We start from the raw sequence: 144,179 nt of genomic DNA on the forward strand, positions 1-144,179 counted from the left end.
TCTGTGTGTGTGTGTGTGTGTGTGTGTGTAGATTGGTCTCTTCTCAGAGCATTATCACCTGTTCAGCAATCTATTTGGCAAATCTTAGAGAAAGAGAAATTGGAGGCAGAGCCTGGGTATTGCTTTCCCATGCAGATTTACTCAGTGCAGACACTGGTGAGCACTTTTAAATCTTCTTCAGCCCTTAGAACCTGGGAATGTGCCTGAAACAACATGATTGTTATATCATTATATGTAAGAGCATGTGGCTTAAAACAAAGTGAAAATCCTGTGGAATGCATTATAGCACATTAAGGATGGATATTAATGGGTTTTGGCTACCAGCATACATTTTCTTTCTTTTATAACATCCAAATTGCCCTCGTGTCTGGTTAGGGTAGGAGTGTAATTTCAGGGACTGATCTTCTATAGATTCCTCTCACTGACTCTTGTACAGCCAGAGACTGGGCACGTAAACTGAGATTCGCCAAATAGGCATGGTCTCTTCTCTTCAGACCTGGAATTTGGGGCTCGTGACTTGAGACCAAAGAGAATGACAGGAAGTCATTCAACTGCCTGGCTGCCCTGGGTCCATCCAGGGGGTTGATCCAGGGGTTGATCTCCACTCTGCTTTTGGCCTTCTGTTTCTTGGATATTCTATTTCCAAGGCTTGTCCTCTGCCACTCCTTCAATCCTATGATCCTCTTATTACCTTTCTAGTGATCTCCTGGTTGCTTAAATCAATAGTAAATTTGTGTTACGTGCACCCAAGAATTTGAACTGAAATACCAGTATTAAAGTTTAAAATCGCAAACATCTATTAATGATATGAAATGCTTGTGAGTCAAAATCTCCATTGCTAGTGATTATAGTCTTTCCATGCTGGGTTTATGCATCACCTGCTGGTCCAAACACCATTCCTAGAATAACAATAATCATTACGTTGGTTTACATTTGTTGAGCATTAATTGAGTATTAGGCTAAATGGTTCATATACATTACCTCATTTAATTCTTACAACAATGCTTTAAAAATAAGTAATAATATCATACTTATTTAAACAATAAGGAAACTGAGGCTTAGAATAAATTTCCCAAGATCAAGTTAAAAAGTGTCAGAGACAATATTTAAACCCAAGGGTAGGTTACCTTAAGGTAATGCCTTGGATGGAGTGCCTGGATGGCTCAGTTGGTTAAGCATCCGACTCTTGATATCAGCTCAAGTCATGATCTCACAGTTCATGAGTTTGAGCCCCACGACGGGCTTTGCACTGACAGCATGAAGCCTGATTGGGATTCAGTCTCTCTCTGCCCCCTCCCTGCTTGCATTCTCTTTCTCGCTCTGTAAATAAGTAAATAAAAAAAAAAAAAACCTGTGTTTATAATCACTCTGCTATTCTGCCTTACTGACTTACACCTAGGGATATAGGTATACTTGTTCAATATTTCTTCGAATAATGAAATAGTCGTGATAAATCAAATAATGGGAAGTTGAGAAACCCATCTATTTACAGATTATGAACTAGCTTTAGGAAAAGGCTTAAATTCAGCTCATTTACAGAATAGCCATGTCTCAGCTTTTGGTGTCTACGAGTTACCATCAGAACTCCATATTTCCCTCCACTCTTGGTGCATGGGGTAGCCATGATATCTCAGCTGGGTCTTTCCTGCCTGTTAAATATCTACTGGACTGAGCACTCTCCAAGTTCCCAGCAAGTTCATTAGTTACCTGAAAATACCTACCTCATCTGTCATCAACACTCAAATGGCCTGCGGGATTTTTCATTTCCACTCCATTTTCCAAACCCTTTCTAGCATTTACCTCCCACATCTGGAATCAATCCTGACCAGAAGCAAAATGCTGAACGGTTGGGCTCCTCCCAGGGCCGCTTTCCTCCCGAAGGAGTGACAAGAATATGTTGTGTATGAATTAGCCATTCTCTTCTAGAGGAAGCTGCCACAGCAGAGGCAGCTTTCGTGCATTCTAATTTGCTCATATACCCGCTCTGTCTTTACTTGTTTAAGCAAAATATTTAGTTTAACATTTGCAGTCATTAGAGCCTAAAAACACCATATTTTAAAACTAGATTTATTTGAGTTGTAAATTGTGAGAATCCTTTAAAAATACCTCAGCTCATTATCCTTTTATCTGTCTCTGTAGAAAAGATTTGAGACAGAGGCTTAAGAAAACATCTCTGGCTTTCAAGTCTCCTCCCGCTGCCCCCGTCACTGTTTCTGTCTGTCCGATACCTACCCTAGAGAGAAAAAAGACTATCAGTTTGCCAATTACAAGGAATTCAATTTCAAGAGAGACTTAAACATTCGATTTTATGCTACTTTTTTTTTTCCTTTTCTAGGTAGTTTGAAGGCCAACTTCATCGACTTCTAGAATTGCTTTCAGGGGACAACTTTCAGATCCTTGTGAAGGAACAATAGTTAATTTAGGTTTTTCTTTCTTTTGGGGGAAAGGAGGGTAGGACTGAATAGGAAAGGTGATCTCAGGATACGAAATTCCAGACACCTTTCTTTGGGAATATCTCCATGGAAAAAAAAGAGATAATAAAAACTGATTCCTGACAGCCTCTAAGAAAATGTGTGTATATAGATGAAAGAAGTCAATCTCCTGATTAGGTAAATTGCATTATTTTAGTAATACAGCACATTTGTCCTTAATTTCAAATAACCAAAAGATTTTTGTTTTGCAGTGCTAGAGGAAATAACAATAAGAAAAATCCAAGATGTAGCCCTCAGCACCTGCAGGAAGATTATCTATGCTGATGAAGTGAAATATTACTATGGCTAATAGAAAGTTACAAAACAGAAGACAGACAATAACGAGAGGCAATCAGGAAGCGAGAATGGCAGTTTTGTTTTTTGTTTTTTACAAGAGTCCATGATTTAAGATAGTGAATCTAGGCATTTTGTTCTGCTTTCTTTAAGGTCAACAATTGAACCATGAAGAGATTTTTAAACAGACTCGGTTGTAAACGATTTTGAAGTGTCTACCCTATGCCAATCACCGTGCTAAGTGCCTGGCATCCACTGTGCAGCCTAGCACATATACTAGGCACTGTGGGGAATGCAAATGACCCACCAGACCTTTTCCACTCAACTGGGCAATGCAATGGCAAAACTCCTGAGAAAGCAAATCCAACCTCCGGATTGAGGGAACAAAAACAATGTGAACAGTGAGCTCTTTGAAAAGAAAACTGCTTCCCTATGGTAGAAAATAACGGGGAAGGGGGCCCATGCAGGGAGCCCAGCAAGCAGGGAAGGTGGGCCCTAGGGAGTGTGATATTACACAGGAACATAATGGGGTTGACTGCATACTTGTCTAATTACTGGAGCTATTAAAATCTCTATAATTTAGATTCAGGCAAAAAAAAGGGGGGGGGGGCTTGTATAAACGCACACATGCTCCTGATTGAGTTTTATGAATCCACCCCTCTTGATTCTAAAAGGATACCATCCTGCTGTGTACATGTGGCTGCTAGACCTGAGTGACCTTCTCCCCCAGGCCTGCCCCTGCCCCCAGACTAGGGTACTCTGTTACTGTAATAAGCAGTTAGGTTAGATAAGGCGACGGGTGATGGGATCATCTATGTTGAAGTCAAATTATAATGCTTCGGTCAACGGATTTAATCTAAACCAAATGCTTTGGGATTCTGTAAGCTCAGGGAACAGAGGAAAATATAAGCTTTATATTTACCCAAGTTCAAACAGAGAGCAGACAGACAGATTCCAGAAGCTCAGAGAGTGGTAGCAAAAAGTATGTGCATCTCCTAAGTTCAATCAAAGGAATAGTAGGATATACTTTGTATTCACTTCTTTTTTTTCTCTCTTTCCTGTGTATTTTTTCTCTTGACACAAAGGAGGGTTATCTGTTTCATGCCTAACTGAGATTGATCAAACAAATACTTAGTACATAATGGGTGCTCAATAAATAAATACTTCTAGAATGAATGAATGGACAATGGTTAGTATAGAGGTTTAGTGTCCTGGCTTTTAGTGTGAGGCTTCACTCTGCCCTTTCTTAGCTGTAAGACCCCAGGCAGTTTACTTAACATTAGTGTCTCAGTTTCCAGATCTACAAAATGGAGCTAATAATACTTGTTGAGGACTAAACAGGTTAATGAATGTAAAGAATCGACATAGTGTCTGATACGTAGAAGGTAGTTTCCTACCTAACATTTATTGCCTCTAGCACCTGTGCTCCTGCCTACTGGGCAACACTTTCCCTCCTGACAACCCTGGTGGTGATGGTGGAGGTGATGGCAATTTCCTGAGGCTCTGAGAGATAAATTCAATAACATTTCAGAAAGCATCTCAAAATTTGTTACACTTTGCCTCTGTCAGAAGCCAGCATACCTAAAAGTTGAGAGTCTTCTGTTGAATCAGATAATATTTTCTAGTTTATATTCAGGACACAGAGAGGCTAGGTGAATTTCTCAAGATCACACAGCTTGATGAGTATAGCTGAGATGATTCCTTGTTTACTAACTCCAAGTCTACTGCTCTCTTCCCCAAACTGTTTAAAAGAGTGCTTCCTAAAGTAGCAAATTACAGTTATTATCCTCTGCATGTGATATTTTTTATATCACCATTCACTTATTCATTCCCATAACAAATATGTTTTGACAACTATATGCATTTAAATATCAATTTGTCTAGCTACTTCCTATCCCTATAAAATCAGTGTTCTTTCTTTTGTAACACTTATCGCTAGTTGTTATCTTACCTATTTTTTGTCTCCCTTTTTTTTGACTGTGTGCCTTCACTAGGCCAGTAAAGTCCATGAGAGCTAAGACTCTTTCTCATTCAGCAATATAGCTGCAGCCCCAAAAACAGTGCTAGCATATCCCAGAAATTCCATATGTTACCTCAACAAATGATATAAATTTCCTCTAGATTTGGGGTATTCATTGATTCTTAAATTCTCGAGTGAACCACAATCATATAAAAGTATGTGATTAGCACCCCTTTAAAATAATTTTGCCAACTTTCAACTGAAGGATCTGCTTCCCCCTTCTCTATTAAGGATCAGAGGGTCCCTTCTCCCCAACTTACATAAATGTCATGTAACCCCTCCCCTACTGGCTACCAGGCAGGTCTGAGCTATCTTGGGTTGTGCACATGAATTAAAGAAAGCTCATAATTTTGATGCATTAGGGCCCAGGGCGTGTTGGTCTCTCGTTTCTAGCATCTGAACACTTGCCTTCTTCATTTCACCATTAAAATTCTATAAAATAATAATACCTGAATTTGAATTCTAAGTCTGTAATCTCCTTTCTTTCCTCTATAACAGTACAATGGTACATAACTTCTTTTATATCTACATGAGATCATATGCCTAATTTGAAGATTATTCTTTTCTTTAGGAAAAATGATTTTTCCATGCTTTATCTCAACTGATGTTAAAAACAACTTTTGGTGGGTTGAAGGAAATATTAGTATTCTCATTTCACAGTTGAGAAAAAAGGTATGTCCCATGGGTGGTAAGAGGCACAGCCAGGGTTGAAACACGGCTTCTCATTTGATATTTAACAAAGATTTAATGAGCACCTACTGTGTTCCAGGCACCGTGCTGGGCTCTGGCAACAAAGCAGAGAACAGACAGAGCAGCTCTGGAGGCATCTTGGGCTCCTAAATCCAGCCCCTTTCTAATCTGAGAACTCTAGCCAAGGACAGAGACATTAAATCATAATCCAATAGATTTTTCATATAAAAATGCAACAGTATTAAGGTGGCTTCTAAACAAATACCTCAAAGAGAATTAAAAGGCATTTTAACATCATTTCTGACAGAGTACAGTTAGTTTTGACGTGATCAACTGAAGTATAGTCGTGACATGCCTCGGAATAAAACGATCAGAAAGTTATCTGCATCTTTGGAAACATCACTCTCTTATGCACAAGTGCATTAAAAGTACAGACAGCTGGAAGTTCCAATCCAGGGTGCTCTGTTTCTCTGCAGCCAGGGAGCAGTGATTTCCAGGCAGGCTCCAGACATCCAAGGCCACTCCTCTGCAGAGTTTCCACTATTGGAGCTGCTGGCTGCTGGGCCTGTCAGCATTCCCTATTATTCTCCTGACAGACAAAAGAGAAACAGCATGTATTCCCTTCTGCCTCTAAGAGTAGCAAGTAAAATGGTTTTGAGATTGTAAGAAATGTCGACTTAATTAGCTTTTTTTCTTCCAGGTAATAAGTGTTTTCTCCAAGGAATGCCCCAAATTAACAACACTGTTTGAAGTTTATATTTCCTTCTCTTTTCCCCTTTAAGATTCATAGATGCAAAATTCATACTCAGAGATGATAAAAAATCTTCGTGGTTTATTGTTTTTGAATATAACAAGAGAACATTACCACAGTGAAGCTTAGAATCTGTTTCATCTGACATATGTTTTGAAATCTTCCGTTGAGAGGTATAGATCCTAGGTCCCCTAAACATTATAAATTATGGAAATCAGAAATATCTTCCCTGGGGCACCTGGGTGGCTCAGTCAGTTAAGCGTCCGACTTCGGCTCAGGTCATGATCTCGTGGTTTGTGAGTTCAAGCCCTGCATCCAGCTCTATGCTGACACCTCCTTGCTTTGGATTCTGTCTCCCTCTCCCTGTCCCTCCCCACTCACGCTCTCTCTCTCTCAAAAATAAACATTAAAAAATTTTTTTAAAAAGAAATATCTTCCCTTATATCAGAAGTTCTTTACAGATGTTCTTCAGGTTGGTCTGTGAACTCTGTGAAATGATATGAAAAAAAAAAAGCTTATTTTTTTGTATGTGCACTTTGTAAGTTTATGGTTTTTCAAGATTCTCTAAGGTAGCATATGAACCAAAACAGTTTGAGAATTCCTTTACAAAGTCTGTTGAGGTTTTAAATGTTGTCAATTCATATAGAAGTAATTTCACTTCATTTTTAGATTTTTTTTTAAACTTGGCATCTTAAACCAAAATGTATAATCATTAAAGATAATTTTTTAAGAATATAAGATGCCTAGTTTACACAATCACATTTATTTCATTTGCACAATTTTGAGAAGCATTTCTTGTCTCTGAAGAGCAGAAAGGACTATTCAACTATAACTCGATTTAATTTGACTCTGAGCATGTAGCTCCTGAACAGCTGACTGAAATGAAAATCTATAAAGCAGATCCTCTGTTCCCACTGTCCTGTTGTAATTTCAGTTTGTGGTCTAGCACAAGAGTGGAAGAGAGCTGAATCTCAACTGCCCATTATGTTGCTCTGGCAGTGGGACTGTTGGGCATTATCACTGAGCCCTTATGGGTAAAGCCCTGTCCCAAGTCAATAAAAACAAGGGTCCCTGCCCTCCAGGCACTTGCCGTCCAGTTGGGGAGACAAAATATGTGTTCAATATATATGCAACTTTTTCCAACAGGCCACTCTACAGACTGGAAAAACTAGACAATATATGCAAGATTTCACTGGAATATGAAGTCTCTATGGTTAATGCTGCCTTTGATTATATGTCTTCTTACTAATTTATAGATAGCTTGTAGCTGATTTATCAGTGTTGGTAATTTTTCAAAATCAGTCTATGAGAAATCAAGTTATTTTAAAAGATAAATTTTAGGACTAAATTTTTAAATGAATCACACAGATTTCTTTTATAAAAGGGGATTTTCCTAAATTTGAGTCTTCAGCAATCTGAATAATTGGTCTTTCTGTCAGTCTTCTGATTACAGGTAGGTGAAGGAAGTTTTCTTTCCTATAAGACAGAAAAAAGAGAGAGAAATATATATATATATATATATATATATATACATGAATGCACACATAAGCTTATTTATACATACACATATATATGAAGTTCAGTAGAAGTTGCTATTTTGAAAATATTTATCAGAATAGGTGCATTAAAACTTGATAAGGTTTGTAAAATTTATAGAGGCATTCCCTTCAAGGCCTGATGTGAGTTATGAAATCTAATTTTGTTTTCATAGCTCTGTGATAAAATTTTATCAATGTTATAAAAAGGGGTCTTTACTAAGACTGACCGGAAATCTGAACTATCTGGCCAGGCAATAAAAACACATTCCTTAGCTGCAAAGTGTCAGACAAGCAAGGTGTAACTGAAATTGATCGATAAGTCTTCCTTTTACAGTTGAGTGCATTCACTTTACCTCATAGGATAATAGTTTTTTTTAATGGTTTTTCCATTAATATCAGACTTCAGTGTTAGTAAGAAACAAGAAAGACATAAAAGGGAGAGAGACATGCCATCAAGAAAGAATGCTGTGGTCTTTAATGGTAGAGCACTTGAGCTCAGAGGAAGTGCTTGTGTGGGTGAGGGGTGGAACATTTGTTTCTGACTGATATGGGTTGAATTGTGTCCCCCCCCTCCAAAAAAAAAATTCATATATCAAAGTCCTAGCCCTCAGTATCTCAGAATGTGTTCTTATTTGGAAATAGGGTCTTTGCAGATGTAATTAGTTAAGATGAGGTCATACTGGAGTAGGGTGGGCCCCTAACCCAATAAGACTGGTGTCTTCATAAAAGGGGGACATTTGGACAAGGATAGGCACACAGGGAGAATGTCATGTAAACAGGAAGGCAGAGATTGGGGTGATGATTCTACTCAAGGAACACCTAAGATTGCTTGGAAACCACCAGGTGCTGGGACAGAGGTATGGAACAGATCATTCCCTTGTACTCTAGAGAAGGAACCAAACCTGCTGCCAACTTGATCTTGGACTTCTAACTTCTAAAACTGTGAGACAATAAATTTCTGTTGTTTAAATCACCCAGCTTGTGGTACTTTGCTACAGCAGCCTTAGCAACTAATACATAAGTGAAAACTGCCATTGGGGTAGAGAGGTGAGACCCGAGATGATTTGCTATGTCCTGAAGAGTAGGTGAGGGCTGCTCCCATGCATATGGCAGTGCCCCGCCTACCTTGGGTCAGGCATCCAAGTGTAGCTTACTTTGCCTAACTTAGTTGCCATCAGGGAAATCTCCCAAACAGGCAGTGACTAAACCACAGAATTACTCATTGAAGGCATCCAGTGAACTCAGTTTCATAATTACTAATGCCAGTAACCTGCAATTTCTACAGGCTTTGAGGTTAGGCAAATCCAGGTCCAAATCCCAGTTCTGCCACTTATTGGCTGGTGGCTTTTTTGTTATTTATTATTATCATTATTTTAAAATTTTAATTCAAATATAGTTAACATACAATGTTATATTAGTTTCGGGTGTACAATATAGTGATTCAACAATTCCATACATCACCAGTGCTCATCACAAGTGCACTCTTTAATTCCCATCACCTATATCACCTACCACCCCCACCTGCTTTGGACAAGGTATTTCGTCTCTCATAAGCTCAGCTTCCTCATTTGTATAATTCAAAAATAGTAGAGAAAATATCTACTTCCAAGAGTGGTCATGAGTATGGAGTTAAACAGATGACAACAACAGTGTACCAACATGGTACCTGGCATGTGTAGACATTCTGCCAGCATTAGTACCCTTCCCCTTCAACATTTATGATCTTATTGATCTGTATACCAAAAGACTTGTCCAACCGTGAAGGAGGCAAGACTCAATTCAGACCTTTGATACCAAGTCCAAAAATCTTTCCCCAGAAGGAACCATCTCCAGTCCTTGGCCACCACTAAGCTGTGCCGTGGCCTCCCTCTGTTGCTCTAGTGAAATTTGGATTGGGCTTCTGAGGGTGACGATGATCTGGATGCAGGTCCTAGTGAACACCTGTAACAAGCCTTATCGAGGAGATGGATAGGTTTCCTGGGTCAGCTAGAATTCTAGCTGTTATAGCTCTTGTTGTATCTCACTACGGAATCAGAATCAGACTTTAAAAGCTGAGTGGAACTGTAGAGATACAAGAGTCTACTTTCCTCGTTTTATAGAAGAGGAAGCAGCAGTTCAGACGGACCTTCAGCCAGTTAGCATGGAATTGAATGGCCTAATGTTCTCTCCATTCTATTATGTTCCCAGTAATCACAGTGTTAGCCCAGGAATGGAAGGACCAGAATCGATCCAAGGCAATGTAAAATATTCTCAGAGTAAACCTTTGCCATTGAAGAGAAATGTGTCTTCAGTGGAATCAAGGTCTTTCCTAGCTCAATCATGCTTAGACCAAACAAGGTGAAAGTAGATTTCAAAATGGTGCTGCAACTGCCATTTAGTAAAGGGGTGGGGACCCGTCAGTGCTTTTTAGTACCTACTCTGGAGGAAACGAAGTTTGCTCATCTCAGCCCCAGCACCTAGCGGCCCCTGAGGGAGCCCATGGCTGTTTCAGTGCAAGCAGAGGAGGTGAGGAGCAGTGACCCTTGTTTGGAAATCTCCTAAGTTGGCTGACTCCCATTTACATGCTGTTTCTGGCAACAGAGATCAGTCTGGGTCACTTCTATGTCACTGAGTAAATATGCTGGAAATTATTACTATTTCAGACAAATGTTTAACTATTCTCAGATTATCTATGACACCACAGGCCAAAGTCACAGCAATCTAACCTGGGAGTGAGTTTACTTTACTTTGTGATTTATGGAATGAGAATTCTAGGCGCTCTATGGGACTAATTTAATACGAAACATTCAGATGTCTGTCTTATAATGCCATTCATCTTTCCTTAGCCTGCCTGCACCAGGGGGCATGTGGTTCAGAGAGCAGGCTCTCCCTTCTCAGCCACAAATCATCACACTTGTGAAAGGGGGTGACGGGTCTTCTCTTCCAAGTCAGTCTGCCTGTGGCAAAGGCAGCTGAGCAGTTAAGGATGCATTTGGGCACTGATGACAGAAGAGTGTTTTCTATTCCACCAGACTTTAGGAGCGTTTTGAAAGTTACGGCTGGCAAAGAAGGGATGATGATCAACCTTGCTTTGGTTTGTCTTAAGATGAAGGAAATTGAGTCAAGCTATACTGTCTTATCAACAAGTACAAGATTTGCTTTATAAGAAGTTTATGTGATATTTTATGGATTGATGTGGCAATGCATGTCTTGGCTCAGGCTGCTACAACTAAGTATCATAGGCTTATAAACAATAGAAATTTATTTCTCACATGTCTGGAGCCAGGATGTGTGAGATCAGAGTGCCAACATGGTCACATTCTGGTGAGAGCCCTCTTCTGGGTTGTAGACTACGGACTTCTCATTTTATCCTCATAGGACAGAGAGCAGAGCAGATGAAGGAAACTCTTCTGTGACTTTTACAAGGGCACAAATTCCATTCATGAGGGCTCCCTCCTTATGACTTCATCTGCTCTTAATTACCTCCTAATACCATCATATTGGGGCACGGGATTTCAACTCATGAACTTTGCGGGGGGCACTCAGTCCAAAGCAGTGCATATGAGAAGAAAGTTCTACAAAAAGTCAAACTCCGCTTCAACGTGTATATTAAAAATCATGTTTTTGGGGCATCTGGATGGCTCAGTTGGTTAAGCGTCTAACTTCGGCTCATGTCATGATCTCATGGTTCAGGAGTTCGAGCCCCACGTTGGGCTCTGTGCTGAGAGTTCAGAGACTAGAGCCTGTTTCAGATTCTGTGTCTCCTTCTCTCTCTCTGCCCCTCCCCCACTCACACTCTGTCTCTCTCTCAAAAAGAAATAAACTTTAAGATTTTTTTTTTAAAAAGCAGGTTTTTAACCAATCGATTACTCTAAATCTTACATTCATTCAACAAATATTCTTTAATGCCTGCTGTATAGCAGGGGATATTCAGGCTCTGGGAACACAGATGTGAACAAGCCTGGCTTACTTTCAAGGAGCTTAGAAACCAGTGGGAGAAAAAATACACCAACAGTAATAAGTGATAAGCAAAGGGGGCAGAAGGAGCACATGGAAGGAAGTTTCTAATAGAGATGGGTGTGGGGAGTGATAAAGAATGATTCCCCAAAAAAGCTGTAGGAGGAGAATGGACAAAGGTATGGAAGTAAGAGGAAAGACATAATTTGGGGGCAACTGAGGGAATGTTTAGGAGGAGTCGGGTGCAGATCTCCGTGAGCAAAGAGTGAGAAAACAGAGGCTGCAGGGTGAGTTGGACATAATATTCCCAAGGGCAATGAGTACCTTGGGGAGGAGTGTGCTCTTTACTTTCATGATTACGGGGGGGGGGGGGGTGGCAGGTGGAAATTTTAAGGTTTTAAGCAAGAGAGTAACATGATATGATTTTCATTTTCGAAAGATCATTCTAGCTATGACATGGATAAAGAATTGGAGAGGAGGGGGTTGCCTAGGTGGCTCAGTCAGTTAAGCATCCAACTCTTGATTTCAGCTCAGGCTATGATCTCAAGGTTCATAAGCTCGAACCCCACATCAGGCTCTGCACTGACAGTGTGGAGTCTGCTTGGGATTCTCTCTCTCTCTCTCTCTCTCTCTCTCTCTCTCTCTCTTTTGCTCTCAAAATAAATAAATAAACTTAAAAAAAAAGAATTGGAGAGGAGGAAGGCTGGGGCTGTACAATGACTGGTTAAAAAATCATCATGGGGCGCCTGGGTGGCGCAGTCGGTTAAGCGTCCGACTTCAGCCAGGTCATGATCTCACGGTCCGTGAGTTTGAGCCCCGCGTCGGGCTCTGGGCTGATGGCTCAGAGCCTGGAGCCTGTTTCCGATTCTGTGTCTCCCTCTCTCTCTGCCCCTCCCCGTTCATGCTCTGTCTCTCTCTGTCCCAAAAATAAATAAATGTTGAAAAAAAATTAAAAAAAATCATCAGGATTATCCATGTGAGCAATGCAGTGGCCTAAAGTAAAATAATGTAAGTAAGCAACTTCGAAAGACTTAAAAATCCCACAAATGAATCACTTTTCCCTTCATAACAACACTTGGAAATTGGTGTAATGAAAATTGTCCTTTGTTGTTGAGTCATTCATTTCCTGAGCAAAGACCTGGAGTGCAGGGTCCTGGAGTACTGTTACGTGCAGCTGCTGCCTTCTGCCTCATGGCTGGTGAGAGCTCCTCTCTCCAAAGCCTCTTAAATACACAGCTTTAGCTCCATATAGAGTTTGGCCCATATCAACTTTTTCATGGGAACTAGGCATTATCTAGCAGATAATACTACTCCATGGGTGTCCTGGAGCACAACAAGGATTTATGACTCAAACACAGCAGACCCCTGTCAAGCCCACTAAGCAGAACTCACATTTCAACACTGAGAACGTTGCTAGCCAGGTTCGCCTTGCAGAGTGGAGAGAGGGAGAGAAATCATAATAAAAATTAAAATCCACAGTGGAATTCAGCCTATCAAAATGATTTCATGAAACAAGAGGCAAGGCAAGGTCTGATAAGGGTTTGGCTTTCTGAATTGATTTGGAAAAATTGTCTGGATGCCCAAGTGCCTTGAGTTTTGGGTGCCAGGGTATCCTGGCAAGATCCACTCCCTCAAACAGACTTGATTGTATTCATAAGTGTAACTTGTGAGTCCAGCTGGTATCCATCCTGATACTGTAACTGAAGTCACAGATTCCAACCTCAAGTTTGTGTTGCCTGTATAGCAAAGATCACCCTGTCAAAGGCCAATGTTGAGGAGGCACCCAAGGGAAAGCCTCTCAATGACTAAAGAGAAATAGTGACAGCCTAGATAATTCCATTGCTAATTTCATCCCTCAGTGGTGAAGAGAGAAAAGGAGCATAACAATGGCAGAACTATGGTCGATACTGAAAATGCCATGGAGCCCTGAATGCCAGCCATGTCCACAGCTTCCTGAGGAATTCAACCCACACTGTTGCTTAAACAGGCAAGCTGTGCTTTGTATCATGTAATCCCTGACATCCCAATCTAAAGGAATGAGTAAAAGGCAGCTACTGGCTGACCTCCAGCCATTTAGTCTTCCATTAGAAGACACAATGAAAGTAATTCAGATGGTAGAGTGGCTCTGGAGCCAAAAAATATATAAAGAGAAGGCAGGAAACAGGAGCCTCAACGCAGCAGAGGCCATGAACAGGCAGGTGAGCATCTCAGTGTAGAGAAGAGCCTGCAAAGAAGTAGAAAATTCACAGCAGAAGAAAGAAGACCAAGAAACAATGAAGTCAAGAGCAGGAATGGCAGATTACTGGGTGGCCATTTGGACAAAGATAGGTCACGCGTCTTTTTTTTAATTTTAATTTTTTGACAGGATGTGTTCATGAGCGTGCACATGGGGAAGGAGAGAGGGGAGGGAGAGAGAGAAAATTCCAAGTGGGCTCCATGCTCAGCGTGGAGCCTCGTGTGGAGCTTGATCCCACAACCCTGGGATCATGACCTGACTTGAAATCAAGAGTCGGACACTCAACGGACTGAGCCACCCAGGTGCGCCCATGCATCTCAAACAGAGACCACCATGAAGATTGTGTGTCGGGCTTCCCTGTGCACTCTCACTTCCTTGTTAATCCTTCCAACAAACCGCCACCACTGGAGGTAAATTGAGTATGTCTCTGTAATTTGTAACCTAAGTAAGCTTAATTTATTACACAATGTCTAATCATCTTTAATGTTAACTTCCTTTTAATCACTTCCCACTGTGCTCAGAAAAGAAAAATCCAAACTCCTTAACATGACCTATAAGGCTGTCCACAATCTGGTTCATGCCCACACCTCTCACCTCACCTTGTGCCTATTAATCCAACATTCTAGGCCTCTGCACTATCCAAGTAGCACCATACCTTTGCATGCCCAGCAACCAGAACAGAACAGAGAGTGCCTGGCAATATATATATATATATACGTATATATATATATATATATATATATACGTATATATATATATATATATACGTATATATATATATGTATATATATAGAGAGAGAGAGACAGAGAGAGAGAGAGAGCAAATTCATATATATATATATGTATATACATATGAATTTGAATATATGAATATATGAATATATATACATATAGAGAGAGCAAATTCATATATATATATATATATATGAATTTGCTCTTTGAAAAACTAATTTTCTTTGTATTTTCTGTCTTCTAAGGAAAATGTCTGTCTCCCAGCCTATACGGATTTCAATTAGGGAACAAGAGAACTATCTTAAAAATTAGTTTTTCTAAGAGCACTTATTATTGAACTGAAATAATATCCTGTGGAATTTCACACTCTTAGACGAGCCTGCCAGGGATGTCGGTGGCTCAGCCTTCCACATTAACTAGACTTAGAGCAAACATAAAGAGGTTTGGCCTCCCCACCAATAAGCAGCTCCTTCAGTGGGGAAAAGGTCACTTCGGCAAATAGGACCCCATCCTTGTTCTAAAGTGCTCTCTCTTTGTACATACAAAAATGCAGAAGAAAACTCAAGAGGCTTGCTATTCGTCCCCACCCCCAAAATTGCTCTGCCCCTCGATATGTGCACCATAGCACTGACATTATTCCCGCGACCTTTAAAATAGCAAGATGTTATCAGCACTGAAGGCAGCTTAATTAACATGGGAAGCTTCACTACCTCAGACTCACTTGTTTTGCCTCTAATGTCTGGGTCCTGGTTACACTCTCTGGGTGGTTAGTCTTGACCCAAGATTATTTCCATTATTTCGTAAGGAAGTAGTGATAAGAAAACATGAGGACATTCAGATTAAAACCCTCACTCACACAGCAAGTGCTTCTTTGCCTTCATCCTCTGGTGTTCTTGACACTGGTCCTTGGCTTGAGCCACGCCCAGCTGACACAGAAGTCCTGGCCAAGTTTCTCCCGGTGTGGTCAGCCAACTGCTCTCCATCCCTGGGGCCTATTAAGTGCAGACTTCCTGACCTACCTCAGGCATACAGAATAAGAACCTCTGTGATCAGCCTGACACTGGGCTTTATCAAGCTCTCCAGGTCATTCTTGTGCACATTAAACTTTGAGAATCATACTGAGGAAGCATCCCTGCTGATCCACAAATTGCTCTAGAAAGGATTGTTTTAAAATAAAAGATGGAATTCAAGGGCCCTTAGATGAGAAAAGCAGGGAAGACTGAGGAGAGAAGAACAGGCAACGAGAAAGAAGAAAGGAAGGAAGAATGGAAAGAAGTGGAAATGAAGAGAGAGAGAGATGTAATCAAATCTCATCTTTTTGGGGGCACCAACCCTAGAAGTTCTGGGAGATTCCCTCCTCTCTTCCTTTCCAGTCTAGCACAGTCTGCAGGGTCATTTATGCCTTTTGGAATTTTTTTTTTTAAACCCAGCTGCTGCTGGTGGTATGGAGAGTCTGACTGCCCAGCTATCTCAGTTGGTCTGACACAGGTGACATTCGAAACTTCTAGGATGGAAAAACCAGGACCTAATGGATCCAGTGATTGACTGAAACTTATATCTACAGGACTACAGCAGACGATGAGTGATTGCACATCCAATTCAGAATCACCATTGTACTTGCCATATAAATATAATTTTCCATCTTGTTTCTTTCTCCCTCCCCCAACCCAGCTGCAGCATGGGCAGAAGCACTTCCTCTCCCCTCATATATTTCTATTTGCACGTATGGTACAGGGTGACAGCCTATTGATAGTTTATATTATAGACTCACAGAATTAGAAAATACTATAGCTGGCAGCAGACACCCACCACACAGCCATGTTATACAGTTGGGCCATTTGCTCCCATCAGCACTTAACCTGAATGGCAGTCTTTGTCCATCTTCTTTGCGGTTGCTAAGGCCAAGCGGTCCAAGCCATGCCACTTATGCAGAATTTTCGTTCACTGCATTGAAAAGAAAGCGGCTGTTCTTTCTGCCCACCTAGCCTTAGGAGGGGTTGAAATGTGCTCAGAGGCAAGAGGGAACTGGAGCCATTGGTTTAATAAAAACAATTGAGGATCACCAATGGGTCCAAATTCCATTTAACTGAGGACATTTGCATCTGATTTGTGATGACCTAGAATAACACAGATCTGTGGGTTTTGATTGCTCTCTTCCAAATGATGCCAGAAAGAAAAAAATAAAACAAAAAAAGCTGCTGCCTCGGTGAATCACAAATCTCAATGACACTCAGCACACCTGGGCTATTATTAAAGATTAGCTCATAAACACAGCAATAGCCACTAGCTACAATTTCTAAGTGATTCTTTGGTAAAGGGAACAAATTTATCTTTACCTTTTTGTTGTTTTTTGCTTTGCTTTCTTAATCCACACACACACAAAAATTTAGTTACTAAGAAAATCGAGAGAGAAATGGAAATTCAGGTTATTGCTCTACAAAATGACCTTTGCATTTTGAATCATTACTAACGTGTCCTGTTTTGCAAAACTGACATAAGTACCCAGATAGATGTTTCTTATTTATAAAACACTTCCAGTTAATCTCAAAATGTTTGTCAAACTTTCAGGCATGTTACTTTTAGTCACCTGGCTTAGAAACATCCAATTTCACCCCAACACTTCATCAGGCAACAAAAGCTAGGGATGGGGCAAAAATATCCAGAAAAGTCCTCCTGAGGACAATCACAAATGCTGGTACACTGTTGATTAACATCTGGATCACCTTAAGGGTGTTTTGTGAACCAGCAGGAAATAAATTTCTGGAGAAGGCCATGGACTGGGGGATGGTTGTTTTAGTATTTAATAATAAATGGTTTCCAGTTGATAGGAAAATATTGAAATGTGACTTATATATACGAAGCTGATTCAAATTTGATAAACATGTCCCCAAAGGAAATTACTGGGTTTATTAAAAGCCCAGGAAGGCCGAACAGAATTGCAATAGTCTTATCCTATAGTTCTTGCCGAGGTGGAGTAACCGCTCCCCAGTCCACCTTTTGGCCAACTAAGAAGGAAGGTCAATAATAAGGAAAGAGCAGGGCTGTTCTCAGTCTTCGTTCAAAGTAGCTATGAACTGCCAAGCTACTCTGTGCAAGCCGTCGTCCACAAAGTAAGTGTCACTGCCTTGCTGGTAAAATGTGATGTGTTGATGACTGTTATATTACATCTAAAATCCCATTTACTGGTAATAGAAAAGTTCAGTTAAAGAGTTTTGCCTTATGTCTCCTGGTGCTTGATAGAGCGTTGTGTGATATTGCCAATTTTCGCTTCAGGCGTATTCACATGCAACAGTGAAAACTTCACAAGAATTTGCACATTTGATCCAGGGTGAAATCATGCCATTTTCATAGCAAATCAACTTTTCTCTGGCAGAAAAATGATAGGTACTTTTGCACCTAGAGAAATGCCTTTGTTTTCAAGGAATTTTGAAAAAATAAAAAATGAAAAGTTCTGTGTCTATGGGAATTGTGATCCAATCATTCTAAGCAGAAGCCCAGCAGGTAAGAATCCTGTTGTCCCGCTTTCTGACCTGGAGCATGTTCCTTGACCTTTCTTATTTTGACTTTCTTGTTAAAAAAAGAAAAAGAAAAATGGGGGTCACATGCAATCTTTTTTCCTATGTGTCACAAAGCTGTTCTGGGATGCCTTCACATCTCTAACATCGTACAACAGTGTCTGCAAAAGGGCAAATTGCTGTGGATGTAACATGTGAAATTTCACCTCAATGTGCTCTCCTTTTAGTGGTGTTGGAACCAGCAGGAATTTATTCATGCAGCCCCACTGATTTGCAGACTGGGAGTAAATACTAGGCCTTTTGCAATGATTACCAAGAGCCCCCTTCAGTAGACATGATCTACTGCATTACATTAAAGTGGTGGATTGAGGAGGGAGCCAGCTGAGCCCTTCTGTACACACCTAGCCAGGTTGCAATTTATATTCAGACAGAGCTGTGAGTGGCTTTCAAAGCAAGAGAGAGAAGAACATTTCTCTTGAAATTTTCTACCAGGACCGTAAACCAAACTCTGATTTGTCACTGCTATTAAAAAAAAAGAGACAGAGAGAGATTCTTTCTTCATTGCAGGAAAAAATTAATAGGTAAGTTTTTCTCTTCCTGTAGTATTGCTACTTAAGATTGCTGAGGATCTCCCTTGATGTCTTAAAAAGAAATCCTCACGTGACTTTTCTTTTTAACAGTTCATACAACCTTTCTCTAAGTTCTGAGGACTGAGGACTGAGGACACAGTCTACGGCTTTCAGTTACTGAGCTTAGTCCGGAATAGCCAGCTTCATTTTTGTGAACAACATGTAGCTGTGCCCCATAAAGACTGCTGCTTGCTACCACAGGCCAAACTGAAGGGAAACTGGAGAAGGAGACATTGATTCATGTGGTGTTCAGTGGCCACCAGCCATTTCATTTTTATTCAGTAAATGCAGGATTTTAACACAGAAAATAAGGTGGTTGAACCAGAAAAATGTCAGTTTGGGTCAAATTTAGTGTTAGATGGTCAAACAACCTATTTTATTATCAAATTACACACACACACACACACACACACACATATAATACTTGACCCCACAAAATTATATATATAAATACACACACAATATATATAGACACATAAAATATTACTTGACCCCACCAAATTATTTTTAAATAATAATAGTAGTTTCTCTTTTTTTTTCTGAGAGAAAACACATCTAAGATAGTTATTTTACTGGCATTATTTTGTCAAGGTTTGTTGCCTTTCCAAGAACACATTTGAGGCAGCAAATGCCATTCTATGTAAGATGTAGAGGGTCGCAACTTTTTTATACTATACAAAATTAAAAAGGATAAGTAATTGTTATGTCATAGAAAGCATATGAGCATATGAGTGTATACACATATGTTACCCCAGCAAAATACAGCACAAAATATGATGGCTCTGATAGAAATGAACTGTGTGGCTGTACCGGAAATTGCAGCTTTTCAGATCGTGACACCACAATGTTTGTGGCTTGAGGGCCCTGCTGCCTTCGGATTCTGGCATAATTTGCTCTTATCTCCATCAGTTGCTTTAATTCTGTTAAAAAGATTATTTTGAGAGACATGTCAATGTATTTATAGAAAGTAATTAAAAGTCCAAGATGATGAAAAACTCAAAAATCCTTCAGAAATCCTTGACTCCCACGCTGGACTCTCTCATTACACACTTGACTTGCTTATCACATCAGATACGTGCTAACATTCTCTGGATTTCTACAGAATGGCAGTTCTGGAGAGGGCTTCCTTCCAGGCTTTGTAAAAAGCCTGAATTGGAGGCTAACCTGGGAGTGGTCTAGAAATTGAACCCACTGAAAAGACAGTAAACACAGCAGTGAGAACAGTGCTCCAAGTTGATGACAAATGGCATAAAGCACTCTTTTACTTTCATTGGGGGGGGTCTGTGTGAAAGAAACCATTCTAACAGCATATGATTTGTTTTGCCAAAACAAATCTATTTTTCAAAAACCCAGTGTGATTCTTGATGACTTTCACATGCTAAATGTTTTTATATTATAGTACATAAAATAAGTTATTGTAGAGTGTTTACTTTTTTGAAACTCCCAGACTGCCTTATTTTCTACCATATACTTAAGCCAGTAGGCCACAGCAAAATTTTGAGTGTAATGATTGTTTAAGTGTCCCTTCATAAGTATATCTATCTATATATAGATATATAGATATAGATATACATATACATATACATATAGATACACTAGTAGCATTTCTTTCTTTTTTTAAAGCATTCTGAGTATTTAATAATATATTCTACTTAATGATTATTTCTAACTTAATTATTTCAGGAAAAACAATAAATGGCAACTTATATATAGTAAAATAAGTTTCTAAAGGACACTTAAATTAAACTCCGCTATCAGTTAGGTTTCCTAGAAAATACATCACCCTTTGAGACACTTAGACAATTGGGAAAAACCACTAATCTCTTCATCATGAAGGTGAAAATATGAAGTGAAGTATGGGAACCTACATCCAGAGGAAAAGAATCAACTTTCACACCATAGTGATCTATGTGGATATACATAATTGATGATGCAAAAAAGAAAAATGTTTGTCTACATAGCCTTGTCAAAGGTCCAGAGAATTAACATGGAGAAACTAGTAGGGAAAGTAACATTTGAATTTCCTGTTTTCTCTCTTTCCTTCAGCTTTTATGGGTAACAAGCCTGCTTCTGGGAAGGGGCCCTACATTTCTCTCTGTGTTTTGGATACCTGTTTGGCCAGGTTGTCCTAGCTTTATTTCTCATAAAGGCCCAATGAACACAGTGAAGCCAGGAGGATAGGGGCCGGGTAACAGAAGACAATCCTAAGAGTATGAAAGATTGAGCATAAACAATGAAGAAACTGGAAAAGTACCTTCTACTGTACCGCTCATTTGTTTACTATTCAAGTGTACTGTAATATTTCAAGTGTGTTCATATACTTAATTAGATCAAAAACTCTTTCAGGGAAGGAACCTTGGCTTATATTTCTTTTACAGGGCTGTGCAGTTTGCGAACACAGAAAGTTATCAGCTAATACTAATGGCAAGAACCCCAAATTATTCTTCTAAGTAACCACATAGTGGGGTCTCCAAGAGCTGGGGTGAGAGGTAATGGTGAGTGATAGGGACAGGGGCATACAAAGAATACGACTGAAACCTCTTCCTCGATGCCGGGTGGTGCTGGAGAAATATTTGTGGAATACCTCAGAACAGTGATAGGCATCCCAATAAATCCTTGTCTTCCTGCATTTCAGTCTTCATTCCTATACTTTTGTTCTGGGCTAAATGTAAAGATATGATTGCAACTGTTTTAAAAGTTTTTGGTTTGTGTACCTTACATATAATAATAATAGTTTTATGGTGACTTTAAAAAGAAATAATCTAGTATTACTTATTTTAGGGATCCCAGGTAATTCATTTCCTAATCTTTTGATTTCCTTTAAAGTGATATCATGTTCTTCAGAATTCCTGAAAATTATGTCTTTGTTAATGTACAGCTAACCCCTGCAAGGGGCTTTAAATTCCTCAGGCTGGGACACCTGGATGGCTTAGTCGGTTGAGTGTCCGACTTCAGTTCATGTCATAATCTCACGGTTCGTGAGTTTGAGCTTCGCGTTGGGCTCTGTGCTGCCTGCTTCAGATCCTGTGTCTCCCTCTCTCTCTGTGGTCCCTCCCCAACTCATTCTCTGTCTCTCTCTCTCTCAAAAAATAAACATTAGAAAAAAATTTTTAAAAATTCTTCAGGCAAACAGGATAAAGAGCAAGAATTGGTTTAATAACATATATGTATTCTTTTCCATTGGTATCACTTAGAAAAGAAAATTAGCAAAGAATAGATAAAATAATAAAATGAGCATATATTTACTTACTGCTAAAAAAAGAGTTCTGCAAACTGTAGTCGCTATTTAATAAGCCATTAAGTTTTAAATAACTTGAAAGTAGGAAGTCAACAGAGCCTCGCTTTCCTCAGGGTTCATGCTAAGGGAATACCTTCAAATGAGGCCATTTAGAATTTCTGCAAATAAGCCCCCTGGATAAGGCTCAAGACTAACAGAACTCTGATTGAATTCTTGAGTGCAAATGGTGTCAACAGTGAATTTCCAGAACAGAAGTATAACTGGAGTAGAAAAGGGTGGATCCAGAAGATAATTATTAAAAATCATCATGATGGGATATAAAATTCAGAAAGTAAGCTCTTTGAAGAAAAGACAAGATGGTTTAATTCTTCAAAAACTTGATGGAAAAGAAACTGTCACCCATACTCTTTTGGGTTATAAAGCCACGTCCTGTGGATACGCAGATGACCATGTCTCTCTCTATGTCATCCCACGAGTAAATTGGTTCTCCATCCAGGGTGTGCAGTGCTCTGGCTGGGTGGACCATTTTGAGACGAGAGGAACAGTCATCCAGCAGCTGAAATACAAAGGGACAGAGATAGAATATGAAATGTCACAACATTATGAAGTCTTAAAGAATCAACTCCTTTAGGAGAACTATTCTCCCAGTTTGAATATTTATTTTACTTGTGGTTATTAGAGAGTTATAGAAGGATATGGGAAAAATAGCATATAAAATGTTTCCAAAGTGCTTTCACAATGAGGAACTTCTGTGCTCTTACTGGATTTTTTCCTTGTGGTTCTCTATTTTCCCATGTGGAAGAAGGCTTCTTGCTGCTTAAGAAATGCCTAAATATGAAAAGCCCTGGCTTGAGAATCTCAACTTGTCACAATAGCTGAAAATATTTTTTTTTCAACAAGCAAGAAACTAGAAGACAAAAGCACTGACCCAGAAGTGAGGAGACCTGGGCCTTCGGCCTCTTCTGACCTCAGACCAGTCAGGCAACTTCTCTATGAAAAGAGTATCTTCAACTATAAAATCAAAGTTTTGGTTTAAGACCTCTTTGATTCTATGATTAGAAAGTCTTCTTTTTATTTTTAACTTGGAAAATTTAAAAACGATCTGTAAGGGCCTTAGTCAGTTTCTCTCAGTTTTCCTAGAAATATTCATAAAAATACATGTACAGATGCAGAGTGTCAACAGTATTAGAAAGATTAGTCAACATGTTGCCAGACCCCTAAGGGCAATTCCATGAAAGTGTGAATAAGACTTTAAGACAGAATAATAAAAGCAAGTAAGGGGAAAATTAGAGGTTTCTAAACACTTGCATACATGATTTTTACCTGACACTTGTTCCTCCAAAATGCAGGAGCCAGGTCCACATGAGCCCTAAATCATAACCAATACATCCAATTTTTTTTTTTTTTTTGAGAGAGAGAGCACATGATCAGGGAAGGGGCAAAGGAACAGAAAGAGAGAGATAAGCAGGCTCCATGTTCAGTGTAGAGCCCAATGTGGGGCTTGATCTCATGAACCATGAGATGATAACCTGAGCCAAAATCAAGAATCAGACACTCAACCGACTGAGCCACCCAGGTGCCCCACAACAAATACTCCTTTTTATCGATCTATTTAGGGACTACAACTCACAACACTGTAGCCTGGCAGGGAGCAGAACTAGGCACATAATGACATCTTGTATATGGGAAATGAATCAATAATATGAAGCAAGACAAGACAGTGATGAAACGATGCAATTGGAAAGTGCAGTTTTCACACCCACTACTTTGGGTAAGGGATGAATGAATTGAATTGAATAATAATTAAAATTACCCAAGAATACATTCCCTTCTGTAGATAGAATAGAGCAGTGGGAGAGTATTCTTACCTACCCCTCCTGCTAGGCAACAGCCAATCAGCAGCAATTTGACTCAATACTGAGCATATGAACCAGATCTGTGACTTGAGATCTAGGAGAGGATCCTGAGAGATCCCAAGTAAAAAAGTACGGGAAACAAAGAGAACTAATCTATCCTGTCTTCTGTCAAAAGATCTCTCCTTGTACAAGGAGGCATAGATAAAAAAAAATTAACAGCAGCAACCATATGAGGCTTATGAAAGTATTCTACAACATAGAAAACTTTATGTTTTACACAGTCCTCAAGGTGAAGATTTAGAAAAAGATTTACAGCAGGAATACATTTTAGAGAATATCTGTATTGGGTCTTCCCCAAATTCAATAAAATTTGACTTCCATAAACACATACACACACGCACACAAACACACACAGAAATGAGATGACAGCAATTTAAAGAAAAGAAGTATTGCTGAGATGAGGCAGAGATGATGATGATGATGATGACGACGAAGGTAACAATAATAGCAGTTAACATTTATTGGGACATTTCTATGGGATAGAAACTTTTCTAAAAGTTTCTAAGGACAATCTGGTTTCATTCTATGGAAATAATTATTATCTTCCTTTTATTGATGACAAAAATGGAGAACAGAGGTTAAATATCTTAACACAGATCACACAGCTAGTAAGAGAAGGAACAGTGTTTCAAACTAGGGTAAGTAGAGAGCTAAATGAAAAGAGGAGAGAAGGTAAGAAAATAAAATACTCAGTAGTAGAATTAACATCTGTTTTGAAAACAGAAGACAAGCAGACTGAATATTATAGAAAATCAAATCAGTATTAGGGAGGACTAAGTTGAGAAAACCTCACAGGATATAGTGAAAGCATAAGACATAAAATTTATGAGAGGAAAGTTAAACATCTGGAGTGTCAAGACATCAGATATTAAACCTATACATTATTGGTGGTACTGGAGAAGAATTCAGAATAAATTAAACTTAAGCAACTATCAAGAAGAAGAAGAAGAAGAAGAAGAAGAAGAAGAAGAAAACTTTCCTGTTCCAAAGACCCATGTCTTTAGATCAAATAGGCTAACTCAGAATATGGCAAAGTTAATGAAAAACTGACTAACATTTAAATATAACTGAATTGAAAAGTATGAATTATAGACATGGGGGAAAGTTCAGTTATATTTAGATCTGTTTTCTGCAACAATGAATGTCAAAGAAAATGGGATAAAATATGAAGTTTTTAGGAGAAAATGTTTTAACATAATAATTCTATATCCAGCTTAATTATTACTTTTGGTTATAGGAAACAAATGATATCCTCATGTACACAAAAACTAGGAAAACATATCACTCACATACATTTCAGATTATTAAGAAATGAATGAAATTCCTTCACTATGGGAAAGTCATAATGTGAAATGAATAATACTAAGCAGTAAGACCACTAAAACATGATACAACTGATACAAAAAATGGTCAGAAAATAAATGAATTAAAAATTTTAGTCTTCATCGAGAAAAAAAATGCAAAGCATCATCAAAAAGGGACATGGGAAAGAAAGAAAAAGCAAGCATTCCAACTGTCTATTTATTCATGAGGGCAAGAGATGCCCTTTTTCTCTGTTTTCCTTTGTTAAGAACATTCATTTTTATGATTACAACCAATACAATAAAACTTAAAATCAGAATAAGAAAAATAATTCATGTCTTAAAAAAATAGACAAAATCACCATCATGTGAACTTAATATGATTTTATTCTTAGAAAATTTATGTGAATCAAATAAAAGATTAATAATAAGAGAAAAATGTTTAATAAAGTGGCCAAGAACAAAATAAATTATAAAATATTGATAGTTTTCCTGTTCACAGAAATAGACATTCAGAAAATATAGTGGGGGGAAATCTATCCTAACAGCAAAACCAATTAGGAATGACAATTATTTTCAAATGCAAGACCCTTATAAAAAATTATAAAATTTTACTGAAGGACTAAAAAAGATACATATATATTTTTTATATATGCTTACACACATATACAAAACAATGCCACAGAATTCAATCTGGCTGCAAAGATTGATTCTTATGAAATTAATTAATAGCCTGACACAACTATAGTCAAAACCCTGCAGGATGACTTTAGAGTGTTGGACTGTAATTTCAAAATTCATCTATAAGAATCAATACACAAGGGTATTCAAGTAAAATTTGAAAACAAAGAACAATAGACAACTTCTTTCAGATATTAAAATATAAGAAAAAGCTATAATAATTCTAGAAGTATTAGATATGTTGGATTGTTTAAGAGCAGAAGCTAATAAGAATTAGTTTATTATAAAGATTGCATTCCAGCTCAGTTGGAAGAACAAAAACAGATTAGTCCGTAAGTAGGGCTGAGATAATTTTACGCCAACAAATATAGCAGAGAAATAACTTTGCTCAAATTTTACACGAGGAGTTTCACACAGTTTAAAAAGTAAAAGAGAAAAATAAAATGATAAAAAATTTGAAGAAAACCAGATGAATCTTTATATGAACTTAGGATAGTAAAAGACTATCAGAACATTTAAAAACAAAGAACTTTTAAAATATAATAATTCTGTACATTGAAAAAACCCATAGACACAGTGGCAAATTGGAAATTTGTTACACTAAATCTGATAAAGTTAGATGTTGCTTATTGCTTTAAGAAAAATAAAATTCATATCAGTGTGAAAAATACTTCCAATAGAAAAATAGCAAAGGATTTAACAAGAAATTCACAGATGACTAATAAATGATAAATCAAATCAAAATCACTTATACAAGTAATTAAAGACATACAAATTAAAACATGGATATAAAATTCCCTGTCAAACCCACAAATATGTTTCTAAATGGCTGCATTTAGCATTGCTGAAACCTCATGTATACCACAAGTAGGTAGAAGCTCTTATTCACTATTTGTGGGAGCATAAACTCCTGAAATATTCCTGGAAAATGCTTTGGCAATAGCTATCAAAATTCTCAAGCATGTTTACATAATTTGACCTAGCAATCTTACTAAGAAGTTATTTAGGGGAAATAATCAGAAAATTAAATACAGATGTATATATTTATCGGAGCATGCTTTATGACAGCAAAAAATTACAACCTAATGGAAAACAACAGAAAACTGAATGAATGAATAAATAATAATCTGCCCATTTGATAGAAGATTATGGTGCCATTGAAAATAATTCTTTTGTTAAGGAATGTTAAATATGTGGGTGGGAAATCTCATTAGTTTGTTAGGTGAATAATGCAGGCTGCAAAATTATATATATTGTGTGATCTGCTATGATCACAATGGCAAAAAATATTATAACTGTATAGTAACCATAGAAATATATTCACTAAAGTTATAACTATGGTTATTTGTGGGTGATAGAATTTTCATTTCCTTCTTGGCATTTTTTCTTTTTCTAATTTTAATACAGTGACCATATGTTTTTATGTAAGTTGAAAACAGTAGAAATGTGATTAAAATAATAAAAAAATCATAGATATTACAATAGATTCATATGGTTTTTCTTTGGATTTTTCTAAATTTTCCATAACAATAGTCACTGTCTTAGTCTGCTCAAAGTTGCCAAAATAAATATCATGCATTGGGTGGCTTAAGCAACATAATTTTGTTTCTCACAGTTCTGGAAGCTGGGAAATCCAAGATTAAAGTAGTGGCCAATTTAGTTTCTGGTGACAGTTCTCTTCCTGGCTCTTTGTTGTGTCCCCACATGGTGGGAGAAGAATGGGCTCTCATTTCCTCTTCTTACAAAGGCCACAAATCCTATCAGGTTAGGGCCCCACACTTATGACCTCATTTAACTTTAACTGTCTCCTTTTTTTTTTTAACGTTTATTTACTTTTGAGAGAGAGAGTGTGTAGGGGAGGGACAGAGAAAGCTGGAGAAAGAATCCCATTCAGGGCTTGAACCCATGAACTGTAAGATCATGACTTGAGCCGAAACCAAGAGTTGGACACTTAACCTATTGAACCACCCACAGGCCTCAACCTTAATTGTCTCCTGAAAGCCATATCTCTAAATAAGTCACACTGGAGGTTAGGGCTTCAGCAAAAAAATTGGGGGAGGGAGTGCACAATTCAGTCCATAGAAGTTATTTTGTTTTTCAGCTTTAAAACAACCAACAAATATGGTAATTGGGTTTCTATCTGGGTTGGGAGCAATGAGGAGCTGTCCTAGAAATATGTATGGATAGGTTTCTGGGAAAAACTTCCGCAGCTTGAAAAGAACTCACATGGGGCGCCTGGGTGGCGCAGTCGGTTAAGCATCCGACATCAGCCAGGTCATGATCTCGCGGTCCGTGAGTTCGAGCCCCGCGTCAGGCTCTGGGCTGATGGCTCAGAGCCTGGAGCCTGTTTCCGATTCTGTGTCTCCCTCTCTCTCTGCCCCTCCCCCGTTCATGCTCTGCCTCTGTCTGTCCCAAAAATAAATAAAAAATGTTGATGGGGTGCCTGGGTGGCGCAGTTGGTTAAGCGTCCGACTTCAGCCAGGTCACGATCTCGCGGTCTGTGAGTTCGAGCCCCGCGTCGGGCTCTGGGCAGATGGCTCAGAGCCTGGAGCCTGTTTCCGAATCTGTGTCTCCCTCTCTCTCTGCCCCTCGCCCGTTCATGCTCTGTCTCTCTCTGTCCCAAAAATAAATAAACGTTGAAAAAAATAAAAATAAAAAAAATAAAAAATGTTGAAAAAAAATTTAAAAAAAAAGAAAAGAACTCACATAAAGGTAATTCTTACATTTTCCCTTACTTTACTACTAAAATGTGACTATTTTATTGAGATTTTATTTATAATCAGAAAAATGAACGTTATTTAATAAAAACATATACTAAATGCAAAATGTGAATTAAATATATATTTCACTTGGTTTTCATAAAGATCTATCTACATGAGACGAAGTTAATGAGTTCACAAAAATATTTTTAAAATAAATGTGAAAATAAGGCATTTTCAGTACAGAAAGGCTCTAAAATATCTAGTCAGCTTATTACCTTCAATGACATTATTAATTCTTAGTTTTCCAAATGTATCTAAACTTATTCATGTATCTTCTTTAAAGTGGGTAATCTAAATTGTATGTTCATAATTTTTGCAATAACTAAAGCTCATAACAAAGGAACAATGTTCTGTGCACAATTCCTCACCCACAATCTATCTTGTGAGCTTAGTTTTCATAGGCCAGTCTTCTCAGGGTTGGGCGCGTGGGCATCACAGAACAAGTGCATATTCCCTGCAGGCATGAGGTCCTCGCCTCTACAAATCAGAAGGACCTGTTTCTCATTCTTTCGGCTTCCACTTCTGCATCAAGAACTATTTGGCTGAGAGAAAACACACTGGTTTTGAGATTCTGTAGAATCAAAGAGATGTTGTAGGGGTGGAGAAGACAAATGTTTCAGGACCATAGAAAGAGGGGCTGGATAATCATAAATCAGAGAGAGATGCCGGCTCTGAAGAAAGAGCCACTAACCCTGGAGAGGGAGCCACCTTAGTGCACTGATGACAGATGAGCCTTCGCCAGTTGGAGATGAGTTGCTCTAGTAATGTTCAAAGAGTGGGTAGGAAGAATGTGGTTAAATCATCCAGAATAGCCACAGCAGTGAAAGAAGCAGAGAAAAAGTCTGCATTAGACGGGATTCAAATACCATCTGGGGGTTTTATTACAGAAAGTAGAGTGAAGCACTTTGAAATGTGTTCTGTTCCTCATTTCTCTGGTAAAAGTACCAACCATTGAAGCTGAGTTTCTTTGGAACTGGTGGTGTTAGCCAGACTCCCCAGTGAAATCTGAGCCCTACACTTCCTGTTGTCTATTTGTTTCACACAGAGTCCACTCTCCAGAAGTATTCTTTACAGCCTGATAGCTTGAATGGATACATTTCTAATGGATCACAAAGGATCTCATGCAGGTCTCCAAATACAAAAACAGACAGTATGGAAAAGATAAGGAAAGAGATTTATTTTAAAAAAATAAAGCAAAGGAAGAAATAATATGCAGAAACTTTCTAAACATTTCCTAAGTATCTTTCTACATACTGAGACCACATTAGTCTCTGTAAAACACTGTTTATACCATGTCATGAATTTATTCAGAGACGACTGGTGGCTAAAACACTTTGGTCTGGGATAGTGTAATGGACCACATTATGTCCTCCTCAAAACTCATTTGGAGGAAGTTCCTTAAGGAGGTAATTAAGATTAAATGAGGTCACAAATGTTGGGCACTAATATGACAGGACCGTGGCCTTATTAGAAGAGGAAGAGGAACTAGAGATCTCTCTCTCCACACATGTACAGGGGAAAGGCTGTGTGAAAACACATAGTGGTGAGGTGGGGGTCATCTGCAAACCAGAGGGTCCTTCAGAAACCAACCCTGCTGACACCTTGATCTTGGACTTTCTAGCCTCCAGGACTCTGAGAAATAAGTTTCTGTTGTTTAAGCCACCCAGTCTATGATGTTCGTTATGGCACCCCAAGTAGACTAATGTAGATAGCATGTGGGGTCCACCATATGCTTTTAAACAATCTCTCCAGTCGTATATATCTTTATTTCTCTGCCCAAGTACCATCTAGGTACTGGAATTATGTATTTAATTTTTGAATTCTAACAACCATACTTTTGTGTTCAGTGTCCCTCATCCTTATTAATGCTTTTTCTGCCTAAGATACTGAATCTTACCCATTTCTCAAGTTTCATCAGAGGTCCTGATTGATTCCTCTGTGGAGCCTTTCTCCTTCACCCCAGGTGGGAAGTGTTCCCCTCCTCTGAACTCCTACTGAACTTCCTGCCTGAACTGCTAATTTGACCTTTATAACATGCTGTTAGTATTTCTCTAAGAAGAATGTCAGATCCCTTAGCTAATACATTTTCTTACAATCTGTATTCATCATAACAAAATATAGAGCACAGAGGAAAATGCACAAGAAAGAAATACCACTTTTATTAGGTCACCAACAATAAGACCATTTGATAAATACTTCCAAAAATAGAAGTATTCTAAGTGTATGCATGTGTATGTATAGAATCCAACTCCACATGCTTTATGTTATGCTTCTTTCACTTAGCCTGGAACATCATTATTTTCATTATTCTTTCCAAAGTTCATTTTAATTGAGTTATAATATTATATCCTATGTACTATAATTCATTTAACCAAGTCCCTATTGATGACTATTTAAATTATTTCTAATCTATCTATGTTATAAATAGCCCTGTGATAAATACCCTTACCAAACAATCTTTGCATAAATTCATAAAAATATCCCTGGGATAAAGTTCTAGAAGTACATTTTTTTTATGATATGTATTGCCAACAAGTTGTACATCCATCAACATGAGAGTGATCATTTCTCTACACACTCAAATAAACCTTGACATATTTTCAAATGCGTTGCCAATTTGAAATATTGATTTGATGAGAACATAGACCATGTGTTATTTTATTCTTTCTACTGCTACCATTACAATTGATGCTAACTTGTCAATTACACTACACTATTAAATGTTCAAAATCATTTCACATACATAAATTAAAATAATATTTTATAGCATCTAGCATAATGCCCTTCATATACAAAGTTCATAAAAGATTATATATGATCATGGAATAATAAAAATATCACCCCATAAATGGGGTATCTTTTACATGCTACATGAAAGTCAGAGAAATCAAAAAATTATTCCTCCAGTGGATATATGTAATTAAAAAAAATTGTTTTGCTATTCTGAGTCTGATAAACTATCTTTAATCCTATCACCCCCACTCTACCCTTTATCTATTAATTAATCACTTCCTATTCACTCATTAATGTATCAGTTCTACTTGCAATGGTGAAGTGCATTTTAAGGTGTGGCATTCTAGGTATGAACCAAAAAAATTTGTTTTTCTAACATTTATTTATTTTTGAGCGACACAGAGAGAGAGAGATAGAGTGTGAGTGGGGGAGGAACAGAGAGACAGGGAGACAGAATCTGAAGCAGGCTCCAGGTTCTGAGCTGTCAGCAGAGAGCCCCACACGGGGCTCGAACTCAATCATGGACCGCGAGATCGTGACCTGAGCTGATGTCGGACACTTAACCCACTGAGCCGCCCCTACAGTACGAACTCAAAATTTTTAAGAAACTAGCAAGGAAGGAACATTTCAGCTTTGTTACAGAACATTTTCTAGGATGTTTTTTATTGAAAAAGCTTTTGTTCTTTTTAAAAAAATTTTTTTTTCCTAATGTTTATTTATTTTTGAGAGAGACAGAGACAGGATGTGAGTGGGTTAGGGGCAGAGAGAGAGGGAGACAGAATCCAAAGCAGGCTCCAGGCTCTGAGCTGTCATCACAGAGCCCGACCCGGGACTCGAACTCAGGAGCTGTGAGATCATGACCTGAGCCGAAGTCGGACGCTCAATCGACCGAGTCACCCAGGCGCCCCGATTTTGCTCTTTAAAAAACAATAATCACTTTCTTCCCCCCCCCCCATGTGTATGAAGTTCCTTTGCTTGTATTACTAGTTTTCAATACGCTTTCTACATATTTATCTCTTCTCTCTCAAGTAGAGCAAATTGGTTGTCAACTTCTGCTTTTGCAGTTATTATTCAGTGTCCCCAGCGCAAAGGAGTAGTCCCAGTCTCATTTTGAGACTCCAGTCCTCAGGGGCAGAACTCTTCCCAGGTGCACCTCCTATTCTATGTGCCCTTATCAGCCTCCATGAACTCCACCCCCGTCAGTCTATTGCACTGTCTCCCCTTACCCTTCAACCCCTGCTGACATCTCATCTGTGTATGACTTCCTCTTGGCCCAGAAAAATTATATGAAAACATTTCACAAAATAAAAAGCCAGTTATCTGACATACCACTGCAAAACTTTTTAAAAGTCTCTCAAAATCCATTTGTTAGCTACCTAAAGTTTTTATTTAGAGACTAAAGCAAAATGCCAAATTTTAGGACTATGTCCTTGATATTACAAAAATAAATGAACTGCTACTTCTCCTTTCCTTAGTCAATGTTTTAACTTTGGAAAGTGGAAAGTTTGCCATGGTCCCAGTACTCTGGGTAGTAAGAATATGATAGATTTTCTCTAAGAGTACTGTTGTTTGCGCTACAGAAAACATATCTAGTGAATAATTCCTGGTGGGGAAAAAAATCACGTTTTTGTGAACCAGGATTTAAACACAACAGGAAAACGATTTATGCTTTTAAAGTTAAGGTTTTACTCTTTGGCTAGAGTGGGTTTAACTGTCATTGTTCTCTGCTGGTCAAGTATCATATTCTGATTCACACACGTGTCAGACAGCATTGAGCTCCACATTTTTCACACATACAAGCCCATTTAATCACCATAGCAACCCTGTGAGGAAAGTATTGCTCCCATTTTACAGATGAGGAAATGAGGTCCAGAAAGGTAAAATAATTCGCCTAATCTAACAATCTAAAAATGCCCGGGCCAGAATTTGAATCCAGGCCAATGAAGCGATCTCCTCTTACACTAGATTTACCTCTGAAATAGTTTTGCCCCAGGCGTAAGTACCATCTTCAGGTCTGCCTCCATTTGGATAAATCCAGACTCGTTTTGCATTGGGCTGCTTGTACAGCCTGCTCCGAATGAGTGCTATACGTTTAGTCTCAACTGTAGAATTTCTTTTGGATTGCAGTTCTTGAACTGCAGAAAGGTGCTCCTGGTAAGAAAAGCCCAGAGAATTGCCTGGTTAGTATGTTTATGAAGGATGTGATGAAAACAGAAATACCTTATAATTGTAAATTATATTGTAAAAATTCTAGGAAGTGCATTACCCTCTCCTGTCACGGAATCTTTTTAAATCCCCCTTGCTTCCATGAGTCATCAAAGGCAATAAGAACCATTAGAGTAATAATAATAAGGCATTTATTTTGGCAAAACACTTAACTTTCATTTATAATTTGGAGAAATGAATAGAGATGTGTTTTTGGATTTCTGTGTGGTGTTTCTCCTACTGAGCAATTTCTCTGCATCTAACAAATGAGTTTTTGATTAGAATCACAACATCATTTTCTTTAACCAAGAAATGCTTCAGGGAATGTGCATGACTGTTGTTTGAGTCTTTACTCTCTGTCTTTTAAAATACAGCAACCACCCTTATACTTTGCCAGATCCCTGCCAGGCAGCTTTTCATCCCACTTCAAGCATGTCCTAGTTCAATGCTTTGCATTCATTCCCTGGTCAGTGATTTATCCTTCTCAGCTTGGCAAGAAGTCATATTTCTAGCAATGTCAATTTCTTTTTTTCTAGTAACCTTGACTTGGGCACACGCCTAAGATTTAGATTGAACACATTTCACGATTTGAGAAACCCTATTAAATAAGAACATATCATTTTGATGAAAAACTTCACAAAGCAAAAAGTTTTCCCAGGTCTCTATCCCCAGTCCTCTCTCAACAGCTGACCTTTCTCTTCTCGACTTTTTTTATGTCTGGCAATCCTGACTGATTAACCAATTGGACTGAAACTGCTTTTTGAATTCCTCACTTCTGAATGTCTCCATTGCAATTAGTATTTTGCTCCTTGCTCTTTTTACATATTGAGACATACCCTTAGGAGTGATGAGCAATGAAGCCATAAGGCTCAACTTGACTACACTTATTATAATTACCTTTGTACATATCCACTGGGCCTTTTTCTCTTCTTTACTAAGGTCATAATTTCTGGTCTCCATTCAAACAAAACAGACTTTCCTATGAGCTGTCTGTCTTTTAGATAACTACTCTCCAAATGCCAACTCAATGCTTGGCATATGCTTATGTGGTCATAACAGACCAGATGCTGAGGATATATTAATAGCGTAATTTTAAAATTCAATACTATACTTTTAAAACCTTATTAAAGAGGCAGTCTTTAGCGTCTGGAGTCCTGAAGAACGCACCTCTGTATGTCTTATGAGCTCCATGAGTTTAATTTCCTCTTGAGTCTTCTCGGTCCATCCTCCTTCCATCACCACCGGCTGCACAGGGTTTTTGTTGGGAACCATGGCGGCTGGCTGACATGCTGCTACTCGCCGCCCTGGGGAAAGAAGTCCCTGGTAATGTTGTTTCCGAAGATGGGCTTTCAGATTTTAAATAAATTGGTTTGCCATTCTACGCATAAATCATTCCACTTGGGAGCATAGGCTAAAATACTAAATATATCATAAAAGCAAAGATGCCTAAGGTAATAATATCTAACAATGCTTCTTCATATGGGAGCTTGAGGTTTCAAACAGCCAGGATATGCATATTCACCGTACAGATGGAAAAGAAAGATAACATGCTGACTTCCACACTGGCCCCAGCCTCTCATGCACGATATGGTTCAGTGGTAATTTAGTCAAATAGAATCCATGACCTATATAGCCCATCATCTCTTCCAGTCATGGAACATATGTTTTGTTCTCTTCACTAATAATAAGCCTTTCCCCAACAATTAGCTTAGCAGCCTGGGGATTAAGTACTTCTAAAATAATATTAACCCAAGAGACAGAAGGCCTTTTTTTCTATCTAATAATACCCGCAAGCACGATTAGTTTCTGACACCTCTGCTGTGCCCTTTAGGTTGTTAAAAAGCTGTGGTAAGAGAAAATATTTGTTGGAAATACTGTACTCCAAAGAATAATAGGCATAATTTAATAAGTGTGTTGATTTGAACATATGCATTCTTTTAACTAGTAGTCCACTTAAAATTGTTATAAAAGAGATTTAAAAATCCTAATTATCAAATCGTTTTCTTTTTCTATGTTGAAGATAAACTCATACTGAGTCTTATACTGGTCTCTAAACTTTTTAAGTACAAATAATGCTTCCTCTTGCATGTTCTTTCTAGAAACTTATGTTGAACACTAGCTATCAGTCAGGCTTTGCACTAGATAATGCAAATACAAACATGCTCAAGATTTAGTCCTGTCTCAAGTTTGGTGGGTAAGGCTGATATCAAGGAAATGATTATACCAATAATTGATTGCAACTGTGCTGCACCAGAGAAGTGCATTTATATAAAAGTATATAACACTAAGCTCAGTGCTTAGTCTCAACTGCCAGAGAAGGCTTATCTGAGAAAGTAACATTTAGGTGGATAAAATAATAGAAATTCTAACACAAAGTTGGGTTTTAATTTTGTTGCCAAGGGAGTCTTAATGTGCAGATTCTCAGACCATGACCATAAACAAAACTCTTTGAAAATAATTTAGTATTTGCAGAGAATAAAGCATTTGTGTTCTTGTAAGCTCAAGTTTGTGGAAACATCCAGCAATAAAAATAAATGGCAGCAATGACTTTTCAGAGAAATCAGAATTCTATGTACCCAATAAGCATTCTATGCAATTTATGGATGTGGAGAAAATATAATTGAAGCAGTCAGCCAATGAATTACAGTGGCAATGCCATTAGGTTACATGATTTGGAGAAGACCACAGTGGTACGAGAAAAATACATAACACAAATTTACGCAAATATAGTTTTTAGCCTACTCTATTCATAAAGTGGAAACAACATTAATTTATGATACATAAGTATTTTATTTATAGTGCCTTTTGAACACTAAAACTTTGCTCAACTAAAGAGAGCTCAGCAATAGTTTATCATTTACACTCTTAAGAGCCAGGATTTGAATGTAGGAAAAGAGCAAAAACCATTATGCATTATTTGTTTTTTGTCAACTTGCTTCTAATGGTCTCTAAAAAAAAACTAATGCATTTGCACTGTAATTTTCATAGAGACATAAATTCATCACAAAAGGTTTTGGTTCGGGAAAAGATGTTCATAACAAACTATTATTTATGTAGGTAAGAATACAAATTGAAACCAGGCAAAATGTATTGATTAAATTATTTTTATTTTCTTATTACATTTCCTATATATCCTATTTTATTTCATATGATATATGGGGAAAGTAATGATAATAGCTAACAATTAGTGGGGAAAACTACAAAACATGAGTGCTTTGCTGTTCTTTCAGACTATAAATCTCACCTGTACAGATCCCCCATACCCCTCCCCTGATTAGAGGCCCACACTGTTTCAGCATTATCTACGGCTGGGAGGGTAAGTCAACCTCATTTGAGGTTTTAGTTGGCAAATCCATTTGGCTCTCACACTAAATAAAATGCTCCATTATTGTCTTTATATGTAACAAAGATGATACTTTGGCCTAATCTGCCATTTCTTAGTTTCATTGATCAGTTTTTAAGACCCCAAGTCAGAAAATGGGCTGCCTTCACAGGAACCTTTATTCTAATACTTATTGAGTATTTATTATGTGCTATGCATGCAGTAAATACTCGACATCTGTTACTTAATCATAAAAACCCTACAAAGTTATTACTAGCATCGTGATTAATATTAGCAATGACCATACTTATAAATGAAATGTAAAGTCAGTTTATACACAGCATATGCTTAATAAACATGTGTCGCATTTACCAATGGCTATAATAATGGAAAATAATCTACTTAGCCACTATTTATACCTCTCATACCTCCTCTTTCATCCAATCCTCAAGAAGCTCATTATCCAACAGGGACTGCAGTTAACTGAACTTTGACTTGTTCTTATTTATCTTCCTAAGCCCAACAACTAGAAAAGCCTGTCCTCAGAGTAGGTATTTTATAAGTATGCATTGAATTTACATTTAATAGCAGAAAGTATAACAGTTTGTCAGTAGAGACAAGATTTATCTTAGCACTAAATTCTAAGAGAAATTTCATTAATGGATTCCTCCATAATGGACACCATCTGACCAAACAGACTATTGTCAAGAATGATATTGTAGATGATACCAACTGAACTTTAAACGCTTTTTTAGTACTTAATTATAATAAAAGCTGAAGACATGATATAAAATCAGCATACAGTAAAGGCAGCTCTGCCAGGTGCTATTTTTAGTATGTTGCTTTTTATTGATTTAATTTGATATAGGAATAGACCTTAGAAAACTCAGTGGAGTGAATGGTTGAAATTCCAACCATTCTTTAATTCAGTCATTCTACAACTATTCACAGAGCAAACAGGAAGGGTGTAGAATTTATAATGTATCATAGGGAAGACAGTCACATGACCAGGTAATAATATTAATGTGATAACAATTATCATAGGGGAAGTTCAAGGTGTGATAAACCACATTATTCCTGACATGGAAAAGGAAGGCTTTTAGGAAGAACAACGAGTAAGCTGAAAAGTATATAATGAGTTCAAGCAATCCAAGAGGACAAGAGAGAGAGAAACTTGAGGCAGAAGAAACTAAATTGTTCCACAAGCCCAGAGTTAAGAAAGTGCCTGATACATCTGGAGGACTGAAAAACAGTCCAACTGGTGGAGTGGAGTGCACAAGGAAAGAGAGAAACTCACACAGAACCAGATGGTGCAAGGCGACACTAAGGAGTTTCATCGTCCTAAAGATAATAAGGAGCTTTGAAAGGTTTTATGCCTGGAGCACCATGACACCTTTGTATTTTTGCCTGATCACTCCAGATTCAGAACATCGTCATTAGCATAGAATAGAAACTACTGTCAAGACTGGAAGCAGGGAGACAAGTTACAAAGCTGTTCCAGTAATCCAAAGAATAGATGACAATAGCTTGAATTTAGATAATACGGTTGGGGATTAAGACAGAATTCATTTGAGATAAATTTAATAGATTAGAAGCCACCAGACTTACTGATACTTGCTTGGAGAAAGTCAGAGAGGGGGAGATGCCAAGGATGACTCCCAGGTTTCTAAGATGGAACACCTGGGCAGATGGTGGTGGCATCCACTGCTCGAAGAAATGAAGTGGTAGTAATTGGAGTGGTGGTAACATGATAACTTTAGTTTTGGACACACTTATGGGATATTCAAGTGAAAATGACTAGTAGTTGAAGCAGTAGAGGTTATCAGTCATAATAGAGGCTTTTCATTTAGACCCAATAATTCTTTTGGTAAGAACTGAATAGTAGTCATCTCAAGCCAGAGCTCCGTCTTGTGCATTTACAAGTGGCTGCGTTGCTTATCGAAATAAAATTCACATGCTTTCAACAATACAAAGTGCACATCCTTAGGAGTTGAAATCCTGTTATAGAAATTACAGAGCCTGAAATGTATTCCTTTCCAGACTAAAGTCCACAATACACTACTTCTCTCCAAAGAACCATATGATATCTCAAGTGCTAGGAATAGTATAAGGTCCAGAACCTAAGATTCATTGACAAAGAGAATGAAAGAGGAGAACAAATATTGCCAATTGATTACTTTGACTATGAATAGCATATTTTGTGCTGCCTAACAAGAAAAAAGAAACCCTTCTGAGATAGTGACATTGACCTTTGAAGAATTTAGTATTTCCTCACTCAAATTATTGAAAAAAACAAACATACAAAACAACGACAAAAAACAAAACACTTCGTCCCCAGTAATTCCCAAAGAATAGACAGAAAGTTTTGTTTAAGACCTAATTTCAAAGCCCACAAAATGTCAGTTCAGCAACTGTTTCAATCCCACCATAGGGGTTATATGACCCAGACAGTCTCCTAATTTAAAAAATTTGCCTATAATTCATGTGATATTCATTTTAATATAAAGATTACAAATATACAATCAGTACTAGAAGATACATTATTAGGTTTTAGACTGGCTCAAGTGACTTTTGTGGCACAATATTTATGGTACTCAGTTAAACATCTGGTATCTAATAGTAGGAAAAAACTACCAGTAAATTGGGGTTACATTTAGAAATAAACACGGTGATACTTGATTTAGTTCATACTGACCTTTTAACTGTCTCATTTTGTGTTTCATGGTGTCTAGATCAGCCAAAATTTTGTCCTTTCTTAGCCAGTTCTGTTTTTCTAATTTTTCTACTTTCTGCAAAGCTAGAAAAAATACATGATATTTTATCCTGCATTGTGTTATCAACAGTAATTTATCATGCAAGCCAATAATTTATAAAGAACTTTCTGCTGCAAGAAATAGATTCAATTAGAAATAAGTAATTAAAAGGTAAGGGTCATTAAAAGAAACCTCATTTGAAAGATGACAGGGCTTAAGGCATTTCTTTATGGAATGGAGAGGGGGGAAAAAAAAGAAGAACCGTGCTGTTTTATTACATAGATTTACCATATGCAATAGCCATATTTCATTTTCCACCTCCACAAACTATTTGGAGGTGATGAAAGCCTTGCTTGGAACCATTCATTTTTTAAACATCCACCTACTGCCTAAAGGGTGCAATTCTTAAAAATGAAAATGTGCAGACAGGTCGTCTTCAGTGTGAATTAAACTCATTTGTTATTTTCTAATGTATACCATTATTCTCAGTCTTATAGACCAAGGATCTCTTTATCAACTAAATTAGACATTTTTCCATGCAGAATACTCCATTCCAGTAAGAAAAAACAGGCGACTGTGCAAATAAAGGAGAATAGCTATCCTTGTGCACGTGTTAATTGATGGACCTCCTGTTCTGTGCATAAATGTGATGTTATTATGTTGACATTGTACACATTTAATTCTTTTCTTATGGTGACATAAAATTTATTTCTCTTTCTTTTATACACTTGCTTGAAAGCAAGCAAAAACAAAAAACTTACCATTTGGAGATAGAAATGGTTCACCACAAGATACCCAGATGGCAATGGGATTTCTGAGGATGAGGGTGAGCAAAGACTTATCTACACCATCCAAACTATCAGATGTCACAGACTTTGGAAATAATGTGGTTTTCTGTTTTGTTCTTGGGTTTTCTAGGAAACAAATGACACATTTACCACTGCACAATAGATAAATTTGCCTCCTAAGTTCATTTGTTTATTCAAAAGATTTCCTTTCTTATTAATGACTTGATTTAAATAGGCAATACCTAACCAGATGCAAACACATAAATTTGACCAGAAACTTCATATGCAATCAAATAATTTAAACTACTCTGATTGTAAATATATTTTTAGATTCCTTTTTTACACTTTACCTAGTTGTGACATAAATCTGAGGTGGCTAACCAAAATAGCTACTCTTAAAAGGAATAAAATAAAAATATAAGAAAACTAAGGAAAGGGGGAAAGCCTTTCTAGGCTAAATCCAGAGATAAAATGCTTCAGTGTCCTCATCTTTCAAATGAATAATAGTATCTATCTCATTCTGCTGTTAGGAAGATTAAAAGGAAAAATAAAAGAGGAAAGCGCTTAGAATAAATAGTGTTCAGTCTAATTAATTGGACAAGTATCCAAAAAATGCTAGATAATATTTTTATTATTAAATGGATATGAAAATCACAGTGTTTCCATTTGCACAGTTTGGCTTCTGAGCATTCCAGTGGCCCAAGCAAAGAGGAAAACACAATATCAAGGTTCATATGGCCCACACAGAGTCATAAATTCTTCAGAAGATACAACTTTCCTGGTTCCTGAGATCTGAGATAAATTTATTTCAGGGTTTTCCTAAAGGGGTTATTTGTGAGAGAACAAACAGTGTCCTACAATAGAAATGAGCAATATTCAGAACTTCTAACATGCTGGGCATGTCACTAAGACCTCTGCATACATTATCACATGTAATTCTCAGAATGATACTCTGGGGTAGGTCCATTCCTTTTTTTACAATGTAACTGAGGTTTAGTCTCATGGATAGGTAGCAGCAGAGCCAGGATTAGAAACCAGGCCATATACCTCCAGAACCTGTGCCCATAACCACCATCTCCATAATAAACATGATACTGAGTTTTTGACTGATGCCTGTTTTTTTTAAAGTTCCTCAACACAAACTGATGGCATAACATAAGCCACAATTCAGTTAAAGGGGGCAGCCTATTAATAGACCAGCTTGTTCAAGGATAACCTCTAGAATACAGAGGGGAAGGGATGGCCACACCCTTTAGTAGTCCAGCATGAATAACATTACTTCTGGACTTAATTTAAATACAAAATTAAAAGAAGAGCCTTTGAGATTATAATATGCCAGAACCTAGAGATCAGATATCTATATGCCAAGTAAAGGCCAAACTAAATGCTTTAATGATCATCTAGGCATTAAAAGGTCACATAATTAATTTTAAAAACTCATTAGAAAACAGGACAAATAATATCATTATGAAATAATAGAAAAAAATATATACTGGTCTTTGTCACAAGTTCCTGGCAGAGAGCTTCTAAATTTCTTGTAATTTTCTAAGTGATTCTTTTTGTCTTTGATCCTGGTTCCTGATGCAGAGCTCCTAAATCCTTTGGAATTTCTTGGATGATAGCAGTATCTTGTTTTCTAATGACAGACTCTTGGATGAAGGCTGGTCACCAGAAAGACCAAGCCATGATTAGAATCTTGGAATTTTCCACCCCACTCTCATTCCCGAAAGAGGGAAGAGAGGCTGGAAATGGAATTAGTGGACAATTATGCCTACATGATGAATTCTCCATAAAAATGCCAAAAGTACAAGATTTGGAGACTTTCTGGGTTGGTAAACACATGGAGCTGGTAAGAGAGGAGTGGCAGGCTTAGAGAGAACATGGAAGTTCCGGGCTCCTTCCCACATACCTTATCTTATTCATCTCTTCCACCTGGATGCTTATCTGTATCCTTTATCACATCCTTTCATAATAAACCAGTAGACAGTACGTACACATTTCCTTGAGTCCTGTGAGCTGCTCTAGCAAATTAATCAAACTGAAGGAATATTTAAACATGGGAATTTCCAATTTAAGCCAATTGATCAGAAACACAGGTCTGGATATCTGAAGTGAGAGGTGGTGGGGGCGCAGTCTGTGGGACTAAGCTCTTAACCTGTGGGATCTGATACTATCTAGGTAGATAGTGGCAGAATTGACTTAAATTATAGGACATCCAGCTGGTGTTACAGAATTGCTTGGTGTGGGGGAGGGGGGAACCACACATCAGGTGTCAGAAGTGTGAATGTGATAAGAATGTGAGAATAAAGAGACACACAGGAGGAAAAGTGGGTTTTTCCTACTCAATCCTATATACAATAATGATAGCTACTATTCACTGGATGTTTAATCAACATCAACCAGGCACTATTCTAAGTGACATACACATTTATATATAAATTCCTATTCATATATACTCTTATGAATACATATTCATACCTATGAGACCAAATGAGTATACATTTACATGACTATCAGTGTAAAATTTGTAAAATGAGGCAACTGAGGTACAAGAGTTTAAACAACTTGCCCAAGATCATTCAGCTAGCAAGTGACAGATCTAGAATCTGAATCCTGGTATTCTGACTCCAAAACCCAAGTTCTTAAGCTTTAAATGATGACTTTCAGTATAACAATGGAAAACTGAGATTTTCCATTGTTAATCTCAGGTGAATCACTGTGAGCAAGACTCATTTTCATTTAGCAAACTGTTGCTGGGGACATAGTTTGTCCCTGTCCTCAAGTTGTACATAGTTAAATGAGACACACAAAGATGTAAACAGAAGATTATAACACAATGTGCTAGGAGCTGCAATACAGGTGCTTTCACTGGAGCTTCTGGGAGTTTAGAGAAGCCGTGGAGATGGGCAGGGGCAGGTTAGGGCAGCTGGTGGGCAACACCTCTTGCACTGATCAAACCCCACTTTCTTAAGTGGTCTCTAGTCGGTTCTGGTTTCAAATTTAATAACAAAGCTGCTCATAAAGTAGCTAAACTGTCAAACATATTTTATAAATTTGAGGCAATTTATTGACTGTTTTGGTGCTGACACCAAATTGATATTCTTGTAAAAAATGTTTCTTGTTATTCTTCAAGGTAAAAGCAATATGAGAACCTCACATGAGAGTAGCTTTCTGTGCTTTTGTAATTGTAGAAGGGCTGACTGAATCAAAGAACCACATTTAACTTTTTTATGACAAAAATAGGGAGAATCAGCTAAATCCTGATTTGTATAATATAACCAACCTTTCATACTTTTAATAGTTGCTTCTTTTGTCCCAACAGAGGCTGCCTCTTTCTTTGGTTCCTCAGCGTTTCTCTGGATGAAAGATTCATCCAGAGCCCATAAAACCAAGTCACGTAAGGAAAGGACTGTGGTTCCATCTTTGGTATAAACTTTGGATGCTGCTCTGGCAAGACCAAGTTGCTCCGTACATTCTGTAAGAAGCTTAATAGCAAAGAATATAAGGAAATGATTAGAGAAAAAAGGGATAGAGCTGGGAATAACTGTGAAGAGCTTCTTATTTTAGAAATTTGAGGAAATCCTTTAATTTGGGGAAATGGAAAGGTGAATAACTACTGATTTGATCTTTGAGAAGAGATAATTTTTTATATTAGATTGTCTGATATAACCTCACAAAATTAGTCCTTACTCAAGCTGTGAAAATTAGCTCCAAAAATTTAACACAGCAGCTGATACATTTAATCATGAATCAGTTAATATATTTTATCATCAGAGTATTTATTTTCTAAGAAGTGTTCAACTTAGAGATCCACTTTCAATTTTGTTGCTTTATAAGGTATAAAATAGTAACACTTCACATTGATGAACTGCTTTAAAATAAATGAGTAGTTGACTTTCAAACCCAAACTGAAACATGTTGTTACTTCCATTTTGTGGATAGGAAAACAGGCTGAAAGGTTAACATTTTTGCCCAAAACTACAGGATACAGCTGTGGAGCTCAGGGTGAATATTGAAGTTGCTAACTTTTGTGACTTGCTTGGTTTGTTGAACAATATCTTAATAAAAAAGCCACTTGTATTCAACCAAAAAGGTGAGTGAATGAGTAGGTATGTACTTGTGTGTTTGCAAGGAGGTCTCCAGGGTAACTCCATATCATATTTAACATTGCTTGTAAAATATGCTGTTAAAGGCACTGCCCAGAATATATAGACAAGATAATCACCAAGCAATGGAAGGACAAAGCTGGGTTTGGGCCTTTTGAACTCTCCCTCCTTCCCGTGACTATAAGGAGGAGCCTCTATGACAGTAACCACATATTCCTTCCTAACACAACTCTTGCTTCTCCAATTTGAGAATGAAGTGAAATAAGCTGTCAACAAATAAGTGCTCATTTTTTTCCAAATGATAAATGAGGTAGTGTCTCTTAGCAAATTCAAATAACATACAATTTGAAGGTAGAATGGGAAGGAAGGCAAAAAACAAACAAACAAGCAAACAAACAAAGGAATTCTATCACAAGAGTGAAGAAACTCTGGTAGCTTTTGTACATCTTTGTACATCTTTGCTCTGGACCTGCTTTTGTACATCTTTGCTCTGGACCCAGTCTAAAAACCATATTCTGATTTCTCATTTTTCTGAGTCTGTATCCAGAGAAGTACAATAAAAAAGAATATCTTTAAGAAAACCGAGATCTTGATCTCATCAGCTTAAATTAGTGAAACTGGCCAGGGACATTTATCATTCAATCCCATTGCTTTCTTCTTGTCAGAAGAATCACTATTATCATTACCTCTGAGGATGAAAGAAACATTTAAGTGATAGCCACTTACTGTGGGGAATGTTTCAGCTACAATTAACTTTCCATTTCGATATCCATCTCCATTTTTGTATGCAATTATTTTCACTGCCTTCTGGTGCATAGCTGCTAGACCACCATGAGATACAACTTGTGTGCAGGTCTTCATCCGTAAAGATAATAGACGTTCTTCATAATAACTTAGCGTTTTTTCAGCCTCATAAGAAGATAAATCAGCCTGATTAAAACAAAACAAAACAAAACGAAACAAAACAAAACGAAACAAAACAGAGGTTTACTCAAGCTTTTTCTTTTAGTTTCTGTTACTTTGGTATATTTCAATCTCTTAATTTAATAAATATCTGCATATACATGTGTGTGGTATCTAAGTTTTGAAATGCTTACTCCATATGCTATAGGTCTTGGATATCACAGTGGGAAGAACATTGAGTCAGAATTCAGTTCTCTTCCCAGCCCTGTCATGGAGTCCTTAGGTGACTTTAGGCCTCTGGTTTGTGTTTCTGGGCTTCTCCTGTTTTCTATTTTGCCTTCTCCTGACAGGAGCTGGGGAAGAAGGATGCCAGGACCAGAGAAAGCCTGGGGTTGAAGTGATGGGATGCTGGCACTACAGATATCCTCTTGGTCTTTAACTTGAGGATGATCCCATCCCGTGGTGGCAGACTAAAGAAGGGGGAGGGGAATGAGTGCAGTCTTAGCCACATGTGTAGTTTCGGCTTTTGGCTTATTGCAGCAAAGACAAGAAGGGCAGAAAGGATTACTCAACACTCCACAAGTCAAGAGAGGTAAGAGGGAGGCTAAGGGAAGTCTTCCTGAGTGGCTCTCAAGCTTCCATATGTACTAAGCATACATTCCAGGAAACGTTGTGCAGCGGGCTACGTGGCAATAAGAACTTATAGAAAGCATGCAGAACCCAAGACTACAAAAGAGCAGATGCAGAAAGCAGGGTGGAGAACAAGATAAGATATTCCATAGTAACATGGTCTAAGTAATTCATGAGCACAGGCAGGACCCAACCTTAACTAGATGCCCACCCGCTGTTTTCTCTGCAAGGCCAAAAAGCAGTGTTCTGCTTTGCAGTGGGTTGCCTATGATCTCCTAACCCAGAACATAGCTATTTGATTTCCCATAACACCATAATGAGGGTGGTGAATATCACACTTCACCTTTCTCTTTCAAACCCTACTCAGGATGCTGTTTTGAGGGAAAAATTCTGTTTGAGATTCTGTAACATTGGAGATTCTTTCCAATCAGCTCACCACCACCCCCTTAACCCCACCATCATTAAGCAAAGCCAAATGCCTTCAGACTTCCCCAGAGGACTTCTTTTCTCCATCAGAGTTACTGTTGCACTTAATGTTTATTGCAACTCTTCATGTCCCCTCCAGATGGAGGGTGTCCCCTCCACCCTGCACTGTGTATCTGGTTTAGGGGAAAGAGGAAAGATATCTGGAAATGGACCTGGCAAGCCCCAGAGAGCACACCCAAGTTAGAAGGCTTCTCTTAGGAGAAGAGCCTATTTTTATATAGGTGTGTAAGTTCCCCTTAGCACATCTTACTCTAAACTTGAAGGAGGGGACTTTTTAAATGGTGCCATTTTAAATTAAGATCACAGGAAAGTGGCAGAGATTTTTTTTTCTCCACAAGCTATAAATAGTATTAGACATGGATGCATGAATTCAGGCATCCAACCTGAACAATCATTAACAACATGTCAAATTCCCCCTGAAATGTTCCATACTAGTAAAAAGTTTTCCCTGTGAATATAGACAAAAAAGCTGCTCTGCTAAGTAAAGATTTGCAGTTACTTCCTCATTTAAAAGCAACACAGAGAGCAGTGGAAGGTGTCAGTAGATGATTAAAGCCGCAGAAGTGCCCAATTAACTTCAAAGAGTGTATCGAACTATTAATAGACAATGTATTTTAAATTACAATGGGGAAAAGGAAATCAATGCAGGTGGAATGGTAAAGGTGCATCAGAGGAAGATGAATTGGATGAGTGGAGATGAACTTGAGTGCAAGGCAGATAATGAATGCGTCAAAGTTTCCAAAGTGATGCCATACATGTATTAGCAGAGCTCAGGTCGTTACACACCTTTGCCACACTGATGACCTTGAAAGGCCCTCGTGAGAAGGGCTTCTGGGTCTTGGAGCCAGAGGCACAGAGGAATGGCAGCCCTGGAAGCGACTGCTTCAGCCCCTTCTCTGCTCTCATGGATCGTCCACACGCCAAGCAGAGCACAATTTTCCTCTTTCCAGTGGGTGAGAGATAATAGTATCCCTGAAAAAAGGAACAGAGATGTTTTTATGTAGGGGCATCTAAATTATTATAGCATTTTTGTAGAATACTTTACAATACGAATAAAGCATTTATATGATCCCCAAATGCTATATTTGAAATCTCAACATGAATGAATGATTTTGCTCCCCAATAATTATACTAAGAGACATATTTCTAAATTCTATTGACTGAAAAAGACTAGAGGCAATGACAATTCAACATCAATGAGTATAACTTATGCCAAGAATCAGGGTTTCATGGAGAAATGGCCAGTTCCAGATGTGGGGCAAGAAATATATAAGCAAGTGATGTCCTGTAGTGCCTGGAAAGAAAAGAAGCCATCCAAGAGTAAAGGAGTCATGTTAAAAAGACACAAGAACCGACATGAAGAAGCCTCCACTGGCCCAACCTAGGACAATTGGGGAACAACAAAAAGAACACTTTAGATATGTTTAAAAGTCCCATGAGCTCATAATGATGCTAAAGATATAAGTAAATATAACAATTAAAAAACAACAAACACGTAAAAACAAAATTGCAGCTTATTGGAGTCCACTGGAAGTAAACTGTCACCAATTGATAACTCTGACAACTGGCCATTAGAAAGTGTGGCAGATTGTTTGCAAACATGGCCACAATAAAACCTCCCCATCCTGGTCTGCATGTCCTTCTGAAATGTGATTTTGCTTCTCTTCCAGTCAAGAAATGTTTCTCTTTTTGTCTTTTCCTTGAATCTGAGCAACTCTGTGTGACTTGCTTTGGTCAATGTATCAGTAAATGCGATGATGCAAGCAGATGCCTAGGAAGTGTTTGCACATTGGAGCTGGTTCTCTTTTGGCTGCCACTGGAACCCTGAGACCACAATATGAACACACTTGAGCTAGCCTACTTAAGAAGCCTTGAGGAGAATGAAGAACCCCAGCTAACTGCCTGCTAACCTCCAGATATGTGAGGGAGACCATCGTTAACCACCCAGTCCCCATAGAACCACCAACCTACTAATGTACCACGAGATGACTAAATATTAGGGTCACATTAGTGACTTTGGGCAAGACCAGCAGAGCTGCTCCACTGAGCTCAGCCCAAATTATTCGCCAACAGAGCGAAAAAAAAAATCGTTCTTAGTTTAAGCCACTAAGTTTTCAGGTTGTTTATTATACCACAATAGAGAAGTCAGATAGAAAGAATAAACATTTATTCCACCAACACTTACAAACTATATTTTTGGGTAGTCAAATACCTAGTTGAAGAGGATGAACCTCGTTGAAATTCTTCCCTACATTAAAAATTTAGCTAATAGGGGCGCCTGGGTGGCTCAGATGGTTAAGCAGCCAGCTGACAGCTCAGGTCATGATCTCACAGTTTGTGAATTCAAGCCCCATGGAGGGCTCTGTGCTGACAGCTCAGAACCTGAAGCCTGCTTCGGATTCTGTGTCTCCCCCTCTCTCTCTCTGCCCCTTCCCCACTCATATTCTTTCTCTTTCTTAAAAATAAACATTAAAAAAATAAAATAAAATAAAAAGTTCAGCTAATAAATGTTGGGAAAATGACAGAATTAAACAAAACTAACACCTCTTTTATTTTGAGAGAGAGAGAGAGAGAGCATGGAGCAAGGGAGAGGGGAAGTGGGGAGGGGTGGAATCTTAAGCAGGCTCCACGCTCAGTGTTGAGGTCAATGCGGGGCTTGATGCCATTACCCTGGGATCATGATTTGAGCCAAAATCAAGAGCCAGACACTCGATTGAGACACCCAGGCGCCCCTAATATTGACCTTTTGGAAACTCCTAATAACCGATTTAAGCAAAGATCACCAAAGAGTGACACTAGATGCAAAGTCATTGGGAGATTTGTTAAATGTGAGATTCGGTTGTGATCATGCCCACTGATACCCATTATCACTAAAAATGGAAAATCCAGAAATTGTACCCTTGCATAAATGGTCAATATGAAATATACAGTAAAGTCCATGACAATTCTTGTCAAAAAATATTGAACATAAATCTAATTACAACTTTAGCATTAAATTACTTTTACAGGAATCATGGGGGCTACAGAAACAAATATAAAAATGCCACAGAAGTAAACAGTCATATCCAAATAGGAGGTATCCTATAGGAAAATTCTAGATTCTACAACCAAAGGTCATACAAGGACCTTGTTTCAATCCTGACTCAGACCAAGCAACAATAAGAATAATTTTTTTAGGAGAACCTAGGAAATTTGATTAAAAACAGGGTACTTGATAGCCAAAATGTATTATTAATTTTGTTAGGTGTGATAATGGCATAATTAGGTATGAAAATTTTCCAATATTTTAGAGGTGTGCTTAAGTTGAAGGTGAAATGGTACCATGTCTGGGGTTTGTAAATACTGAAAAACCTTGATAACAGTTGAATTTGGATGATAAATATATGAGGATTTATTACACTATTATATTTTTGAATATGTATGAAAATCTCCATAATAAAATTTTAAAGTACTTTTATATAGACTCTCTAATTTGCTTTGGTCCACACAAGGCTAAAAGTTAAGTACAGCCAGAGTTAATACCATTCTCAATCAACTTACAGATGAGAAAACAAAAGCTGAGAGAGGGAAGTTTTCATCCAAGGATACTTAAGTAGTACATGGCAGAACTGAAATGTAAAACTGACTCCTGACTCCAAGTTCTTGGCTCTTTTTGCCTTTGTCATATTACTTGAAATACTCCCTTTAAATACGTAGAGTTAACTCAATTCAAAGCCAAACTTTAAATGATACTTTTGGCGATGTAATTCTTAAATTCTACTATGGATTTCTCTGTATGTACCTACAACTTCCATTTTTCTACACATTGCTTAAAGGCAGAAAATTAAAACATTCCTGCTTAGACGGAAATAAATGAATATTATGTGTAGAACCATCTCTATAGAAAAGCAAGGATTTCATGATGAATTGTATGCCAATAATTTTCTTTCTTATACTAAAGAAGCCCATTGGAAGTATCCAGAAAATATATTTTTCATTCATTAAAACATCCATCCCCATCACTGTGGTGCTACAGGTTTGATGATCTCTGAGTTGTTCTATTTTGGCAATGGTACATATACACAATGTAAACTGTTTTTCATTAATTCATTTACACTTAATACTGCTTGGAAACTGCTGATGGAAAGAAAAGTACAATACATTTGGTATGCCTGTAGAACTTAAACAGAGTTTAAAAGTTCAGTAAGTCAGCTACTGGTATTCTGTGCAGAATAGCAGGCAATTGATTTGACTAATTCTTTTCTCTATAAAATTTCCTTGATTTATTGAAATGACTAACTTGATCTATTCATTTGGCCTTATAGACATATGGTCTATTACATGGGGTTAGTCTGATCAATAATGACTGTTACTATATACATAGTAGGTAATGTGATTGTGAATAAATTATTCAGTGTCTTCATCACATTTATTATTTACATGAGACAACATGTGAAAATCACTAAGATTGATCAGTATGTAACATACAGTAGTGATCAAGCATGTAATAGTTACTTCATATTCATTTTCTTTTTCTAAGCTATCCATTAGAATGAGGTCTAGAAAAGGAGTTCTTACCCTACATCCCAAATGGATTTCAGGGGGAGTCTATAAATTCCCTGAAACTTATATGAAAGGTGGTTGTGTACATATGTGCATTTTTGGGGAAAAGAATATGCATAATTTTCATGAAATGCTCAAAGTCCGTATCTCCAAAAAGATTAAGAACTAACCACTGGCTTAGAGACTTTGTATGAGTAAATTTCTCCCAGGCCCAGGAGAAGTTTTTAATCTGTGAATCCCAGAATTGATATATTATTGCACTCTTCAGATTAATCATATTAACTTCTAATAGATAGGCTATCATTTAACTTTTGGGAAAGGAAAATTATGATCTTTTGGAATAAATCATTGTTAGAAAATGGGAAGTTGTATTTTGGTTAATGTAAATAAAAGAACATCTTGATTATATGGTTAAAAGAAAGGCAATAGTTTTATAATCTTTGAGGCTTAAACTCTAGGACTCCCTTCTTTACTTTTTTTTATTATAAAATATTTCAATCATACAAAATAGCACAGTATCGTGAACTCCCATGAACCCATACTCAGCTTCCCTAATTACTATCTGGATATTAATAAAAGTTAGCAAAAATAATCTAAATTTTGTCTAGATTCACTAAAATCCAACCAAGTTTTAAAGGTCTGTAGGGAAAATATCCCAAAGTCACAAGATGGCCACTAAATAAACTTAAATAATAATTGGATTGTGTGGACTAGGAAATTGAGTTTACTGGTGATGAAATAAGAGTGCTGTGATTGGTGCTAAAACAAGAAGTTATTGATGAAGCCATTGAAAATGGAAACCGTTCAAGTCTAAAAAATGACCTTAGAAGGCCGTTTGAGTTTCTGCTTAAAGAACTCATTTTGCAAAAAAGAGCCATTTTACACATTGCTTAAAGGCAGAAAATTAAAACATTCCTGCTTAGATGGAAATAAATGAATATAATGTGTAGAACCATCTCTATAGAAAGATAGTTGGAATCATGCTGATATTATCTTCTAAGCTGCACTCTTTTTTAGCAAGAAAGACAGCAAATGGCCTTCAAGAATTATTTTGGAGAAAGCAAGTTGCATGTGTGATTTTAGGAGGAGTTCAAAGTAAAACCCATGTGCCAACTATCTGATGTATGGCACTGGAACTAGCATATTGATGGCCCTGACTTGGTTAAGTGGTGTTCTGCCTATTCCAGTTAAGGAAAAGTATGTAACATAGTTTTTAAAATATTTCTAAACAAAATGGTCAAGTAGAAAATTCTGGTACTTAAAAGTGTTAAACTTTTCTTTAGCAGAACACCAAGATGTTCACTGAGACCTCAACCCACAGCCACTGTTCCACTATCCCTCCCACCTTTCATGCCACCACCCTTTAAAACTCAACTTCAACCCCACCATCTATCTCTGTAATTACTCTCCCCTTTCCCTTCCCACCAGCTGAACAGTTCTTCCTTTCCTGTCTCTTTTAATAAAAACACGAGTTGCATAATCACTGGAAAATTTCAATCATACACCAATGTATGATAAGCCACCCTCTACCCTTCACCCAGCTTCAACAATTATCAATAACTACCAATCTTGTTCCATCTGCAGCCCACCCACTCCTACCTGGATGACTTTGAAGTAAATCCCAGGCATTATATCATTTCATTCTTAAATATTTCAGTATATATTTCTAAAAGATAAAAATTCTTTTATCATAACTATAATATCACATCTAAAACTAACAATGATAGTATCTTAATATAAGAAAATATTTAGTCAGTATTCAAATTTCTATAGTCATCTCTCTCCTCTTACAAATTTGTTTGAAATAGAATCAAAATCAGGTCAATACATTATAACTGGTTTATATACCTCCTAAATTTCTTTTAACCTCCATGTTCCTGCTATATCTCTTTCTCTCTTTTCTTTTATTGTAATTTATTTGTTGTTTATTTTTTGTCAGTTGGGATTTTGACGACTACATGGTCTTTGTGTCTTTTACCAAGTTCCTCTATTTCCTTTGTTTCTAGTCAATTATTAGAATGAAAGACTTGATTAAATTCCAGTTACATTTTTGTGGGGAGGAACACTTCATAAGTGGTACTAAATACTTCCATCAAGGGGTACGTGTTACCTGTTGTGTCTCTGTAATACTATTAGCTACTGATAATCATTGCTTAGGTCAATTACTATATCAAAGTTCACAACACAGCGACATTCCAATTTTTTCATACCTTATTCATTTCTTAGCTGGCAATGAATTCCTATGGAGTGAAACTTCTCATCTACTATTTTGTTATCCTAACATATAGTTCATAAAGGAAGGAAAAAAATAAATGCTTGATTCTTTATTTCCTAGTTGTCAAAGTAACTAATTGTTCCTAAGCATCATCTAATTGTGATCAATGAATTATTGTTATTCTTATCAGTACAAATACATGGATTTAAACATGTCCGATGTATGTCAATTTGCCACATTCAGTAGACATCTGATGTATGTCAATGCAACACATTGATGCTTAAATTGTTTTGTCTTTGGACTGGGAGCCTTTTCAAGTTGACTTGATTCCTTTGAAGATGATCTTGGTAGTCTCTGACAGCATATTTGCCACCTGGTATGAGTTCACAAAGGAGAAAAGTGTTGCTGGGAGGATAGCATAGTCAAAACCAAAGACAAGCAGAATGGTATGGTAAATTTGGACAAATGTAAATTATTTAGCAGAGCCAGGGAATTCTGGGTGAAGGAGAAGAGGCAGCTATTTATAGATGTCTGAGAAGCAGAGTAAAGAAGATCTTGGAGAATCTTGCAGTGTGCATTTTGAGACTTCTGCAGGCCAATGTTTATCAATAAGCTTGATATACTGACCCACAAATACCTCAGGTATTTGTAAAGTATGCAGCAATTCCTTACTAATAAAAATTATAGGACCAAATCTGAAGAATCACTTCCTTAGAACATAGAGTATAGGTATTCACACTTAGACCTATGCTTGGTATAATGCAATATAGTTAAAGTCACTTAAAATCATTCACATTTTAATATGCTTTCTGGAGTGAGTGACATCTAGTGTGGCAGGCACAGCTGTGGGAGTATGTGTGAGCGTTCTGGTGAACTGATCATGGACCAAAGATGGTGGTAATGATAGGGAGCCATTGAAACAATATAAGCAGTGGGTAATACAAGTATTTCTTCATTGTTTCCTAACCAGAATCACAGAGTCTAAATGATTTCATTCACAAATCAGTGTTTAATTTGTCTGAATATAAGGTTTTCTAGGGGAAAAAAAGTTCTGGCTTTATTAAATTGTCCATTTTCTCCTGTTTTCCTTTTATCCTTAGTAGAAAAGAACCACTTACTGGTTGATCAATGTTTTCCTCTTTAATCACAGAGGATGTACAAATACCAGCATAATTTGCTGCTGTGATTTCCTTATCAAGTGCAGTGCTATGAAAGGCCATGAAAGCTTTGATATTTTCCATGTAATTCCACTTTTGATTGGAAGTCCCATTGTTATAAGGTTTATATTGCTGGGGAAAAAAAGGATAAAATATGGAGTCAAGCAGACAGGAGAGTTTACAATTTATTTATAGATGTCAAATACTTCATCGCATGAATTCAAAAAGTATAGACAATTATTCAATTCTACTACATAGTAATAATCATATTAATATTTGATAATTATATACACAACTTTTTTTACATTTATAAATATGCATTCCTTGATTTACAAAAATGAAATCACAAAATGCACACAATTTGGTAATTGCATTAGTTTTTTTTTTTAACTTAAAAAATATTCCATGGGGCACCTCAATAGCTCAGTCAGTTAAGTGTCCAACTCTTGATCTCAGTTCAGGTCTTGATCTCAGGGTCATGATTTCAAGCCCTGCATTGGGCTCCACGCCGGACTTTTTTTTTTTTTTTCAATTCCATGAGCCTTTTCCTAATATTTTTAAAGGATATATATACTATTTAATCTCAGTGATGTTTTATTTTACCAATCCCCAGTAGTTAAACATGTAGATTGCTTCTCAGATTTTCCTTATTATACGCAAAAGAACAATCAACAATCATAGATTTTTATGTAAATACATGATAAATTCTTTAGAACAAACTCAAGTACAAGTGTTGATAACAAGGTCATTTTAAAATATTATGGTATGTCATATAAAGTTTTATCATATCCAAATGCTTTCTAGAAAGGTTATTCTAGTTTACACTTACACCAATAGTATAAGAAATGGCCTGTTTTCCTCACATTCTTGCTCAAACATCATCAGTTCAATACATGAAAAATAGTACCTGGTTGCTATTTTAATTTATGTTTTACTGGTTATCAGGAAGAGTCTTTTTTTTTTAAATATGAGTACAGTCAGTATTATATGTAACAGAAACAGCATGTTTAGTCTAATTATAAAACTTGGCTCAAGCATAAGTAAAGAAATGAGTAGTTTCAGTTTTAGAAAATTTAAGCCAGTAGATTAGTTCCAACTAAACATATCACGACACCTCAAGGAACTTTGTAATGAATAACACTTACTTTACCAAGGAGAGATTGATAGTAAAGAGGAAAATAAATGGGTCTTAAGAACTGATTTAATAGGTCAGACAATAGAGCATCCCTCAGAGGCCTGGAAAACAAAGACTGTATTTCAAGGAACAGAGAGTGGGGGGTCTAGTAACATTAGCCTAGTGTGCCTCATTTTTGTTATTTCACATGAACTTTAATATTTTCTCACAAACTGATTGCTTCAAGAAATAAAAACAAAATATCAGCAAAGGAAAAAATCTTGAAAAGTAATACAAGTTACCTTAAGATCAAATGCATTTCTTAAAAATGGGAACCTTAGGGGAAAATGTCAATATCTATAATTTTATGAAACTGATCAAGGTGCTAAATTTGCATCTGCATGAGGTTTTAATCTCACTGTGGCCCATGCCAAAGAGGCACGTGACAAGGAAGAATGTAATGTTATACACACTATGTCTCCTAGAATAAAATTTTAGTCTATATTTGTCATCAGCGTAGAAGACTTAATTAAGCTTTGATATTTGTCCAGATTGTTCTATCCCAATTATGGATTCAGGACCTGCAAAACAAGCTGCCTCATTGCTATTAAAAACATGGAATAAAACAAGTGTAATTTAGAGACAGTTATTCTATTCAACAAAAAGATGGTAAATTCTATAGAGGATACAGAAAATAAATTCAGAGATGGAGTGCTCCTAAATTTTCTTTTGTCTTAACAAGGGAAAATACATGTCCAGTTAGGGAGTGTCTTTGGTTATAAGTAAGGATGACAGATAAACATGAAAAAAGAACTCCATAGCTCTTTACCCAAAACTCAGATGAGCCCAGATTTCTCGGAAGTCTCCAAAAATTGTCTGGCTGCTGTAAGCATTTGCAAAAGCACGTTAAAAGTGTATTTGAAATGAGTCTCTTGGTAGAATTAACATGGATGAGTTCACATCCTTCAGGAAGACCTCTTTGCCCATGCTCTTTCCCTTCAGTTGCCAGGTAAGAGGGGACTTGCATATGTCCCAATCAGTGAGCTTAAAGCACGCGCATCTAACAGCTATTCACTTGACCATACCCACCACTGAGACTGTATGAGTGCTACTGGGATAATTTCACATGCTTGCCCTTGGATTTGATTTAAGTAACTAGCATAGCTCCTGACATGCAGCAAGCCCACAGTCACCATCTGTTGGATTAAACTAAATTAAGAGCTACATGAACATGTTGAATTTGAAATCTAGGCAGACTATTGTAAATATTTTAACAATAGCATTCAAGACAGGTTTCTATGACAGCCATTGTCTTTCTCCACAACAAGGAAGTATAGGGCTTTACTTTAATTAAATAAAGGGCCATGATTACTACTTAGTCTATAAATATCTTACCTGAACAATAACTGGATAGCCACAGACTTCATTTCTTGCTTTGGTCATAGACACTGCCAGCACAAGGTCCGGGTTACTCACCAGGTGAAAGGTCCTTGGGAAAACAGGGCTAGGCGTATCATCAAGTAGCATAACCAGATCAGAGCTCCCCCTGTGCCACTTCCCATTGTGCTGCCTCTTAGCTCCATACATGCTCTCTGATAATGGATATGAATCCTTTAAGCATTTCTCCCCCACAGAGGCACAGTGTGAAGCTTTCTCAGTAGAGAGTGCTGGAGGAACACTGCAGGAGGAAGGGGCTCTCTTCCTCTTCCTGGCTGCTGCATGGGGTCAGCAGTTGGGAGTGAGGATATCTAGTGCTGTTCTGCTCCAACCAGGTGCCAAAAATATGGAGTCCCTTGGAACCTTCACAGGTCTGGCCTAGTAACCATTTGCTTGTGGCCTTCCTGACATGGACATCACATGCTCTAAACCTTCTGCCACACCAGCATCCCATCCCCTTTTCATGCCTGTGTGCCCCCAAACCAGCTGTACCCCCACATATGTTGCTTCCTCCTTGCAGACCAGGTCTGGCCAGGCAAACCAACAGACTTCCACCATCCAGTTAGCTGCACCCATACTTTTTCTAACGAGTTCTGAATTCCAGTTTTGAGAAAGGGCCCAATTTTAAATTTGTTCTCAACTCCCTCAGCTCCAGAGTACCATACAGAGGATTTTTTAAAATATCTGATAGTTACTCTTTATTATTGTTTAGTAATTCTTTATGTTACATATCCCATTTAAATAACTGTGTGGTTTCTGTCTCCAGATTGTACCCATACTGATTATACACCCTCCTCACCTGTCCTGCTATTTATTATGAGAGGCACTGTGACAGAATGATTAAGAACATGGATTCTGGAGCCACAGTGCCTGAGTTTGAATACAGAATCTACCTCTCAGTAGCTGTATGGTTTTGCTTAACTACACTGTGCCTCAGTTTCCTCATCTGTAAAATAGGATAATGGCGCATGCCTCAAGGGACTCTTTGGGAATGAAATGAATTAATGCATAGAAAATGCATAGAACATTGCCTAGCACACATCACTTAGAATGAACTACTATTATTAATGGTTGTGATTTTTTTATAGCTTTTCCATGAACTCTCTTTTTCTAAGGGAGTATTCCCTAAAATTCCAAGATATATGTGAATATTTTTAAGTTATCTTATATAGGAGCTTACATAAAGCCTCTTTGACCGAAAAAAAGGAAGAAAATGATTGGGCTAAAACACTCAAATTCTCTTCCTTGCATCACTTAAAAGCAAAAATAAGCCAAACATTCAAGGATCTTATCTGTACAGAAAAAAACAATTCTTTGTGTCTGTCAACATAGGGACACTACACGTCAGCAGTGGCATTCCTGCTGTGGAAAATAGAACTTGTCCTATAAAATTTAATGATGTGAGAGTGGGGGTCTGGTATGAAAGTAATATATTTCTCCTTCTAAGACGGCAAAAATTCCAGATATCTAATTTAAACTTATGAACATAAAACAATACAGTCCCATTGTAAAGAATTACAAAGTACTGGAAAATACAGGAAAAATTGTAACAGAATTTTAAACATTCCTCACATTACTATAAGATAATCACTATTAATCTTATAATGTATTTCTCCCTCCTACTGTTAATTAATGATGCATCATTTTAAGTCAAAAATGGGTATTGGATTTTATCAAATACCTCTGTAGAGTTCGTCAATACTGGACAAGAACTGCACAAGAACTGGTATTCTATCTTGTTCACCTGTGTAGCCTCACCGTCTGCACAGTCTATGTCTTGCATTTTCATGAATGAATGATTGTACATTTCCTGCAATGACCTACTGAGGTGACAAGTTAGTTACCTAGCTGTCTATGTTTCTGCTGCTTAGAACAGACATAGCAACTTCTCTCATGCTTCAATGCCATGCTCAGCCAGGATAGTGTTGGTTATTCTTTTCATTTCTGAACAGTACAGTCAACTGGCACTTGCCCTTAGCAAGACTGCTTACATTCTGCAGGAAGCTTGAGTTTATACACATGAACCTAAAACCCGCTCTGTGCCAAACAGTAGTGTGAGAACTTAGTCTGTGTCCCAGGAATATCCAGCACGACACCACAGCCCCTTCCACTAACCCAAGGAATGAATGCTTACAAGTCACTTAATCTCTTGAGCCTCAGTTTACCTAGTTTTGAAATCAAGTGATTAAGACTAGAAAATTCTAAATATCTTTTTTAGCTCCAAATTCTATGACACAGGATTTCCCCCTGTATAATTCTAAGTCCTGTTGAGGGGATTTTCATCCCTGAGCAGTATTTCATATTTCCCTTTTTTTTTTTTTTTTTTAAATTTTTTTTTTTTTCAACGTTTATTTATTTTTGGGACAGAGAGAGACAGAGCATGAACGGGGGAGGGGCAGAGAGAGAAGGAGACACAGAATCGGAAGCAGGCTCCAGGCTCTGAGCCATCAGCCCAGAGCCTGACGCGGGGCTTGAACTCACGGACCGCGAGATCGTGACCTGGCTGAAGTCGGTCGCTTAACCGACTGCGCCACCCAGGCGCCCCTCCCTTTAGAAGCCAAATGATTAACTCAGATTTTGCCAGAGTTGAAAATGGGAGAAAGATGCCAGGTTATCTCAAAAGTTCACCTGGATCATTCTTCTGTGTGGCTGGAAACCAAGTGAATGCATCTGTGGCAATTTCTTACTACCTTTCCGTGCCCCCTTGCTCATTTCTTGCACTTCTAGCCTAGACCATGTGCTGTCCCAGAAAGATCTTGTTCTCACAGCCATAATTTCCCTGAAGAGATTTTGCTGATAATTGCTTAAGATATAAGATTTCCTAGTTATTTTATATGTTAAATAGAAGGCCAAAATGAAAACATAATCCCAGACCCAAAGAACTGAATGAAAGGACTAATGGTAGAAAATTCTCAGCACAGTGATCGCCACTTGGTACCTCCCATTATGTTGGCAGTGCTGGTGGTGCTCCAATGTTTCACAGAGTTTTAGGCAAACTTCTTTATGTTTTTACTTAAAAGGCTTTCCCCTTCTCACAGGCTTTCTCCACAGCACTCAAGATGAAAAGCAAAACCAATGACAGACACTTAGCAGGACTCAGAACTCACTCCCTTTTCCAATAAGCAAATATTTTGGAGTTAAAACTCATTATGCTTGACTTTCTCCTGTCTCAAGGTCTCTTCTCTTATTCCCCATTTGTGCCCACCCCAGTTGATCAGTCCCACTCAAAGTCCAACTTGGGCTTGAGTAGGACCTCCACTATGATACAGTACACTGTATGGCTAAATTCCAGAAATGTACAGCTGGGTAGCACTAGCTCGGTCAGGGCAGAGATTTTCATCTCTTTTCTTCTTAGCTAAAGCACCAGCACCTAAAAACACTGCCTTTAATAACCCTTTGCAGCAGAATGAATGAATTCTGGTCCCATAGAGCAAATCAATCACGGGGACAAAAGCCTGCTTCTAAAGCTCCCTGTTGTAAAGTTAGCTTAGCTAGAATGAATGGGGCAAATGAACACACTCACCAGGTCTAGCTACAGGTTGGCTTTTCAGCCTTTTCTAAAATAAGCCCAATAAGCGTCCCTTGCAGTGCTTGGCTCACCTCAGACAGTGAACACAGTAAGGCTAACTCCCGTCCTGCCCACGCTGGGCTGCTGCTGCCGCCTGCTGAAGCTTATGCAATCTGCCTCCAAGCAATTCCAAAACCTTTCACATCACATATCTTTTGAGAATCCAGTGAAAATCACAGCTCTTTCCCAGAAAAAAAATATGTATTGCACAGATTTCAAGAGGCCCCTGGAGCCCCACCATGTAAGACTAACGGTAGAATTTGAAGCAAACCAATCTAAAATCTAGGGAGTTGTTTTCTTTCTTGTTAAAGAAATGTTCATGTATGCACAAAAACAGAGAGAATGATCTAAGAAACCACCACGACTTACCAGTTGTCAACATTCTGCCATTCTTGTTTCATCCATTCCCCCGTAACATTTTACATTTTTGCTTTTGCTAGAATATTTTAATGCAAATCTGAGCTATCTCTTAATTTTCTGTATAAAAACTACAATATATATCCAAGTGGTCAGGACTTTTGTTTTTTTTTTTAACGTAGCCATTAAACTATTTTGACAGTCAACAAGATTAATAAGACCTCCTTTGTATCATCTGGTACCTAGACTTTTAAATTTCTTCTGACTGTCTTAGAAATAACCTTTTGACAGTGGTTGGCTTGAATCTGGATCCAGACATGGGCCAACCATTGGGTTGGATTGGATCGATATATTTGCTAAGGTAAGGATTCCTTTTCACTGTGTAAGCGGAAACCATATCGGTTTGTTATTTGATGGAAGTAACCAACTGCATGCATGCATGAGATGTGAGGAGGGGCAGAAGACTGAGTTAATAAAAAGTACTGCAAAAAGTTTTAAATGGGGACTCTTTAAAACTCTTGCTTGATCCTTTCAAATCATAAAAATAAAATTAGATGACATCCCAGTTTTCTCTCAACTTCAACAGTCAGTGAAAACTATGAACCAAGTAGGTCACATTTCCTATTTCTTATCTGAATTGACAGTGGATATGCTGTCTAGAGACTACTGAGCATTTACATTTGATTTCACTCTCTCTTCCTTGAGAAGGATAAAAAATTATTGGCTACATTAAATAAAAAATCCAAAGTCCTCAGATACGCCCTGCCTGCTCTGTGGGGACCATGCCAGATCTTTTAGGCTTCCGTTGATATATTTTGATATATTGACCCCACAATATAAAGGGTTTACCTGCTGTCTTCCTTGTGCATCCATCGTTGATGACTGTCACCCACTTTTTTCTCCACCAAAACTACCTCCGTGTCTGAACGCAGATCAGGACCTCTTACTCCCAAAACTAACTGAGGAGCAGCATGGCATATAATTTGCTCATCTCTGTATTCAAACTGCTGGTGGCAAAGCTTCTGCAATTTACTCTGCTTTGGAGAATAGCTGAGATAAAGAAAATCCCATTAGTGGCCGAAAAATGTCCTGTGCATTTGATGTGCTGGAGACCGCAAGTTCCATTGGCGAGAGACCTGCTGTGAACTGAACTCACTTGTAACGGTGAGGCATTATCATCGGGGCAGCAGCAATGTTATTTGCCTTGCACTGCCAAGCTGATGTAAAAAAGGTAGAATTCTGGGCTTATTCTGTAACAGAAATAAATGTTCATCCAAGAGAATATGAGAAACTCATCAGCATAACAAAAAGAAATTTAGTTGAAGAGATAATTTAATTAAAGGGGAAAAAGTAGTAGAAGGAGAGGGGTAAAAGGGAAATAGGGAGAAACAAAGGTGTTCAGATCATGATTGTTTCTAGCCTCTATCTCCAGATAGAATGCCATTGTTCAAGTTTTTCCGTCTTCCCTGACAACTCCTAGAAGATCATAAAAAAGAATGATACACTAATAAGTTAATTCAAAGGAATCTCTTGCTTAAGGATCTTAAGGCAATAAGAAGACTTATTAAACATATGAAATGCCACAATGCATTGTCAATCAAATACATTTATAAATATCTATGAAGCCCCTACTCTATGCTAAAGGTCGAAGTGCCAAGATTGTTTAATTTATATAAAATGCTATCAAGTTACGCAAACGTCTAACGATTATGGAATGATACAAAGTACTATAAATTCCTATTATTTCATTGGACATTGACCAGGAAAAAATAAAATGAAAAAGAAGAAACTACATTTTCCGTATTTCTTAAAGACATCAAAGAATCTCATATGCTTATTCTTAAGTTCATTCACACATTCATTCAACAAACACACAGGCTTGGTGCTAAGTTATCAGGAGGCACAGGTGGATGAGCTTACTGCTGAATGGAAAAGACACACTAGTGAACAAGAAATTACATCACGTGGCACAAAATAAGCTAAAGGGAGAAGGGCCTTCCCACAAGTACTTGCAAATACTTAGTCACAGACACAAGAAAGACAAAAATGTGCATGTTGATGTACATGCGGCTAACAGTAAGGCAAACCCACAAGAATCATTTTGCCCCAAAGTGAGCAAATCTAAGGCCAGGCAGAAATCTCTCACAAGAATCCCTTGCAACTTTTTACCTGTATTTCTTCTGTGGTTCCACATTTTCAAAGAGTTCTTCTTCCATTTTCTTTGTAAGACTGTCATCCTCATCAAAGTCATGAGGAGTTTCCTGCCAGGCATATCTGGGAAGTGTGTGACAAGCTTTCATTCGAAGATGGGCTCTTGCATGTGAATCTCTACCAAGGTTCAGAAGCAAACACAAGAATTCTGATTTTTACTCACAGAGTTTTCTCTGAGGGATAGTCTGATCATATCCTGAAGGATATTGGTAGATCTGTAAATCGCATTTCCATTGTCGTGCCTAACATCGCAAATCCATATCTTACTAACACATAATTTAGACCTTTTAATATAAGCCTACAAATAAAATTCCTCCATTACATAATAAATAGCACTTATCTTTACCATATTTATTTGGGAAAAAGGGGGCCATGTATTTTATTTCAAAAATTGCGAGATTAAGGCTACTCGGTAGTTTAAGAAATTTATAATGAATGTGTAATGAGATTCCTTCTGCCTGCTCCATAAGTGGGTCATAATTCTGTCTGGAACAGAACAGCCTAGATTACTGCATTTCATAAAGTTTACTCATTAGACTGTGTTAAGAAATCTTAATTAACTTAACTTTTCCTCTCAAACCTAGAGAGGCTCCAAGAGCATGGGCATGTTCGTGCCAGTTTTTGATAAAGAATAATGTACTAAAACACTTAAATAGTCAGAGCTTGGATAACTGAGTCAGTCAGCCTTCTGGCTTTTTATTAAGACGAAGGTGTGAGCAGGAGCGTAGCCACCATCCGGATCCGTATATATCAAGTTCTGGGGCACTGTTCAAGGTACATTTGCTTCCATGGGATCACGACACAATATGAGGGCTGCTGGGTCCAAGGCGGGTTAAATATATGTGCAAAGCAGCAAATATGCATGTATGTAAATAAAGCTAGGGGATGCGGGGAGGCTGTGAGTGCCAAGGCGCTTGTGGTTTTTGATATAGCTGCAAGCGATATCAAATTACCAAAATCTTTGGGGTCAATTCCTGTGTTAGCAGAGCAGACCATACACTTTTCAAATGTAACAAAAGTATTACATGTGGCTCTGAAATTGGTGGGTAACAGCTGCCTCATTCAGAGCTGCAGCACACACAGCTTCTCAAGTCAAAAGTCTAACAGTTAAAAAAACAACAGTGCCATCTTGTGTTAAAAATAAAAAACACAGCTTTCCCACTGAGGAAAACAAAAAACAGAAATGTCATTCTTAGTTTTAACATATTTATCAAGGTGTAAACAAGATTCCTCCCCCAATCCAGATGTTTAATTTCCTAACTTGGAATTTATCTGTATGATCTTTGGCTTCCAGGCAAATGAAGAACAGTCAAGACAATAGACAATTTAGAACAGACCTTTCTAAATATACCTTCCTTTATTAATTCATTTGTCTACTCATTCATTTAATGACTTATATGACTCATACACGACTAATCATTCCATAGTTAGTCAACTCATTCCTTTAACTGATATTTCTTGAACATCTACTATATGATAGGCACAGAATTATAAGTGTTGGGGATACAGTGATGAACAAAACAGGTAAATTCTCAAGATTCATAGAACTTACATTCCAGTGGGCAGAAGAGAGATAATACACAAGTAAATGAATAACTAAATAATACAAGTGCCATAAGTGGAATAAAACAAGATATCATGATAGAAATTAGCTGGTGGGGAGGGGGTCTACTTTAGCAAGGTAGTCAGAACAGACTCCTCTGAGAGATGATGTTTGAGTTGAGACCTGGAAAATGAGAAGGAGCCAGCCAGGTGAGGATCTAGAGAGAGAGAGCATTTATGGGCAGAGAAAAGAATAAATGGAAAGGTTCTGAAGCAAGAATATGTTTGGTTCATTTGAGGAACAGAAGGACACTGGGTCATAGGTGTGCAGTGAGTGGAAAAGGTACTATGTGAAGAGGCTCTTAAAGTGGGCAGGGACTGCCTATAATTCAGTAAGGAAATGAGAAAGTTTTCCCTGAGTTCCATGCTAAAAAGGCCCTTTCTTCCACAAAGCAGCAAAGCTGAAGTGAGTACTCCCAGAGTTCTTTTCCATTTTGCTTATTTTTATTACCAGAAATCTTTACACAGAACCTAGCTATCAAACGGGTTCCTTCCTTGTGCAGGGTAGCTCAGTCGGTTAATAGTCTGACTTCAGCTCAGGTCATGATCTCAAGGTTCGTGATTTGGGCCCCTTGTTGGGCTCTGTGCTGACAGTTCAGAGCCTGGAGCCTGTTTCAGATTCTGTGTCTCCCTTTCTCTCTGACCCTCTCCTGCTCGTTCTCTCTCTCTCTCTCTCTCTCTCAAAAATAAATATTGAAAAAAAATTTTTTTTAAAAAGCGTTCCTTCTAGATCTGTTTAGCCTCTTGCTTTATGGATGCCCCTCCTTAAATCATCCCACCTCTCAAATATGTAAAACTTCCAAACAAACATATCTAAGGAAGTCTGGGGAAATCTTAAAGTGACTGTCTAATATAAGGTGATTTAGGATTGAGTCATCAGAAGTGGTTCAAAGAACTAGTGAAAGTTAGCCCGGAAAAGAGATAACCCAGTAGGCTGATGACAGAGAATTTTGAATATTTTATTTTATTTTATTTTATTTTATTTTATTTTATTTTATTTTATTTATTTTCAATATATGAAGTTTATTGTCAAATTGGTTTCCATACAACACCCGGTGCTCATCCCAAAAGGTGCCCTCCTCAACACCCATACCCTCCTCTCCCTCCCACCCCCCATCAACCCTCAGTTGGTTCTCAGTTTTTAACAGTCTCTTATGCTTTGGCTCTCTTCCACTCTAGCCTCTTTTTTTTTTTCCTTCCCCTCCCCCATGGGTTTCTGTTAAGTTTCTCCGGATCCACATAAGAGTGAAACCATATGGTATCTGTCTTTCTCTGTATGGCTTATTTCACTTAGCATCACACTCTCCAGTTCCATCCATGTTGCTACAAAGGGCCATATTTCATTCTTTCTCATTGCCACGTAGTACTCCATTGTGTATATAAACCACAATTTCTTTATCCATTCATCATTTGATGGACATTTAGGCTCTTTCCATAATTTGGCTATTGTTGAGAGTGCTGCTATAAACATTGGGGTACAAGTGCCCCTATGCATCAGTACTCCTGTATCCCTTGGGTAAATTCCTAGCAGTGCTATTGCTGGGTCATAGGGTAGGTCTATTTTTAATTTTCTGAGGAACCTCCACACTGTTTTCCAGAGTGGCTGCACCAATTTGCATTCCCACCAACAGTGCAAGAGGGTTCCCGTTTCTCCACATCCTCTCCAGCATCTATAGTCTCCTGATTTGTTCATTTTGGCCACTCTGACTGCGTGAGGTGATATCTGAGTGTGGTTTTGATTTGTATTTCCCTGATGAGGAGTGACGTTAAGCATCTTTTCATGTGCCTGTTGGCTATCTGGATGTCTTCTTTAGAGAAGTGTCTATTCATGTTTTCTGCCCATTTCTTCACTGGGTTATTTGTTTTTCAGGTGTGGAGTTTGGTGAGCTCTTTATAGATTTTGGATACTAGCCCTTTGTCCGATATGTCATTTGCAAATATCTTTTCCTATTCCGTTGGTTGCCTTTTAGTTTTGTTGGTTGTTTCCTTTGCTGTGCAGAAGCTTTTTATCTTCATAAGGTCCCAGTAGTTCATTTTTGCTTTTAATTCCCTTGCCTTTGGGAATGTGTCAAGTAAGAAATTGCTGTGGCTGAGGTCAGAGAGGTCTTTTCCTGCTTTCTCCTCTAGGGTTTTGATGGTTTCCTGTCTCACATTCAGGTCCTTTATCCATTTTGAGTTTATTTTTGTGAATGGTGTGAGAAAGTGGTATAGTTTCAACCTTCTGCATGTTGCTGTCCAGTTCTCCCAGCACCATTTGTTAAAGAGACTTGTCTTTTTTCCATTGGATATTCTTTCCTGCTTTGTCAAAGATTAGTTGGCCATACGTTTGTGGGTCTAGTTCTGGGGTTTCTATTCTATTCCATTGGTCTATGTGTCTGTTTTTGTGCCAATACCATGCTGTCTTGATGATTACAGCTTTGTAGTAGAGGCTAAAGTCTGGGATTGTGATGCCTCCAGCTTTGGTCTTCTTCTTCAAAATTACTTTGGCTATTCGGGGCCTTTTATGGTTCCATATGAATTTTAGGATTGCTTGTTCTAGTTTCGAGAAGAATGCTGGTGCAATTTTGATTGGGATTGCATTGAATGTGTAGATAGCTTTGGGTAGTATTGACATTTTGACAATATTTATTCTTCCAATCCATGAGCACGGAATGTTTTTCCATTTCTTTATATCTTCTTCAATTTCCTTCATAAGATTTCTATAGTTTTCAGCATACAGATCTTTTACATCTTTGGTTAGATTTATTCCTAGGTATTTTATGCTTCTTGGTGCAATTGTGAATGGGATTAGTTTCTTTATTTGTCTTTTTGTTGCTTCATTATTAGTGTATAAGAATGCAACTGGTCCTGGACTCTTATTTGTTGGGAGATTTTTGATGACTGATTCAATTTCTTCACTGGTTATGGGTCTGTTAAGCTTTCTATTTCCTCCTGATTGAGTTTTGGAAGTGTGTGGGTGTTTAGGAATTTGTCCATTTCTTCCAGGTTGTCCAATTTGTTGGCATATAATTTTTCATAGTATTCCCTGAAAATTGCTTGTATCTCTGAGGGATTAGTTGTAATAATTCCATTTTCATTCATGATTTTATCTATTTGGGTCATCTCCCTTTTCTTTTTGACAAGCCTGGCTAGAAGTTTATCAATTTTGTTTATGTTTTCAAAAAACCAACTCTTGGTTTCATTGATCTGTTCTACAGTTTTTTTTAGATTCCATATTGTTTATTTCTGCTCTGATCTTTACTATTTCTCTTCTTCTGCTGGCTTTAGGCTGTCTTTGCTGTTCTGCTTCCATTTCCTTTAGGTGTGCTGTTAGATTTTGTATTTGGGATTTTTCTTGTTTCTTGAGATAGGCCTGGATTGCAATGTATTTTCCTCTCAGGACTGCCTTCGCTGCATCCCAAAGCGTTTGGATTGTTGTATTTTCATTTTCGTTTGTTTCCATATATTTTTTAATTTCTTCTCTAAATGCCTGGTTGACCCATTCATTCTTTAGTAGGGTGTTCTTTAACCTCCATGCTTTTGGAGGTTTTCCAGACTTTTTCCTGTGGTTGATTTCAAGCTTCATAGCATTGTGGTCTGAAAGTATGCATGGTATAATTTCAATTCTTGTATACTTATGAAGGGCTGTTTTGTGACCCAGTATGTGATCTATCTTGGAGAATGTTCCATGTGCACTCGAGAAGAAAGTATATTCTGTTGCTTTGGGATGCAGAGTTCTAAATATATCTGTCAAGTCCATCTGATCCAATGTCTCATTCAAGGCCCTTGTTTCTTTATTGACCGTGTGTCTACATGATCTATCCATTTCTGTAAGTGGAGTGTTAAAGTCCCCTGCAATTACCACATTCTTATCAATAAGGTTGCTTATGTTTGTAATTGTTTTATATATTTGGGGGCTCCTGTATTCGGCGCATAGGCATTTATAATTGTTAGCTCTTCCTGATGGATAGACCCTGTGATTATTATATAATGCCCTTCTTCATCTCTTGTTACAGCCTTTAATTTAAAGTCTAGTTTGTCTTATATAAGTATGGCTACTCCAGCTTTCTTTTGACTTCCAGTGGCATGATAAATAGTTCTCCATCCCCTCACTATCAATCTGAAGGTGTCCTCAGGTCTAAAATGAGTCTCTTGTAGACAGCAAATAGATGGGTCTTGTTTTTTTATCCATTCTGATACCCTATGTCTTTTGGTTGGCACATTTAGTCCATTTACATTCAGTGTTATTATAGAAAGATATGGGTTTAGAGTCACTGTGATGTCCGTAGGTTTCATGCTTGTAGTGATGTCTCTGGTACTTTGTCTCACAGGATCCCCCTTAGGATCTCTTGTAGGGCTGGTTTAGTGGTGACGAATTCCTTCAGTTTTTGTTTGTTTGGGAAGACCTTTATCTCTCCTTCTGTTCTAAATGACAGACTTGCTGGATAAAGGATTCTCGGCTGCATGTTTTTTCTGTTCATCACATTGAAGATCTCCTGCCCTTCCTTTCTGGCCTGCCAAGTTTCAGTAGAGAGATCGGTCAGGAGTCTTATAGGTCTCCCTTTATATGTTAAAGCACGTTTCTCTCTAGCTGCTTTCAGAATTTTCTCTTTATCCTTGTATTTTGCCAGTTTCACTATGATATGTCATGCAGAAGATCAATTCAAGTTACGTCTGAAGGGAGTTCTCTGTGCCTCTTGGGTTTCAATGCCTTTTTCCTTCCCCAGATCCGGGAAGTTCTCAGCTATTATTTCTTCAAGTACACCTTCAGCACCTTTCCCTCTCTCTTCCTCCTCCTCTTCCGTGGGCCTCTCATCTGTGCTTGGCTCCAGAGACTCTGTTCTGCTAGTCTTCTGGTGGTTTTCTGGGTTATTTAGGCAGGTGTAGGTGGAATCTAAGTGATCAGCAGGACACGCGGTGAACCCAGCATCCTCCTACACTGCCATCTTCCCAGGATTCCATATGAATTGTGTTCTTAAGGACTTTTAAGTAGAGAGGAATGGTATGGAGAGAAAAAAATGAAATCATAGGATGGAGATATTCTAAATTTCAACATTAGAATGGTCTGCCTTACAAACTAGTGATGTCCCTGTTACTATGAGTATTCAAGAAAAGATGTGATCAAAAGAGCCTATCTGGAAGGTGCAAGAGATTCCTGCCTTATGTTCTGAGTGGACTCAATCACTTCTACCTCAAGGACTCCAGGACCTGATGAAATCTATAAGTTAGAACAATGTAGATCTTTGCTCTCAGAAATGTTCTTTCTTTTTCTTACTTTCTATGTACTTTTTTCCCATGTGCAGTCTAATAATTCAGAGGCTAGATGATACATTCTTAATAAATTCTCTAGCCATTGAGGAATAGACCATGTAGGTCAAATCATCTCTTTCTGAAAAAGGCCTTCTGATGCCTTTGTTAGTGTCAGGACATGAGACTAGATGAATCATTCAACAATGAGGGGTTTGTTTCCTAAAATGTCCTTATATTTGAGTTGATATCCTTATAATTGAGGGGTAGAAGCAGTCTTTTAAAATAGTTTGTAACAATGATATATAAATTAATATTCACTATTATCACAATGGTAATTGACTAGCCATATATGGCTTTAGAATTTGGAAACTCACTCAATCATTCCTTCATTTATTCAGTAAATGATTAAAGGCAGCTATCCTGGTCTTCACACAGCATGTGGGACAGGAGTTTTTGCCCTCATGGATTTCCCAGGCTGTTGGTTGTTGGGGAGGGGCGTGTGGTGGTGGGGACTGATAGGCACATTGCTGTGTGCAGTCTTACCATGATTGTTTTCAATGATGAAGAACCATTCCACAGATGAATACCAGGCAGGTCAAGGCACTTCAGGTGGAGAGAAACAAGTGGCTCAGAGGCATACAATAGTGCATAAATGGAATGTGCCACGTTCAGTGACAGCTTGTAGTTGCTGAGCTGGGGCTTAGTTCATGTGTCAGGAAGAAACAAGTATGGAGTGGAGGTGGGCCTGGGGTGCAAATGGGGGTCAATGACAGGCCTGGACCCAGGTCAGAAGGGCTTGATTACAGACTAAGTATTTTTTCTATCTGCAGTACGTAGCCACTGAAGAACTGTATAAAAAGGATTAGGTTTTAGAAAGATTAACTCTCTGTGGGTGGAACTTTGAGGTGAACTGGAAGGAGGAGAAAATGGAGATAGAAACCAATCAGAAAACTACTTCAGTGACCCAGGATGACAACTGTATATTAACATGAATCCAGCTTGAATCTATATTAATTTAATTGTTCCTGGAATCAACGTTTATGGAGACAAAACATGATGAATTCCTCAAATAATTGGCAATTCCAAAATTCTAGTCTTCTAAAAACTGTAATATAATAACAAAATAGCTGAAAGTAGATCCTTGTGATGGCTGAACATGGAAGCTCCAGCTCTATCTTTTGGATAGAAAACTAATTAAATATTTACCAGCTCTTCACCTGACATACATTTCACAAACTCGGTGTGGGTTCCCCGCATGGGCTCTGTGCTGTTATTGAGCTAATGAGCTGAGTTCAAATAGGAAACAGGTAGCTTTTCTGGCCACACTGGTTACTTACAGAATTTCACTGGAAGCATTTTCCATTGTTAAAGCATTTTTTTCCATTTGCTTTTCCTTTGGTCCCATAATTTGCTTTTCTTCTCCAAAAATTGCTACAGGTTTATGCACAGCAAGCTTGGCTCCAGACACAATGTCACTTTGCACTTCTAAAACAAGAGCTGAGCAGAAACATGCAAATTGCAAGGACATTAGTTATGATCGCAGAACACCAGAAATTTGAAAACACACGTTAAAATAAAAACGCAGACAATTTTCAACTATTTGGCCTAAGAGAACACATTCTAACTGCAATTAATAGTTGCTCTTTAATAAATTGGATTTCACTTAATTTTTGTAGATTCCTTCCTGTCAAGATATTGTCAGTCAAAAGTACTAAAAATAGAGGTTCATATCCAAAATATACAAAGAACTCATAAAATCCAATACCTGAAAAAATCTGATTAAAAAATGGGCAGAGGACCCGAATAGACATTCTTCCAGAGAAGACATACAGATGGCCAACCTACACATGAAAAGATGCTCAGCATCACTAAACATCAGGGAAATGCAAATCAAAACTTCACTGAGATATCAGCTCACATCTGTCAGAATGTTTATTATCAAAAAGACAAAAAAATAACAAATGTTGGCAAAGATGTGGAGAAAAGGCAGCCCTCATGCACTCTTGGTGGGGATGTACTTTTGGGGCACCCACTACGGAAAACAGTATGGAGGTTCCTCTGTTAAAAACAGAACTACTGTATGGTCTAGCAATTCCACTTCTAGGTATATATCCAAAGAAAATGCAAACACTAATTTGAAAAGACATATGTACCCCTATGTAGATCATAGCAGTATTTACAATAGCCAAGATATGGAAACAATCTAAAGATTTTTTTTTTTCAACGTTTTTATTTTATTTTTGGGACAGAGAGAGACAGAGCATGAACGGGGGAGGGGCAGAGAGAGAGGGAGACACAGAATCGGAAACAGGCTCCAGGCTCTGAGCCATCAGCCCAGAGCCTGACGCGGGGCTCGAACTCACGGACCGCGAGATCGTGACCTGGCTGAAGTCGGACGCTTAACCGACTGCGCCACCCAGGCGCCCCAAGATATGGAAACAATCTAAATGTCCATGGGAAGATGAATGGATAAAAAGTGCATGTGCGTACACACACAAAGGAATATTATGCAGCCATAGAAAATGAGATCTTGCCATTTGCATCAACATGGATGTACCTCCAGAGTATAATGCTACATAAAATAAGGCAGAGAGAGAAAGACATGTGTAGAATCTAAAAAATAAACAAAGCAAAACTGAAACAGACTCACAGATACAGAGAACAAACTGATAATTGTCAGAAGGGTAGAAGGGTGGATGCAATAGATAAAGGGGATTAAGAGGTATAATCTTCCAGTTATAAAATAAAGAAGACATGGGGATGTAATGTACAGCATAGGGAATATCATCAATAATATTGTAACAACTTTGTATGGTGACAAATGGTAACTAGATTTATTGCAGTGACCATTTCATAATGTATACAAATATCAAATCACTATATTATATACTTGAAACAAATACAACACCATATATCAATTAACTTTCGATTTAAAAAGTGCCTAAGGAAAAAAAAAGTACTAAAAAATAGGTGTTTCCAAAAAAATGTTATTTAGTTATTTAGTTAGTTATTGTAAATTCTAGCTTTTCAAATGGGCATATTATTTACATATATATCTCTAGATAATTCTCTAGGATCCTAAATTCCTCAGTGGAAGTCCCCAAAGCCTTGAAAGCTGCATGCAAAACTTACTGTACAGCATTCAATATATGTAACAGGGAAATGTTTTAAATTATATTAGTGATTTTTCTCTTTTGTGGTTCTATACATAGGACCTTTGTCCTAGTTCCTGGGGTAGCCTTAAGGGAAGGAGGAGGACCATAAGTTGATAAGAAATGTTACAAAAGGAAAGCAAAATACAAAGATAGTGTGACACTCAAGTACAGCATGTTGCCATAAGACAAAGGCCATGTCAATCAGGATGACACTGTCATGATTTAGGTTTTTTCTAAACACTGTTAGCTCCCACCGAGCATATCAAAGCTTTAACATCAAGGTTGACTTGGAGAAAACCTACCATTTCTGGGCCTGAGGGAATTTAAGACAGAAGACAGAGGAAAGCAGAAAAACAGCACTGGGTATCATGATTCCCCCTACAGGCTTCACTTCAGGTATCTACGCTACACCAAGGAAACACTGAGGACACTGTTCATTGTTGAGAACACTGTGATGAGTCACCTCTCAAGTTGCCTTCACCACTCCAATCTGAGGTACAGTTGTATCAACCTGGATCTTGTTTCTGAGGGGTGTGGCCATGACCCAAGATGTGCCGACAGTCATGCTGGGAAGGTTTCCAGAAGTAGTTGCCAAGGAGGGGTGAAGGGGTCTTGTAATAAAGATTTCAGAGATGACCACTCAGACACAGCCAGGCTTCAGAGGGCCAGAGAGAGCAGAAAGGCTGGGTCAGACAGGAAGCACCTCCCATCCAAAGCATTGTCTGGGCCAAAGGAATGGAACATGGTCACCCAGCCATGAATATCAGCCAGCAAGACCCAGAAAGCAAGACACCCTGTCCCCCAAGTTCTTCCCTTCTATCTGAGAGAGGAACTGAGGGAGACTCTGGGGAATGGGAAATATGAAAGCTCTCCCTAAAGAGGCAATTTAAATTAGTTGGATGGGCCAAAATTTAAACCTGATCGGACATTTTATGTTTTCCTTAATGGAAAACAAAGAAGACTAAATTCGTTTTACTTTTCTTTTTCTTTTTATTTTGTTAACATTTATTAATTTTTGAGAGACCGACAGAGACAGAGTGTCAGTGGGAGAGGGGCGGAGAGGGAGACACAGAATCCAAAGCAGGCTCCAGGCTCTGAGCTGTCAGCACAGAGCCCAATGTGGGGCTCAAACTCACAAACCAGGAGATCATGACCTGAGCCAAAGTTGGACGCTCAACCGACTGAGTCACCCAGGCACCCCTGGAAGACTGAATTTGTTAAAGATGAAATAAATTACACTTTCTTTGCACATCACTGTGTAGTGTGAATGAAAATATGCAATCCTGTTAAATACATACATTAGTTTAAAGAGCTAAACAGCAGGATATAGGGGTGAAATATGACCTATTTAAACAAGCACGGATTAAAAAAAGGTAGAATCAAGTATTTAATTTTGGCAATATATTTTATGGTAAATAATCCCAATGCTTACCCTCTATCTTTTGTATGCTGCAGAAAGTTTGAATTTTAGAAATATCTGATGCTAAGTTCCTCAGGAAGATTTGCTTCTTTTGCTGAGCAACGGACACATCAGGATTGATCCAATGTTCTCCACATGAAACATATACCTAGCAAACAAATGAGTCTCTGATCCCATGTACAACTCTTCACAGCAGGATTATTTGTAATCGCCCAAATCAGCCCAAAGTACAAACACAATGTCCTATAATCGGCAAATGGTTAAGCAAACTGTGACACCATTGACAAATACTCAGTGATAAAAAGGCAAAACTATTGATAAACCTAACAACTTTGAAAGATCTCAAGGGTTTTATACTAAGGAAAAAAAAGTACTTCTCCATACTATCTTTGCAACTTCCTGTAACTCTGTAATTTTTCAAAATAAAGTTATATAAATAATTTGTTAAAGGAAGGAAGGAAAGAAGAAAGAAAGGAAAGGAGGGACACAGGGAGGGAGGGAGAGATCAGGGGTTTGTAAACTAGTGCTGAGGCCCAAAACTGGCCTGCTGCCTGTTTTTGTAAATAGAGTTTTATTAGAACACAGTTAGGCCCATTCATGTACATGCTGTGACTGCTTTTGTGCATACAGTGGCAAGAGGTGATGTTTCGATAGAGACCATATGGTCTGTAAATATTTATAAACTAACCTTTTACAGAAAAAGTTTGACAATGACTGACTGGTATGGATGAACCTGTCATATGTTAATGTGGTTATTTCTAGATGCTCAGATTACAGATCATACCTGTTCTTCATGTTGCTTCTATGTCTGTCTTAAATGAATTCATATTTCTTTGAAGTAAGAAAAAACAGGGTGATATATGCAGAACATTCAGTTAAGAAGAAAAATGACACTCAGTGCTGCCACTTCCATGGTCCCACACTGGTGATTATACACATTCTCTGCATGACGACCCAGGGACAACTTTCTCGAAGACTTCTTTTTGAACAATAGCCTTCCTTTTCTCCTCTGTACACACTTGATCATGTAACTGTTGACGTTTCCATCTCCATGTTGGCTGCTCAGTGACAGGTTTGTTTCTAGCAAATATACAGGATCTTATAACAGTCACTCCCAACTTCATCCTACCTCCCTTCACCTCAGTGGCCTCAGAGACTTTTCTTTCCCTTCCCTTTATCTTTTTGTATCATGTGGTCTAATGCAATCCACCTAATTCTTGCTGCAATAACACAATGAATAAACATAGCAGCAAAGGAGAGGAAAACCAACAAACTAAAACCTTGGAAGTGAGAGAAGTGGAATTCAAAAGAGATCTATCTACCAGACTCCAAGGACACGGACTTTCCCCTCTGTCATACTGCTTCTGATATTGGTCACTGGTACTTCAGTTTAAGACTCCCTCAAGGGGTGGCGGAGGGGGAGGGGGTGACACCTGGGTGGCTCAGTCGGTTAAGTGGCTCAAGTCATGATCTCTAGTTTCATTTCGTGAGTTCGAGCCTGGCATTGGGCTTCCTGCTGTCAGTGCAGAGCCTGCTTTGGATCCTCTGTCCCCAACTCTCTCTGCCCCTCCCCTCCCCCCACTCTGTCTCTCTCAAAAATAAATAAACATAAAAAAAAAAAGATTCTCTCAAGAGGTCTTTGCATTCAGAGCCTGAGTTAACTTCTGATAATATGGTGTGAGCTTGGTTCTCTGCTCAAGGAATTTCAGGCATCAGTCAGGCAGGTTTTCTTTTCGAACTGATACCTCAACTCCCATCCCATAACAGTGGGCTGCTAAAGTCCTTCTTCTTAGCCTTCTCCAGCCACCCAAATAGGGCATGTGAAACACTAGATACAATTTTTTTTTCTGAAAAAGTGAAATTATCACTTAGTAAGAAATCACTAAACAACTACATTTGGAAGGCCTCAAAAAGAGGAGAGGATCTCCTTCAGAGTAGAAGACGGAAATTACAAGTGGTTAATAATCTGGTCTTCTCCCCGCCTCCACCTTCATTTATAAAATGGGTGGTGAGGGCATCCACCCCACAGGGCTGTGATGGGCATTAAATGAGCTCATTTTCAGAAAGCGCTGAGGATAGCGCCTAATGGTAAGCTCTCAACAGCTAGTGATCAGTGTTACTTTGTGAGGGTTGCTGGGTGAGGACAATTCTGAGAGAAAATAAGGGGGGAAGTGGTAAATGTCTGAAGTTTCACATTTTGAAACATTTGTCTTTTAGTTGTATGTGTAGAGTAACATTTCCAGTTTCACATTCATGTCCTTACCAATTCGTCCCTTCGGAGGTCTTTTAGGGCAAAGATTTCCTTTCCCTTTTCATTGAACAATCTCCGAGCTGCAGAGGGTAAATTTAAAATTTCAGTGCACCTGTAGTAAGAGACACAAAAATTCATCTTGTATAGAGAAGGCTTCCGGCAAAGAAGAGAGAAAATATGAGAAATCAAGTCTTTAACAACTACTCGTGCTGCAGACCTGTGGAGACAGTCAAGAGGTAGGCCCTGCAGCCCATCAGGCTCTTGGAGTCTCATTCTCCTTATACAAGCTGGGGGACTTAGGCAAATTATTTAACCTCTCTAAGCCTACATTTCTTATCTTCCAGGGTTTTAGTGAAGATTAAGGGTTGATTTTGAGAAGTGCTTAGCACACTGCTGGGCACGATCAACAAATAAGCAGGCATATTATTCCTGATTCTCCATTCTTCAATATGCCCCTATACTTTCTATCTGTGTCTTTGTTTTTCTCATGCTCTTCCTTCTACCTAAAACACTTTCCTTGCTTTCTCTACTGAAGTTATATTCTTTCCCCAGAGTCATATCCATCACCAAGCAGTTCCTCATCTCCCTCCATTAGAAGTGATCTCTATAGCCCTTTAACGCCCTTTCAAATAGGGACTTTTAGCCTGGTTAAACATTAAAACAGTGATTTCCACCTCCTAGGCCCCAAACAAGCATTTGACCTGCCCTATGGCTGTCAAAATGAATGCATGTTTTCCCGTTTCCTGAGGAGCTCCCTATCGAGTCAGGGGAGAGACAGGTCAGCAACTGAAGTATAATACAAAGGGCTGGGTGCTGTCACAGGCACCTGGCCAGGGTGCTGTGAGAACCCAGGAAAAACAACACAATGAATTCCTCCAGGGAACCTGTATCTAAGGAAGTGACCTTTGGGTTGGTCTTTGACAGGTGAATAGGAGTTTGTCAAGAAGGGTTAGGACTTTGAGAAGTTTCGTATGGCTGGACTTGAGTGTATAGACAGGAGCAGGAACCAGATGAAGCTAGAAAAGAAGACAGGAACACACGGAAAGCACTTAAGATACCAGACTAATTAATTTGTACTCTATCCCATGAACAGCAGGAAGTCATTCAGATAAGAAAGACATGTGGTGTTATCAGATCTGCTCTTTAGAAAGTTAACTGTCAGAAAGGTGGAAGATGGACTGAAGGCACGAGAGGCTGGAAATTACCCAGCCAGTTCAGGATAGCTGCAAGGAGGCGGAATTGTGGGAAGAGGAGGGAGAGTTTAAGGAATATGATGCGGCTATTGAGAAAACTGTTGAGGTGATCCTGCCTTTGCAACAATTAAGTATAAAAGATTCTTGCTACATATATTTTATATTAGAATGCACTATCTATAGTAAGTGAATTAGAAGTGACTTTGTGCTCATCAGGAAGGCTGAGCTGTATGAAAAATATTTCTCAATTTTATATCCTCAGATGGGATAAAGCAATTGAGCAGATAATTAGGCACTCCATTTCTCTGAGAGGTCTTGGAAGGAAATACACCTCGTGTCACAGCTCCGGAAGCTGATGGACCGGCTTGGCCACATTTCTCATCCACAGGAGTTGCTGGGGAGGGAGTAGGAAGATTGAGCCCCCAGCCACAAGATGTGTCTGATTCTTTCTTTGCTGCCCAAAGACTCGACCCGATTTCTTCTGCTTTCCCTAAATGGATATCTTTGTGGGTCCAGGCAGTTATAGCATAACCTAAGAAGAGTTACCATTATCGTATCTGATCCCACTCACATTTTCCTGGAGAACATTTGGACTATGGTAATATCCTGTTTTAGGACAATGAGTGGGAGAATAGAAGGGATGGGTGGTTGGTAAATCTCCCTTCCTTTTTTGAAACCCTGGTTTTAATAGTGCTGAATTTAACTGGCCCATGTAGGTGGGTTAGAGAGGACTGGGATAAGCTGTTTCCTCTGTATTTAATTCCTCTAAGTCACATGCCAGCCTACATAAATGGAGAGAGAAGAAAAGACTTGGCTGTTAAGTGCCTAATAAGGAGTGTGGACTCTGGAGTCACATTGCCTGGGTTCAAATCCCAGCCCTCCTATAGTGGCTACGTTAACTTCAAAGAAGTCACTTAATTTCTCTGAGCCTCATTTGCCCCATCAGTAAAAGACAGATATGGCAGTACTCATCTCACAGTGATGTTTTACAGATTAAATGTGTGGATATCGGTAAAGCACCTGGCACATAAAATGTCAGCAACACATTATTCAAATGGATCAAGCACTGCAAGCATTTCATGTCTACTCTCACCTAATTCTTACACCATTTCTGAGAGGCCCATTTCACTGATGAGGAAACTGAGCCTGAAGGTGAACTGCCTTGCCCAAGGTTGCATAGCTAGCAAGGAGGACAGCTGAAATTCTGACCTACATCTGAGTCGTTCACAACATTGTACGGCCTCCTGAGAGGCCATCATCATAGAATAATGACACACTATATCTAAAGAATGGGGAGACTGAGGCTGGATGCTCGCAAGTCGCCCAGGGTTTCTCTGTCATGTGGAGGCAAAGGTCCTAGAACCAAGGTCCTCTGACTTACACACCAGGAGTTAGGACTGGCAACCACATGGCCTATTCAGATTTACAGGGAGTCCAGAAAAGCAGAGTCTTATCTCTGTGCTTTCTCAGGACTGAGTCGAGAGAGGAGCAGTAAGTGGAGCTGGCTCCATGAGGGCTGTATTTCACTACAACACAGGATGCCCTGGGAGAGGAGGGCAGGGGTGGGAGGGAGCAACTGTGTTTCCAGGGTCTGCAGATGGCTACAGATCTGCAATAGTGGAGACTTCCTCCAATAGCTCGCCTGGACGCCCATCCCAGGAGCCCCACCACACCCTTCCAGTTATTTCAAAACAGTAACAAAACCCACAGAAGCTATGGATACATGCTTTCTTCTTTTCTTTATCTTCTTGCTTCTTATCTCCATATTTTTGTATCTTTCTCTTTTTCTCTCCTCTCCATGTGGCCTTCCCCTAAGAGCTGCCCCTCCCAGGTTCTTTCCCCTTCCTGGTCATGTATAAAATGATCCCTTGATCATTTCCACTTCTGCACAATTAAATGCTGCCCCGTGTGTGGTTTTTTTTTTTTTTTTTTTTTTTTTTTTACTGTTTCACTAAGCAAACTGTCTTCCCAACAAGTTAGGAGTTTTCTGAGAGCAAGGAATGTCTTTCCCCTCCCTTTTTTTAATTTCCACCAGAATATCTAATGGCGGTTGACGTACATGACGTGAACATAACAGATACTGAAAAGAATCAAATTCTTTAATGCTTTCCTTTTAGCTCTTCAACCAATCCTGTCTAACAAGGAGGAAAATGGGACTCCAAGAAGGGGAGTGCTTTGCTGAAGTTTTCCAGTTAGTTACTGGCAAACCTGGGGTTAAAATCAATCCCCTTGACTCTTAATCCAGTAGTCTTTTCAGTACTCCATGTTACCTGCAACTTTAAGTATCAACAAAAACAATCTATGTTAGTAGATTTAGTAGATTGTCATACTACCAGATCTGCCTTTGAGATGGAAGGACTTAGAGATGGAAGAACTACCACCAACAAGAAGCGATCATCAAAACTATCTGTAGTGAATTATTAAAGAAAAAAAAACAGCATAATCTTCCTTGCATTCTGTAAGACCTCCCCCTCATATTCAACAAGACATATTTTGGGGGTGCCTGGGTGGCTCAGTCAGTTAAGCGTCCAACTCTTGATTTTGGCTCAGGTTGTGATCTCACAGTTCGCGAGTTTAGCCCCACACTCGGCACTGTCAGTGCAGAACCTGCTTGGGATTCTCTCTCTCCCTCTCTCTCTGCCTATCCCCGGTGCACACATGTGCTCTCTCTCTCTCAAAATAAATAAATAAACTAAAAAAAAAAAAGACATATTTTTAAAAATGTGTATACCTGGTGTTCTGCCTTTAAACAGTTATCGAATTCTATGGAGTAACTCTTGTTTTGGTAGGAAAGTATTCATCAAAAGAAAAGTTACAATGCATTTCATAAATATGATATGGATTGATGACAATTAAAAACTGTTTTAAAGTAGATAACGACTAACCTCAATTCAAACAAATAGAAACCAAAGAAAAGTGCTGTACAATTGTGATTTTTTTTAAGTGGGACTAATTTATATTTACAGAATTGGTAGTTGAGAAGCTAGGGGAAGGAAATTGCCAGACCTTGAAATTTGGAGCAAAAATTTATTAACTAACACTAGTATCATAAACTCACATAGTTTATATATCTCACAGATTAAAGACTCCAGAATCATTATGTTAACAAGAGCTTTCTTATACAGATAACATATGTATTTTGTGTTATGTGTTCTACGTAACTATTTAGGCATTGGAATGGAAAATACCTTTGCATTTAGGATAGTAAGTATTTACCTCTCCAAAAGTTGGTGAAATTCAGTCTGGATTGTTTCTGTTACAGGATATTTAGTATTGTAGTTTTTCACATTCTTTTGCCTTTCAGTGTCAACATTTCTGAAACAAATGATCCAAGATTTGACTGATATGTCAGTATACATTGTCAATTACATTTCATCTTTAAATATGTGAAAAGATCATTAGGTTTTAATTTATCATAATTCGTCCTAAAATCATATGCCTTCTTAAAAAATGGGATTTCAAAAACTATTGCAATTAAAGGGCCACCTGGGTGGCTCAGTCAGTAAACATCCAACTCTTGATCTTGGGTCAGGTCATAATGTCACAGTTGGTGAGATTGAGCCCTGCATCAAGCGAGGCATTGTCAGTGAGGAGCTTGCTTGGGATTCTCTCTCTCCCTCTCTCTCTCTCTGTCCCTCCCCCACCTCACACTTGCTCTTTCTCTCTCTCAGAATTAATAAACTTAAAAAAATCTATTGCAATTAAGTATTAAGCTTCATAAAAATTTATACTATGAGCAATTTATGTAAGAAAATGAATTTTCAGTATTTTAATCCTCTTCTAATAATGCTGAACATTCTGAGATGTGAATTTATCAATTTTAAATAAAATGTACAGAGTATATTCATTTGACTATGATGTTTTATTTCTATATTGTTCATACTCATATATTTATTCATATGTTATTTATGTTATCAATCCAAACCTAAAAATTTTTAAACTGGAAAGCGAATAATAATGATCATAGAAAAAAATGCTTAATTGTTAATATATAACTATTCAATGGGGCGCCTGGGTGGCGCAGTCGGTTAAGCGTCCGACTTCAGCCAGGTCACGATCTCGCGGTCCGTGAGTTCGAGCCCCGCGTCAGGCTCTGGGCTGATGGCTCAGAGCCTGGAGCCTGTTTCCGATTCTGTGTCTCCCTCTCTCTCTGCCCCTCCCCCGTTCATGCTCCGTCTCTCTCTGTCCCAAAAATAAAAAAATAAAAAAAAATAAAAAAATATATATATATAACTATTCAAATTTTTAAGTTAGAAAACTATCTGGTATAGTTTTAGAATATCTATATAATATTAAATGAAAGCAATATGGTCAAATATGGTTATTCATTCATTCACAAAAAATGGTAATCAAATATAATTAATAATAAATAAAAAGATAGATGACTGAATGAATAAATGAATGAATTCAATAAGCACTAATTTAGGGCCTATTGTGGGCCTTGTATCATGTGGTGAATAAAATGGCTTAATATTTGATTGACAAGAACACACTGTCCCATGACCCGACCATAGCAGAAAGCAGATATATGGATGAAGAACACATTATCCCTGTTCTCTGTCTCATGGGTAGAAACATAAGCAGATAACCACAACACAGAGTGGTAGGAGCTATGTTGGGGAGAAGCCCACGGTGATCAAAGCAATGGAGAATGTAGAGAAACAAGCTACAACTAATTAAGGGGTGGGAAGGGAAGTGTCAAGTTTAGGGTCAACATCTAGAAATGAAATCCAAACTCATTCCCAGAAGACCTTTATAATTTTAAAGCAGATGGAAGGTGTTAGGGAGTGGCAGGGATTTAAGAGTGGGAATTGGAGAGAGTGTTGATAACAGACAGAGCTAGAAAAATAATACACAGGAACAAATCATAAAGACCCTTAAACACTGTATGAAGGTGCTTGAATGAGTCCAGGGATCATAACTTACTAACAATGTACTCATTAAAATTATCTAAAAATATAAAGTTTATAGGGGTGCCTGGGTGGCTCATTCGGTTGAGCAACTGACTGTGGCTCAGGTCACGATCTTGCAGTTTGTGAGTTCGAGCCCCGGGTTGGGCTCTGTGCTGACAGCTTGGAGCCTGGAGCCTGCTTCGGATTCTGTGTCTCCTTCTCTCTCTGCCCCTCCCCCACTTGTGCTCTGTCTCTCTCTGTCTACCAAAAATACATAAAATATAAAAAAAATTAAAAATATAAAGTTTATTACATAGCTTCACATTGAGCCTTTCTTTTTACAATTCCTTAAAAAAACACTATAAAATTTTCCGTGTTTAACTTACTATTCTGAGAGATGAAATTCACCTTGAAATCATAATGGTTTTAATTTATATGAGTTTGACAGCCACTGTTCAAGATGAATTGACAAGATCTTGTTACTCATCAAGAATAATGATGGACTCAGTAATAAACAAATGATATTTGACCTTCCTTTGGCTTTGTAAATGAAGGAAGTAGCAACAACAAATTCCTCTCAAAACTGTCTAGAATGATTTATTAAGTAACTAAAGGACAGCACGCTACTAGGATAGGATTTGGTTAAAAGGAATCTGTATTCATCATGCTAGCTTGATTTTGTGTGTAGACACTAAACAGCCCAACTATCTTTCCTTTCAAGTGAATGCAAGTAATGAACCCCTATATGTCACTAGCATTTATTTCTTCTGAAAGAAAAAATATTTAGCTTGGATATATTAAAAGTAGTACAGCAGGACTTCTACTTTGCACAACTCCAGGTTGCCATTTATATAGAATACAATGTGAAAAGTGCCCTTGGAGCTGGGCAATGCATCTGCCCCTTAAGGTTAGCTAAAATCTTTCCATTTGAACCTTTTGTTAACCAGTACTTACATACAGCTCTGAGGGCAAACAAGGCTATTGAGGATCCTGTAGAAAACTTTCTGAGTCGACCAAGAAAAACTAATGTGTGTTTAGCAGAGTGTTAGTGTCAAGTGTATGCCAGTGTATTTTAATTATTTGGGAATAATTAATTTATGCAGTGAGCAGAGTGAATACTTGATTAATTAGGGCACGCTGTTCCATGAATATAACAGAGGGCTTCATATACTTTCACTGGAATAGTCCACATTAACAAATCTCTCAAATTATGTTTGGATTACCTGATTGAACTACGCATTTTAAAACATTAATGTGAAAAGATAAAATCTGTATATAGTTTTGAGCCACACTGAAGGATATAGTGTAGAAAGATAAACGCAGGAAGGGACAAAAATTATTTGTTAACTTTGGATGTTTAAAAAAAGTCATATACTACTTTAAGGGCATTACCCTCACATTTTACATCTAGCTGAATGAGCTAATTATGAAGTGTATGCGTCAAAGATTTCAATTTCAGGCTTGACTTTACTTTGAAGATTAATTTTTTACTTTATCATCTTTACAGGCAGTTCAGTGGACAGCCGAACTGAATGTTACTCATTGTTCAGCGGTGTATGAAGTATATTTAATCAATGTGAAGGAAGTAATATTAAATGATTATCAGCAGCCTCAAATATTCTAAACATCTCAAAAGAAAGGTCAAGAGGTAAAATCACTGCTAATAATATGAGAAACAATGTATTTAACTCATTCTTTACATCGCAGCTTTGCACTGGTCTGAGATTTCTTTTGTCATAAAACATAATGAAAATACAGCAGGTGATTTTTCTCCAATGTTGGAGAAATATTGGCTGTATGAGATTTTATTCCAATCTTTTAACATAAGCTAAATTGCAGATCAATGTTTTTCTAGGATGATAAGCTTTTAAAATGGTATTCTAAGGCAGAGATATAAATTATATGAAGCTATATTTTGAGAACTATATTTGTATGTTAAATATGCCAGAAATCTTAATGTAAATAATAATGTACAATAATAATTTAAAAAGGAATTACACAATTTTGTTTAAGAAGCCATTTATGAACTCAGTTATTTTGAGATACATTAATAAAACAAAAGTGCTAATTCAAAATGGACATTGATTCTACAACTTTTTTTGATCAGAATTACTCATTTCTGATTCTTCTCTCCTGTGCTTAGCCTAAATCAGTAGGGTTAAATTCCCAACAAAATTTAACTAATTCTTAGTCTCTATTTTCATCTCCAAATATCAACATGAGAACCCTTTTTAAAAATAAACATGGGTGCCTGTATGGCTCAGTTGGTTGAGCATCTGACTTCAGCTCAAGTTCATGAGCTCAAGTTCATGAGTTCTCACAGTTCATGAGTTCAAGCCCCTCATGGGCTCTTAGTTGTCCAGCGCAGGGCCAGCCTCAGATCCTCTGTTCCCTTCTCTCTCTGCCCCTCCCCCACTCATTCTCTCTCTCTTTCTCTCTCTCTCACACACAAAAATAAATATTTTTTAAAACTGCTTTAAAAATTAATGTCTGTAAAAGTTAAATCTTTATTTATAAATGTATACGAAATAATAAAAAGATACGACCCAGATTGCTTTTTATAAATAAACAAGCAAAAACACAGAATTCTCCCAGAAAAGCATACACAATGAAGACAAAAATTTGTAGAAATTAGAAACAAGAAGTATGAATAAGTTGTTCTTACAGAATTTTCCGTCCAGGTGAGACATCTGGACTGATTAGAACAATGGCTCTGTTTTTATTCTTGTCTCCATTCCGCAAAACTCTCAGCCTCACAGGGACAGGTGGCCCTGGGGTCTTACAGATGGGTTTCTTCATGGGAGGACTGTTTGGAATCAGCAATCCTTCTATTGGCCAATCAAACTCCTTCAGAAAAAAATGACAAAGAATGTGATAATAAGTAAGAAGAGTCATTTCTAGATATAAAAAAAATTTAAACACACAACTTATACCTTTCATTTTTTTGTTCATACATCAGAAAATGTATTGGCCACCTAAGATGTTTCAGACAATTCCAAGTGATGTTTTACTTAATTAGAGAGGAAACATTTTAAGATGAGCAGTTTAAAAATGTGCGTACAACGTGTGTTGTGTCACAGCATAGAGGACTTAGTTCTTCTCGGAGAAACATCATTCTAAAAAGATAAAACTTAATTAACTGGATGCTTTTTGCTTGTGTGTGAAGTATCTTTAATCGATGTGAAGAATGTGCGAAGAGTGGTTTCACAATAGTCTGAGATAGTATCCTCTTAAGCTAGATCTATTTGGCAAAAAGAACATATTTGAAGAGCTCTCCAAAAACCAGAATGAGAGGACAAAAGAACTTAGACAAATTTCAGATGTTTCAGTTGCCAAACTCACTTACTTTGTATCGTTCATTCATTTATTTATTAATTCATGCATTTTCTAAATATTGATTGATGGCTTACTATATTCCAGGCACAGTAGGAGGCACTGGAAATAAAACTGCACAAGACAGAATACTCTTCCTCAAGGAATTTCCAGCATGGCCTCAAAAACTTACCTAGAAATAAACTGGCAATTACAATAGTGTGTGTACAACCGCAACAGAGAACTGGGTGTGATGGGACCACACAGGAGGAGAACCTACCTTAAAAATGCAGTGTAGCAGATCTGAAGCTTCAGTTGGAGTTAGTGCAGTAAAGGATGGGTAAAAAGACAGGGCATAGTGTAGGTAAGAGACTTAAGGATTAACAGAACATGCTATTTGGGTGGTAAAAAGAGGCAAGGATTTCTCCCAGGTTTGTAGTTTGAGCAACTGGGTGGATGGTATGGCTAGTCACAAAAATAAACTTTTGTGGAAGAAGAGTAAACAGGGGGACAGATGATCAGAGATGATGTTGTTAGGCAAGGTCTAAATTCTTTCATTTTTTTCCCTATCTGCATAAATAATTGTCCTGGCAGCAATTAATCCCCCATTAATCTGCAATGACCATCCTGTAAAATACCTCAATTCCATTTAAGTGTGCATCTGTTTCTATGTGTTCTATTCTCTTCAATTGTTGATTTCCCTATCCTTATACAAGACTCTACTGCCTTGATTACAACAGCTTTATATTTGATAAGTTTTGATATTTGACAGGGCAACTACCCTCACCTTGTTATTATTCTTTGGAAATTGGCTTCTGTTGGCCCTTTAATATTTCATATGTATTTATGAATCAGCTTGCTTAGTTTTCTAAAAGTCTATGTGGGATATTAATGCTCTGCATAACTTCCTATCAATCCCATTTTGGTAAGATTTTTTTTGTGAATGTCCATTGAGTCATATAAAAATCTTTTTATCTGCATTTGTTGAGATGTGTTTGTATGATTATTTGTCCTTTCATCGGCTCTGTGTTAATTACATTAATTAATTTAAAAATTTTTTTCTTTAATATTTAATTTTTGAGAGAGAAAGAGAGCATGAATGGGGGAAGGGAAGAGAGAGACACAGAATCCGAAGCAGGCCCCACGCTCACATGCTGTCAGCACAGAGCCCGACGCAGGGCTTGAACTCACTAACTGGGAGATCATGACCTGAACTGAAGTCAGAGGCTTAACTGACTGAGCCACCCAGCCATCCCTAATTTTTTGAAATTTTAAACTAATATTGCATTCGTGGATCAATCTAAATTGGTCACAGTGTCTTATCTTTTTTACAGATTACTAAATTCAATTTGCTAGTGTTTACGTTAGGATTTTTGCATGTATGTTCATAAATGAAATTAATGTGTAGTTTTCTTATACTAACTTTGTCGAGTTTTGGTATTAAGTTTATCCCAACCTCATGAAATGAGTTAGACAGTGTTGCTTCTTTTTTATCTGACAATAAATCTACTTGGTATTGGTGTTCTCTTGGTGGGGAGATTTTAACTATTGATTCTATTTCTCCCACAATTATTGGATTATTCAGGCTTTTTGCTTCTTCTTGACTCCATTCTAAGTTACTTCTGTGCAGGACGTTGACCATTCTGTTTATCTAAGTTATAATATTTATTAGCATTAAGTTACTTATACTATCCTCTTATTATCTCCTTAATCTCTCAGTATCTTTCCTTTATTTCTAATATTATGTACCTTTACTATTTTTTCTTAATCAGTTTGGCCAGGTATATCAAAGCAACAAATTTTTGACTTTGTTGATTTGTTTTGTATGTATCGTATCAATTTCTGCTCTTATAACTTTCGATGTCTTTCCTTCTAATTCTTTGAGTTTGTTTTGCTATTATATTCCTGACTTTTCAAATTGGAAGCTTATCTCATTAATTTTTAGCCTCTCTTCTTTTTCAATTTAAGTATTTAAGGTTGTACATTTCCTTCAAGTACACTTCAGCTACATCTCACACATTTTGTTTTGGTTCTTAAATACAGTATTTCTTTTTTAATTTTTCATCATGATTTCTTCTTTATCCCATGAGTTAATTAAAATGTCTATCTAAATTTCCCAATATTGGGCCTTTTCTAATTATTTATTTATTTATTTTTAACTTAATCCTTCAGCAAAACTTGCTTCTACTTTCAAAATATATCTAGGGCTGTTCTACTCTTAAACACCTCCACTCCCACAGTACTGGTTCACTAGTTTCTCTTACCTACAAATTGCAAAACTCTTCTGCTTATTCTTGCTTCCATCTTATCCCCCTTTTGTTCCATTATTATAATGATCCTGTTATACTCAAGTCAGAGCACATCACTCCTCTAACTCCTCTGTTCCACACCCTCCCATCTCAGTAAGAGTCAAAGATTTTCAAATGGCTTACGAGACTCTGCATGATCTCTACCCCATCTGACCTTATCTCCCACTGCTCTCCCCATCACAAATACTGCTGCCATATTTACCTCATTGTTCCTGAAAGACACCATTGCAGGCTCTTTGCATTTCTTGGCATGTTCTTACCCTAGGGAGCTGTTTGTTCTTCAGGTCATTACTCAAGTATCACCTCAATAAAGGCTTCTCAAGGCAATCAGAAATTTCCAAATCCTGTCCTGCCTCACCTCCCCCCCCCCCCCCCACCACCACCAACATTCTCTATCCCCTATTCTTGCTTCTATTTTCTTCTTAGTTCTTATCACTAACATTCAGAAGAGCATCTCGTGAAGTGGCTAAGAGCTTGGGCTCTGGAGTCAGACTTCCTGAATTTGAATTTTTGAGCCATCATTCTTGCTGTGTGAACTTGGGGCAAACCTTTGACCCAAATGAGATGGAAGTTAATGGATCAATTCTTTCTTTTTTCTCCTGCAGGAGAGACTCTCCTAAAATCACTGTTTAAATGGCTTATTGAAAGACAGCTTGAAAGCACATCACTTAATGGCTCTCCTTCCTTCCCTGCTTGTCCCTGGGATCGCACATCCTAACGAGATAGTAGCATAGAAGCCATTTGCATCAGATTCTGCTTTCTGAGGAACCCAAGCAATGAGACCATAATCCGCATGAACTATTAATGGAAGAAGTTTCCTAAAGGGGATATGGGTACCAATACCCAAAGGCAGGTAGAAAGGCAGGCATGAAAGGCAGGCATGATAGGCAGGCAGAAAGCTCAAACAATCACTACAGATGTGGCCTTAGAATCCTAGCAGTGTCTAAGATCCAGGTGTGTTGGGGAGACATGCTGGCATGTGAGAATAATACAGACCAAAATGCATGGCCTTTAGTTTATGGAAAAGAAACCAGTTTTTAAAAGCTAGTATAATAAGGAAAATTTACTAATTTATATTCTCTTGAAAAATATTTAGAATCTTGCAAATATATTGAACAAACACATAGTTCAAAAGTGTGCTTTAAATGTTATAAACAAAATCTGAAGGATGTGAAAATTAAATATTCTGAAACAGTATCTTATTATAATGCTCTAATTTGCGAAATGAGTGAATATATAAAACGAATTGCATTTAATTAGGATAAACACAGTGTAAATAAATGTTCAAAGTCTCATGAGTAGAGTGCTTTTCAGTTTAGTCTTTTTTCCGTTATATTGTAATATAATATTTTGTTTAGTAAATATGTTTATAATGATGGCATACAATGAGGCTAACTCATCACCCCTCTAAACAAACAAACTTTGAATTAATAAAGTTTTTCTGTATTCCTGACCTTCATTGAGGGCATTTTACCTCCATGGAATTTAAAAGCAAAGGACAGACTATAAGGTGTATATAAAGATATGTATCTATCATCAATGGAGGAACATGGGGCTGTTCTCCCTTACTACAGTTACTGAAAAGAAATATGTTATGACAAACTCATTGTGTAGTTTCATTTGAGGCATTCCTATTATATAAACATTTCACTTAATGTGAGGGATGGTGAGAGTGAAGTTACATAATTTCTTTAAGAAGTAAATTCAGGACTGGGGCACCTGGTAGCTCAGATGGTTGAGTGTCCAACTCTTGATTTTGGCTCAGGTCATGATCTCAGGGCTGGTCATGAGATTGTGCCCCTCAATGGGCTCCCTTCTGGGTGTGGAGCCTGCTTAAAATTCTCTTTCTCCCTCCCTCTGCCCCTCCCTTGCTTGTGTGCGCAGGTACACATGTGAGCACTCTCTGACTCTCTCTAAAAGTGAAAAAAAAAAGAAGTTCAGAACTTACCTGTAATTATTTTACAACAAAGATCTTAGGCAATTCAGAGCAAATCAACATTTACACGAGTTTTAGACATAAATGATCATGAAATGGGAGAGATGAGGGAGAATAATCTTCTCATTACTGTCACATTGACTGGAAGTCCTGGCCACAGCAATTAGACAACAAAAAGAAATAAAAGTCATCCAAATCAGTAAGGAAGAAGTAAGATTTCCACTATTTGCAGGTGACATGATACTATAGATAGAGAACCTGAAATACTCCACCAAAAAAGCCCGCTAGAACTGATAAACAAATTCAGTAAAGTCAGAGGGTACAAAATCAATGTACAGAAATCAGTTGTATTTCTATACACCAATAATTAAGCATCAGAGAGAGAAATTAAAAAAAAATGATTCTATTTACAATTGCACCAAAATAATAAGATACCTAGGAATAAACCTAACTAAATGGGTGAAAGACCTGTACTCTGAAATCTATAAAACAGTAATGAAAGAAATTGAATATGACACAGAGAAATGGAAAGACATCCCATGCTTATGGATTGGAAGAACAAATATTGCTAAAATGTCTATACTACCTAAAGCAATCTGCACATGTAATGCAATCCCTATCAAAATACCAATAGCATTTTTCACAGAACTAGAAAAAAATATTCCTAAAATTTGTATGGAACCACAAAATATCCCAAATAGCCAGAGCAATCTTTAAAAAGAAAAGCAAAGCTGGAGGTATACAATTCCAAGCTTCAAGTTATGTTACAAAGCTGTAGTGATCAAAACAGTATGGTACTGGCACAAAGATAGATACATAGATCAATGGAATAGAATAGAAAACCCAGAAGTAAACCCTCAATTATATGGTCAATTAATCCTCAACAAAGCAGGAAAAAGTATCCAAAGGGACAACAACTGTCTCTTTAACACATGGTGTTGAAAAAACTGGACGGCAACATGCAAAAGAATGAAACTGGACCACTTTCTTATACCATACATAAAAATGAAGTCAAAATGGATTAAAGACATAAATGTGAGACCTGAAACCATAGAAACCCTAGAAGAGAACACAGGCAGTAACTTCTCTGACATTGGCTATAGCAATTTTTTTCTCAAAATGTCTCCTGAGGCAAGAGAAACAAAAGCAAAAATAATTATTGGGACTACATCAAATAAAAAGCTTCTGCACAGTGAAAAAAAAATCAACAAAACTGAAAGGCAACCTATGGAATGGGAGAAGATATTTGTAAATGACATATCAATAAAGGGTTAGTATCCAAACTATACAAAGAACTTCTAAAACTTAACACCCTAAAAACCAAATAATCCAATTCAAAAGTCGGCAGAAGACATAAACAGACATTTCTCCAAAGAAGACGTACAGATGGCCAACAGACACGTGAAAAGATGATCATCATCACTTATCATTAGGGAAATGCAAATCAAAACTACAATGAGACATCACCTTATGCCTGTCAAAACAGCTAAAATCAACAACACAGGAAACAACGGGTGTTGGCAAGGATGTGGAGAGAGAAAGAATCCTCTTGCACTGTTGGTAGGAATACAAACTGGTGCAGTCACCCTGGGAAACAGGATGGAGATTCCTCAGAAAGTTGAAAATTGAACTACCCTACAATCCTGCAATCACAGTACTGGGTATTTACCCAAAGAATACAAAAAAAAACCCCATCAGTTCCAAGGGATACATGAACCCTTATGTTTATAGCAGCATTATTTAAAATAGCCAAGATATGGAAGCAGGCCAAGTATCCATCGATTGATGAGTGGATAAAAAAGATGTTGGGAAGCAAAGATGTGGTGTGTGTGTGTATGTGTGTGTGTGTGTGTGTGTGTGTGTGTGTATACATATATATACATATGTATATATGTATATATATGTATACACACACATATATGTATATATAATGGAATATTATTCACCCATAAAAAATAATGAAATCTTGCCATTTGCAACCACATGGGTGGAGCTAGAGAGTATAACGCTAAGCTAAATAAGTCAGTCAGAGAAAGACAAATACCATATGAATTCATTCATATGTGGAATTTAAAAAACAAAACAAATGAGAGAGAGAGAGAAATCAAGAGACAGACTGTTGGGGCGCCTGGGTGGCTCAGTCGGTTAAGCGTCCGACTTCAGCTCAGGTCGCGATCTCACGGTCCGTGAGTTCAAGCCCCACGTTGGGCTCTGGGCTGATGGCTCAGAGCCTGGAGCCTGCTTCCGATTCTGTGTTTCCTTCTCTCTCTGCCCCTCCCCCGTTCGTGCTCTGTCTCTCTCTGTCTCAAAAATAAATAAACGTTAAAAAAAAAGTTAAAAAAAAAAGGGACAGACTCTTAATGATAGAAAACAAATGGATGGTCAGCAGAGGGGTGGTGGGGGGGGGGTGGTAATAGGTGATGGGGATTAAGGAGTGCACTTGTCATGATGCACACAGGGTGATGTGTGAAATTGCTGAATCACTATGTTGTACACCTGACACTAATATTACACTGTATGTTAACTAACTGGAATTAAACTAAAAGTTTAAAAAAGTTCCTAAGCTCCTAAATTGCTACAGACAGCAACTGTAGCCCCACAGTACCAACCAATTGCTGACTTCAGACAGCTTCCTTTGCTTTTCAGTTAAGTGAAGTAAGCCCAAGGGTCTTCTCTATGGGACACCATGGAACACAACCCAAAGAAACGTAATATTATCTTGAAGAACAACAAAACATGTATAATTAACTAATAAGCATGGAGAGCTATTTCCTCCCCAACATTTTCTCCATTGGAATTCTTATGTTCCCATTCATTTCTTTATTGGTCTTCTCTGTGTTCACAATATTCCATGCTGTTGCTGCATTGTCAGGAGATGGGTCTCGGTGCTCACTTATGCTGATAATTCTGCTTTTTCTCTTTCACCTCTCTCTCATGACAAGAGAGAGGCTGTGCTTCTTTGGAAAGTCCAACTCTTAACTAGTTTTCTAAATTTCTTAATCATACTGGTCCTCCTTCATCTATGTGTTATTAATAATAAACTAATGGATTCTTCAATTCCCTGGCCTGGGCCTTCTTACACTTCCCCTTTTTAATGTCTTAACAAATTAATAAAATGTTTACTTTTCACTATTTTGTTTAAAATGGGCTCTTCTAATAGTTACATTTTAATAATTTGGGATCTAAAAATCACTATCCAGTGGCCCATTCCAAAATCTTAAGTCTCTTTAATCTCACTTTTCCAACAATTTCATCCTTGAATATGAAAATCCATTGCTCCTTACCTTTAAGTGTTTAAAAATACAACTTCTCAATTTACAACTTTTTTCCCAAGGGATAAGAAAATAGCTTGGGTTCCGATAAATTATTCCAGTGAATTTAGTCACAGAATAATTTTATAGATAGGTTTTAACATATCTTAAGAGTACTGATATCCTGAGGTGCATGGGTGGCTCAGTTGGTTAAGTGTCTGACTTCAGCTGAGGTCATGATCTCACAGTTCATGAGTTTGTGAGTTCGAACTCCTCCATATAAAACAGATTATATTTAATTTGAGTAAGAACTTTTAAAGTTCCCTGCCTGGTAAGTGTTTTCTTCTCTTTCTCAAACATTGCAAGAACTAAGAGTACTCTTAGGCTGAGTCATTTTGAAATACACGGTCAATTTGTCTTATTTTAGCTAATTTAATGCCTTAGTCCTTTCCTTTTGGTTTATCAGTGAGGACCAGAGTTTTGTTGGGGTACAGTCTTATCTCTCCACCCAAATGCTATTATTCTATTTGAATGGCTAGAGAACTTTTCAGTAGTCCATTTTTATTCCTAAGAGCATGTAGCTGTCAACTCTCAGACCATTCACAAAAATGCATTTTTTAATGGTAAATTTTAAAGGAACGGGGTTAACTTAGGTTTCCTAATATAATTACCATGCATCATTTAAATCAATTAATTAATTAACTGAATTATTTTACTTATATACTGAAGTTAAAGATGTAGGCACAATAGCTGTGAAATTTGAAAATATTATAATTTTCTCTCTTTTCCTACAAAAGAACACTTCCTTGTGAGGCATCTCTGTTCACCTCCCACCCCACTGGGTGGTAGGAAGCTTGATATTCCAATTAGAGGTGTTCCAATTTCTGCCAGTTTAAAACAGCTTTTTTGGTTTTTGTTTTTAGCTGTGTCCTTTCTATACATATTCAACCAAACTGAAGTTTCAAATTTTTACCAGAACTGTTGTTTCCTTTCAGAGATATACCCTTCCCTTCCCCTTCCTCAGTGTGGTTTCAGGTAGATGAAAATTCTATAAACTGTATACCATTGGGATAGGGGTCCATGGTCTACAGGTGAGTACGCAGCCTTGATCCTCAGAGGCGTCTGTGTATTGGCCTCTTGTGCTCTTTGGCCACTGGACAACCTGCTGGCATCTGAACACCATCAGTTGAAGGGTATGTTATCCTGTCTCCTCTCTGGGTTTTAGCCTCTGTTTTTCCTGAACCTCTGGAGAAAAATCTAGAATTGGTGAGTTGGTACAATTCACAGTTTTTTTCCTTGGCTTATTCTGGGCTCATTGGTCTCTCTGTGCCACCTCTCTGCCCTCGGCTCCATGTTGGCTCTCACTAGTGCTGCAAACACGAGTCTTAGACACATAGTTTACCTAGTCACTGACTAAGGCTGCCCAACCCACAGCCTCTGGTATTTGGAAGAACTTCTTTCCCACTTAACAAAACTCATATCTAGACTGCTGCTTCACTACTAAATATAAGAACGTCTAAATATAAGAATATCTTTGGGGCCTAAGTAAATGACTTCTTGGCTTCAGACTCCATCTGTCTTTTTCCTAAAGTGCTGAGACTCATTTAATCAGTGAGGAGGCATAGGAAACTGTGACTTAAGGGAAAGAGAAAACTTGATTGAAATCAGAAAGCATGACAAAACAACTAAAAAATTCAAGAGAATATAGTTCTAAAAATCTTTAGAGTGTATCAATGACATGAGGATAAAGCAAAATATACTAGGGACCCAGAGAGGTAAACAAAATGCTGAAACTGGATTTTATTTTTAGGAAATTTGACACACCCCAATGAATTTGACACACCCTTCCATTGTCTTGCAGGGGAAGGACACAAGAGACAAATATCAAGGCCTACCCAAAGTGGGAAGTCTAACAGAAAACTCTCTCCCCTCATAAAACAAGAGTCACGATGAGTTAAGTATCATTGAAAAGGCAAACCAGAAATGATACCCTCCAGGTGGCTGCAAGTAAAATAGATTATTTCAAACATTTTCTCTGTGTAGAAGAGAAAAATAACCTTCACTGAGAATTCATACCACACAGGTTGATCCTCACTTGTAGTTTAAAATACATGAGATAAACATGAAGAGAAAATTAATTATCTGAAAGAAAAATGCCTAAAAACACAATGCAAAAATGTACCATAAAGAGACAAAGACATGAGAAATACAAAAGAGAGATTAGGAGGCATGGAGGTCAAAATCAGAAGCTCTAGCTCACACCTAATCAGGGTTTTCTGTAAAGAATGGAATGAAGGGATATAGGACAGAGACTATTTGACAATGGGTGATAAATTTCCAGGAATGATGCACGGTACGAATCCACAGATTCAAGAACCCCAAGCAGGAAAAATAAAAAGCAATCCTCCCTTAGAAATTTTGTGGTGAAGCTGAAAAATATCAAAGAAAAGGAAAGATACTAAAAGTAGCCAGAGGAAAGATTACCTTCAAGGGATTAACATTTAGAAAGATAGATGGCTGCTCAGTAACAACAATGGAAGGTAGAAGTCAGTGATGACATCTTCCATTCACTAAGTGAAAATACCTTATATAAAGGAGGGCAAAAGAAAGACATTTTCAGATAAGTAAAAACGAAAAGAGTTTGTTACCAATAACTTAAAGAAGGGTATGCTAGATAGAAGAAAAGTAATCACAGGTGGAAGGACTGAGATAGAAGAAGGAATTATAACAATAAAGAGGGGGAAGGAATGGGGCTAAATCTAAATAAATATTTGCTACATATAAGAATTTAAAATTTTGGGGAAATTTTTAAAAAGATAAATTTCAGGGAAGTCTAGGTGGCTCAGTCAGTTAAGCGTCCAACTTCAGCTCAGGCCATGATCTCAGGGCTCATGGGTTTGAGCCCTGCATCGGGCTCTGAACTGTCAGCACTCTGAGCTCTCAGAGCTGTGCTGACAGCTCAGAGCCTGGAGACTGCTTTGGAATCTGTGTCTCCCTCTCTCTCTGCCCCTCCCCTCATGCTCTGTCTCTCAAAAATGAATAAATGTTAAAAAAAATTAAAAAAAAACTTTTTTTTAATGTTTATTTATTTTTGACAGAGAGAGAGACAGAGCATGAGTAGGGGAAGGGAAGAGAGAGAAGGAGACACAGAATAGGGGAAGGGAAGAGAGAGAAGGAGACACAGAATCCAAAGCAGGCTCCAGGCTCTGAGCTGTCAGCACAGAGTCCAATGCGGGGCTCAAACTCACAGACTGTGAGATCATGACCTGAGCCAAAGTCGGACGCTCAACCGACTGAGCCACCCAGGCTCCCCTAAAAAAATTTTTTTAAGATAAATTTCATGGCAATAATAGCATATGTTACTAATTGTGTGACTGAAGTTAAGGTATTCTAATGTTCTCAATTATTTGGGAGAAGAGTAAATATATTTGTTTACTTTAGATTTTGATCCCTTACTTATGCAAGCTTAAACATTCAGAGTAATAACACAAAAGAATGGAAATGGAGTGTATAATTTCCAAACTCTACTAGGGGGAAATGTAATGAGAAAAAAAAGTCAATCTAAAAGAACATAAAAATGGAGAAAAAATGAAACATAAGAAAACCAGGACATATAGAAAGAAAATAATAATCCAAAAATATCTGTTGTGACAAAAAATAGAAAAGACCAAATCTTTTAGTTTAAAGATTGTCAGATAATTGTTTTCATATTAACTGTATACCAAGGAACTTCCTAAAACAGAATATACAAATATAGAAAGTAAAAGAAATGAAAGAAGATATATTAAGCAAGTAAAAATAAAAAAAATAATAATTAGCTGGGAAATTTCTATTAATATTGCATAATTGAGATTTTTACTAGAGCTAGGGAGAATCTTTACTGAATGATAAAAGTTTCAATTCATGAGAGAGAAATAATATTTCCAAATATGTGTGTTTCTAAGAGCCAAATTTCACAATACATAAAGAAAAACTTGACAGAGTACAAGATGAACTAAATTCATTTCAATAAAGAAAGACTCAGACACATCTTTCTAATGAATTGGTAGAACAACAGAATTAATTGATCTCTTGCACCTAACAACTGTAATTCAAGTTTCATGGAAATTTTCAGAAAAATTGACCACATGTTGGGACTAGAAGTAAATCTTAACAACCACGTCTTATACTAAATACAACCTTATTAAGTTGGCCACTGGGAAGAATTGGCCACATGTAGGTAAGCTTGTTCCAGAGAGGATTTTCAACTCTGGAATGTTTCCACTGGCCCGGTTTATTAGTCCCTTCATGTTTTATGGCCCACCTAAAACAAAATAAGAGACAAAAAGGAATTTAGTAAGATTAAATATGATTTTAAAATATTTATTGAGTACTTCTTACTATGTACTAGGCAAAGTTCAGTTTGAATTAACAACCCAAATCTGATCATTTGCTGTGTACAAGAGACATACAAAAAAGCCATTTTAAAATGAAAGAATAATTTTTTTTTAAATAAGGAAACATTGGCAGTGTTATAACTGACAGTGGAATTTGAAGAAAAGTCAAAGTAAATAACCATTTTATAATAGCAATGACATAAATAACAAAATAATACTGACAGAAAAAATCAAGCAAAGCTTTGTAGAGACATTCAAAGAGAAACTGACATAAACACAATTATTGTGAGAGACATCATTACAAGACCAACAGATTATAAACCACCAGGAAAGTTTTTCTAGAGTAACACATAAGGACATTAAATATCTGACTGATAAAACCAATAAATGTTAAGTATGACCATTTGTTTATATACATTGTAGCCTACCAACAGAAAATACCTCTTTCTCAACAATTCTTGGAACATTTGTAATATTTGCCATGTACTAACAATGTAAAAATTTTAGAGGCACCTAGATGGCTCAGTTGGTTAAGTGTCTGAGTCTTGATTTCCACTCAGGTCGTGATTTCATAGTGGGTCATGAGATCAAGGTTAACTTATGATGTTAGGTGCTTTTTTATTAAAAGCAAAATTGAGAAAAACTAATAAATATTCAAGTCAATTATTTTAATACATATATATAAAATTGTCCCATGGAAAATACATGAAAGGAAATAATATTTAAATAGAAATAAATAAATTAAAAAACAGAACATCAGTAGAATGATTCAAAAAAAAGTTTTTGAAATAAAAGTAAAATAGCAAATCTCTTGCAAATAAAACTAGATTAATATAATACAATCCAAACAGGAAAACTGAGCTAAATATTTAGCATAGAAAGGGCTTAAAGAATATATTATGCATGTGTAGTTTAATAAACGCAAAAATTCTGATGAAATAAATAAAATTAAAAAAAAAAACTCATAGACTTGAAACAGAAAATACAGAGCATGCTCTTGCTTGCATAACTCCACAGGTCATGGAACAGATCATTTTCATGCTATATAAAATATTTTAAATCATAAAGATAGAGAAAACTAGTTCATTTATTCCACGAAGGAGAGATAAGCTTCATAATACAGTCCACCACTGGTAATTAAGAAGTAATACAGCAATTTTACTTAAAGAGGTAAAATTTCTAAATCAATATTAGCCAATAAAATTTAACACTATGTCAAGAGAATAATCACTATAGCTAAGTCATACCGAGTCTAGAAATAAAATGATGGACATTTATTAAAATAACAAATCACTGATTAATGAATGAGAATACAAGAAGCAGCCCATCACCTACACTTTTTGAGCACATGTGATGGTCATCTGAGCTTAAAAGTTTTCTGAAATAGCCCGTCCTCATCAGAACCAACTGCAGTACTCAATCTTATGTTCAAGGGCCCAGATTTCCCATAAGATTGATGGAAATTCTTGGGGCCTGATGGTGAGGGGTGGGGTGGCAGGAAAGACCTGTTCCTTACCAACATGGAACCAGGTGGAACCAAGTTGAAGGCTCTTAGAAGCCAGGGCATATAGCCCCTGTGTTATATTTCTCAGTGAAATCATGTTTTAGTTTGATGCCCCCAGAATGTTAGCTACATACAATAAATACCCAACCACTTGAAATGAAGTCTAAGGGGAAACGGAAAGCTCATTCTTTTAGACAACATATTTGAACTATAGGAAAATGAGTAACATCGGAAGGTAGTAAACTCCTGCTGTTGCTGGTGAAAATGACAGGAACACATAATTAGTTCACATCGATTTTTATTTTTCTGAATACCTGGCAATCTCCTAAAGATCTGCTTCTATTGAAAATCTCTCTAGGGGAGCCAGGGTGGCTCAGTCAGATAAGCATCTGACTCTTGGCTTTGACTCAGGTCATGATATCACAATTCCTGAGAACCATTCTCTCTCTCCCTCTCTCTCTCCCCTTCCCTGCTTGTGCTCGCTCTCTCTCTCTCTCTCTCAAAATAAATAAATAAACTTTAAAAATAAAAATAAAAAACAAATTTTGATTCTTATGCTAAAGGAAAACTAAATTATCTGGAGGTGTGTGTGGAAGCTCTCTTTCTTGCTCCTCGTCACCACTTCCAGACTATTGTTCCTGCATCCTCCTCCAAAGGTCTTTGCTTTGAAGCACATTCCAATAAACCAGAGCACCTATTAGCCTTCCTTGTTGCATTCATATCAGTTCCTCTGTACCCTTCCTGCTCATTTATTAAAGATTTTACCATCCTGGATTGCTTTTGTTCTTTCCCCCTCTGTTCTGGTAATCATTCAACATCTTTTAAATATCTAAGTAGACAATCCCCCCTGGCCTCTCAGTGCCTCCAATAATCTTAACTCCATCTCACACCAGCTACCCTTCCCATGGATACAGCCTTAAACTACAGTATTAGTCATTACAAATAACAGTACCACTGCTAAAATTTTAAGTGCAAGAAACCCACCTTCTCACCACCATCTCATTTTCTCTAGTTCACATATTTAAGTAGCCCACTCTAAAAATTCTTCACTCTACTAAATGTTCCAAACCATTTTTTCTATCACCTTGTCACATTCCATACCTCCCTACCAAGTCCACTCTTCCCTCTATACTGAGCTAGAATTCATGATCCAGCATTACAGTCATGCTCTTGTCCTGACTCATTGCCCTACTCTTCCTTTTTTTGTACTCAAGTTTTAAAAAATAGAAACCAACCCTGGTCCAATTCTCTACATACTGAAAGCCTATACCTTAATAGTCGACAGTGGCTAGAGAAAACACATTAAAGATTCCATTCATGGAATCGCAATAGATCAACAGAGAACAATGACAACGGGAGGTGGTATGGATATATTACAGAGAGTTTTGAGAATTTAAGAACTTTTTGGTTCTCACAATGATTGGAAGACATTGCTGTCATTTCACCTGGCAGGGGACCAAGAATACCAAATGTCCTTCAAAGTGTGGGAAAGTCCTACACAAAGAAAGTTTGTCCTGCATTCTACACTTGCAAATTTCCCTCCGAATGTTCATGTTAGATCAATATCTATTTGTAAGTGCCTAAAACCAAACTACATTTTATAATAAAGTATTTTTGCTCTATTATAATACACACCAAATTTTCTAGAAATGAAACTCCCTCTAATATCTCAAAAAGGGAGGGGTGCCTGAGTGTCTCAGTCGGTTAAGCGTCCAACTCTTTGTTTCAGCTCAGGTCATGATCTCAGGGTTTCATGAATTTGAGCCCTGCATGGGGCTCCAGGCTGACACTGTGGCGCTTGTTTGGGATTCTCTGTCTCTCTCGGTCTCTCTCTCTCTCTCTCTGCCTCTACCCAACTTGTGCTGTCTCTGTCTCTCTCAAAATAAATAAATAAACCTTTAAAAAAATATCTCAAAGAGGGTAACTTTGATGCTTCATGTGTCATTTACTCGTTTGGAAAAATCCTATCACTAATGACACTAACATTCATGGCTTTTGAGTCACCAGTATAACACAACTGTATCATTTGGCATTTATAGTTCATACATTTAGCTGGTATTTGCATAGGAACAAGAATCTGCAAACTTAATCATGTTATCTAGTATCACTGTACTGAGAAATTATATTGAAATATATATTACTTTTATTTTTAAATTATTTTCCTTTTACTATAGTTATTGTTACTAGACAGGCATTTCTTTGGAAATTATATTGGTGCTTAGGCTATCTTAACTACAAATTGTATTTTGGGATAGTGAAATAATATTTTAGGATTACAAAATATTTGTTATACAAAGGGAGCATCAGATCCAATAGTGTTGACAAGCACTATTTTTAAATGTACAACCGCAAACCTCAAGTGGGTCCTTAGGACTTCTGGGGCATCCCACTGCCTTCCTCTAGCCCTATGACTCCAGGCCTCTGAGAAGCACACCATTCCCTTCTCATTAAACCTCCCACACTCTGTCATCCATTGCTCAGGGCTGTTGGAGATCTTATTTCACTGACAAAACACAAGTGTTCAAAAGAGACCTTCTTCACCTTCCCATCAGCAAATCTTCCAGACTCCCTCCCTCTAGACTAGCTAGAGTGGAGCTGTTTGGCTCTAGTCTAAGGCCAAAACTTTGGCCTGTGGCCTAGATCCTTATCCTCTCTCATCTAGGACTTTGTTTCTGCCCTGCACTATTAATTTTCCTGCCCTCTGGGTCATTCCATATGCATAATATCTGCCAGGTCTGACATAGAAAAAAATAAAAAGAAACAAAGGAAGGAAGGAAGGAAGGAAGGAAGGAAGGAAGGAAGGAAGGAAGGAAAGAAAGAAAGAAAAGAACCTTCTCTACACCCCACAACCACCTTCAGTTATTGCCTTATTTCATTGTGTTCCTTTATAGAAAGTTCCTTAAAAGACTAATTTCCTCTTCTCTTCTTTTCTCTTAGACCAATTCCAGTTAGATTTTCATCTCTGAAACCCCAATAAAACTGCCCATTAGGATTTTCACATTACAAAAGGCAAAAGTCATTTCTGAAGATACACCTGAACAGCAATGTCTAACAAATGGTCATTTTTCCCTGAAAACACTTTCTTCACTTGACTTGATTTCCCTTAACTTCCATGAAATCACATTCTCTTGGTTTTCTCCTATATTAGTAGCCAAATTGTTAGTCTCCTCTTCCTTGCCAGAGGGTGGGCAATAAGGGTTTGCTACATCAATGGAGTTTTTAGATGTCCATTAGTCTGATATATGTAGGGATATTCCTCTAAGATAAATGTTAATTTGTTGCATTTTGTACCTCTTACTACAGCAACAACAACAAAAGACACAGCACTAATGGGTTCTTATGGGTTTTAGAAACATCATGTACCACACTTGAAAAATACTGCTCTGATCCTTTTACCAGATAACCCAGAAGGCTGTCAGTTTCAACAGGCGTCCACAGCACGACAGGAATCTGAAGCAGGTCCAAGTGGTAGTACAAGCCTCCCTGTCACCTGGATGTTACAACCTGGTACATTCAGTGGCTCTGGAGATATCTGAAGTAGTGAGGATGCTGTATTAAATCTCTGGTAAGCCCAATACTCTTATTACAGGTAAACTCTGGCATTCTGGAGTAAGATAGATCATACTTTGCAATAGGAGCCAACTCTGTTTTTAAAAAGCAATCCCTGATGTACTGGAAAGCTTTCTTCAAGACTGAGAACAGGAGTATGTATCATTATTTCCCTCCATCCCTGCCACACTCTAATTTTCCTTCCACTTTGCTGACCTAGGATGGCACTTCCTAATAAAACCTTAGCATATAGAAATGCTGCCCCAGACAGCATTGTTTTCGAGGAGACTAGAATGAAAACTCCAAAGGAAGGCGTAGGGAGAGGCAATTTAAATATTTAGCCAGCCATACTCTTGGGTCAGGTATCTATTCATAAAAGAGTCTAAACTGAATTTAAACAATATCTTGGCAAAGGGGTTGGGACAGGACTTAATCTGCAAGTGTGAGGATTCAAAAATAAAACTTCAACCATAATATGCAATATGCTTATAATTTACAGAAACATACTTGTATGAATGTATGGGTAGAAACTTATTTTTTAGTTTAATTCTAAGGTTCTTTCAAGGAAAAACATTCAGTCTTCTGGTTGCAGTTCCTATATAACTTCAGCCCAACAAAGTGTCTTTAAAAGGAGCTGATCAAGTTCAACCTACATTGTTAATAAACATTCGCATAGAGCAAAGGCCATTAGATTTCAGAGTTCCAGCACAGTATGACTTTTTATGTAAAAGCAATAGACATCTTAATATTCTGTCTTATAAATGAAGAGCTGACAGACCCTTAACTGTAATGGCACCAGCAGGCCCAGCCGTAATGACTGTACAAGTGCATAACATAAATCAGAACTTTACAGCATTGTTATGGACCCAGAATCTTAATTCCTGAAAGTCTACACTAGGTGGAGACAGCGATTCGTGCAATGCTTGCAGGCAGCCTTTTTCTGGCCCCTGAAGAATTTATCTCTAATATTTTCCCTTCTTCTCTTTAGTGTAAGAAAGGGTATTCTTGAACAATTAGGTGTTTTTAATAGAAACATTATATAAAACAAAACATCTCAGGCTTTGGAAGCCCTACTTGAAAACACACACCTATATACACACCCTACAAGACAGCCAAATAAGGTTCAAAAGCAGGTTTATTTAGTTAAAATAGTGTCTGTATTAACCATGACTTTCCATTAAAGATAAAAAGTCTATTTATGAAACTTAATGAGCATCTACCCCCATGGATAGGAGTATGACCAAAGTTAAAATATCCTCCTGGATTTAACTGAGCCTAAAAGATAAAAAATCAGAATCATTCAGCATTTCAGTTGACCCATACCTCCTCCCTCAAAAACTAGGTCCAGGATTGATCATATCAATTCAGTCTGATTAATGGACTCATACACAGAATGCTCTAGTCAATGAATGTTATAAAGAAATGGGAAAAAAAACCACTTTAGATAATATTTTTGGAGTTCAGCACCTTTGATGGAACTTCAGTGTTGTGGCAGGCTATGAGAAATTGTGCAAGACTGTATGCACTGTGATAGAAAGGTATTGTTTTATACTCTTAGAAATTAATAGTAAAATAAAAACAAACCTAAAATGTGTTGCAGTTGAAGAGCAAATTGTCTTTTTCATATTCTATCAGGACACTATTATGTTGTTTCCAACAATGTAATAAACATAATAAGAAAATATGATACAGTATATATTTTGGATCTGATAGAGTAAATTGTAAATACTCTGGCAAATTCTAACTCAAAGCAGCAGTGTCTAAGAAACATACATGTGAAAACTATCAGATTCACACCCTGCAACCATCAGAGAAACACTTTAACTCTTTGCTTTGGGTGAGGACCTATTTATTTCTTTAACAGGTCACTTTTCAGCTTTTAAGGTCATCTAAGCCACAGATTAGACCACTTAGAATGCATCCATAATTAATTTAAAATTGCATGGTTCCTCAGAAACAACAAATGGCACACTATTCGTATAAAACTCTCATATATTTCATACATTGATTTTGATAGAAATCAGTTTGTAAGACTAGCTTTAAGTACCCCATGTCTGAAAAAAAACGGATATGAGAAAGAAATGAGTAGATTGTAAATAATACTATTAATAACAACAACTACTACTACCTACTTTGATGGGATTTAATAATAGCACAACAGATTCTCATGGATTTGAACTGTTTTTGAAGCTTTGTATCATTCTAGTCCTCTAGACAGGGAAGAAATCATTTAAAATCAGAACCATGCACAAAAGCTAATCATTTTAAACACTGTATAAGGGTTAAAAGATTAGATACATGCATGGAAACTTGAAGCCGTCAAATATCACACTCTAGTCTTATATCAGTACCACTGCATGAAATATTTTAGGCTACGTCTATTTTGCAATTTGCACTGAATATTAAAGGTAAATTTAGTAGTTTATATAAATATTTTGGAGATTTAAATTTTAAGTAACTTTACCTGAACAGAAACAGGGCACCGAAGATTGGAGTATCATTAATTTACAAGCCAAAATGTATAAAAATCAATAAAATTTGCATATTAAACATTATTTTATTTTATTTCTGGAATATTTTATACAAACTAATAAGTACAGTTGAAATTTGTTCATCTGTGTTATATATTCTTATTTATCTCTTATTCTTATTCTATATTTCTACCATCTCTTTACATTATTTTAACAACTAGCAAATTAGTTAAGACAGAGATTGGATTTTAATGGCAATGAGGGGCTAAGAAGGAGAACTTTATGCTCATGGCTCTATCTTGCATAACTAGGAATGTCTAAGAATGAGAAATTTGTCTAGAAATTACACTGAAAGTAATACTGATTTCATAAAAATTTTCATAATTTTATATTCTTCTCAGTTCAATATAATTAATTAATTAAGCCCTTTAACACAATCCAAAGTTATTTTTTTAAGATCAACAATGAAACATGGTGGAAACCCATAGTACAGTAACGGTAATTGCCAGCAATATGTATGTATTTAACGTATAAAAGTAAATGGATATACAAATGGATATAAACCCAAATCTGACATCTCTTGTAATTTTGCTTTTTAAAATAAGTCTTTGACCTGAGCTATTTTGTTTTGTTTTTCTAGTTGGTTGAGCTTCCTGGTTATTTAGATTCTGGATACATAGAAGTAATCTATATTCAGCACTAAAAACCTATCATTATCTCCCATACTCAGAGAGTTTCATACTTGTGTAAAAGCAAAGCTCTCTTAGCAACTACAGTAAAATCTCTATCAAGTACAAGATTTGTAAACAAATAAAAAAAATCCATTCTTCCTTCAACAATACTTGCTTACAGTGGAACCCCGTGTGATCTCTGCATTCCTGAATCTGTTTCATTTGTCTCTGATCTGGGCCTGATAGGTTAGCTTTGGTACCTCAGCTCTTTGGGATATAAGCTTTCTGAAGTTCTTGCATTGATTTTTGTGCAAATAAGACAAACGAATAACTGTCTGTTGAGTGCCCGCTCTTTCTCCCCAGCTCTATGCCAGGCACTATAAGGAATCTAAAAGAAGTTAGAGAGGGCTTCTGCCCTCAGAAAAGGTGCTGCATTTTAGGATGAAGCAAAAATTATATCTGGTGAAGTTTCTGAAAACAATACAATATGTAATAAAAAATGGCACTCTCAATAGAAACTACAACAGTTACAACTAATGTAAAGAAAATAAAATGAGCTTTATGTTATGGAAAGAAACTGTTGGGCGGGGGGAGGGGAAGAAATCCTTAAAGGAGGCATGCCTTTTAAATACATGAAACTCCCATGAGTTTGGAACAGTGAAGGAGAAGAAAACAGATGCCATTTCAAAAAATGGAGAAAGAATACAATTTTTGGTATTATAGAATAACTACAAAATATATGATACTTTGAGTAAAAACACAGAGTTTTGGCTAGAAGAGAGTAATTTATATCTACAGCTTTTCATTTCCCTGCCCTTGTTATGTCTAGCCAACCCTTTTGTTGAACGTATTTCACCATGTTCAACTCCTGATTGCCTCTGTTTTTCCATATCAGGAAGAAATAGTTATCCTCCAAATAATTCTCCTTTCCTTCAGTAGTAATTGATTTTTGGACAGGCACATGGCTGCCTAGCTACAAGATTTGCTTGCATTTAAGTGTAGCCAGGTAGCAAAGTTCTAGCCAAATGAGCTGTGAGTGGGTATGGCTCCTTTCTTTTCTCCATCCCTCTGGCTGGAAGATGGCAAAGGCTGGAACAGCCACTTTAGACTCCTCGGTAGAGGCCACATGATAAGAATGGAGGGCTGCCTACCAGCCCTGTAGTTCCCCCTGTCTATAAACAACCATGCAAAGAGAAATGAGCCTCTGTATATGCCTAAAAGATTTGGAGTCTGTTTGTCACAGCAGTTTGGTGTACATGTTTTCTATTATAACTTATTCATTTCTATTGTTCTAGTCTTTTACTTTTTCCTGTTCTTTCTCTCAAACATTTACTGCTTTCTCTGCTGTTTACCTCGGAGGAACTTTTATGGGTTAAGGGTTGCTGCTACCACTGATAACTCACCTCTTTTCTAATTCTCATTGCTGCCTTCATCAGCTCCCATCCTTTCCTTTCCTTTCTTTAATGTCCACCCACTGGTTTATCTGACAGTAGTTTCTCCGATTCTTTAAGGAATGCTTTTAAAGGCAGCGAGTGATAGCTCTTCAGCAATGTTAGCATTATAATGATGGACCCCAGTTGCCTGGTCTAAGGGTGATACAGTATGGCCTCCCAGGGAATTGTGGGATGGACTTTAGTGATCACTACATCACTACTCAGAAATTACAGTCATGAGAAGTGAGTAATAGCTTTTCATAAGAATTTCCTCTTCAGATATATTTTTCCAAATAGCTTTTAAGGTCTAGATATTGTCTATTGTGAGTCACATTTTAGTTCTATATCAAACAAAGATCCTGAAAAACAGAAGAACCAGTAACTTAGAGGGAAAGAAGAAAACAGTCGAGGATCCAAATGGAAAAAGTCAGGAACAGTTATCCAGAAAAAAAAAATGATGATATATAAGAGCACTGGGGAAAAAAAGAATATCAATAGGAAGCCCACAAATCTAATCAAATAACAACACGGATCTTTTGCCTAAAGTTGGTTTGGGAGCACCATCCAACACATTTCCACATTTATTCTGCTGGGTGCCAGGCATCCAGGAACTAACACATTTCTACCCCTGAGGAGTCCCAGTGGGTGGAAGATGGAACAATGGAACAAACAACAGAGATACAAAGTGACCAGGGCAATCAATCATAGGGGGTTATACAAGGTACTACAAAGAACTGACCAGAGAAATCACTGAGTATTCTTGAGGGGTGTGTAGTGTGTGGAGTGGAGGAGGTCAGTGTGGAGGAAATGGGAAGTTGATTTTCCAGGACTCAGAGACTGGCCAATAGGACATTCTCTGCCCACTTATTTATGAATGAATGAGCTAACCTGGACTATATTTAAAAATCTAGGGGCGCCTGGGTGGCTCAGTCAGTTAAGCGTCTGACTCTTGATTTCAGCTCAGGTTATGACCCCAGGGTCATGGGATTCTCTCTGCCGCCCCCTCTTCCCACTCACGCATGCGCGCTCTCTCTCTCTCTCGCTCTCTCTCTCTAAATAAACCTTAAAAATAAATAAAAATAAAAATCTAGCTGGTGAATTCTAGGGTCCCAATTCTCCATATACTGATACTCAAAATTCTTGAATTCTTAAATCTATAATGAGAGAATATAAATAAATATTCAAGGTTTCTCTTACATATAAGTACAGTAAGAGATAACTTGCATAACATGATTTGGCAGATAACAGAATGGCCCCCTACTCAAAACCATTTCTCAAAACTAGGTCCTGAAATTCCATCATTACCATATAATTTCTTTATGTTCAAGTTAATATTTACTTGTTTGGCCAAGGCCTTTGCAAAATTTGCAAAACAAAAAGTCAGTACCTTAAAATCTGTGGTAGGCTGAAAAAAGACAACCATGTCCAAATCCCTGAAACATGAAAATGCTACTTTATAAGGCAAAAACAGGCTTTGCAGATGTGATTAAGGATTTTGAGATGGAAAGATTATCCCGATTTACCTCAATGGGCCCTGAATGTAATCACCAGTGTTTTTACAAGAGGCAGAGAAATATTTGATTCTACAGAAGAGGAGAAGACAACATAACCATGGAGGAAGGAGAGATTGGAGTGATAAGGCCACAAACCAAGGAATGTCAGCAGCTACCAGAAGCTAGGCTGGGCAAAGAATGGATTGTTCCCATAGAGCCCTGATAACACCATTGTGTTAATTTGTTTGTGGCAATTTGTTACAGCAGGCACAGAAAATTAGTACATAATCTTCAAAATAAGTTAAAAAGATCAACATTAATTGTTTCTGTTTTCTAGAATAAGTATGTGAGTTGAGATTTTATAATTTATACTGGTGTATTCCTCTCCATGTAGTCTTTTCTACCGTAGACTGTGGGGTGGTTTTCATTCATTACTTTTCATTAAAAAGATGTAAAACTATAATCAAACTACATGTAAAACTTTATATCCTGCATTTTTTGTCCTGTTATGCTTTAAACTAACTTATAACATTTACATTATGTTTTTCATTATCTTCATGTTTTTCTTTTTTTTTATTTAAAAATTTTTTTTTCAACGTTTATTTATTTTGGGGACAGAGAGAGACAGAGCATGAACGGGGGAGGGGCAGAGAGAGAGGGAGACACAGAATCCGAAACAGGCTCCAGGCTCTGAGCCATCAGCCCAGAGCCTGACGCGGGGCTCGAACTCACGGACCGCGAGATCGTGACCTGGCTGAAGTCGGACGCTTAACCGACTGCGCCACCCAGGCGCCCCTCTTCATGTTTTTCATAATTATCATTCTTAGTAACTACACAAAAGTTCATCAAAACTAAACCTTAGATTTCTTAGCCAATTCCTTACTATTAAGTGTTTAGGTTGTTTGTAATTTTTACAATTATATGAAACACTGAAATAGATATATCTGTTCATAAAGCTTTTTCTCCTTCAATATTTAGGATTCCTTCTTTCTACAAGACTTTTAGAAATATAACAGCTAAGTCAAAGAACATCAACATTTAAAATTCTTGATGCATATTGCCATATTGTTTTCTAAAGGAGTAGAGTCAATTGGAATTATTTTTTGTAAAATAAGTCATTAAGTCAATATCTATGGTTTGGGCCATAGTGTTTATAATTACTTAACCTGGGGCACCAGGCTTGCTTAGTCAGAAGAGCCTGTAACTCTTGATCTTGTGGATTGTGAGTTTTAGCCCCATGTTGGGTATAGAGATTATTTAAATAAATACATAAACTTTGTAAAATAAAATAAAACAAAACAAAATAAAACAAAATAAAATAAAATAAAACAAAATAAAATATGGGGCGCCTGGGTGGCGCAGTCGGTTAAGCGTCCGACTTCAGCCAGGTCACGATCTCGCGGTCCGTGAGTTCGAGCCCCGCGTCAGGCTCTGGGCTGATGGCTCAGAGCCTGGAGCCTGTTTCTGATTCTGTGTCTCCCTCTCTCTCTGCCCCTCCCCCGTTCATGCTCTGTCTCTCTCTGTCCCAAAAATAAATAAACGTTGAAAAAAAAATTTAAAAAAAAACACAAAATAAAATAAAATAACTCTGATTTGAGAAGTGACCAAAATAAAAAGTAGTTCTCTGTTATATAGGCATCCTCACCAATCATGAGTAGTCTACCTATTCTGGCATGAATCACAAGGCTTAGTGTGACCTTCTCAGTACATTAGACCTTTTTAACAAGATTCACCTAAGACATAACTAACAACAATTTAATTTTCTATTCATTTACTAAGCTACAAGGTTTGTGAGGACTAGGATCCTGCCCATTAAGTGCATGGCTTTCAGAATCTGGCATAGTATCTCAAAATGTGAGACACTAAATAATATTTCCTATAAGAAGAGAAGAGTAAAGGTTAGAGGGGAGTTATCTAGCTCGAATTCAAAGGGTCTAAATTTAGAGTTCCTCTATATTTATAGGTGATTAATTCCTTATGATCTTTAAAATACAAGCATAATCATCAAGCGCCTACATATACTGCATATACATAACCCTGTGCTAAATTTTGTATTTAAAGAGAAGTATAAAAATGTAATGCTTGACCTTCCTATTTGGATGGGCAGGATATACATGGTAAAATATGATTCTACACTGCTGTGCTGTCCCATATAGTAGCCACTAACCACATGTGGCTCTTTAAACATAATTTGAATGAACTGAAATTAAGTAAAATAAAAAAATGTATTCATCAGGCATACCAGCCACATTTGAAGAGCTCAATAGCACAACACTGCAATACAGCATAAGAGAAAGCAGTAAGATGTGAGAGGCAGATAGTTTGTCAGAAGTTGAGAATAGAGGGATATAAATGGGGGGACAACCAGTTTTAACTGATTCCCATGGGATAGAACAGTGCATGAGTTAAAGAAGAAAAGTAAAAGCATTTTGTTTATAATTTAGAGAATGATTTAAGAAATAGATCAGGAACCTCTCTGCCTACATAAATGGCCTCAATTGACTAAATGGGTCTGTAATGACCACCGTATATCTAAAAAGTTAATCATCTACGGGATACCTTCACTCAAGATTCCCATTCTCACAATTTATTATGTTTCCTAAGTGGCAAATGTTTAAATACTAAATCCTCAAATAAAATTGTGCAAAGAATCCCTTTGGCCAATCCTAGATATAAACTCAACTGAGGCCCTCTTTCCTTCTCTGACTCTTTCCCCTTTTCTTTCAACTCCATTACTGTGATTGTGGTAAGACCATGGCATGGCCTCTATGTTTTGGGATCAGGCTTGTGGCACCCCACAGGTCATCATGGAGAAGCACTTGACTCTCAAGCACTTTATTTTCTTTTAATGTTTATTTATTTTTGAAACAGAAGAGAGAGCACGAGCAGGGGAAGGGCAGAGAGAGAGGGAGGCACAGAATCTGAAGCAGGATCCAAGCTCTGGTCTGTCGGCACAGAGCCCAATGTGGGGCTTGGACTCACGGGCTGCAAGATCATGACCTAAGCTGAAGTCAGAACCGTAACCAACTGAGCCACCCAGGCGCCCTGACTCTCAAGCACTTTAATGTCATGTTACCCTCCAAATGAGGCCATAAAGAAAGTATTAAAATCAGGTAGATATTGATCAGTAGGATTAGGTGACCCATCCAGATATATTCAAATAACTGATGGGAATGCATAAATCCTGCATTTCTGCACTACTTAAAGGTATGGTGAAAAACTGAGTTTATGATGAGGGAAGCTTCAATGCATCTCACCAACTCCTTTTTTTTTTCTTTCTAAGATATTTATTTATTTATTTATTTATTTATTTATTTATTTATTTATAGCATGCAGGGGAGGGGCAGAGGAAGAAGGAGACAGAGAATCTTAAGCAGGTTCCACACCAATTGTGGAGCTCGATCTCAGGAATTGTGAGATCATGACCTAAACCGAAATCAAGAGTCAATCACTTAACTGTCTGAGCTACCCGGTGCCATTCCAATATTTTATTTAAATTCAAGTTAGTTAACATACAGAGTAGTATTGGTTTTAGGAGAATTTAGTAATCCATCACTTACATATAACACCCAGTGCTCACCACAAGTGCCCTCCTTAATGCCCATCACCCATTTAGCTCATCCTCCCACCCACCTCCCTGCCAGCAACCTTCAATTTGTTCTCTATAGTTAAGAATCTCTTATGGTTTGCCTCCCTCTCTGTTTTTATTTTATTTTATTCCTCCTTCCCTTCTCCTATGTTCATCTTTTTTCTTTAAATTCCACATATGTGAGTGAAATCATATGGTATTTGTCTTCCTCTGGCTGACTTTTTTCACTTAGCATAATACACTCTAGTTCCATCCACATCTTTGCAAATGGCAAGTTTTCATTCTTTTTGATGGCTAATAACATTCCATTGTGTGTGTGTGTGTGTGTGTGTGTGTATACACACACACACACACACACCACATCTTCTTTATCCATTTGTCAGTCGGTGGATATTTGGGCTCTTTATATAATTTGGCTGTTGTTGATAGTGCTGCTATAAACATTGGGGTGCATGTGCCCCTTCAAATCAGCATTTTGGTATAATTTGGATAAATACTTAGTAGTGCAATTGCTGGGTCGTAGGGGAGTTCCATCTTTAACTTTCTGAGGAATTTCCACACTGCTTTCCAGAGTGGCTGCACTAGTTTGCGTTCCCACAAACAGCACAAGAGGGTTCCACTTTCTCCGCATCCTCACCATCTGTTGTTTCCTGAATTGTTAGTTTTAACCAATCTGACAGGTGTGAGGTGGTATCTTGTTGTGGTTTTGATTTGTATTTCCCTGATGATGAGTGATGTTGAGCATCTTTTCATGTATCTGTTAGTTATTTGTATGTTTTCTTTGGAGAAGCATCTGTTCATGTCTTCTGCTGATTTCTTAAGTGGATTATCATTATTTTTTGGGGGGAGGAGTGTTGAGTTTGATAAATTCTTTATAGAATTTGGATAGTAGCCCTTTATCTGATATGTCATTTGCAAGTATCTTCTCCCATTCTGTCTGTTGCCTTTTAGTTTTGTTGATTGTTTCCTTTGCTCTGCAAGAGCTTTTCATCTTGATGAAGTCCCAACAGCTCATTTTTACTTTTGTTTCCTTTGCTTTGGCAGATGTGTCTAGTAAGAAGTTGCTGCGGCTAAGGTCAAAGAGGTTGCTGCTTTGTGTTCTCCTCTAGGATTTTGATGGTTTCCTGTCTTACGTTTAGGTCTTTCATCCATTTTGAATTTACTTTTGTGTATGGTGTAAGACAGTGGTCCAGTTTCATTCTTGTGCATGTTGCTGTCCAGTTTTCCCAACACCATTTGTTGAAGAGATCGTTTTCCATTGGATACTCTTTCCTGCTTTGTTGAAAATTAGTTGACTATATAGTTGTGGGTCCATTTCTGGGCTCTCTATTCTGTTCCATTCATCTATGTGTCTGTTTTTGTGCCAGTATCATACTGCCCTGATGATTACAGCTTTGTAATATAGCTTGAAGTCTGGAATTGTGATGCCTCCTGTTTTGCTTTTCCTTTTCCACATTACTTTGGCTATTCAGGGTCTATTCTGGTTCCATACAAATTTTAGAATTGTTTGTTCCAGCTCTGTGAAAAATGCTGTTGTTATTTTGATGGGGATTGCATTGAATGTGTAGATTGCTTTGGGTAGTATCAACATTTTAATAATATTTGTTCTTCCAATCCATTAGCATGGGATGTTTTTACATTTCTTAGTGTCTTCTTCAATTTCTTTCATAAGTGTTCTATAGTTTTCAGTGTACAGATCTTTTACCTCTTTGGTTAAGTTCACTCCTAGGTATCTTATGGTTTTTGGTGCAGTTGTAAATGGGATCGATTCCTTGATTTCATTTTCTTCTGCTTCATCATTGGTGTATAGAAAGGCAACAGATATCTGTACATTGATTTTATATCCTGTGACTTTGCTGAATTCACGTATCAGTTCTAGTAATTTTTTTGGTGGAGTCTTTCCATTTTTCTACATAAAGTATCATGTCATTTGCAAAGAGTGAAAGTTTGACTTCTTCCTTACTGATTTGGATGCCTTTTATTTCTTTTTGTTGTCTGATTGCTGAGGCCAGGATCTCCAATACTATATTGAACAACAGTGGTGCAGTGGACATCCCTGTTGTGTTCCTGACCTTGGGAGAAAAGCTCTCAGTTTTCCCCATTGAGGGTGATACTAGCTGTGGGTCTTTCATATATGACCTTTATGATTCACCAACTACTTCATAATGTTTTCTTTCTCATTACTGTGACCAAGGGCACAGGCTTTAGGTCTAGATGATTCTTTCCAGGCTTTAGGTCCAAATGATTCTTCTCCTGGATCTGAGAGGAACATATGGGCTATTTCATCTAGCCTATCATTTCTTAATGAGGGGAAGGAGGTCCAGTAAGACCTATTCAGCTTGTACAAATCATAAGTCTTAAGAAGAACTCACAGAAAACTCAGATTCCTACAGCTCAGTGAATCACGTGAACAACACAGGAAAATACCCTTTAGATATATTGAGCTTTGAATGCTGAGGAAATAACCTGGTTTGTGCTACAATTTTAACAATTCATTTCAAGTGTGACTGTCATTAAGAAGGCACCAAGTAAGTCTGTTGAGTAAACTGTTAAAATCAGGATGTAAGATGGATGTACCTTTGTTCTATCACAGCAAAACTGAGAATTTTGTTCTGAGACGCAAGAAGAAATAGCAAGTTCCCATTGTCTCTGAGCCTCTCTAAAGGGTCCTTTGTATTTTTCTTCTAATGCAGTGATTTATACAAAGGAAACTCTAAACAAATACACAGTGAACAATCTTACATCGGCCACAGCATGATGCCATGGGAAGCATAAAATTTAGTGTATAAGAAATGATGTCTATTTCTACTAGACATAAGGATGTTGTCTGTTTTGTTTCAGTGCAACCCAGTGCTTAGAACAGAATCTGGTACAGAGTGTGCACTGAATAAACATTTGTAGAATTCAGTACCACTGAAGACCACTGCAGTCTTGGGCAACCAAGGGCTTCTGCGCTGGGCCTCACTTTTTCCCTTTTCATGCTTCTCTCAGTCGGTGAAGAGTCCGTGGAGCCAAGAGGAGGTGCCCACCTGGAGCCTCTGTGTCTCCTTCCCACTTCTAGCCCATTCTCTGAGACCACAAGGTTCCCTGGCCAAAAGCCTCAAACTTGCTTCCAGGGCGAGGAACAACCTCCTCCTTCATTCTATCCTAAAAGCAGATCATGCTGCTGGTGTGCAGTGACTAGTACTGAAAGCGTCCAAAGGATAGTTCTGTGTGGGTGGGACAAAGAATGGACATGTGCTTTCATCCTAATCCTGCACATTTTAGAGGAGACTTGATTGAATAAGTGAGTGGATGTATGGATGGATCAATGAATGAAAGTAATGCTCTTACATGAACCACTATGTACCAGGGAGGGGCACCTGGGTGGCTCAGTCGGTTGAATGTCTGACTTCGGCTCAGGTCATGGTCTCATGATTCGTGAGTTTGAGCCCCACATCAGGCTCTCCACTGTCAAGTGTGAAGCTTGCTTTGGATCCTCTGTCCCCTTCACTTTCTGTACCTCCCTTGCTTGTGCTCTCTTTCTCTCAAAAATAAACATTTAAGAAAATAAATAAAATATACCAGGGAAAGAGAAAAGAATGGGGCACTTGGGCTTTCCCAAATATTCTAATAATGACCAATTCTGTTAAGTTGGACAAGGACTGCTTTTATTGTTTTTAATGATCCATATCAACATTCTCCAGAAAAATGGTGAACGTTCATGAGATATCTTGAAGTTGCCAAAGAAAACTGTTCTTTTTTTAGTCTGAAAATGACATAAAATGTAGATTTTTGAAATAAAGTCCTTAATGAAATGAAATTTTAAGATGTGTCACTTAAAATGAAAATAGATTCAAGCTTCAGTTATAAGAAGAAAATTTTAAATTTGCAAAAATAAAGCTTTTTTTTGCCAGGGCTCCACCTGGCACCAGACCTGGCACCTAGAGGTGCCCACCAGGCATTTGTCAGCAGAGCTGAGTGGAGGAAAACAAACATTTTGATGCCAGACCCCCGGGATTAAAACTTGGCTTCACCTCTGACTAGCTGGGTGACCTTGGGCATGTCACTCTTGGGATAACAAGATACCTATTTCAGGGAGTTGTTACGAAGATGCAACAAATCATTTTTGTAAAAGAATAGAAGGGTGTCTGGCTCTTGGCACTCTGGAAGGGCTGACTTCCAGTGTTAAATGTTAAGTTATTGTTAAATGGCATTAAATGATGTGTGGCCCATAGTGTTAGCTGTTCTTTCCATATACTAAATTATATTTAATCTCAAAAAAAAAAGGCATGGTCTCTAAGTGTTGGTCAATTTCAATTTCCCGTTCTCTAAGCTATGTAGGAAGCACCTCTGGTAATAACAGTAGATTTCAACCACTTCAAAATATTTTTAGCAAGTTGCCACGATCGACTTTGGTTAAAGTAACATTAATTCAATGGGAGTTTTGTAAGTCAGCAGGTGGAAAGGCTGTGTTTTAACTTTGCTTTCCCCAGCTAATGAAGCTGTGTTCAATGTTTCAATCATTTAAAATCTATGCTAAAGTTATAGAATAATAAGGAGGAACCTAACCTCCATCTGTACTAGAATGCTGCGTGGAAACCGCACACTGAGAATGCCAAAGCAGCTGGAACATAGTAGCCAAGGAGATCTATATAGGAACAAAGATACATAGATCATAGAAACTGTAAAGATAATAATAGCCATGCCTGTCACCCACCTTTTAGAGTGAAAAATGACATCACTCATAACTTTTTATTTTTAAAAATTTTAGGATTTTACTGTTTTCCTTAAAATAGCTAAACATGAATTCTGAACCTTGAATATTCACATAAATTACATGTGTGAAAACACATGCACATAATGGCACACTAAGGGCAGTCCAAAGGATTTCCATTTTGGGGGTCTCACAAAGAGTTTCTGACTATTTTCCCCAGTATTGCTGTTGTTTTTCTTAAAGCATCTTTTGTTAAGAAGACACTCTGCAACCTCTTCAACAGTGAGTTAAAGTTACACACCACTGAACAAAAATCTTCAAATTTTAACATTACAATTTTAATGGGATGTGTGACTATATTATCAGAAGTGTCAGCAACACAATGAAATTAAGTTAATATACAATATCCACTAAACTTCATAACATTGCCTCCTTTTCACACAAATCAGACTGATGTGAAAGATAAGCAGTTGTTTGAAAATTAATACCAACATTCTTTTGTTTCGTTTTATGCAGCTTTAAAGACCAAAGGAGTCTTAGGAATTAATTGCAGGCTTCTAATAAACACAATGATGTAATGACGTATTTAACATTACTGTTTTTTGTTTGATTCCAAATAAATTGTAGATTTTTTCTGGTGTGATACTAAAACAATTACCATTTTGCAAAAAGGATAATTAATCTGCAATTTTTTCACATTAGATCATATATCTCTAAAGAGTGCCCATGGATTTGATAGTCTTCAGCTGCTGTGTATTTATTTTTCATTTTTTCTACTGATGTACCGCCCCATCAGTGCTGACATTTAAATGAGTGAGTATTCAACACAAATGTGATCATTTGTACAGCATCCAATGCGGCCCCATACTGAGATGATTGCTTCTGGGAGCCATCCACGGGTTCTCAAATAGGGGGAAAAAGCCAGGCAAAATTTTATCAATTTACATTTTTCTGTGATTAATTTTTATGCAAATAAGGGCCCGACCGTGCTCCCATCTCACCTGAATCATCCGGATCATCAAAGACAAATTGAGCATCACTTATTTAAAAAATAGGCTTTAAACTACTCTACAGCTGTGTTGGAAAATGCTAAGAGCGGGGCATGAACTTCTCTAATATAACAGGAATAGATAAGAAAATGCCTTTTATGTGCATTTTGTACACAATGCCATAAACATGGAACTTAACAAAACCTCCCCCCAAAAAAAACAATTGTCTTTGCAATTTTGAATATTCTCTGGCCTGTGTAAACACTCAGCAATGGGAATGACAGTATAGGAAGCAACATTTCCCCAATTTCTGGATGCATAATCAGAAGTGTTTCCCATTAAGTGAAATATACTGACCAATACATGTCTTTGCCAATGTTCTACTGCTTCTGGATGAAAGTGTCTAATAAATACAGTAAATATATAGGAGAAACAAAATGCTACAAAATTAAATGACATATCTTAATTGGTGGTTGGGGATTTACACTGTCAGTATTATGTCGCATAAAACTGACACACCACTTTTAGATCAAATCTATACAATCTATTTCTAAATTCACCAGACTTCCACTAAAATAACAGAATTATTTAGTTTGCATTTGGGATCCATGAGAAATTATAAAAATCACACTGGATTTTTTCAAATAAGAATATTCCTCAGATTTATGAGCTATAAGTAAGTGTTTTTCCATGATATCTGGAATCAAGTTAACAGTGCAATTCATATAAAGAAATCGTCACAGCTTACAAATGCCACCTCAGCAGTAACTAAGTTCAATTTGTTATGTTTTAGGAAAAGCTATATTTTCTCACATGGTGTCTTTTAAAAGTGTGCTTAGAGTTTTATATACATGACTCAGTTATCAAAATCTTCCCAGATGTCTCCCTTTCTCTCACTCATGAAAATAATCGCCAGAGCAGAAATAAATTGTTGACAATTCTCTGAGAATGGAAACAGACCACAGGGGGTAAAAATCTGGTTATCTGAATGGGCGATATAATCGAAGGTTCAGCTAAGCTAAGGGAATTTCAACATAAACAATGCTCTTATTTCCAAGAACGGATTCTCCTTTATATACAATAGTGGAGGAATGCCAATCCTTTCCTTACTGCTGTGAGGAAAGTGCCGGACAGGAACAAGATTAGAATCTTAAAAGCTGTCCTGGGGAGCTAAATTACTGTGCAGTGTACAGGTGAGGAGGTAAAAAGAGCAAAAATAAATGGAGTTTATTCCATGGTTTTTAGAGTTTATTTCATGAAGACAGAAATAAAGATATCTAAATCCATAGTTACAGTCACTCCATGTGAAACAGCTCCGTGTGTGCGTGTGTCTGTGTGTGTGTGCGTGTGTGTGTGTTTGAGCTTGTGTTTGTATGGAACCATGTGACTTGGCCTCCTCTCTTTCTCATCAACAAAAATATGCCATTCAACACCATTTCCCACAAAAAAAGATTCCTGTTTATATTCCCACTGTCTTCCTTCAAAAATAACTGGGAAAAGACAGGTGTTTCTCTCACAAAAATTCACTAATTTGATCCTGGTGAGCAATTGTTGAGAAGTAGGAGGATAATCAGATTCATACAACTGTTGGTGTGCACACACACATCCATCTAGCCTGCTCTTCAGGTGAGTCGGTTTCGACCAGCCAGCCAGAACATCATCTGCTTGTGATTCGATCAGAAGTTGAAGCAATTCATAACCTGGACATTTCATATTCCCAAACAAAGGTGGGCATGAAGCAACTTTCAGTCCCCAAGGATTTACAAACTCTACCCTGACTTTAAGCAGCAGCTGCTTGGTTGAAAGCAGGTCAGCTGGCAACCACACAGCTGTTTTTTTAAAGTCCAGGATAGTTGCCAGTGTAATGTGAAAACCAGGCTGTCTCTCACAGAAGTAAATTGGCACCTCCCAAATGACAGGGGGAACTGCTTCCACATGTGTCAACTGAGTACATTTAGGGACAATGGGACAAGGGACTGGATAAGGAGAAAACCTTTAGGGATGACAACTCATCAACTTAAGGAAGAAATAATGTTGGTTCTAAAGGGAGCAGGGCTCCTGGGGAGTATTGCAGGGCCTCACAAGCATACATTAAACCTTGGCCACAATCTTTTTCATAGAAATCAGACGACCCCTCCTTCCATCTGAACAGTCATTCTAAGGAATGATAATCGGTACAAGGAAGAGGACACTGATGTCTTCATTTAAATGAAAACTTCCAGATTCTTCTTCCCAAACCTCAAAACTTCAGCACAGGAAAAAATCACATCACATCTTGGCCAATAATTATGAATCTTATAGATCTTAGGGTAAGAGACTCTAGAAGGAGAGTCAGAAATTACAATAGAAAACTTCATTACATGTAAACATGTACAGGAGAATGCATTCTGGATCTGAAAATTAAATTCCCCCCAGAATGATTATTGCCTTTTTATTATAGAAATGATAAGATAATCACAGCAAAACATGAAAAGTATGCAAGTTTCTTTTTTCCCATTTATGGAGTACCTATTTATGCTAGGTTTTTTAAATTAAAATATAATTTACATAGAGTACTGTGCAAATCGTATATGTATGATATACGTATATGTATATGACTTTTTACACATTAGACACCTATGTAGAAGTATGACCTCAAACAAGAGATGGAATATCTCCATTACCTCACTTTACTCTCAATAAAATTAGGTGAAGTATTAACAAGATGAAATGAAAAAGGTGAGGCTCAGATAAACTGAGAAATTTGCCAGAAGTCAGAGAGGTAACAAGATGAAGTTTTACATTCATGATCATCTGACTCCAAAGTTCATATCCTTCTCATTAGGCCAAAGTGCTTCCATCAAAAGAAAGGATGAGAATATGGACACAAATTCCAAAACTAACTTATGCCAAATTATTTATTCAAAATTAATAGAACATTTTATGAAATAATTTACTAAAATTGGCATTCTGATATACTCAACATTCAAAGGGATACCATAATTTGTGGGGGGAGGGAAATTATTTATTATTAAGCTTAGCTGAATATTGTAAAAAATTCAAATAGTGTATTAATAAACACAATAGAAGTTAATTTTTCTGTAATGCATAAATCTAGAGATTGGCAGTCCAAAGCTTGTATGAAAGTTATTCAATCACTGGAAACCTAGGGTTTGCCTTTTTTTCCCTCCACTATTCTTACATCTTTGCCTTGCTTGTGGTTTTCTCACAGTCACAAAATGGTTGCTGCAGCTTCAGCCATCATGTCCGTTTTCCAAGCAACAAGAAGGAAAAAAGGTAAGGGTGAAAGGGCACCCGCCTCATACCTTATTTAGTACCTTGGGAAAGGTACTAAATACTTTCCCAAGGATTTCACATAATCAATTCCACTTTTTTTTTTAATTTATTTTTCAAACATGGCTTATCATTTGCACACCGCTTTGTAAATTTGTTTTTATTTTCACTGAGCAATATACCATAGATATCTATTCATGTTAATACATAAATATATCTTACACTTTTAAACACATCATAGTTTTCCTGATATTGGTATTAATCAATCCGTTTTGATGGACATTTAGATCATTTCCACTTTTCACTATTAGAAAACTCCTACATGCCCCCTTAGATACACTCGCTTATTTCCTTAGGCTCAATTTAGAGAAATCGTTTCGTTAGGTTAACGTCATCAGATATCATCAAATTGTTCCTCAAAAAATGTACATTCCCATCAGCAGTATATGTTCCCATCTGCAAAGTATCAGGGTACTGCTTCCTTACATGCTGTGCAGCACTGAGTGTTATCATCTTGTTCCTTTGCTACCCCTTTTAAATACTGGTATCGACGAATATCAGCTTTTGGGCTAGTCAACCGCTTTTGGAAGTTCAGGCCTCCTCCAGACTCTGACGGTTTGGAAATCGTACAGTGTTAGAATGTAATCGGAGGCTTCCACTTTGCACATGTGGAAACAGAGGCCTGGGGATCAGAGGTGACTGGCCCATGCCACAACCAGGAACACGTGTCCTGACTCGCAGCCAAGTCCAAGTGTTCCCTGCATCAGACTGAACAGACACAGGAGCTCCATAACCTGCCCTTCCCTGAGCCCCCTGAAGCCAGAAGCACCTCAATTCCACTTTTTATATAAGAAGCCACCTATGTCTACAATGGAAACTGAAGTATTTAGTATTTTGGTTAGACCCATTTCCACCCCAGATAATTAAAAAAAGAGGGAAGAATGGAAGTTTGGTAAACAGTTAGTGGTTTCTTTTCCAGGAAAACAGAAAAAATTTAATCCATTTAAGTACTTAGAGTAACAAAAATCCATGAAATTCCAAATATATATAAAATGATAAACCACTCTACTCATAACTGGAACTCATGGCACTGAAAAACACTATCAAAAGGAATGATATTTTCTGAAGTGACTAGGAAAATAACCTACTATTTTTAAAAAGGGATATATATATATATACACACATATATAATATACATATATTATATATATATATATACATATATATGATTTTCTCTAAATTATATATATACATATATATGTATATAATATATACATATATATGTATATATATAATTTAGAGAAAATCATAAATGATTTATTGGGTTATCAAGTAAATATTTCTTGAGTGTTTACAATGCCAGGAACTCTTCTGGGCACTTGGGATATAGCCATGAACAAGACAAACAAGTCTACTGATATAATGGAGCTTATAATCAACAAAGAAAGAAGAAAATCTGAAAATGGTGCTAGTGCAGAGAACTAAAATATGTTAATATGAGAAAGAGTGATTGTGTAACTAATTGGTGTGGGGTCATCAGGGAATACTTTTCTTAGGAGGCTACATTTAAGCTAAGATTTTAATGACAAGAAAGAAAGAGCCACGTGAAGCTCATGGAAAGAGCACTTGAGACCAGAGAAACAGCTGATAGAATAGCTCTAGTCGGAAAAATGCTTAACATGTTCCAGGAGCAGAAGGAGATCTAAGAGGCTGGAGCAGAATGGATTGGGTACAGTGGTCAGTTGTAGAAGAGGTCAGAGAGGTGGGCAGGAGCCATACTGTGTTGGGTTCGGCAAGCCAAGAGAAGTTGAGATTTTGGGGTGCCTGGCTAGCTCAGTCAGTAGAGTGTGCAACTCTTGATCTCAGGGTTGTCAATTCAAGCCCCACACTGGTCATAGAACTTGCTTAAAAAGAATAATAATAAAAATAAAAATTTAAAAAAACTTGAGATTTTATTCCAAATATGATGAAGATTCTTAAGTATGAGAGAGATATTAGCTGATTTTAATTTTAAAATAATGACTGGCTACTTATGAAGAATCGAGATGGTAGGGAAGCAAGAATAGAAGCAGAAAGACAGTGAAGAATCAACTGTTGTAGAACAGATGATGGCAGCTGGGACTAGAATTTAGTGGAAGTTAAAATAATGACACATCTGCATCAGGGCATGGAAATAAATTAATAGATTTATCAGCTGAACTTGAGGATGGAATGGGATGGGGCTGGTGAAGGAAAAACAAAGTGAAGAAATTATCAGGTGTTCAGTGTGAGAACATGAAAAAATGGAGATGACTAGAATACAGCAAATCTGGGAAAGGAAAATAAGCATTCTGTTTGGGGTATGTTCAGGCTGAGATTTCAGTTACACCTCCAAATAGAAAGGTCTGGAATGAAGTTGTACCTACAAGTCTGTAGAGGTTAGGACTGGAGCTTTGGATTTGGGAATCACTGGAAACATGATGGCATTTCAAGCCATGGGAGCAGATGAGATCATCCACAGAGTGCAGAGGAAGAAGGGAAAAGTTCAGGGGACAACCTTGGGGTACTTGATGTTGAGAGTTAACAACAACAACAACAACAACTACAACAACAACAACAAAAGAGCAGGCAGAAAAAGTGATTGAAAAGGAGGGTCCACTGAGGTAGGATAGATACCGTGAGTAGAAAGTATTTCACAAGTAGGCACTAGTTAGAAGTGTCAAACACTTTGAAAGATCAAATAATATAAGAACAAAGAAATGGCCATTGGAAACCTAATGTTACATAATGCAAAAAAAATACAGTTATTTTTCAATATTTAGTTTAATGTGAGTGAAGCATTCTTCCAGAATCAAGATTGTTCATATTCTTAAAGAACCAAGACTGTCCAAACTAACACAGACTACTCTCTCTATCCCCAAGTTCATTCTGATACTTCTCTCACTATCCTTGGGAATTTTGAAAAATGAAGACATACCTGAGAATATGATGTCCTCTTTACCCTCACTCTCCAATCCACAGAAATGCACCAGCATCACATCAAAATTATCAAAATAAGCACATTTAAAGTTCATTTAAGTGGAGTTGTTCTCTCTCCTACACATCAGAAACAAACATGTTTGTGCTTTCTAAGTCTAAGAAAACACTAGTAGGCAGAATAAGTTATTTTTGCTCAAATCTATCCAAGAATGTATTCATACAATCTTGGATAAAACACCCTCTTTAAGTAGTATATAATATTACACATGTAGGATATTTTCCATACCCCTATCTATGGAGCCATTATTTTAAACAAGTGTGGTGAGATAGCAAAAAATAAAACCAATTTGTGAATACATATATAAAATGATGTGCGAGAAACGTCTCAGGCTACCAAAAGTTAATGTCATAGGGGGAAAGTGGAGGTCAAAGGAAGACTTCTGTCTTTGATCAGTTGTGTGTGTGCATGTGTGTGTGCATGCCTGAGCCCAAGACACTTGAATGCAAAGGTGAAAGATAATGTATCTCTAGTTCAGCCAGCCCCAAAACTTTCCAAGAAAGAAAAACTGTCCACACAAAGGAGATGTTTCCTCAAGAGATGTTGTAAAACCATCAAGTACCGTTAGTGTTGCTTTAGAATCTAAGTGACAAAGGGCAGCCCTGAGCGGGAATGTCAACTACAGCAGAATCTATGAATGCAGTTGAATATGTGTATGCAATGTAAAATGCCTTAGATGCCTTAAGAGAGACACAAATGGAATTATTTATTCTTGTAAGATCTCATTTGAATATATGTTCTCTAAGGAGCATACCCTAATGTCATCACTGTGCAGGCTGTAAGGGGGCACAGTGCTTTTTGGCATCTTGGGGTATTTGTAGTGTTGAGATACACTGGAAGATGTTCCGAGGAACAGGGAAGCCATGTTGTCATAGAAGAACCTGTAGTACAGGTAAAATCCTTCTTTGTGGGGTGTATGCCCTCAACAAAGAAGCTATATGGCCAAAGAGCATGAGCGGAAAGAGGACTATCTATAAATATATGCATGAAACACTGCAGAGATGCTCAGGAATAACCAGGGAGATGTAGGGAAGAAGAGCTAGAAGGGCTAAGGTACTCTACTTAGAGAAGTAGAGCTACTAGCCAGGAAACGTGGCCATTTATGCTATGACCTTATTTGTACCTCAGGCTAAGGAGGTCTGAGAACATTTGGGTTCTGCTGATAATAAAGCACACGTGCTTTTATAATACAATTTTATGTTTATTTTCTTCTTATTAACTGTATTAAGCTATTTACACAGTGGAATTATAGTTAAAAAGTTATTTAGTAAAGACATGCCACAAATAGACAGTTTCACTAACGCTAATCACACAAGTGCAGTGAAGCAAACTTACGCTTGAGCAAGTAACATGGGTGAGAACTTCCCATTCTTGTGACATTTTCCAGGCCAGTAGACTTGAAATTATGCCATTCCAAAATAATTCTGGGGTGGGAAGCTTCCCAGGATAATACAACCACATTTAAGTGAGCGTTGTGAAGAGAAGCTGATGTGAGAAAGCTGTAATATTGCTGGCATAAAAATAGGTGCTGCCAGGGAGTGAGGCAGTTGACAAACGGGCTTGCTGAGGGCGGGCTAAGGGACATCCTAGTAACCATGAGGAGGCTGGCCTGAAGCAGCAGGTGCTCAGCTCTAATGAGAGCCCAGGACCTCCAGAGCAGACAGGCAGGAGCAGCAAGAGAGGGCTGTCTTAAGGAGGAGGAAGAAAAGACACCTGGAAGTTGAGCACAGCTCCAGAAGGTGACCAAGACAGAGACAAAGGGGTCCGATGCAGGGTCACCAGGTTTGGGTGGGCACTCTCAATAAGCAAAATGTAAACAGTCTACTTCTAATGACTGAACTGTATTGGTGGTGAGAATCAGTAAGACCCACGTAAGTAACATGAAGGAAAATTCAGTGACAGCTGAGTCAGAATGGGCTGGATTGGAAGCTAAAGAAAAGATGCTCATTCAGGGCCACCACGCACCACTGAGGCCACCAGGCTCTGCTGTCACTCCAAACCCAACTGAACCAGGTGTACGGACCTGTATACCAGACCTCTTTCTCTTTCTCTTTCCTGATTTCCCTTGTCTTCTCCAGCTTGAAAAATATATGCTCTTGGGGTATTAGTAAGGCTTATTAAGGAAAGGTTTTACCAATAAACATACAAGCACATTTTTTAAATAAGATGAGTGGTAAATTGTATTCTCTCAGATATATATGGCAAGCATATTGAAAAAAGAGAAAAACAGTTTTTAGTAATGTTTTTGAGAAAAAAGGTCAACTTATTACATATGTAGGATAAGGATAAAACAAGAAGGAAAATCATACACTTGGGTACATATTTACTATTCAATCAACAAGCATTACTGAGCACCTACTATATGTTGTATGCTACTGAATATTGTTGGGAAAACATGGATGAAAGGGATCTGCTTCCTTCCTTAACTTTTCGAGGAAATAAAGAGTTCACAAATAAATTAAATGCAATATTCAATGTTCTCTCTTAAGTACCCTAAGAAAGACATAAATAAAATTATACCTTTTAAAATGGGATATATTTGAATATACGTTAACCATAACATACCAAACATTAAGGCATTTAAAAAGAAATGCTCTATTTTTCTTTTGACCAAAATGTATCCATATGTTAAATTTACATTCCTGAGTACTAACTCCAGGAGAACAAGGCCCTAAAATGGTGACCAGCTGGCTGATGGATATTCCCTTATGATGAACAAATAATGATTGAAGACAAACCAAAACAGACTACTTAACAAGGTAATGTCCCAGTAACTGAGAAGAAGATCTGACCTCCAAGGAATCCTTTAAACCCAAGCTCAGTGAAGCAATCCTGCCAAAGATGGATACCAACCTGACTTCTCAGACTCAAGCTGTTCAAGACAGGACTCTAAAGAAGGCTGCAACTAACTCTGAGAGAGAAATTTCCTCCTGAGGATGTGGAGAAAAATAAAACCTCATGTACTGTTGGTGGGAATGTAAACTGGTACAGCCACTGTGGAAAACACTATAGAGGTTCCTCAAAAAATTAAAATAGAAATACCATATGATCTAATAATTCCACTACTGGATATTTAACCAAAGAAAATGAAAACACTAATTCAAAAAGATATATGCACCCTATGTTTATTGCAGCATTATTTACAATAGCCAAGATATGGATGCAACCCAAGTGTCCATCTATAGATGAATGGATAAGGAAGACGTGGTATACATGAACACCATTCATACACACACACACACACACACACACACACACACACACATACACACACACACTGGAATAGTACACAATGGTATAACAGGATGAGATCTTGCCATTTGTAATAACATGAATGGTCCTAGAGAGTATTATGCTAAGTAAAATAACTCAGAAAGACAAATACCATATGATTTCACTCATATGTGGAATCTAAAAGACAAAACAACTGAATAAACAAACAAAAGCAGAACCATATCTATAAATACAGAGAACAAATTGATGGTTGCCAAGGGGAAGGAGGCATGGAGACATGGGCAAAATGGGTAAAGGGGAGTGGGAGGCATAGATTTCCAGTTATGGAATGACTAAATCATGGGAATAAAAGACACAGCATAGGAAACATAGTCAATCATATTATAATATCACCATATGGTAATAGATGATAGATACACTTGTGGTGAGCATAGCATAATGTAGAGGGAAGTTGACTATGTTGTACACCTGAAACTAATGTAACATTATGTGTCCAATATGCTCAAATGAGGAAAAAAGATTGAAAAAAAAAAGAAAGAAAGAAATTGTCTCCCAAGTATTACCCAGTTATAACTGATGCCCCTGCAGCCTGGTTCTTGCTCTCATCACCGTGGTGATTTTCTGGGCACACCTTCGACAGACCTCAGAGGGTAGGCCTTCAGCTTTGTAGACCATGTAGGTACTATAGCTTTGTTGTACCATCATGGCCTCTCCATGCATCTTTATAGAGAGGCCATGATGCTACTAAGGAACACAAAACTAAAGGAAAACTGAAATTTTTAATCACAAATAAGACTGAAAAAACAAAAATTTCAAAGGTTAGCCATTTGGCTGTAAGTATTTTGCAAGACAGTGTCTAACATTTGGGGGGAAGTTACTAGTTCCTGAATGTCAATATTTACCTTGATATAAAATAAAATTAGAGAAACATTGCTTTTAGTATTACATTCTGAGTACTGAATTCCATCCCACAGTAAAATGCATGCTCATGGTGAACTAATTCCAGTTTGCATATTTGATAAAAGATTCTAAAGTCAATTAAGTTAATTTTGATTTTCAGTCACAAAGTAGGTTTGGCTTTTCTCCATACTTACAAACTTTAATTAAAAATCAAAATGAAATTCCATGTAAAGAAATAAAAATTACTTTTCCAAAATATGCCAAAATATACCAAACATTTAAAGAAGAAATAATACCAATGCTATACATTCTTTTCCAGAAAACAGACAAGAAGACAATACTTCCCAGCTCATTTTATGAGGTCGGCATTATCCTAATACCAAACCCAGACAAAGATCTATTCACAATATAAAACTACAAATGAATAGTCCTCATGGATATAGATGCAGAAAATCCTCAACAGAATATTACTAAATCAAATCCATCAATATTTTTTTAAAAAGATAAAACAGCACATAACCAAGTGAAAGTCACCATAGGAATTCAATACTGGTTTGCCATTTGAAAATCAATCAATGTAGTTTGCCATATTAACTAAGAAAAAAAACTAATGATATGCACAAAATGATGCAACAAAATTCCAAATACCTTCATGATAAAAATTTACAGCAAATTAGGAACATACTGAAACTTCTTTACCCTAAACAAGGGTATCTACAAAGAAGCCTATAGCTAACATCATATTCATGATAGTAAGAGACTGAATGTTTCCCTCTAAAAAATCAAGAATAAGGGGAAAATGTCATCTCTCACTATTCCTTTTCAACATAGTACTGGAAATCCCACCCAGAGTGCAAAGAGAGGGAAAAAGAAGAAATGAAAAACATGCAGATTGAAAAGGAAGAATATAACAGTCCCAAATCACAGATAGTGTGATTGTCCATGTAGAAAATTCCAAAGAATCTACAACAAAGTTTCTAGAACTGGCAAGAGAGTTTAACAATGTTCTAGGACAAAGATCAATATATGAAAGTCAAGCATATTCCTATATATCAGTAATCAACAATTGGGATTTTAAATCTAAAAAATCATGTATTAGCAATTATACAAGATATTAATATAAATATTTAGGTATAAATATTTTATATGTGTGTAGGAATTATATACTGAAATTTATAAAACACTGAAAAAATCAAATATATGAATAAATGGAGAGATACACCACATTGATGAACTGGAAAACAATATTGTTAAGATATTAAATGTCAATTTTACCAACTTGATCTACAGATTCAATGTTATGCCAATAAAAATCTCAACCTTTTTTGTAGATTTTGACAAGCTGATTCTAAAATTTTGAAGGAAAGACAAAAGAACTAGAATAGCCAAACAATTCTGGGGGAAAAAATGTTGGATGAATGCACACTACCCAATTTAAAAGTCTTACTATTACTAAGAGAATTGTATAATCAACATAGTATGGCATTAGTGAAAGGATAGAAATATCAATTAATGAACAGAATAGAGACCAGAAATAGACTGACACAAATATAGTCAACTGACCTTTGACAAGTAGAAATGCAATTCAATGGAGAAAGGATAGTCTTTTCAATAAATAGTGCTGGAACAATTGGACATCTATATAAAACAAAACAAAACTAAACTAATAAATACCTCACATCTTATACAATAACTCAAAATGGATCATAGACCACAAGTGAAATGGAAAACTCTTAAAACATCTAGAAAAAATAGGAATGGCCATGAGTTTTTAGATACATCACCATAGGCAAAATCCACAAGAGAAAAAAATTATAAATCAGACTATTTAAAATTGTTTTAATGTTTATTTATTTTTGAGAGAGAGAGAGAGAGAGAGATCATGAGTGGGGGAGGGGCAGAGAGAGGGGGGGACACAGAATCTGAAGCAGGCTCCAGGCTCTGAGCTGTCAGCACAGAGCCCGATGCGGAGCTAGAACTCAGCAACCGTGAGATCATGACCTGGGCTGAAGCTGGACACTTAACCAACTGAGCCACCCAGGCGCCCCTAAATGAGACTATTTTAAAATTTTTGTTTTATGAAAACATGGTTAAGACAATGAGAAGAGACAACACAGACTTGGAGAAAATATTTGTAAATTACATATCTGACAAAGTACTTGTACCCAGAATATATAAAGAAATCTTAAGACTCAACAATAAGAAAAGAAACAACCCAATCTCTTAAAAGACAAATGATCTGAACAGACATTTCACCAAAGAAGATATGTACATGTCAAAAGAAGCACAGGAAAAGAAGCATAACATTATTAGTTATTAGGACAATGCAAATTAAAATCCCAATGAGATATCAATACACACTGATTAGAATGGATAAAACAAAACAAAATAGAAACAAAGAAAACAACTCTGCCAATGCCAAGTGCTGTTGAGGATTCAAAGCAACAGGAACATTCATTTTCGATGGGAATAAAAAACAGTACAGTGACTTTGGAAAACAGTTAAGTAGATATTTATAAATACACACTTACCATATGACTTGGCAATCACACCACAAGGTATTGTTCCAAGTGAACTGAAAATTTATGTTCACACAAAAAATGTGTATGGAAAATGTTTATAGCAGCTTCATTCATAATCACCCCAAATTAGAAACAACCAAATGTCTTTCACCCAGGGAATATATACACTCTGGTGTATCCATACAATGGAATGCTACTAGGCAGTATAAAGGAACAAAATGTTGATGCACACAGAAAAATGGATGAATCTTTAATGCATTTTGGCAAAAGAAAAGAGCCAAACCTAAAAGGCTACAGATTCTATAATTCCATTTGTTTTTATATATAATTCCATTTATATGACATTATGGAAAAAGCAGGGCTATCAGGACAGAAATGTTATCATTAGTTGCCTGGCAATGGGGCTGAGGGAAGGGGTTGATTACAAAGGTGACATGCAAGAGAATATTTTAGGATGATCAAACTGTTCTTTATAATTTGTATTAAACCACAAAAGACTCCAAATAGGCAAAGCAATCTTGATAAAAAAGGATAAAGCTGGAGGTATCATAATCTCAGAATTCAAGATATATTACAAAGCTACAGTAATCAAAACAGTATGGTACTAGCACAAAAATAGACACATAGATTAATGCCACAGAAGAGAGAGCCCAGGAATAAACCCATGCTTATATGGTCCATTAATCTATGACAAAAGCAGCAAGAATATAGAATGAGGAAAAGACAGTCTTATCAACAAATGGTGCTGGGAAAACTGGACAGCTACATGCAAAAGAATGGAACTGGACCACTTTCTTACACTTTCATGCACAAAAGTAATCTCAAGATGTATTAAAGACCTAAATGAGACCTGAAACCATAAAACTTCTTACAGGAGTATCATTATATTGGACCCCTGAAACTAACATAAGACTGTATGTTAATAACTAATTATTAATTTAAAATGTGGCTTATATATCCATATAATAAGGGAATGATAACTCCTATGTCACATAATGCTGGAAAGATTAAATGAAGTCAAATATGCCAAAAATAAAAACTGCTCTTTATGGTACTTGGGTGGTGAGTATATGACCATGCATTTGTCAAAACCCATAGAACTGTATGCTAGAAATAGTGACTTTTACTGTTTGCAAATTAAAAAACAAAATATACAAAACAAAACCAATCAAAATTTTGAGGCAGTCAGGATGGAATGCAGACTGTGGTAAAAACAATCTGATTGTATTACAAATGTATACTACAACCTCACTGAAGGGGTGGGGAAGAAAGGAGCTGCCCTAAGTAAGTGTGAAAAACAAATGTTTTGTCTCTATTTTGAAAGCTAAAAAGAATTGCACACAAACATTGCACTCTAGTTGTTAAATCTGTTTCTCATAGTAGTGAGGTTCAGCAATTCTGACACTCTGGTACTTATATATTAACCTTGAACAAACAAGAAAATACATTACCCATTTTAGAAGTCATGTTTCTCACTGTCAAAGAAAAAAGTTTCAAATAGCCTTACAAATGACCAAGATGGGAATATTAGAATGAATTCTGTAATGCTAGATCAGAATCAAACATATCAGTATGAACTCATGTTTATTTTACCATAAACACAGAGAAATAAACATAAAGCAAACATAGTACATACAAATTCATTTCCTAGATCTGACTGCTGAGAGGGCCTAGAAAATAAAAATACACCCCAATAGCAAGAAGCACACTTAGTACGTAGATCTTGGTTTCTAAATAGGTTTCTCCAATAAAAGAAACCAGGACTTCTTGGGAAAATGACTTGTTTCTATGGTTGTGACAGGAAACACCCAAAATGATCCTGTAATATCTTATACTGTCAGAAAGTAAGAAAGAGTTATAAATAAAGGGAAAATAAGTATGGTGGATGTCAAAAGGACACAGGGGCCAACATAAAAAAGTTCCCAATGGCTAAAATGAAAATTTTGAACAAATAAACAAATTATTTGAAAAATAAACAAATAATGATAGTGTTGGATTACCACCCAAAGAATAAAATAAATTTCCATAATTCATAGGTTGAATAAAGAAGTAAATGATGGAGAATGGACTGATCTTCCTTACAAAAGAACTCCAACTAATAAATGTAGCAAAAAAAATGAGGGGAATATAAAATTACCATTAGAACATCCCAACAATAGTTGCAGCAGACAAGATCCACTGATAAACACTAAATTAATGAGCAGAACTTAGGAGAAACTATTTGCATTCCCTCAAATATTTGTTAATTATCATGGTGTCTTAACTATGTCTACAAAATTTTTAATGTTCCTGCCTCCAAGAGGAGCTTAATTCCCTTCCCCTTCAGTATGGGCTCAACTATTTGCTTCTAACAGAGTATGAGAAGAGAAAAACAGTAACTTTTTAGTGGAGAAGCCTAACAGATACCTTCTCAACCAGGTCATCAAGGTTAACATCACCAATAATATAGAGTAGTGATAACATGCACACCCCAATCTAAAGCAACGTATAGGGTACATCACTTCTGTGGTATTTTCTCCCAAAATTTGTTACATCAGCTTAATCGTAGTAAAACCTCAGACAAAACCTAACTGAGTGACATTCTACAAAATATCTGACCACTATTCAGAAGGGTCAAGGTTGTGAATGAAGAGAAAATATTTTGAGAAGCTTAGAATATAAGAAGACATGACCACTAAAGGCAATGTGGTATTCTGAATTGGATCCTGGAATAGAAAATAAAATCAGTGGGGGAAACTAGAGAAACTTGAACAGTCTGTATGTAGTTTAGACTATCGTACCGATGTTGACTTCTTAGTTTTGTAAATGGTTATCATTAGGGGAAGCTGAGTGAAAGGGATATAGGAACTCTGTACTATCATTATAATTCTTCCGTAAATCTATAATTATTTCAAAATAAAAAGGTTTTCAAGCATTATGAATAATTTAATTTTCTTAGACATTTTACTTAAAATTTATTGTGCTTTTGTTTTCCAGAAGTCTCTAATAAACTGAACAGACCCTTGGCTGTTATGCAGGTAGCAGCATGTGAATGAATATAGCACCAGCCTGGGATTCTGAAGCCTTTGGTCCAACTTCCAGCCCTGCCAACAGGCATGATCCCCAGGCAACCTGGGGATCGATCCTTGGGACTCAATCCTTAACCTTTAAAATAAGGAGTTTGGATAATTTGACTCCTACAGACCACATCTATCATAAAAAATAAATAAATAAAAAATAAACAGTAAAAGGTAGTAGGTGGAGAACTCATGTTTCTAAAGAAAATATAAAACTCAAATCATTTTTTCAATGTAAAATATATATCAAAAAACACAAATGTCAATAAATTAAATACCGATTAGAGATATTAGGAGTTCAGAGTGTTGACAAGCTAGACTTGACTCATTCCCCACCGGGAAGGAAGTCAACCTACTTCTTATTAGTCACCAACTAGAAAGAAAAGATACGTCGAATTCAGTAGCTCCAAATAAGAGAAACTGTCCTGGCTGGGAAAGGGTGGTCAGCCCATCAATGGTTGCAAGTGTAACACCGGGGGGTGTTGTTACAAGCAGGAGCATTTAAAGGCACCTACTCAGCTGGTCAGGAGTCATAGCTTCTCTTTCATACTTCAAATTGTTTAATTCCAACTTTTAAGTTAGATTATAAATCCATTCATTCAAGCATCACAATGCTCTATATTAAATGAATACCAAAAGTACCAGGAAGGAGTTTAGTATAATTGCCTTCAATACTGTTTTCAGTCTTTATTATAATATTTAGTCTGTTTTTCTCATTTAAGCAATTATCAGGGCTGTTATGGCTGCACAATAAGGTCTTAGAAAAGGAGGATTCTTTGCCTTCTAGATCCTGAAAGCAAGCTTATTAAGAATGACACAGGAAGAATCACAAGTATTCATTTTCTAAATTTCAGGGCCCTTTTCTACAAAGTCAAAGGGTACTATAAAATGTGTCAGGGAGCTACACATGCAGATATTCACATTTCACTTAGAAGTCCTTATGGATTGCAAGTCTCTAAGTGGGTCTCTGTGAAAGGCAAGTATTCAGAATGTCACTCTTTCCCCAAGAGAGAGCAGGTTTTGATTGCAGAACATGTTACACTAATGAAGCTTTGTTGGCAGCTGCTGAGTAAAGCTTCTGGGTAGCATAATGCATTTTTCCTAATACCAAGTTAAAATGAGCCAAGCCTGAGCCATGCTCCAACTACTTGGAAAGAAAACCAAGACAGTATAAGTGAAGAGGACTTTTGCTACTTATTTTGATATAGTTTCAAACTTACAGAAAAGTTACAAAAACAAAACAAAAAGCTCCCACATATATCCTTTACCCATACTCAATTATATAATCTGTGACATATATACGTAATTTGTGAAAAATAATTTGAGACTATGTATATCCTGATCCTCATCAAACTTTCACCCAGGAGTATGAACATCCATTGATGATTTTTGTTCAAATCAATGATTATGTAACAGTTGTGAAATGGTGATTTTTCCAACTCAATCATCCTCCAACATTTATTAGTTGGCATTCTCTTCCAAGGAAGAATCTGTCTTCATCTTTTATTTATTCATTATCTCAGTATTGACTCATAAGTCATTTTATTCAGTGGTCTATAATTTATTACTACATTTATGTTGTTGCTAAAATCGTCAAGTGAAGGCTTTTGGAAAGAGCATTTAAGGCAAAGTGGGTTTTCCAAAGTTTGTTTAGGAAGCAAATGGTCACTTTGCCTTCAAAACATTTTGAGGTAAAAAAATAAATAAATAACTGTGTCCTCCTATTTGAACAGAAGCACTAACAAATCTTTTCCCTGCTCAGAAACTCCTGTCTAGACACATTACTCTCTCACGGCACAAAATCTCTGATTTGCTCCCTATCCAGGGCTGCAGTTAATTACATGAAGAGACAGATGCTGAGCAGCCTAAGGCTTTCTCTGCCACCGCGGCGAGGCTGAGCTCCACTCAACAAGCAGGTAGTGAGTGAAGACAAATGCTGTTTGACAAGGCAGCATATCCCAGCACCCAGGGATAGAAAACAGACAGGCCACTCTGTGTTCACAAGCAAAGACAGAGAAATATCAAGCAGATTGTTTCTGACAGAAATCATATCACAGCCGCACTTCCAGACAAAGTCCGTGTGAATGAAATGATACACTTTCTGTTTCCTATCTTCCCCTTTAACAAAAAGGGAGTATATCAAAGGTACATTGAAGGTGACAGCTCAATGCAAGGTGGTTAGAAAGATTTTATAAGCTTGGTTTCCCTTTGGAGATATTAAAGAATCAGCAACAGTTCATCGATTTAGATGCTGTATGTAGCTATTCCTCTTGATTTTAATGAATTTCCAGGTTCCTAAATACTGCAACATATAAGTACTCTATGTTCAGTGAAGGTTGTGTCAAAATAGAAAATTAAAGTCATGAGCAGTCTTTATGTCACATGGAAAGATAGAATAGTCTAATTTGGACTTCTCTAAACTTTATTAAGCAATGATTAGCTGAAAAAGTAGCTTCCTAAATGTAAACTCATGCCAGAATATAGGCAGAAGTTATTTTTAGAGGCCACCTAATGCCTTATTTGTATAAATTAATGGATACAGAAGTGACATAAAAAATAAACATTTCTCCTCAATGAGTATAGTTTGGAGGGGAAATGATATTTTTATCCAATACATACATAATTTTTCCAATGCTTTCCTCATTAGTCATCAATGAACGTGAATTTAAACCAATCCTATCACGGCATAACTAAATTATTTTAATGTATTCTTTTTTAAACATTTTTGTTTTTCATTGGGTTCATGGAGAGTACTTAAATATTATGTCACAAGGACAGTAAGTCAAACCATTAAACTAATGCATAAGTTCTAACCAACTGTTGTTTTCAGAAGTAAAAAAAAAAAATCCAGTACAACCTGCTGTGAGCCCAACTGTTGGATGGTAGACCAACAACAATGATCATTCCCAAAGGGGAAGAGAGAAGGGAACCAAGCAAATATTCAGCAAGCTTCATTTCTCACCAGAAGGCTCAGAATAAGCTTTATGCAAAGATCAACAGTTTACTTTAGAAGTAAATAGCAAGAAACTGACTCTGAAATTATACTACAAATTTGATTGCTTTAAATAATCTTTCAGTTGTTCCTCTAATTTTCTTATACAGTCTCCATTTTCAGCCAAACTTCAGTTCTGTAAGTCAAAAGTTATAAAGTAGATTTTTGAAGAAAGATTATATTTTTCTCATAGAAATTAGCTTATAGTTGAGGAATGTATTCTTAACCAAAAAGTCCCATCAGTCTGTTTTTTGTTTGTCCCTTTTTTCTTTGTTTGTTTGTCTTGTTTCTTAAGTTTCACATATGATTGAAATAGGTGAAGGGGGTTAAGAGTACACATGAGCACTGAGTAGTGTATAGAATTGTTGAATCACTATATTGGACCCTTGAAACTAATATAACAATGTATGTTAATTACACTGGAATAAATAAATATCATGTCACCAAAATAATATCCTAAAAAGAGTTGTAACAACTATAAACTTCTATAATAACTTAGAATAGTACAATCATCCCCCATCTTAAGCAATTATTAATATGCTATATACAAGACTCATTCAAAGGGCCCTTGTGTCCTAACTTTATGAAATAAATTTGACTTAAAACTAATATAACGTAATAGAAGTTAGAACGTAATAGAATGGTCTTATCCACCATTAATGTTATCTTTTTTGAATTTAGATGGACTCTTTTTTTTACATAATTTGCTCAGAAATCTTTATATATACAAGGGAATCTATACAAAAGTATTCCCTCTTTTTTCTCCACAAAATTTTGTAAAGTTAATCAAATCATATAAATCACTCTACAATTCATAAGTTCATAAGCTGCCTCAAAGCACTTTTGTAGGTGCTTAATAAGATTGTTGTTGGAGCCAACAATGGAACTATTTCTATGGCGGGGCAGTGGCTGTGGGCAAGAATGGAGCATTTTAATATTAAGAGCTGACCCAATAGTCCTCTGATTCATATTTCTTACTTCTATCATTTATCCTGTGGTCCCCAACCTGAGTACCACAAAGATAGTCATGGGAAGTAAAGCAAACTACTCAGTGTGAAACACGGGGTGTCAGGAAGCACATAGAAGAGACACTTAATATGAACTCGGGGGTCAGGAAAACCCTCCAGGAGGAAATGATACCATGGCTGACATCTAAGCCAAGACCCTAAGGACAAGTAGGAGTCAGTGGGACAAAATTTCTATCTGTTATAAGAACCTAATCTAGAATGCCTGAATCAAAAGACTAACTTGCTGTCCTTCACATTTCACAGGAATGCAGTATTTAAGGGCTGGCCAGGAGATGATATGCTATAATAGTTACGAATACTGTCAAGGTCAGACTTCCTGGGCTCAAATTCCTGTGTTCCCTCTCAATTGTAGTATAACCATGGGCAGGTATCTTTTCTCTGTGCCTCAGTGCAGTTCCCTTATCTATAAAATGTAATAAAAGATAATATCTACCTCACCGTAGCATTGTATGATTTAAAACAGATAAGATGTGTGTCAGAAGAGCATTTAAATAAGAATTAAACACAGGTACTAGCATACCTGGATGGGAGGATGTATATTCGGTTCTTCCTAAACCCATCATACAGAAATTAAAACTATTAAAATATATATTGTCTTAGCAAACTGAGATATCTCCTGGTATAACATAAGATGTTTTATATTCTCTCCAACATAATTAAAACTTCAAAAAGCTGTCTATCTATCTATCTATCTATCTATCTATCTATCTATCTATCTATCTAGTAAGAGAGAGAGAGAAAGAGAGAGAGAGAGAGATCAACATGGTGTTGATCCACTAAAATGACAGCTTCTTTGTTAGAGATGTTCTCATTTCTTATCTCCATCAAGTGGCCCATCAAACACCTGCACCCATCATTGTTTCTTATTGTTAGTCTACCTCTGGCAGTGAGGACTTCCTTACACCACAGGACTGTGTGGTCAGCGACAACACAACCCCATTAGCAGCCCAGAGCTTCTCTGTTGCTTGCTGGACTACTCTCTGCTTTCCCTGTTCTTTTCTTGCATCCTGGGCACAGCTGAAATAAAACACAGAGCTCTACCAACCTGTCATGCCACATATTCACACAGCCCAACCTCAACAGGGCTCTTGCTGCTCTAAGCAATCTTTTTAGTAACCCCAACTCATTTCAATTCAGTACAATTTAACAAAAATGTACTATATGCAGAATACTTTGCTAGGGAATAAAGGATAAAGCTAAAATTAACCCACTCTCAAAGAACTTAGAATCTATCATGAGAGCAAAATACATGTGGCACATGCCTCGAAGGCAGGATGGGGAAAATGATAAAGGATTCCAAATCTTTTCTTCTCTCCTTCAGATCACCTCCTCAGGCTTCACCCTCTGCCAATAACCACAACCTATAGTTCACTGAGACTGTGGCTACTTGATATAAATCCTACAAAAACATTTTTCACCACCTCCATTTATTTCTAGTTTCTCATACCCATTAACTTTTATCTCCATTCTCTAAAAATTTTACTTTGATCTATCTCCTGCTGCATATAAGGTATCTTCCTCCCATATTTATCTCCTCCTTGGCCAATACCTTCAACATTTTCTTCTCTGCCTTCCAACATGCACATTACTCCTCTTCCAAAAAGAAATCTTTGGGCATACTTCCCAGTCTTTATTTTCACTCAACCCATTTCACTTCCAAACCTACATAGATTTCACCATACATCTACAAACTTTTTTCACCCATACTCTCAAAACTATTCCCTCAGGCATCGCCAATGTCTTCATTATCAACAAAGTCAATATCTTTTCCTTTATGTTCCCTTTACTTGATGTCTCTATAGTTATGGACACAGACTATTATTCAATTCTTCTCAAAACTCTCTGCAGTTAGCTTGATGACACCACACAGGGATGGATTTGTTTTCAATTCTGCAACCAGTGCCTGCAAGTTTGTTTGATATTTCACATTCCTCCTAATCGTGAATTGCCTCCAAGGGCACTTCTAAGCCTCCAGTCTTCCCTTTCAATAGATTCCCATAAAGAACACATACAGTAACACCCCCTTATCTACAGGGGATATGTTTCAAGACCCTCAGTGGATGCCTGAAACCACAGACTGTACTAAAACCCATATACTATGCTTTTTTTATACATACATATGATAATACTTAATTTATAAATTAGGCACAGTAAGAGGTTAACAGCAATAACTAAAAATAAAACAGAACAATTATAACAATATATTGTAATAAAAGTTATGTAAATGTATTTTTCTCTCAAAATATCTTATTGTATTTTACTCACCATTCTTTTAAAGATGATAAAATGTCTAGGTGATGAGATGAAGTGAGATGAACAATGTAAAAACATTGTGACATACCATTAGGATACTACTGACCTTCTGACATATCATCAGAATCACCTGCTTGCAGACTGGAGTTAACAATAGATAACTAAAACCGTGGAAAAGAGTGGACTACTGTCCATTCTCATGGCCAACCCCTGGACTGATGACTCCTGAATCCCCCATCCCCAGGGATGTTGTCTTACAAATGCTGCCCCATCTACAACAATCTACTGACCAGAGCAGAAACTCTGAGATTAGACTACTTTTGACCCATCTTCCTGCACTGCTACTTTACTAGCAGTGTGTGATTGGAAATGATGTTTAATCTCTTGATTCCTCAGTTTATTCATCTTTAAATGGAAGGGAATTATAATATCTATCTTATAACATGGCTGTGAAGACTTAATGAGGTTATCCATGAACAGACAATACTTTGGTTGGTGCATAATATGCTCTTAATAAATATTAGCTCTAACAACATCAATAGCAAATTAATAAAAGTCCAGATTTAAAATTCCATGACTGTTAATAAAAACTACATGTTCAACTAAAACAAAAGTCTTCATGATCAAATAAAGACCTCTCCAAGATTACTGTTTTCTTACTAAATCCCTATAGTCATTTAGATTCAAACCTTAGCTTTACCCTTGATCAACATTATTTTTCATATGCGCATATAGAAACCAAGTTGTATTTTCTTCAGTGATTCTCCTTTTTGCTCCTGAGTGTTCATTGGTACTTCTAACATTCACCAAGGCCTACACCTCCCCATCCATCTTAAAGATCACAATACAGAATGAACTTTGTAGAGGGAGTAGCATCATCCCAGAATAGAAAACTTGCTTTATAACCAGCTTTTATAAGATACTAAATAAGTCTCTTAGTTTTGGCTTCAGTTTCTTCATGTATTAACTCAAGGAAGCTGTGTTGTATTTTCTTTAAACAAGTTTTAAAATTTAATAATTCTCTGAAAGACTGTTATCTTGTTTAAAAAATACATGTACCATGTGGTCAAAAAGAATAAAACAGAAGTCACATTATTAAGGAACTGAGATATGGGACAAGAAAAAAGTTTCTAGGAAATTAGAAAAAAAAAGCAATGTTTCATCACATGGATACTGAGATTAAGCAGGGCCGCTGATAGTGACCTCTTTGACTCAAATACAAGGAACAGTGTTCTAAAGTAAAGTAGACTTGGAAGTAAGATTTCCTTGAAATAAGACCATTGAAAAAATCCGAGTGAGGATTCCTAACATTCTCCTGATAGTAAAATGATTGCTTCCTCAGTCTCCACAGACTGAAGGTTGGTGAAACAATCCAAGAATGGGACATTAGGATCTGCAATTTTAGAGGTCGAACAATGTGGCTATGGGAGTGGCTGGTGGATGAGAGTTTAGGAAATGTTACTGAAGAGAAGGAGAGGAAGCAACAGGGAGGCTGGGCTGAATGGGTTCCTTGTGTGTTCCTTCAGGTCATCTGAGATATGCAGAACTTGTGTTTATAGGAAAACTATGATCAAAGTGCCTAAAGAGGACTTAACTTCATGTCAGTAAACAAAAAGTAGGAGTAGAGGGCAACCCTGCTCCTACATATGGCACGACCTGACTAAGGGCAAACATGGCGGAGAAGTAGGGGGATCCATACTTCCCGTGTCTCTCAAACAAAGAAGTGCAGAATCCAAAGGACTTTGAACACCAGAGCCTGGGAGGAAAAGAGACTGAATCTAGTAGGAAAAAAATGGGGAATCTAGAAAAAAGATAGGTGGGTAACTATAAACTTGGGGAGATAAAAGTCCACGTGGGCACAGAGGGGAGGAACCCCCTTCTGCAGAGAGACAAAGGAAAGAGAAAGAGTGGCTAGGGAAGTGTAGGAATGTATCTGGACAGGGGAAAGACCTCAGACTGAGACTGAAAGGGATCTGATCTCTAACTGCAGGGCTTTCTTAGGGCTGGAGCCAGCTCCCTATTCACGCACTAGGGAGGAGGGGAGCCAGAGGCCTGGGTGTGGTGGTAGGTCAGGGGCTCAGTCTGCAGCTGAAGAAAGCGGTTCCCTCTGTGCAATACACAGAGCCTGCCTGCGTCCACCACCCCCGGGGCACAGTGGCTGGGCCTTGAGGGCACAGCCTGCAGGAGGAAAAGAAGGCTGTCTACCTGGAGTGCTATGGGAAAAGACAAAGGCTGCCTGCATCCACCACCCTGGGGGCCCCTGGTGAGGGTGGCTCTCAGTCTGCAGTAGGAGAAGGCAGTCTTCCCTGTAGTGCATTGGCACAGACAAAGCCAACCGGGACCACGTATCCAGCTGCACTGAGAGGCGCTTCCCCAGTGCCTGAGTGCACAGAGTGGGACTTTGAATCCTAGCCAAGTGGGGGGCCAGGGGAGTTGGTGGAGTGAGTTGGTGGAGCACCCAGGGGACACTGAGGACAACTCAAATGGAGTCCACCAGTCCGGCTCCATGGAGAAGAGACTGGGGGATCACCGTTACCCTCCCCCGCCACCACGACCAAGGCGGGGCCTCAGGTATCACTCCCGGGGACCATAGTGGAGGTGGGTCCAGATTACACCAAACCACGTACCTTTGCAATGGGTAACTGCATATCCACGGGAGAGGCACAGACCCCGCAGAAAGCTCCTCCCAACAAGCGCTGCAGCATTGCCTGCCTGGATTAACTCTAGGTCAATTCTGGATATATAGATATATTCACACCCCCATTTCTCCTCCTTATCTCTTCCCTCCCCTAGGCTGGTTACTCTGGTTATTAGTCTGTCTAAACAGACATATTTAATCCATTGTCTTGATACATGTTCTACACCTCCCTCTTTACACTCCTTTCTCTCTCTCTGGAATAATCAAGCCATATAGTTTCTCTGTCTAGGTAACTTTATCTTCGTTTTGTTTTCCCTGCCTCCTTCTTCATTTTCCTTTCTCTCTGTCTGGATTAAGGCTATTAGTCTCTCTGCCTAGTCAATGTTTATTTTTTTCTTCTCCCCACCCCCCCCCCATCATTTCTCTCTTTGTATGTGCTCTTCCATTAGCACTGCCTTCACCCTCTTCTTTCTTTGTAGTCAGTGTTTTGGGTTTTTTAGTCTTTAGTCTATAGTTTTTTGTTCTTGTGTATTTGTTTGTTTGTGTTATTTGTGTGCTTGTGTGTTTTTGTCTCCTGTTTGTCTGTTTTCCTTTACAGGGCTACTCCAAGGAACAAATCAAAGCACACCTGGTGGAGGGTCCAAAATATCATTAAGAGAAGGGTAATAAAATAACCAAAGTCACAACAACAGAGAGCAAGTAACAATTT

General features: G+C 37.5%; 1 protein-coding gene across 1 annotated transcript; it reads right to left on the reverse strand.

Annotated features, from left to right (window-relative positions):
* Positions 1 to 6,602: 6,602 nt before the first annotated feature.
* On the reverse strand, positions 6,603 to 98,086 carry LOC122483661 (doublecortin domain-containing protein 1-like). Its single transcript, XM_043580871.1, has 19 exons — positions 97,967 to 98,086; positions 85,645 to 85,826; positions 76,907 to 77,006; positions 74,656 to 74,791; positions 71,406 to 71,565; positions 63,196 to 63,354; positions 61,876 to 62,076; positions 57,060 to 57,153; positions 54,512 to 54,682; positions 47,423 to 47,608; positions 45,344 to 45,547; positions 43,804 to 43,996; positions 40,485 to 40,637; positions 39,666 to 39,767; positions 34,816 to 34,952; positions 33,415 to 33,594; positions 22,456 to 22,606; positions 19,623 to 19,732; positions 6,603 to 7,702 (listed from the first exon to the last, which is right to left on the reverse strand). The coding sequence occupies exons 1-19, from the start codon at positions 98,000 to 98,002 to the stop codon at positions 7,634 to 7,636; spliced, it is 2,724 nt and encodes a 907-aa protein (XP_043436806.1). The 5' UTR covers positions 98,003 to 98,086; the 3' UTR covers positions 6,603 to 7,633.
* Positions 98,087 to 144,179: the final 46,093 nt, after the last annotated feature.

Source organism: Prionailurus bengalensis, chromosome D1 (genome assembly GCF_016509475.1).
Source record: "Prionailurus bengalensis isolate Pbe53 chromosome D1, Fcat_Pben_1.1_paternal_pri, whole genome shotgun sequence".
Classification (NCBI taxonomy): domain Eukaryota; kingdom Metazoa; phylum Chordata; class Mammalia; order Carnivora; family Felidae; genus Prionailurus; species Prionailurus bengalensis.

What these genes read in the sequence shown, in the direction of transcription:
- LOC122483661 (XM_043580871.1), bottom strand. Translation starts at nt 98,002, where the DNA reads ATGTGGCCAATTCTTCCCAGTGGCCAACTTAATAAG. An exon ending in CAGCATACAAAAGATAGAGG is followed by an intron (nt 71,566 to 74,655) that starts GTAAGCATTGGG and finishes GTTTCTGCTCAG; the next exon opens with CTCTTGTTTTAGAAGTGCAA. An exon ending in GGGGCAAAACTATTTCAGAG is followed by an intron (nt 22,607 to 33,414) that starts GTAAATCTAGTG and finishes TTTGTATTTCAG; the next exon opens with CTGCTGGATGACTGTTCCTC.